The sequence below is a fragment of the Sturnira hondurensis genome, unplaced genomic scaffold (genome assembly GCF_014824575.4).
Source record: "Sturnira hondurensis isolate 20B ecotype Veracruz unplaced genomic scaffold, ASM1482457v3 Scaffold0025370, whole genome shotgun sequence".
In the NCBI taxonomy this organism is placed as follows: domain Eukaryota; kingdom Metazoa; phylum Chordata; class Mammalia; order Chiroptera; family Phyllostomidae; genus Sturnira; species Sturnira hondurensis.
This window is the reverse complement of record NW_028098001.1, coordinates 151,346-295,524: the sequence shown is the minus strand read 5'-3', so window position 1 is coordinate 295,524 and position 144,179 is coordinate 151,346. Positions and strand designations below refer to the sequence as shown.

At 36.6% G+C, this 144,179-nt stretch overlaps 1 protein-coding gene and 1 pseudogene across 1 annotated transcript; one reads left to right on the top strand and one right to left on the bottom strand.

Annotated features, from left to right (window-relative positions):
* Positions 1-44,918: 44,918 nt before the first annotated feature.
* On the top strand, positions 44,919-118,901 carry FUT9 (fucosyltransferase 9). The gene is made up of 2 exons (XM_037039446.1): positions 44,919-45,004; positions 117,058-118,901. Exon 2 carries the CDS (start codon positions 117,066-117,068, stop codon positions 118,143-118,145), a length of 1,080 nt encoding a protein of 359 aa, XP_036895341.1. The 5' UTR covers positions 44,919-45,004; positions 117,058-117,065; the 3' UTR covers positions 118,146-118,901.
* Positions 48,757-49,901, bottom strand: LOC118982385 (nuclear distribution protein nudE homolog 1-like; annotated as a pseudogene).
* Positions 118,902-144,179: the final 25,278 nt, after the last annotated feature.

The following is a 144,179-nucleotide window of genomic DNA, read 5'->3' as shown; positions in this document are numbered from 1 at the left end:
TACTTTAATGGCAAATCCAAACTCTGTGTGGTCTTCACTTTTTTCTAAGTGGATAAGGATCCATGTTTTGCATGACCTGAATCTTATACAATTTGGGAAACTTCTTTAAGAACAGAAAATTGCAAATACAACATGTCCTTCCAATGTCACCCAACAGAAAGTAACATGTGATGCAGAAATGGTAAGAACAGTAGCTTTAACTGACTCCAGTGGAAATATCTCACTTATGCAAATTTTACTGTAATGTATGATCCTTTCCAGCCACTCTCAGGACTTAGGAGGGGCATGCAAGTGAGGAGGTCAACGATGTTGAGCTTTATTCACTTCACACTATGCATCTGCCTCTGCTTCTTCGTACACATTTAGTTGCAAGGTATTTTTCTACAGTAAAGTGATATTAGTACAATTTTCATTTACTGAATTGCAACCACATATTTTTTCTTCTGTCCTGAGACTACTGACAGGTATCTTTGTTGAGAATTGTATTTCCCAAATCACTCCTAATACTCTTAAACCCCAAATTCTATGTATTCCCTGAGATAATTAATTACATTCACTGAATATAGATTTTGTGATTAACAGAAAGAAAATGTATTTCTCCCAGCTGAACGGGAGCCCTTTCTGCCATCCCCACACCAGTATGAAATTAGGGCAAGGACTACAGTAGAAAACTACTGTAGGTATGAGGTGAGAAAATTCAAGGGGGCCCCAGCCAGACACTAAACATTAAGAAAGAAATCCCTAAACGTGTAAGTAATCATTTCCTAGGTAATTAGGTTTCCATTGCTGGGCATATTAGATTTCAAAGAAGACATATTAGATTTCCATTGCTGCTGTAATGAGCTACCACAAAGTTAGGCTTAAACAATTTATTGTCTTATAGTCCCTAATTCAGAAGTCCAACACAGGTTTCAGTGAGCTAAAAGTCCAGAGGACAGCAGGCCTGTGACCCCGCTCTGGACCGTTATGGGACAGTGTGTTTTCTTGCCTTTTCCATCTCCCGGAGACTACTACGTTCCTTCATTCACAGCTTCCTTCCTCCTTCTTTGAAATCAACATCACATTTATCTATTTTTTTTTGGTAGTGATATCTTTTTCTGACCACAACCAGGAAAGTTTCTCCATTTTTAGAGAACCAGATGAATACATCAGGCCCACCAGAATATTAAGATATCACTCCATCTCAAGGTCCTTAACTATGATCTGCAAAGTCTCTTTTGCTAATGAGGTAACATATTCACAGGTTTCAGGAATTAGCATATAGACATCTTGGTGGGAGGCATTATTGTTTCTACCATTTTGAATGATCAGAGTTTCAGAAGGATAAATCTGGCAAAATGTGACAGTAATCTTGGAAGCTAGTAAAGGCTGCCATAGATACTCAAGAAAAAAAGGTACTCAGTGGAAAGTGTTGGTAGTTTGAGAAGAAAGTTATGCTATATATCTAGAAAGGACTGACAAAGAGGAATGAGAGATGGGAAAAGGATAAAAGCTACTCCAAGGTTTACTATTTGGGTAGAAGGTTAAATGATAGTTCCATTCAGGAAGATGGAGGCTAGAAGAGAGGATGGATAATGGGTAGTTTATATTGTTACAATGACTTAGGATTCCTGCAATAGTTGTGCTACACTCCCATGAAGAAGTGCCTGTCACCATGGAACTGAACCTCAAATGAAAAGATCTGCACTGAAGATTCTGATTTGCATATATCCACTCATTTAGCAAATACTTTTGAAACCCTCCTGAGTGCTTAACTGTGGGAAATAGGAAGGGGAAACTGACGGAGCACAGTAGGAGCCCATCCAAGGTCCGGTTTTCCTGCAGAGGTGGGACAGGAGCAGTAAAGCCCAGTGAGGAGGAGCAGGGCCCTAACCGCCTGTGATTGAACCCTGATTCTGCTACCTCCTACTAGGGCCCCCTTCAGCAGAGTATTTAATCTTACTGTGTTTTAGTTTCTTTTCCCATAAAATGGACATGCTAATGAAAGTATCTTCTTCATGAGTTAATACATGCACAATTCTTAGAACAGTGCCTGACACAGATTAGCTTTTAAAGAAACACTAGTCGCAGTTATGAAAAGACAAGGAGGCAATTATAAAAGGGATTCTTAAAGTAAGAGTTTGATTGGTATAAGTTGGAAAGTGATGAAGAGGAAGTAGAGGACAGAAAAAGTCTCATAAAATAATCTCTCTTTTTACAAGGGTGTAGTCTCCTCAGAGATGTCCTCAGGAATTCCTGATTCCCAGGCTGCTATTCTGTAGCCTTTATCTAAGAATTACACAGTGGGTAACGTTCAGTTTCTGGTATGCCAGTCCTCAATGGGCCAAAACACATGCTACCTACTGATGATATTCAGTATTTAAAATGAATACTCATTGGAGTGGAGTATTTAAAATGAATACTTAGTGAAACATTTATTTACAATTTATGTATCTAGGTCTAATAAAAGAATTATGTTTTAGTCCTATCAAGTCAGCAAAAAACTTATTCTTACTTCTATATCTCACATGAGCCCATTCCATTTCAAAATCAATATCCAATAGAAACTATCAGAGATAGAGTTGAAGAAGGGGTGGTCAAAAGACTTGTCCATGGTGACAGGTGAAAATAAATGGTGATTTACCCAACTATTGGCTCCAAGTTCTAGAGTGAGAAACACATATGGAAAATAGTTTTGACTTAATTTTCTTTGATCTGTTGTATCTATTTTTATTATTTTACTTGGAATATGAATTCTTGAATCAACACTCTTTTTAGCTACAGAAAAGAGATTCAGAGACTTGGATTAGAGTAAAACCTTGGTAAAGAGGTGAAATTCTCAACATAGTAGCATAGTCAAACATGGACTGAACAGTTTTGTGTCAGGCACTGTCTGAAAATGCTATGTTTCATTTATTCCATGTAATAATTCTGCAAGGTAGATGTGATCTTTATTTTTAAAATGAGGAAAGTGAGAAACAAAGTAATCTGACTAATGAAAGAAGTCCAGATGTGAATCTAGTTATAATTGAGATACTTTTTATTTCGGTTTATGATTATTTTATTAGTGCATTTTTGCTATGTTTATCAAGCATGTAATATATGCTAGGCCATTATGAATAACAATTTCTATTCCTCTAAAGTTTTCTGTTTTCTTTTTGTCACTTCTTGGAGAACAAGATCTCCCAAAATTTATAGAAAAGGATTCATGAAGTAAAACTAAATTATATTGCTCCCATAGAACAGCTTTTCCATATATACTTGATGAATTTGGAAATAATCCAAAATTAAGTGCAGTAATAAAATTAAGTATGCTCTAGATGCTCAGTACATGCTAAGATTAAATCTTTATAACAAACATTAAGTTAGGCATTCTATTTGCAGGAGGAACCAACATTCGAAGAAGCTAAGTAACTTATGGAGCTAATTGCTGAGTATTTCCAAAGGAAGGTTTTTCTCAGGAAATACTGAGAAAATAGCTCTGGGCTCCAACAAGGGAAAGTGTGCAGCAAACTCTATGCCTTCCCTAATTTTTCATAGTGTATATTGATCTGTTAAATGTTTTAAGAAACTTGTCGTACGGAAACCTGTTTAATATTATTGAAGTTATCATCCCTAAATTTATATTTTCCATGTAGTTGGATAATAGCAAATGAACCATTTAATGCAGGCATCACGCATCCTACTTAACCAGGGTCAGCTACATTAATTTGTGGGACTCAGTGCAGATTGAAAGAGTGGTGACCCTTGTCAAAAGCAGGAAAATCTTTTTTTTTAAGTATTAAATATAAAATCCTTTTCTTCCTTCTGCTGTCTCTCTCTTGACATGTCATGGTGTTTATTATTTGCTATTCAATGTTGCTTTAAGTAAAAAATAAAGTCAAATTTTAAATTATGAGCTTGACTTTTACTATTCATCTTTAAAGTATGTAATGACAGTCTTAAATGCAAATATTGGAACATTTAATACACATGCAAAATCACCAAAAATTATAATTTACATTTCATTGCTTATACATAAATGTGTATTCCATTCTTATTACAACAATGGTAATTCTGCACAAAACTATTTTGTGTTTTTATTTCATTTCTTGATATGTACACATTCCACCAACACTTTACTTTTAGGTTATTCAAAAATAACTAAAAACTGAAAAGGGAAGGAGCCATGGGTTGCCCTATCTTGACCTTTCTTTCTATATCATAATTTCTAGTGTCAATGGTTGGCTAATACAGAGAAATGACTGGAATAAAAAGGAATCGGATAGGATCCTTAGTTGTTTGTATTTCCTAGAATAACATTGCCTCTGTCTATATTCAAAGCAAGTTCTGGTTCAAATGGAAGGCATTACCTGTTGGTGTGGTCAGTGCCACCCCTCCCCTTACTCCTTCAGAGAAGGAACACTTTGACCCTGAACTCACTTTCCCTGAGTTGTGTTGAACTCCACCACATTCTGCATTGTGCCTCCACCTCAATTCTATGCTCAGGGGACATCAGGAAGGCTATACCCAAACAGAACAGCAAGGAATGGTGGCCATGCACATTGGATGTGCCTCCTCTGCTCATATACATGCTCCATGGCCACGTTGGATTTCACCTACAAAACAGAAGTTCAGAGATGAAGTTAAGAAATTTCAAGGCAGCAAGAGCAGGGCATTAAACCAAGGGTAGCACCCTCTTGTGGCTGGGCCTTGTGTGACTAGTTGCACAGGTCACATGCCCATGGAGCCCTCCCAGGGTTTAACTCAACCTCCTTTGAGATAAAATGTGATATTTTTAAAATATCAAAACACCACTTTGTATTCCTAGCAGGAACCATGCTTTGTGTACCTCTATTTCTCTCAATAAAAAATGTAACCCATGTACATACTTGTGGTTCAGTGTTCTAGTCGTGAGCAACCTGCTCTTCATTACCTAACCCAGAGCTTCCCCAGCTGCCTGAAGAGGAAGACTTGCACCTTCCAATCCATGACCAACAGGTAATTTTGTAAAACAGAAAAGCACACACTTGAATATATTCATGTTAAATTGCTATAAAAGTATTTACATGCCTATTTCCTCTGCCTCAATTTATCCCACTGGTACTTGGGAATAAATAGTCTGCAAACCATACCAAATTTAATTAGCACTAAGGGATACCCCCTCATTGCATTTTAGTTATGAAGAGAATTGTTTTGTATTAGTCCCTAGTGATAAACTGATTGGAAATATGTCTTTGAATTCACTTACAGATGATAAGGGGATACATAGCTGTTATGTCTCTTTTACATTTTTAACTTATATAATAGTATTAAAGGATTAAAAATAAAAATTCTTGATAATTCAGAAACCATTACCTAATTTACTTGAAGCTCTCTTTTATAAACAGTGAAATAAAATAAAATTAAAAATTAAAAAATTTTAATTAAATTTTTAATTAAAAATTAAATTAAATTTAATTAACTATTTAATTAAATAGTTAATTAAAAATTTGCAAATCTGTATTATACATTAAATGCACAATTTTTTCTTTGATTAGACTTCCTATACTTGTCAACTTTTAAAAATTATTACTATGAAAATAATCTTGTGTCTTTACTCAATCACTGCTCCAACATGCACAATTTAAAGCCCAATAAGCACTGAAAATTTACCAAGAGTGAAGCAATCTTAAATTCTTATGAAGTCACTTACTGAATGAGATTAATTGGAAAGGCCTTTTCTCAGGCCATGGGAGAATAATCTTTACATGGATCTAAAAGATATCAAAATGATTCAGAAGTTCATATTTTCATAAAATTAACTTATCTCATTAAATTAAGGAGATAATTTAGGATTATCCTAGATTTTAGAGAAGTTATGTATCTAAGAGGTATTAAAGCAATGCATTTTCTCCAAACCACTTGTTAATTTCACTTATAGTTTTATTTCTGGAACTTCAAAACTATTATTCGAAATACAACTAGAGCTATGACTACACTAAATGGAAAAAGAAATTTTTCTATTCTCTAATTAAAAAAGAAAAAAAAGGAAATTTTGAATGATTTAAATTGAGGAAAATAAATTTAACAGACATATTTACATAAATAATCACTTCAGCACTAGCCAAAATATCACTTGTTGTGTATTTAATATCAATTTTGCAAGATTCTCTTGGAAAGCTATTCAACATTTAATTGGCTACACAAGAAGCATAAATTGTACATATATATTTATCTGTGATGTTAGATTCTGGTTCTAGGGAAATTGTGAAGCTGTATTGTGAACGTAATGTGATATGAGTTATAGAATTGATTAATCAGACTAACCAGGTTTATTTCTTATTTTTAGATATATTTAATAATGCTATATAAAACACAAGATAGCATAAGGTAGCACAATATAATGTTGGTGTGAAGAGTGCGGTAGGTAGAAGACTAACTCTTTGACCGTCTCAAGGTCTACTTCACCAAGTGCTCATAGCAGTCAAGGCCTTCTTGGCCCAGAAGTCTTGTCCTTCTTTGGGAGGAGGAGGAAAAAAACTCATCCATCCATTTAGCCAATCAACTCTTCTTTTCTGTACCCTTCCTCTGAACTGAGTATTGTGCTCAGTGCTGGGGTTATAACAAACGTGAGACAGACATGAATCTTAGCTCCTATGGATCATATGGTCTAGCAGCTAGTTACAGTTTACCAGATACTATAACCCAAGCCCAAGTCCACATGCTAGTGTACAATATGAGATGTGCTCTGTGGAATTCATTCATTAACTCATTCATGTATTAGGTCAAAAATTTTTGAATAACTATTACTATCCAAGCACTCTCCTGGATCTTTGGACTGCAAAAATTTTTTTAAAAAGTTCTTTCTGCTCTAGCAGGATTTAAAATCTAATAAAAAATAATAATTAAGTGGTACTCCTATTATCAGCATTTTAAACTAAAGGCATATAATGTAATGCAGTGAATAATGCAAAAAATGTCTAAAAAATTAACTCTCCCAATTAACCATCTAAAACAGTAATTATCTCACATAGTCACAATATGCGTACTTCCTGAATATGTGTGGAAGACAGAGGTAGAAAAGAAAGCCCCAATAAACTACATGTTCTGTACACACCCCTGAATCACACAGAAACAGCAAGAAAAAAAACTGAATGGTTAAAGCAGTGACATTGCCACTCACATATAAAAAACTCAATATTATCAACAGTCACAATGGACAAAATTGACATTTTTTGATTTCTTAAACATACTTGAAAAGCTCTAAACTGTTCTCTCTCAGCCCATAAGAATGAGTTAAAACCTCTTGCTTTAAAATGTTAAATTGGGAGAATTCTTTACTACAGCTTTTGCTACAGAAAATTAATGTACCCACAGGATAAAAAGCAATATACACAGAGGAGGCAGCTGTTGGAGAAAACGGAATATGAGACGTCAAAATAGGCAACAGCACTGTGGACAAAGCAGAGGTGCCAGGCACCCAGGGAGGACTTGCAAAGCCTGCCTCCCCTTACATTTCATGTTGCCTGTAGGAAAGTTGAATCAGAGTGCATGCCATTGGATCGTAAAAAAGAAACAGTTTAGGAGAGAGGGGGAGAGAAAACAAACTACTGCAAATACAATAATTGAACATAAGAAAAAGTATAAGAAATATCTAAAGTAGAAGTTTCATCTTCTCCTCGGTTCTATGGATGTACTTCAGGTAGCTGTATATAAGGCAATCAGATAATATTCCCCTTTTCAAGGACTAGAACTTACTAAAAAGTAGCTTCTTTTAGTTCATGTTTATAGAAACATGCACTGAGAGTCTGTTCAAGACATGCCCAAGAAATCTGATTTGTTTATGCTCCAAATAGAAAAGAGCCTGACATTCTAGTCCTGACTTTATCACTTACTAACAGTGGGGTTTTGACTAGTCAACAGCAGAAGGAACTTCAGGTCCCCATTCATTCTAAAACTTCCTGTGTCTCCTCTTTCTGTGTCTGCCCTCTGTATTAAACATGTCTGCTGCCACCTTTCTCCCTCTCGTTCCTTTGATTCTGCTTTCTTTGTAAGTCAGCGTAAGGTCTCTGTGGCTGCCACTGAAACCCCAGCTGCGCAGCACTGACATGAGGAGGAGAAAATGGGGGAGAACAGACAAGACAGGCCACAAAGTGAAGGCACCCTGCGCCCATCAACTTCTCCATGCCTTGTTTCCTTGTTCTCACCAATGACATCAAGAAGAGGATCAAGAAATTGAAATACTTTCTCAACAAAACACAAACCAGTACCCATGCGGGCTCAATTTTCAAATAAGAAAAATAAAGCAAAGCATTCTTAATTTTCTATACTTGGTTTGTAGAATGAGAATGGTTAATAAATAGCAGGAGTGGATGACAGACAATATTCCAAGGTTCATATTCCTTCAGAGGCCTTTGAAAGTGTTGAGACCTAAATGATATAACATGAAACTAAATTTTGAAGTAACTTTAAACTATTTGCATAGACTGGAGATTTTCTCAAGATTTAGTCTTTTTGCCTCTCAGACCCTCACTAACCTCCATCATCAAGTATTAATTCACAGACACAGAGAAGCCTCCAACTTCTTCAGACGTTTTTAAAATCTGTAAAGGAGAGACATGTACGAAGAATTCACATGATCTCATCTGGACTGCTGCTTGATCTTGTTCGATATTCTTCAGCATTCTTTTTTGTAACAGGTCAATAGCAGAGGGGCTGTAACTGATCTCCTTGTTTCAGTGCTGGAAATGGGAGGCACTTTGCATTGGGTTCAGTTCTCTTCTGTCATGCTACTCCCGTTTGTCAGTAGGTAAAAACTTTTCTCATTCCCCAGAAGGCAGTACCGTCACTGAATAGTGGCTTTAGACAAGCATTCATTGTTCAGAGGGTCTGATTCCTCGCTGAGCAAAAGTGACAGCATTATAAAGATGCCAGTTTAATTTTTTTTAGGCTTGAATTTTTTAAAGCCAGAAAGGAACCCTCCCTGTTGAGGCAGTCATGAAAGAAAACCTCTTTTCACAACCCCTGGAACAAGTGGATGAAGAGAGTAAGAGTAAAAGTGCAAAGACTGGGAGCCTGGCTCTTTTCCAAGAAACAGAAAAAAGCCACAGTTAGAAGAAGTAATTGAACACTTGAAAATCTCTTTGAAGATGTAACACAGTGGAACTTTTAAAACTGAATTAAAAGCTAAATGAATAATAATTCCATGTAAGAAAATATACATGCATGTTTGAAGTACTAAGTAATGAATTTATAACTGTTTAATGCAGGGAAGCCCGGCAGCAGCACCCTTTGGTGATGTGTGTTTAGCATTTTGGCAATGTTGTTACTTGGAGGAGACAAACAAAAAAACAGGCAAAGTGTTAACTCTCAAAGTTATTTTACATCTTGAATGCTCTGCCTGGTTCATGGCCGTGATATTAGTTGTATTGATCGTCCTTGCTCAGTAGACTTTTGGGAGCTTCCAAACTGAGTTTCAAACATAGGCAAAACAAAATAAACTAAGTAGACAACTACAAAAATTGTTTGCTCATTCATACTGTGACTAATGATACACCAAACCGTCTCATATTTCACTTAGAGTAGTAGGAAGGGCAGTTGTGTTTACATGAAAAATATTAAAATAGATGTTAGATCTGTTAAGAGAACACAAAATATGAGATTTTAAAGATATGTTGCTACCTATGGTATTTTTAAAAATAAAAAGGGTATGAAAATCATCGAGGCTTGAATAACTTTGATATAAAATCAGATGTGTGTAGAGGACAGTGGAGGCTGGGACCTAAAAAGAAACAGGCCTGAAGAGTGTTTATCATTCTGAAGGAGAATGTGCTTTCTGCTAAATGTGGTATAAGACGTTAAGTATTTAGTAGACAGGATTGGGTGCCAGCAATCCTCCCTAAATATTCCATTGGTTTCTTTGTACCAGATTTCCCTAGATTCATTTTCCATACCCATCTGAAGTGACTCCAAACAGAGGAAGCCCAAGAGTAATGCTGGGCCCACCACCTGTGTTACCAAAGAAAATGGGATTCTTCCACAGACTCAAAAAATGCATTTCATGCATACATGCATAGGAGGATTTGAGGTATAGTGGCAATATTTATTGGAACAAAAACAAAGGGCTGCCCCCAGGTACACCAATCCCCATATCTCATCCATGGCCAGGTAACCCAGCCCTGTCTTTCTGCAAAAGAAGTCCAGCCTCTGGGGCCACAGGCCCACACTGGGGCCCCTCAAGCCCAGGAGTCAGGCTAGGATTGAGAGGTGTAGTGACATTACCAGATATCTGGGGCTCCAGTAGTCTATCTTAGTCTCTGTTCCTATCCACCCACAGTGGGCACTCAGCTTCTGCAAATGGCCTGTGCAGCTGCTGAAGAGACAGTGTGCGAGTGCCCTGGGCCTTTGTTGAGCTTTCGTTATATTTCCTTGGGGTTGGTGAGAGCAGGCTTTCTTTCACACTACCCGATCCCTATCCTGGATCTTCCTGGGGCCATGCTCCTGCCTCCCCCATCCTCTTCCTTTTCTGGCTCTTCCAGGATTTTGTGCCCTTATCCTATCTTATCTTTACCTCAGATTTTCCCAGGCTAGACTCCTCCCCTTTATGATTGCCATTTTGGCTCCTACTGCACATATCTCATAGTTTTTCCTCCTCATCTGCCCTCCACTGTGCATGCACTTAGTCAAAGGAATTTCTCTGGAGCCATCTTAGCTTCTATTGCACATGTGCCCAGTAAAGGAATTTCCCCCTTCCTGTTTATTCCTCCCCAACCAGTATAGGGGTGAATAGGCCAGTTGTTCCCTGGGATGATTGGAAAGCTAGTCCTTCCTTCCCACTCAGAGGAATCGAAGGGCGTTAATCCTCTTGGCAAGGCAAAGCAGCTGCCCTGTGGTGTTTCTGTAAGACTGTAGTTTCCCAGCTTACTCAGGTTTAGCCAGTTTTCTCCCTCATTGTTAATAACTACCTGCTTAGCACCCTCCCACAGGCACAGTTGCACACATGCACAGGTTGCACACCTGCACACATGTATACTTGCACATGCACATACTAGCAGGATAATATCATCCGGCTTTGGAGCAGTGACCGACATGGGACCATGGAGCTGCTGCAAAGGGGTGATAATCACCTAGCATACAAGTGTTTGAAGAAGAGAAATGACTCTGATATAGTGCAACATGACCAAATCCTGCGTCAGAAAAAAAATCAAATAAAAATGACAGAAACTTTGGGTTGGAAAGAATTTGAAGTACCATCTGAGGCCTATTTCTGACAGCATTACCATGGAAGACCATTAATTTCTAGCTTTTGTTTTGAATTTAGTTTGTAGAATGATTATCCAGGCTGCCCCACAAACAAAATATTCTATGGAAAAATGTGTGGGTTTTTTTTGCAAAATATGAAGGTAAAGCAGTGAGATTAGATTTTTTGAGTCATATCTGCTCTCTAACAACAGTTCCTAAAATGGAGTTGCTAAAATATTCTCCAGCATGGAGTATGCTGGTTAGGCTAATTGAGGTGAGTATTCTGAATGGTATCCCAGTACTGATTTTGTACTCTGTAGCTCTGTATTCACAAGCTGAGCTTTAATACCTTTAGTAACTTTAATACTAAAAGAGATACATAAAAACACATTGTGTCTATTGTTTGCATAGAACAATAGTATAATTTCTGTATTAGTGTATCTCCCTTTGTGAAAGCAGAGTCTTAAAAAAACTTCATTTAGTTCTTACTCAATTATCAAAACACACAGAATGGTTCTGACTTGAATTAAACTCTTTGTTTAGTGTTAAATTGAGCAGATACAAACTCACTTATGAAGAGCTTTCCCTTGGAAAAACCATTTAATTCAATAATTATCTAACCCCAGAATATTTCAAAGGATATGAGCACCTAGTTAAAATCATTTCAAGTACCAATAAATAGTTCAGCAATTACATTTGTATCCTAATTTAAATGTAATTCTACAACGCAAAACACAGAACCATTAAATACACAAAGATTATGTTGAATTGTCAAGTGCTTCTACCATCATTCACATATGAGTATAATATTTAAAATAATGAATTAAGTACTAACTAACCCCTTATCCTTTCATTAAAGGTTATTGGGAACTTGCAGCACACTCAGCGTCCATAGAGATGTTATTAGCTGGACATTCGTTGCACCTAAATCATGGAAATCGATGAATAAAAAAGACCCTTTGTTACAATTTGGCTTTCAAACAGAGCTTAAAAATAATTGTGTTATTTTGCTTTCTTTTGATTTGCTTTTGCAAAAGTATTATAAAAAGCCACAAACAGCAAATTAACAATTAGATATGAAATGTATTTTATATCTAATAGATCTAATGAACATTAAATTTGAAGTTCACTAGTAATCCCATGGGGTGTTATCATTGCATTACAGAAATAGGAGAGGACATAATAGCTTCTTCTGTTTCATTTTAGAATTTACCTATTATTGTACATGAATATTTTATAATAGATTGAAGTGGATTCTGCAACATATTTTAGTTGATCATGCTAGTATTTGGCCATGTTTTCCATTAGGAATAAATTTATCATCTATTTTTCTTTAAAGGTCTCATGACACTTCATAAACTCGATTCTATGGAGATTGGTAAAGTCCAATAACCATAGAATATATTATTATCTTATAGATCATGAAGTCTGTTCTTATCCAGACATGTTTAATGTTCTGGTTTCTAATGGATCTGGTTTTACAAATTATTTTACTCTTTGCATTGCTTTTTATTTTATAGTGGCAAGACCCGAGGAGCATCTGCATCTCACTTGCTTAGAATTACTGTTTCTTACAACCTTAAATGTGTGCCAAGTCTCATGGAACATTCATTTGATGCCTTTATATGTTATTCTTTTTGTTTCTTATTTTATTTTGTGAAACAGGTTTGCACTATGGTGCTGGGATCTTCTCTTGTGCTGTCTGACTGCTTACCTATGTTCCTGTGATTCATTCTAATGGTGTCTAGCTACTCTGCAAGGTTACTGTTATTTATATTGTAATTCTCTCCTCTCAGATGCGGATGATCTAATTATATTTAATTGCCGGCAAACTCAGAAAACCCTTAGCCTTCCTGGTTTCATTAGAAGCACTCTTTCAGAATAGTTCTTTCCAGGACACTAAAGAAAAACTGAACCAGTGCCACTCTTGAGTTACATAAAACATAAGCAACTATGGAGCTATTACTCTGTCTTATGTGATCTATATGCTGGTTGGTCTTTATCTTTCCCATGGAATGACTGAAGTAATTTAACATCTTTAGCTTATAAGTATGCCACAGTTGTAATAGTATTATATGGTAGTATTCAAAGTGACTTCAGTTAAATTATCGCTTTTAATACTGAGGAGGAAGGAGATAAAGCAGCTGGACTGTGAACCATTCACTGTTATTGTGAAGGAGCAGAAATGAGGATGCTGTTGGGAGGAAAAGGGAACAGGTAATTCCATATAATCTCTTTGGAAAAAGCTGAAAATTGGACCTCTTAGTAAATGAACTAATACAATTTGTGAGAAAAAGGGATCTTATCTATGGAATGCTCTTAGCAGAATATTCCTGGTTTAGGATAGCTTTATGGTAAGTAAATCCAGAATTTGTGGATTAATGGAGCATGAGAAATATGGATGTTTGATGAGTATCTGGGGCATCAGGTAGGTGATTCATGACTTAAATGCCCCACTGCTGTTTGAGACAAGTAAAGGCAATGAAGCATTACAGTGTTGTAGATGGAAAATGTCATAAGTCCACTAAGTATATACAGTGGGGGGAGCAATCAGTTTCCTCTTTGGTGAGGGAATTTGGGGAAGGATTCTGCAGATGACATCTGTACTCTGTCCACAGGCAGGTGTTCAAAAGTATCCCAGACAACATCATGAAGAGTCAAAAGGTTAATGTATATTTAGGCTGGCAGGTAACTTTGGGGGAAAATAATCTGTATAATTAAACCAAAAATTAACTTTTTCTGTTATTGAAACTCACTGGAAAAGCCTTAAAATGAGACAGTAGTATGACTTGATTGTTTGAACCAGCAAACTCCTTGTTACCAGTTCAGGGTTGCCATCTACCTAGATCCATGTATAATGTATAATGGCATAGTTGCTGCAAAGTGCACAGGAGATTGGGGGTGAGAGATCCAGAAATGCTGGCATATCAATTGAACTCATATTTTCATTGTCTCCGGTTAACCACTAGTGGAGAAGTTACGTGTCCATACTGGCTGTCTACAATAGGGAACTGTCCTACATCTCACTGTTAATGTGATTGTCATGGTGTTTGACCTTGGGAAGCAGGTTATCTATGAGCTGACCACCGCAGCATGGACGGCCTGTGTGCTCAGCATGGCACCTGAATGGAGGTCACAGAGAGCATAGTACAGGATCATGGGGAATGTGGTGTTGGGGACCGATCCCACCACATTGGCCGTGCCCAAATAAGATGGAACTAGCATGCACATGCATGGCAGTGTCAGTAAAAAAAACAAATGTGAGGGGGCTGACGGCATCATTAGAACAAGGAGCTCTTCGCAGAGTGTTCCCATTTCCTAGAGTCGGAGGCCTCCACTCTGAAGTAATTTTCCTTTGGTTCTCAACACACACATTTACCCACATTCCAAAAAAATACATATGTAAAAGTAGTTCTAATATATAAAAATGGCTGGATCCTGAATCAATTTGATTTATTCTCTATGATACTTTTGGCTCGTTTGTGACCAAGGTCCTTCCCAAAGCATTTTTTACCCTTTATACTGAATATTAACTATGCAGCTATAATAAAGCTCCCTGTGCCTGCCCTTTTTACAATCTATGGAAGAAGAAAAACATAACCATGTAAAGCTGACCTTGCTTGTGCTGAATATTAACTGCATAGCCAAAGCATTCTTCTTCTTAACTTGCATGGCAACACACACACATACGCACAGGTGCACTTGCTTGCACACACACCCCCCACTCCATCCCCGCCTCACTGCAGTCCACAATAGATATCTTAAAGCTGAATGGCCAGGTAATCCCACTATTAAGAAATCTAGTGTACAGCCAAAGCAATGATGAATATTATCTTAATTTATGAAGAAATGTGGTATAAAACAATGTTCCTCAAAATAAATTCTTAGATAGATGACATTAGATCCACCAGACGTCGGACTCCCCTAAAATATAAAAATGTAGATTCCTGAACCGCAACAGAGATTTGGAGTAAGGAGCAAGAAAACTTTGTTTTTGGCAGGTGTTCCATGTGACTTCTAAGAATAATGATTATTAAAACACCGGACTAGGTGTTTCTGGAAAAGCTTTTAGTGTCAAATTAATGCTTTTGCTTTCTTTCTAGTAGACTTGGGTGACTTAGAAAAATCTTCTGAGCCTTAGTTTCTTTGTCTGTAAAATAATGTAAGTCGTTGTCTACTTGTTCAGTTTAAGTGTTTTAAGATGAACTATTCAAACAAACAATGTTCTCTTAGAGGATTTCCCCTGCAGTTCTTCATTTCTAGGGTGCTCTGGGGAGACTTCTGTAGCCACAAGAGCAACAGCACTTGAAGAAGAAAAAGTATATTTAGTGAGGGGGATGCCCCTGGTTACAAGGTCCTGGCAACTAGTTCAGTTCTCTGAGGAATTGGCAATGTTACCGCTCCATCTAATTCACTGGGATGTGATTTGTATGTTAATAAGAAAAAATATTATATCTCTTTGAGCTGCAAGTCTATGAGCTTTTTCTGGAATTTATATGCAGTTTAAGGAGTTATGAATTTTTTTGAAATGTTAGGTATTTACTTTGCTTTTTGCAACATTTTCCCTCTAGAGTATAAGTAGGTAATGAATTTCCATAAAACTGTTTTAGGTCTATTACAAAGGGGGCCCACCAAAACAGAACTATCTTCTAAAGTGAGCACCTTGTAGTACAAGCTTCCCCCACTAGAAGAGTGTTCTAGGAGCCCATCTGTATCAGTGTATTAGCTGGAATTGCTATGAGAGGCTCCGATTGGCTTCAGTGGACTTTTTTCTAAGATTATTTTAATGCGCTTGCACATTTTGTGATGGGTGATTTAGGAGCTCACCTGTCCACACTGCATTGAGTGTTCAGCAGTTTGACCAAAAACAGCATCACCCTCTTGCCCCACCCTCCCTATTCACCAGACCTCACCTAAAGCAACTGGTTTTCTATTTCTCCAGATGAAAAAAGTCCTCAGAGGAAAACATTTTGTCATTGTAGAAAAGGTGAAGGAAAAAGATGGCAGGAGCACTAAAAGGCAGAGAAATTGACAAGTTCAAAAACTTTTTGGACAGTGGAAAAACATCTAGTTGGGTGTACTGTATCCAATGGAGAGTACTTTGACTGAAGTTTAAACATGCAAAAATAAACACAAATTTTTTTATAAATAAATTTCATTTTGGGGGGGTCTCCCTCATATTTTTAAATTTTAATTATAAGCCATATGCCTGAAATAATTTAGTTGAAAGTTTGCCCTCTATCTGTCATAAGTTACAAAGTTCATAGTAAATCTTCAGGGAGAAGACTTAACAATGATGAGCTACAAGATAACAGAAAGATAGATTGTTATCACAAGATAATGGCTACTGACTGTAAGATAAATATCAAGGCAAAGTCATCGCCAACTCTGGCCATTTATCAAATTTAGACATTGAAGAAAAGTAGGATACAATTATCAAGAACTGTTCTATCCCCCAAATTTTATATTTCTCATCCTAGCTGATCTGTGATTTAGATGCTGTCATTTCACCTGTACAGCTAAATGACTTAGGCCACACTGCATTATTTTGGTTTATATAGCCTTGATTTTTGACAATTTTGTTTAGCCCATGAAATATCTTATAGTAAGGAAGTAATTAATTTGACTAACTTTTAGTTTTTTTCTTTCTAATTAGAATTTTTATGCCTTCATAGATTTCCTGAATGTAATTTGGTATGATTCACATTAAAATGCATATCCGATAAGTTAGTAGGATAGGAATTCAAACAAAAAGCTAAATCTAGGGAGAATTAGCTTCAAAATTATTTTAAAAGAGGTATAACAATTCTAACAAGTATACTAATTGCTTCTATACCTCTTACTCCCTGACATGAGTCCTATTGAGCCACAGGTCTGATATTATCATTTCAATGCTTGACAGCTCCATTATCGTCTATCGTCATTTATACCTATTACCACTCTAAATTACTGTAAAATGAGACCGCCAGTCACCTAATTTAACATGTTATACATTCCAAACATGATGGTGAATTTGGAATCCATTTAACTTCTTCGAAGGATGGGATCTATAGGCTAGCTTCTTCCAATGGAGAGCAAGCCCCATGTAATCAGTAAGCTGAGAGAATATGAGAAAACCATTGTACAACTGGTATAAGTACATAAGTACATAAACTTTATTTACAGATCTATGTAAAAATGAAGTTACTTACAGATATCGGAAAGATTTTTTTCATTCTATTCCCTACATAATCAAGGCATTTGAGTATGTTGTTCTCCTTCCAGAATCTTGCCTGATTCCTGCACTTATCAAAGTTTTCCTCTTTCAATGTGAGAGATACTAAACCCAATTGATTAAAATCATGAACCATAAAATATGGTTACCTGAAAGCTTTTAATTTCTGTCTTTCCTCACGGATTCATTTATGTTCCCCCTCCAAACTTATTGAATAGCTGCCATGTGTGGCATGTTGTATATTATTAACACGAAAGAAACAAAATAAATGAATAAGGCACAATCTTTCCATTGAGGAAATCCTATTCCAATGGAGAAAATAATAAATAAATATCTATATATATATATAAATTCATTAGGCAGTGGATATATCTATGTATATAGATGTGCATGTACACATCTGCATACATCTACACATGTATGTATCTGTTTAGGTAAGGACAGTAATTTAGTATGACAGAGAGCATATGTTTGGTGTAAGGTTAAGAAGTAAGTGGCAAATGTCTGGAAAGATAAGAAAATTTTAGAAAATAAAACATCTTGTGTACTTTGCTGAGGAGTTTGAATTTTATCCTGTAGGGAACAAAAAGTCATGGAAAGATTTTTAACATAAGAATAATGGAATTATGTTTGACTATAGTGAAGGCATCATGCAAGCAATGAATATTGGAGATGGTAACTGCTGGTCAATCTTTAAGAATTGGTGGTTGCTTGATAAAACAAATGGAGAGTAGAGGTGATGGGAAGAGATTAACTAAGTATATATGAGAGAGCAAACTGAGAGGCCTTGGTAAGTTATTTAGGGTATGAGGAGAAGGAATGACTCCCGGATGACTCTGCTTTTAGATTGGAAGCAGAGAATTGTGGGTTTTTTTCAAATGGACTTTGTGGCGAAGCTACAAAACTGTTTTCACCATTTTTCATTTTAACATGACCTTTCATTTTAACATGACCTTAGGTTATCTGCTCAAACTCTTTGTGCCTAACTTTTCTTACTTGTAAACAGGCATAATAATTATTTTTACCTCATAGGATTGTTACAAGGATTAATGAATTAATACGTTCAATGATACTAAAATGGTGCCTAGAGTATAGTAAGTGTTGAATAAATCTTTTTTTCTTCTTCTCCTCCTTCCTCTTCTCATAATCATAGAAAATCATTTTTATCAACTGCTATGATATTATTACTCAAAACAAAGAATTTCAACAAAGTTTGAGGAAAACATAACAAATCCCACTTTGGACCGACTGAACATTTCATTCAGTCAAACACGTAGGTACTTGGAAGTGCAGCTCTGGAAAGAGATGATGGTTACTATATATACCTGGCAGTCAACTGTACAGGTCACAGGGCTATGAAATAATAGTTTGGATTGCCTAAAGAAAAGAATAAGGAAACAAAGGGAGGAAGGAATAATGACAGATTAGCTCTCAATGAACTATCAATATCTAAGCACTGGGCAGAAGAGAGCCCTCATAGTAGCCTGAAGATCAATCAGAGAAATGAAGAAAAATGTGGAAAAATGGGTCAGATAACCAAAGAGATAGAACTCAATAAGGAAGAAGGTGAAGAAAACTGCACTGGGAAATTCTAAAAATAGAATATAGCCTAAGAGTACTCACTGAAATTCAACAAATGATTATGGTGAATGAAGTAATTAACTAGTATGATAATTGAGAAATCACTGGGGACATAGAAAGTTAGTTTCGTACTGTTTCTATCACATTGATTGACATGTGACTACATTGAAAATAAATATTAGACTAAAAATCAATTTAAGCAGTGTTAGGTATGCAATTCAGACGTCAGTGGGTTATTAATGAGGATATGAGGATGCTATACTTTGTAAAAATATAATTGTAGACACATTTTCTGTGAATGTGAGTTACATGCCATGTAAATTTGCTCCCATACACATCATAGTAAAGGTAAATGAGTCTGCAAATTGGACCCATGGGTTGAGGATCACAGCACCCATTTATGAAGAACCTAAGAAAATTAACTGAAGGAAAAAAAAAGAAGAAAAATTCTGAGGCAAATAAACTGTCTGCACATAAGCAAGTTAAATGCCAGAGAGTTCTTTCACACAAATAATAACCAATTAGTAATTATAGTGATAAAATGATTATATATACATAACCAAATGTGAAATGTGATAGCTAAGATTCACCTTAACAAGAAATGAGTGAGACCTATAGTATTTTGCATGGCTTAATGCAAATATTAACCAATATAAAATAAACAGATTTCTGAATGGGAAGACAGGGAAAAATATTTACTTTCAGATTTGTCTATATATTTAATTTAATTTTAATCAAAATCAAAAGGATACCTTTAGGAAATTTAAAAATCAACTCTAACTTCATCTAAATAAACAACTTTTGGTAAGATAACTTTGAGAAAGATGAGTAAATACTAGAACAAATTTGTAAAGCACATTTAAGCAATAATTAAACTTAAAAATCAATTAAATAAAAATAAAAATAACTCAATGGACACAGTTTGTGAATAAATTATGAATTATTCATTAATTTAGAAACAATTGCTAATGATAATATTTAACCTTATTAATAATGAAATATATGACAATAAAAATATTTTACTTTTTTGATTAGCTGATATGTGAGGGGCACTTATTACTTTTAACAGAAATAATAACATGCTTTAAATGTTTATAGTCTTTTTCCTGTAATTACAATTCTATGAAGCTTTTTAAAAGAAATTTAAATATAAAAATAGATTTATTTAAATATGCATATTAAAATGTTTCCATAACATAACAAATCATTGGAATCAATCAAAATGGCACATAAAACAAAAAAAATTAATTATGACAGTCCATAATATGTAATATTAAGCCAGCATTAAAATTATAATTGCATGGTAAAAATTATTATAAAACATTGAGTAAAAAGCTAGATTCAGATATATATATATGCAGCTTGACTTATACCAGAATATATGTAATGTATCCCAGAGATTCTTTAAACCACTTTCCTCTCAGGATCTGAATTATTCATTTCTTTGCTAAGGATACAGTAATCAAAATAGAAAAATTGAACTGTATGTAATGTAATTAGAGGCATAACAGATAGCTATTACTCTGCTCACTAAATTCAGTACATACATTTAATATTACTGCCCAGACTAAAATAAATATGAGCACTTCCTAAAATTAATTGACCAAAAATGATATTAAAATAATCTTAGTCAATTAAAATAGCTAATGCATGTAGGATAATTCATTGAAATCTAATTCTGCATTTTTGAACAAGTTGAAAGTAAAAAAAAATCCAAAAGGTAGCAGAGGAGTTTCTAGAAGCCGGGCAGCAAGTGGCCCAAATCTGCCATATGTCTACAGTAGAAAACTGCAGGTGAGAGAGATTGTTCTGGAGGAGCAGGTATTAGACAGCATCCTTAGGTGAGGATTTGTGTGGACATGGCTCTGGGAGCTGCATCTGGGAGTCGTTCTTTTTGTCTGGCAAGTGATAGGGTGTTCTGGAAGGTGGGTATTATGAGAAGGATGAGGATGAAAAACACAATGTGAAATTTTAAAACAATTTCCAGACATCTGCCCATGTATCATGATTATTAATTTTTCTGACACTTCATTCAAATAAATGATCCAAAGAAAATAGTTCTGGAAGTAAAAATCAGCATTATTGACAGCAGATCAATGATGTAGAAAACAAAATTTAATTGTCATTTTAGTGCAGAGTATAACGAGCGTGCAATTCCAGACACCTGGAGGCTGTCCCAGTTTAACCGTTATCACATGAGCAAGATTCACAGTTGTTCTAAACTTCAGTTTCTTCAACTGTAAAATAAAGCATTTGTTTTTAAGCTAGCACTGAGGTCCCCTCTATGTGTAAATTCCTATGACCATAATTCCAGTAACAGTCACTCCCCAATTATAGAAATAATAGTTATTTCATTTATTGTTACTACTCACCTAAGTATGGCACAAAATATTTCCTTTGCATCATTTTATTTAATTGTTATAATGAGTTTATAAAATAGGTTTTGTTATTAGCTGTACTTTTAATGAGAACGTAGGGATTTACAGAGGTTAGGTAACTTGCCCAAGGTCACATAACTGCAATTGGCAAAGTAAGGATTCAAACCCAGCTGACTGCAAATCCCAAAAGCACAGCCATTACACACTCTCTCTATTTCTACGTACTTAAGCATCCAGAGTATATTAACATCTGGTTGCAGACGTGGAAGAAATTCACTAATTCACTCTGTTTATTAAGTTATGTCTTACTCGTATTATTTCCCACAGCATCTAGTAGATTGTCTTGAAGGTAGATCCTTGTTGAATACACCAGAGGATAGCAGTTTTCTCTCCTCAAACACAGTTGTTGGGATCTTTAAAAAATAGCAGTGAAGAGTATGTTGAAAATTAGTAATATATAATGTCTTGACATCTGTAATTTGTTGTAAGCTTAGCACATAACTTGAACTTTGTATTAACATAGTTATATTTTAGTGTCTTTGCCATAATTTTTATAAATGAATCACGTTTTTCTCTCTAACAGAATTCACTAACCCACTAGTGAAAGATTTTCTGAAGCTGTCATTTTGCACTATAGATGTTTTTTTCTGTTTGTCATGAACATGTAAAAGTAGAACGTTAATACATTTCGGTTTAGTTCTGTAATGTCAGAAGTTTTTCACAAAGAATGAAAAGACAGACTGAAGCTTTTTCTTTTTTTAAATTTTTATTGTTGTTCAGTTACGCTTGTTCCCATTTTTCCTCCATTGCTCTCCCCTGTCCTGCCCCTGCTCCCACATTCACTTCTCCCTCCTCTGTAATCCTGTCCATGGTCCTTCATATGCATGTTCCTTAACTTGTCCCTTCCCCTTCTTGCACTGTGTATTTTAATTAAAATAGTTTGATTATAAAATACACAAATGTAGCTAAGTAAAGTTTATGGTTGCTCTAAATATGAAGGAAAAACTGGATACTGAATACTTTTAAGTATTTTGAACCAATCAAATTTTACACCACTGATAAAACTTTATTTTGTAGGCCCATGGAGGCCAGTGCTACATAGGCACTGGAGTTACAAAAAGGAACCAGGCACCCTTCCTGCCCTTAGGGTTTTTTCATTCTCGTGGAGAGACACAGGTGGACAATCAATCAGAAGGGAAGACAAAGTCTATAACTTGAAACATCAGCAGGCACAGAAAACAACACATGATTTCTACCTGGACATGGTGGGAGGATGGAAATTAGGACACGTTTCACAGAAGATGAGATTGGCATTGTTCGCTGCAGGAGCATTGAAAAGAGGGAGAATGGTATGACTAATAAATGTACAGGTCAGGTGAAAACCTAAAGGTCTGTGAGTTCAGAGTATTCAGTAGGAAATAGGAAATAAAGGTCTGAATATCAAGAGTGAGGTTAGCTTAGAGAAATGGGTCGAGCATCATCAATATCCAGCTATTAAAACCTTTGCAGTCTATGAGAAGCAGAGCTAGAAAAATTGAAGTAAGAAAGGACAATGGGAACCACCAGCATTAAAGGGGGCATGCTGAGGAAGCAGTGCTAATGAGGGCTCAGAGAATGTGCTTTCTCAAATCTATTCCCCCCTTATACTGGTTCTCTCTCCAGTGCTACCTCTCCTTGGCTGTGCGGCCTTGACCCTCATGCATACTCTGTAGAGCAAGGAAAGGAGGCTCATTCATTCCCAACCTGGGCTCCCAAAGGTAGTGACAGAGCTCTTCGAACTAAATTGAAACTCCGTATGATTTTTAGTATTACAGAATTACAGTTCACATTGCAGCTTGCCCCTGTTTTTAAATCCTTCAAAATTTAGGATCTGTAGCTAAAATAATGAAAGAACCCTTACAGGTTAAAACATTGCAAACCATCTGCCCCGATGGTTACTAGAGTTTCTTTTAGCTCTAAAAACTTATCTCAGTGAATATTTGCAGTGGCTGGTTTTTCACATAAAATTTATATCACACTAAACAATACTCACATGGTTCCCAGCCCTAAGAATGTAGCCCGCCGGCAGATGCACATGGACCATTAGCTCTGCAGTTTACATAAAATGCAATGATAACTGTTTTCTTTGGTTTGTTAAAATCCAAAATATAGGCCATGGCTGAGCACCTCAATTCCTTACAGCATCGTTCCCATATGCCAAGGTTGTGGGTTCCATCCCAGGTCAGGGCAGAGGCAAGAATCAACCAAAGAATGAATAAGTAAGTGGAACAACAAATTGAGGTTTCCTTCTCTCTCTCTCTTTCTCTCTCCCTCCCTCCCTACCCCCCTCCACCCACCCTCTCTCCATCCCTCCATCCTCCTCTCTCTCTCTCAAATCAATTTAAAAAGACCAAAGACCTAGAATTTGAAATCAGTCATTTCCTGGGAGAAAGGAAAATTGGCATGATGAAAGAAAGAGTTGTTGACATGAATTTCTGAAGGAAGTCTGGTTTTCTGCTATCTAGCTAGGAGTCAGATTTTTGTTTAATTAGAAGGCTCCTGGAAGAAACTAAAATTAGTCTTCTGACATAACACTTTCCTTCTTTGTCAAAGGGATAGGATCATAATTCCTCTCACCTAGTACTTCACAGATCTCTCCCAAAGAACATTTCTAAAAGAGCCTCTTTGTTCTTGTGAACATTGGGGATCAAAAATAAGGTCATTCAAAAACAATCCCTGACATAACCCATTATTTTTTAATAAGAAAACTATTTTTACCATTAAAAACTTGCTCTTGAAATTATATCAGATGTTGTAACTATATATAAACAATAGATAGATTTTACTTTTTACATTATACACACACACACACACACCTTATTAAGAACTGTAAGCTCCAACATCATATAAATCAAAAACAAAACAGAAACTTGGTTGTGTCAGGAGCCAAGTTTTAAACTAGTGATGGTGCAAGTTTTAAATAGTGGGAAAACAATTGAGATTGAATGTATTCCTTGGATACACCAGTGACAAAGTCATTGGCCAGGATTTGATGAAAAGCTGAGAATGCAGGGAATCCTCAAATATTAACATTTTTTTACCATTTCATGATTAGCATCCAGAGGAAAATAATGGAAATTCTGTGCTTCAGAAATATATTTCCCTTTTCTGAAAAACGAATATTAAAATATTCTTTCTTGCAGAAACAAGTTTGGCAAATATGAAAACTCAAGTCATATATACCATTTATTTTTTTAAGTTTTTAATATTTCATCTATTTTATTATATTTTGAAAGGAGAACTAATGACTCAAAATTATAAAGACTGGGATATTCTTGTAATGTGAATGTGTAAGTGAATATAATGGAAATTAAAACGCATTTTAAACCTTTAGATTTTTCAAACTGCTAATCTTAGTTGATTGCTTCATCAATTAAATGTTAATATCAGTTAGCTGATTCCTTCAATTTCATTTCAACTTAAGTCCACAGTCCAATTTGACAGTAGCCCAATAAAAGAGTCATGTAGGATTCTAAAGTTCGATATATACATTAAGTTAATTAAGAGGATAACATTTCTCTTCTCCTACTCCATGTTTTGTAGTAGGTATTAACAAATACTCATAGCCCCAAATAGCTCATTTTTAGGACAGCTTTTGTTCTTTTGCTTCTCAAAACACACCAGAAAAGGACACTTACACAAGCTGTGCTCTTCACACTGTGTCACCAGCCTATTATCTCCTACCAGTAAGGAAAGGACTGGGTGGGTGGTCTGACATGAGCTGTGGCCAGAGCTGTCTCTGAGCTGGTGGATAACACTTTCACTGGATTCGGAAATAGCTCAGATTTTCAGTATCTTTCATTAGGAGCAGGTACCAAAGAATGTTTGCATTTTCTACAGCAAGTAGTATTTTTTTAATCAATGTTGAGATTTCAGAGAATACAGAAAGACTATTTTCTTTTGGAGTAGGCCCTAAAGAAGGAAAAACTAATAGCGATTATTTAGATATCTGTAAAACATCGAGGATGGCAGGTTGCATAACACATAGTCTTTCCAGTCATCTGGAAGTTACCTGAGGGTTTCAAGGGGCTGCTGAATTAGTTTATCCTACCTTATGAATGTAAAGTATAATCTTTCTTTATCCAAGCAGACAAATATCAACATATTTTTTGAGTTTTGATGTAAATTTTTTTTTTAGTTAGGCCCATTAGAAAGATATATTTGTCATTTCACTATATGGAATAGAATTAGCAAAATGATCTGTTATTTTCATTTGAAAATTGAACTGCTAAGACTGGCATATATACTTGGCACTAACTTCATAAGGGATAGGAAAATAAAATAAGTTTTTGACAATGTATCATACTGTTTATATAAATACAAAAAGAATGAAATCTTGTCACTGGTGAAGGCATTGATGGACCTAGAGGGCATTACGCTAAGTGAAATAAGTCAGACAGAAAAACAAATACCATATGATTTCACTTACATATGAATTTTTAAAACCCCCACAAAACAACTGAATAAACAAAACAGAACAAACCCTTAGATGTAGGGAACAAGGTGATGGCAGCTTTCAAAGGGAAGGGGTTAAGGGATGGGAAATACGTATATACATGCTTAACTCCCAATAGAATGTAAATTTAGAATAAGCATGTTAAAACATTATTTTGTGTTTATAGTATCATTTCCCCTAGGGCAGCAGAAGTGCTTCTAATAGTAGATATTTTGTCCTCAGACGTGAAGTGCTCTGCAACAATTATTGTTTACCTTGCTTTGCAGATTGGAACATTTCGTCAGGTTTATATTCATGTAAACAAATAGACCATATGGAGAAACCTTGATTGTTAGTTCACTGTTGACTCTCTTCATTCTTTCTTTTATTAATTTGTAAAATTTTGATCCAACTGTGTGCTAACATAGCTTAAAACCATTAAATAGCACAAGAAGTCTAGTAAAGAATAACTGCAACCTGGGCTGGTATAGCTCATTGCATTGAGTCGCTGGTTTGATTCCTGGTCAGGGCACATGCCTGGGTTGCAGGCCAGGCCCCCATTGGGGCTGATCTATGTTTCTCTCCCTCTCTTTCTTCCTCCCTTCCCCTCACACTAAACAATAAATAAATAAAATCTTTAAAAAAAAACTGCACTTCCTTCCCAAAGCCTTTTCTTCCCAGAGATTGGCACCCAAGAAACATAACACTCCAAAATATGCAGTACCATAGTTCTTATACAATTTTATGTTTCTGTAAACCAATTAATCAATATTTTGTGTTAATTTTTCACTTTGGGTTACAGTAAATGAAACCAGAATCCTCCCAACCCCTAAAGACACACATGTACACATGTACACACAAATTCTTTTTACCCAAACTCCTAAACTAATCCTACAAATTTCAATGAGTAGTTTTTATACTATTATGATGTAGATAGTCATTCACGATCTATATTTTCACCATAATGTCTTGTACAACTTTTTTATTATTCTCAAAGTTAGTAACTTTTCTAATATATATGGTATCTATTCTTTACTTTCCCAGTTTATCAAACCTATCAAACCTATCAACCTATCAAAGCCTTTTCAAATAATTTTAAAATATTAAAAATTACCATATAATCTATCAGCTTTCCCCCCACCTGGTGTCTTTTTTCCTGGAGTACTCTTCCTCTTCCTCTTCCCCCCACCCCACACTCAATTTATAATTTGACAAGTTGTAGAATTCCCTGCTGATAATTATTGTTCCTCAGATTTTAATGTTTCTGGATATCCAGTGTTTTCTTAGAATTCAGAAACTTTTACTTTTTCTGTTCCCTTTCATGTGTTTTGCCTTTACATTCCCTTTGTAATCTTAATTATTTACTTTTTATCCCTGGACTTCTGAAATTTCAAGATGCTGCATATTGATGTGAATTTCTTTAAATAACCATTGCCTTAGTTATTCAATGAACACTTTCAATTGTGCCCTTTGCTATTTTCTAGTTGTATTTCTTCTCTTTTTTGTATTGTTTCTTTTTTGTATTGTTTCTACAGTACTTATAAATCAGATGTTGAACCTTTGAAATTGATTCTAATTGTCTCATTTTTACAGTTCCAACTTCTTCCCCTTTCATCATTGTTTTTTATTCTGAAAGACTCCCACAAGTTTATTTTCCAAATTTTCTATTAGAAATATAATTGTTGTAATATTTGTTTTTTAGCTGCTCTAGCTTTCTAGCATTCTACTTTTGTTTCCCAGATACCTTTTCTTGAATAACTCTGAGATATTTAGTGTAATTTTTCTCTCTCTTGATCCTCTTTCTAATGTGCTTGCTTCAGTCACCTTTTTTCACGCAGGCCAACAAAAGGTCCCAGGATCCTTAGTTAGGCATTCATATTTGAAGATTAAAACCAAACAGAGAATACTGAAGCTCTTAGTATAGGAATAGAATTTGTTTGATTGATTAATTTACAGTAAGTTGTTTTTTTTTCAGTGGTAGACACCAGCATTATATTACTACTCTCCATTCTCCCCCATGGAGTTTTTAAAGATGCCTTGATTTCTTTCCCAAGAGGTGTATCCTTGTGGCTGAAGGTTTGGGATCAGATCATGGGGTCCAATCACTATGTTTTTAGACTCTTACTGCATCCCGTACTTAGCCCTAATCTTTGCCTTATCTCTTCCCTTTTCTCTGTATCCCTGAATTAAGAGCCACTGCAGTTTAGTTTCTCTTGAAAATGGACACTGTTTCTTTTCCTTATTTGCAGATACCTTGTTTTTTAAGATGGGGGAAGAAGACTAGAAAACACCAGATCCATATGCATTCCTTCAACCAATCCTCCATTTCAAATAACTTCAAACGTTACCTGGCGTCTCCTAACACTGAGCTTATCCAGGATGTCTTGGCTATATCGATCAATTTCCTATTGTTCTTCCTCTGTCTAGGTATTTGGATGGAAGCTTCTTTCATGAGGTTAACTAAGTTACTGCTCTTTCTGTTTCCCTTTTGGTCCTCCTGAATCTCAGCTGCTGATATTCCTGTTTCTTTTTCTCTTCAAATTTTTAAAAACTCTTTATTCATTCACAGGTATATTGGAGAGGTTTTTGGAAGTACAGAAAATGCATGAGATAATCCAACATTTTTTGTTAATATATTTTATTGATTATAACATTACAGTTGTTCTATTCCCCCCTTCATTCCCTTCCCCCCACACTCTCCCTCCCCCACCATTCTTCCCCCCTTAGTTTATAACCACGTGTCTCAAGTTCTTTAGATTCTATATTTCCCCCACTATTCTTGCCCTCCCCCTATCTATTTTCTACCTACCATCTATGCTATTTTCTGTGCCTTCTCTCCCCTTCTCCNTCTCCTTCATTTTAGTCTTGGCTAATGTAATTATTATGTGCCTTGGTGTGTTCCTTCTTGGGTCCAACTTCTTTGGGACTCTGAACTTCCTGGATTTCCTGGAAGTCTATTTCCTTTGCCAGACTGGGGAAGTTCTCCTTTATTATTTGTTCAAATAAGTTTTCCACTCGTGGCTGTTTCTTTCCCCCTTCTGGTACCCCTATAATCCGGATGTTGGAACGTTTAAAGATGTCTTGGAGGTTCCTAAGCCTCTCCTCATTTTATTGAATTCTCATTTCTTCATTTTTTTCTGGTGGGATGTTTCGTTCTTCCTTCTGGTCCATTCCATTGATTTGAGTCCCAGTTTCCTTTCTATCACTATTGGTTTCCTGGACATCTCCCTTCATTTCAATTAGTTTAGCCTTCATATGTTCCTCTAATTTGTGACTATGTTCCTCTAATTTGTGACTATAATCTACCAGTTCTGTGAGCATCCTGATAAATAGTGTCTTGAATTGTGCTTCTGAGAAGCTGGCAATTTCTCGGTTGCTTAGAGTTATTGGCTCTGGGACTTTGAGTTCTTCTTGCGCCATCTTTTGGGTTGTTCGTGCCTGTTCCGTAGCAGGATCAGAGCCCTAAGGTGTTCACTAGCGCAGGGCAACTAAGTTGCTAGGTTGTGATGCTGTATGTGGGGGCGGGGTCAAAGAGGGACTATGGCGTCCTGTCTGCCACCTGCTGCCTCGGCCCTTACCGGTGCCGCAGCTGCTGCCGTCACCGGGCTCACACGTTTCATCCCACTGCACGTGAGTGTGCCACCGCCGTCAGCCCTCGCCCCCTGGGGCCTACGTGGTCCATCTCACTGTGCGCGAATGTGCGACCGCAGTCAATCTGCCCCGCACCCCAACTGGTTCCGGCTGCCTGCGCGCCTGGGTTGGGGGATCTGTCCTGCCCAACCCTGCTCGCTGCTGGCTCCGCCTCTCTTACTGTCCCCATTGAATGGTTAGATGAAGTTGGACTTCCGTATAATTCAATTTTCTGTCCTTTGGTTGTGTCTTTGTTTCTCCAAACCTTTGTTGTATTCAAACTTGGTTGTGGGAGAAGGCACAGTGTTTCCACCTATGCCTCCATCTTGGTGAAGTCTCAATCCAACATTTTTAATAGTGTATTGTTTGTTAATTCTACAGATATTTGTGCCATCAATTTGCCTTTTAATATACTGACAAATATTTCTGAGGGCATTTGAGATGATAAATCCCATCATTCTAGAGTCTATTTCTAGTATAAAAATATGACCTCAGTCTGAAAATATAAAATAAACACACCTGGAATTTTAGTCTATAATGTGTGTGACAGGACTAAGAACTGTCCTACAATAAGAAGGTACTTTGGAAGTCCTTTGGCACAAAAAGGGTGACAATAATAAATTTGAATAATTAAGGAAAAACTGATTGATAAATTTAATGAACTCTGAGAAAAAGAAAGGTTGTTGTGGCACAAAAAATAGATCCAGTTTATTTAAAAAATGGAGAAGCAATAATGACTGTCACCAAAGAGAAACCCCTCACCTATACAACACTTTATCTGTCAATGTGATTGCTGTACATTAAAACATAGAGTAAACCCAGGCTATTAAAAAGCAAAAGAAACAGAAATTCACATTTATTCACGTCCTTTGAATTATTTTCAGAATTACATTTTAAAAAATGGTTCATAAAATATTCATGAATAAATATTTAACATTTTATTCATTATAATGCTTGTTGTGATCTATTTCTCAGTAATTCCCACAAATAAAACTTAATTGTGCTTCTAAGACAGTAGCTAGGAAGAATGACAGCATAGTTTTTGAGAAATGATTACTAGTAAGAGGATTTATAAGTATAGCTATGGGTAATGTCTTTAATACTTATTTAGAATATAGGACTCATTTTGGTAGCGTTTACCTAGAGCAGTGAAGAGTTCAATAAAATTAAATTTTAAGATGTATTTTTCTATGCCTAGGGTAACTTAGTGAAAGAATAAAGAACTGAAGTGAAGCAAAACTGAAACACCTATTTGCCTAATTACTTGGTATATTTTGCCTAGTCAAAAAAACTAATTTGATAGGCGAAATATAGACATCCACGTCTTGCATGTTTTAGATGTTACTTAGTTACTTCCCCAGAGATGGACAGCCGGATGATCTCGTTTCCAACCACCAACAGCACTGTGATATACATATTCACACATACCCTCTTAAAAATCTTGTGTGAGAAACTAAGGTGCAGGATTGCTAGGTCGTCAGTAGGGCAATCATTGAACTTATCCACCGCACCGAGATAATTTTGAGAGTGGAGAGAGCATGACTAACAATTTTACTGGAACCATGGCATCCCAGAAACTGGTCAGGCCAAGGTATATATTCCTCCGAATCGCAGGTTGCTTGCATATACTTAATATACTACTAGCCTATTCTCTAGCTGAAAAAGTAGGTGCCTGGTAATACTCAGTATTTCTAAATTTCTAATTTTGCAATTTGATATGTGCATTATTGCTTTCATTAGCATTTATATGCACCTATTTGTAAGTAATAGTCTTTTCTATCTTTTAATTTCAAATTCATAAGTTTTATTTTTTTTACTTTAAATATGCACTGGGTTTCACATTTATATTTAATATTATTTGCTTTTAATTTGTCACCTATCCATTAATTTGTTTTGAATAGAAATCCTTAATTTGATATAATGAATCAATTAGCTTTTTTATCTTTTCCAGGGAAAAAAACCCTATAAGTTGTCTTATGAAATTTGTTTAAGAAATAATTCACCATCTTAAGGTCACAAAAATGTTTGCCTATGTGTTTTTTTCCATTGACTATATTGTTTGGCCTTCCATAATTAGGAATATAATCCACCCGGACTTTAATTTATCATTAGCTTACACTGGAGTCTCAACTTTTTCTCTCTATGAAAAGCCCAGTTTTGACCACAAAGTTTTTACTGTTTCTAGACCTTAATTTCAACTAAGAAGCATTTACCTATAAAGCACCCTTATACTTTTTCAAAAATTAATATTTTCCTCTACATGGTCTCCCTTTTTAACCCTTGCACTAAAAGACTCTGTCCTTGCTCAGATATTAAAAGACATGTGGTGGTAGCAGGATTCAGCTGATTTTAGGACTGTGCAGCCTGCCAATTCCTGGTTAGTTCCTGGGCCTCCAATATTATTGGCTGAGAAACAAATGCAATTTTAACACATGGGGATCAGAAAGAAACCAAACTGTTCATGAGGGTGAAGTTCAATGCATAGTTTTATAGTTTTATTTCTTTCTATATTATCAGATTTTTTAATGTTATTCTTTTTTAAATATTTTATTTATTTATCTTTAGAGGGGAAGGGAAGGAGAGAAGTATCAATGTTTGGTTGCCTCTCGTGAGTCCCCTGCTGGGAACTGGCCTGCAACCCAGGCATGTGCCCTGATTGGGAATCGAACCGCGATCGTGTGGTTCGCAGGCCTGCGCTCAATCCACTGAGCTACACCAGCCAGGGCTATATTATCAGTTTTTGAAAACCTAGCTCTCATTTTTAGATGGGAAAAAGTGCCATGCTCTTAAATCCAGAAAGTAAAGTTGAAAGCTTACCTTCTTTTGAATTATTTCAATATTTTGTCATCTATTTTATCCTGGCTTTTCATAAAGCTACATTTTTAGTTGCCTTAGGACTTATACTCCATACCTTTTTATCTTGTGACAGTCTATCTTCAAGTAATGTTATACCACCGACATGTAGTATGAAAACATTACAATGGTAGACTTCTATTTTCCCTCCAAATCTCTGTGCTGTTGCCATCTTCTCCTAGCTCTGTGTGCTCCAGCCTCCCCTGGCTCTTCGCCAACACTTGAATGGGTCATGCTACAGCTCTCTCTGGGTCCTCTGCACATGTGCTTTTCTCCTTCTGGGATATCCCAGCTTTACTCCTCCTCCTCCTCCATGTTTGTTTATTATTATTATTTTTTTATCTTTTAGCTTTCCTCTCATTCCTCTGTTACTCAGGAGACAAAAGTTTGATTTCTCCATTTTACCCCTATAACAAACATTCCATACTGTTCCTTCTCTCCGGGGCTCTATCCCATTTGTTATTTACCATTATTTATGAAGTTGTGTAATCAATATAATTGGAGGCCATATTTGTTTGCTAACCAGTGTATTACCAAGCACCTAGTACAGTTGTTGCATATTCATGTACTTACCAAATATATGTTAATTTGATGATGAGCCAGCAAAGTCACTTTGTTTCATACATTTTGTTTATTTTTATTTTAATCCCTTGAAAACAATTTTATGGATTCTCCTATGCTTCCATTTATCTTTCCCATGTGACTGATGGAGTTGGAAGAGGTTTAGATGTCTGTCTGGATGAGAGGAAGTGGATACTGTGTTTGACGACAGCATCTGGTGCCATGGGGATTGAATGGGGTGTTTCCCAGATAAATGGAAAGGATATGCTAATCTTGGCTTCATATATATATATATATATATATATATATATATATATATATAATCATTAACATTAATCATTATTAATAGCAACGTGTTAAGTACATATTTATATTTAATATATTATAAATAAATATATAAATGAATATGTAAATATATAATAGATATTTATTTTATATATTAAATAAATTTTCTTATATATAAAGAAAATGCATAGAAGAGCTAATAAATTAAGTTGTATTACGAATTAAGAAATGCCACAGAAAAGATCTCTGTAACAAAAATCTGGATTGGAATATGCCTTTCTTCATGTCTATATTATATGAATATATAGTCATGATTCTTCTTGAGGTAAGAATAAAAAATGATTGAAAGATAGTACGCACATAAGGATCTACAAAAAGAGAATTTTAAAAACATTTTAGAAGCTCTAAAATGGGAAGCGAATAAAAATAGCAACAGCAGTTCCTGGCAGCATTTTCATCCTTTCAACTCGACAACTATTTATACTCGCTGAGCATCATGTATGGGTCGACAGAGAACATGTGCTCTGTGCAGTAAAGCACAGGATAAATAAGAAACCAGCTCTGCCTTCAGAGAGCTCGCCATATGGCGGGGAGGGGCCTTGCCAGCACAGCTACAGTGAAAGGCAGAAGCTAATAACAGTGTTGGCTTCCATGAGTTGGACCTATTCAGTTGTACCAGCAACTTAACTCACTTTATCTTGATGTGAATAACAGCCTTTCAGAGGAATATACAATTTAGCATTCCAGCACTTATAAGTATATTAATTAAGGGACGAGGGATTAAGAAATTTCCCTGTGGTTACTCAGTGGTAGAGCCAGAATTAAAATGCGGATCTTATAACTCCTAAGTTCTAGTGTATAAAAGTTTCAATGATGCTAATAAGCCTGGAAAGTTTATTAATTCTTTCCTCTTAAAGCTCTACCAAATAGACCCTAAGTCCACTTTTCAGAAACACTCAGCTATAATGATCATCTTTTACTTAGTTTTGTATGTTATCAGCCTTAAATTTGTAAGTTGGCTTGTAATTACATATAACTCACTGATTTTGAAGTCCAGGACCATAAATCTTATATAGATGTAGTTGAGTTTAATACTACATCAAATTGCACGTAAAAATTAAATGTATATTACTTCAGTACACCAAATTTGAAGGGAGACCATCTTCCCATTATACCAGGTAGAATAGTTTAAGCTTATATTCCTCCCACACAAACCACCTCCCCCATTTGAGGAACTAGAATGTGGGGCATGCCACTGAAGCCAACACACATTACACACAGGGTGGGGCAAACAGAGGTTTACAGGTGTTCATATGAAAAATAGTACAACAATAAATAAGTAATAATAGAAGAAAAAACTGTTTTGCATACTCACAACTGTAAACCTACGTTTACTCCACCCTGTATTGGGATAGGAAAGCACTTTGAGGAACTGAGAAAAACCAGAGTCACTAGAACAAAATGAACAAGGCTCAGAGAGTAGCAGGCAGGACCTAGATTCCCTCTTGCTCCCCTAAGGCCCTGGGCTTTTGGAAAATAACAGCCAGGAGCAGACACGGAGGCTGCCAGTACCCGAGGGAGCAAACAGTGGCCTACGCCCTTGGATGGATCTAGTGGAGGAGCACAGCAAACATTTCAGAAATATTACCATGTATATTATAATAAATAACAGAATTATCTAAGATGATTTTACCTTCCATCAGGAACTGTATATATAGGTGTTTTTTTAGATACTTCCCTCAATTTCCATCTCCTATGTGAACAGAAATTTTATGCCTTCTTGTCATTCAAGAACCCATCACTGCAGAATCCCACCATTACATCATCTATCCCCCTCACCCCAATACAAATTAAACCTTTGAGGACTGTATTAATTTTGTAGGGCTACTGTAACAAATTACTACAAACCAGGCAGCTTAAAACACCATAAATTTATTCTTTCAAAAATCCTGGAAGTTCTATTTTTTTCGAGAAAATAATTTCAGCTTCTGGTGGTTGCCAGCAATCCTTGATGTTTGCTGGTTTATACGAGTTCGATCCGATCTCTGCCTCTGGCTTCACATGGCACTCTTCCTTTGTGTCTCTGTGTCTCCAATTTTTTCTCTCCTCATAAAAACACCAGTCACTAGGTTTAGGACCCATCAGCCAGTGTGACCTCACCTTTATTATATCTGCAAAGATTTTACTTCCTAATAAGGACCCATTCATAGATGCTGGGTAGTTAAAATTTCAGCAGATCATAATTCAATCCACCAAGATGAGGCAGATGTGGGAGTTCTAATCTCAACTAGGTGGTTAGAAATATTAAGTCAATCTATAAAGAAATTGTTCTAGGATTCATTTGCATTGTTGAAGGACTTTGTAACACAAATGTGTGGATCCTAACAAGTGGTAGGGATTAGAGCTTTTCTGGTTCCGGCTTTCTGTCCAGAGCTCTCAGCTCCTCACTTTCCGCAAACCCAAGGCTGAGGGTCTACGTCCCTACCCATGCACCAGAGTGGACCAGCTGCAAAATGCAGAAACTTAGGTTGTTTATTTTATTTATCTTTCCTTTAGTAGTGTTTTCACTCTTGTGGTAAATACTTAAATGTTTTTAGACAAAATTATATAAATAATGGTTTTATATTTCATTTTAATTTTCCCATGTTAATGTGGATGTATAGCTGAACAGTTTTCAAACATGGTGTATCTATAAAAGACATATGAAGAATATGAAGGACATTCATGCAAAATTTTCACTGCAGAAAACTACATACATGTAAATGGTTTTCGTAGGCATGGATTTCTTTTCTTCCAAAAATACTTCCTAAGTGTAAATGAGAAGACTAGGAACAAGTTTAGAGAGTCCTTATAAAGCTTGAATCAGGCAATCTGGGTTCTTCTGTGCTGCTTAGCGAAGCCGATCTCTAGTCATTGTTGCGGAGCACTCACCGCTGGAAGGGGCGAGGACAGAGGAATGTGCTACCTTTACTTAGGCCAGGAAAATCCTGAAATTCAAGTTGTAAAAGGGCTCCAAGGGAGATGAATGCATTTTAATACAGAACGCTTCTCCCTGTATGCAATGGCTCAGAGTACAGCTTTGTTATAAATCACCCTCCATTCTGAATTATATAGTATATTTCATTATTTAAATTAACTTGGTTGATATTAAACCACATGCTATCAATACACAGCTCAAACCATTATATTTAATGCAACATTTGCAGCTAAAGTTGGGTTAGATTCTTTTTCTTTTCCCAAATCACTATGTGAGGATTAGCATTTAATAAGAAGTTTTTATTTTTTTAAATCTTTCATCAGTTTAAATGCAACTTTACAAAAGAGTAAATACATGATTTTAAAGTAAGTTGTCATGGTATAAAATATCTGTTTACATTTTTATTAGCATTTCTTCTTTGTTGATCATAAAAAATATGCTAAATTCATTGTTTTGACTATTGATTTCCCAGGAGACTTTGGTCTGAACTATAGCTTAGTTTTATAAATAAAATTTATAGTAAAACATTTATTTTTATGCAATTACATTACACCCAAAATACTTTAATAGTTAGGTAAATAGTCATATGACTTTCTATAGTTGCTTTTATTCAGCTGTTTTGAACATTCTGGAACTTACCTCATTGTGGTATTTTACAGCATTCTTCCCAAACGCTTGCAACAATTTTCACTGGGAGAGAGAGGGCTTGTTATGTATAAAAATTCTGGACCCTACCCCACACTCTTATTTATCAACACCTCTTGAAAATATAGTTCATGAATTTGTTTATAAAGAAAAGTGTCCAATAGTTTTAGTTGTTACTGTCACGGACAAAAAAGAAAGAAATAGTGCCATTAACCATCCGTCCCTGGCCTGTCGCCTGCCTTTGGTCCCAGTCAGATATCTCGCTCTGGATGAGTATGACTGAGGGTAGATTTATGTATCATATAGTCTTTATCATGACTTTGCTTTCTGTCTATCATTTTCAGATCCTTCATCCAGGGAGGGTTTTAACTAGTAGGATCAGAAATCAAAATATCAGCTGAACAAGCAAGAAGAGCCCTTGCTTCTTGGAAACAGCCACTGGCTGGACCTCAGCCCTGTGCCCATCCTCTCTGTCAAAGCCCCTGGGCTACTGACTGACTTGTCTCTCACAAATCAGGATATATTGTTCATCAAATTGATTACACCAACATCCCCTCAAAAGTTATAGAAATGAGGGGGTGAAGTCCTCTAACTTTATTGATTCAATCTAAAAGCAGAAACAAAATTAAACCATTTTTAATCCCACATTTCAGTGAAATTTAAAAAAGAGAATCCAGAGTCCAAGAGAGTTCAAACCAGAGGGTGGCAAATTGTGGTCTGTGGGCTAAGTCTGACGACCTGCTACAAGGGTTTGCAAACAAGGGTTTTACTAGAACACAATCACAGGATTTGTTTGTGTCTGCCTTCACACTACAACAGCAGAGGTGAGGAGCTGTGACAGGAACTGTGTAATAGATGTGTACCTAAAGAACATCTGTGACTTAACCTCTTGGCCAGTGATACTTAAAATATTTGAAACCTGGCTCTTTAGAGCACAGTTTACTAATCCCATGTCTAAACCCAAACAATCATGATGGATTTTCTCCAGTTTTGAAGGCAAAATTACTCATGAATGGAATTCCATAAAAAGATGTCTCATCGGAGTAGAAAATTCAAATAAACCAATTACTAGTAAGGTGATTGAATCAGTAACCTAAAGTTCTCCCAACAAAGAAAAGCCCAGGACCAGATGGCTTTACTGCTGAACTTCACTAAACGTTTAAAGAAGAATTAAAGCCAACTATCCTCAAACTCTTCCAAAAAACAAAACAAACAAACAAACAAAACTCACAGAGATGGAAACACTCCTAAACTCATTTCATGAGGCCACCATTTTCCTGATACCAAAACCAGAAGAAGGCAACATCACAGGAAGGAACTACAGGCCAACATTGTGAATGAATATAAATGTAAAAATTCTCAATAACATACTGGTAAACTGAATTCATCAACATATTGAAAGGATCGTTCACCATGATCAAGTGGCTTTTATCCCTGGGGTGCAAGGCTGGTTCAACATATGTTGAAATCAGTGTGGTGCACCTCATTAACAGCATGAAAGAAAATAATCACATGATCACCTCAACAGCTGCGGAAAAAACATTTGATAAAATTCAACATTCATCATGGCAAAAACTTTAAAAAATTAGGCATAGGAAGTAAATGATACAGGTCATATGATATGCTCAGAGCTAACATATTAAATGTTGATTTGCTGAAAGCTTTTTCTCTAATATCAGGAATGAGACAAGGTTGCCCATTCTTATCACTCTTATTTAACATACTACTGAAAGTTTTACCTAGAGCAACCAGGAAAGAAGAATAAATAAAGGGTACTAGAATTAGAAAAAAAAAAGAAGTAAAATGGTCTCTATTTATAGATGACATGATTTTATGTAAAGAAAATCCTAAAGCCACAACCAAAAAACTGTTAGATCTAATCCATGAATTCAGTGAGGTTGCAGGCTACAAAATAAAATGCACTAAATGGTAGCCTCATCTATACATTAACAACAATTTTTCTGAAAAAGACCAATACCATATGATCTCACTTATATGCGGAATCTAATGAACACACTGAACTAACTAGGGAAATGAAGACAGACTTACAGAGAAAACAGTATGTTAGCTAAGCCGGGTGGGGAGGGGAAGGGGAAGAGTTTGAGCAAAAAAGAAAAAAGATCCACAGACATGGTCAACAGTGTGGTGGTTGTGGGGGTGAGGGTAACTATAAGAGGATTAACTGGTAATGGAAAAAATACAATAAAAAATAAAAGTCATTTTCCCCCTCAAAAAAAAAGAAATTAAGAAATCGAGATATCCACACCCCCATATTCACAGCAGCATCATTTACAATAGCCAAGACATGGAAGCAACCTTAGTGTGCACTGAGGGATGAAGGATAAAAACAGTGGAATATTACTCAGCTATAAAATATGAGGAAATCCATGTTCTTGCAAATGGTAGGACTTCCTCTTATTTAATGGCAAAGTGAAATATGTCACATTGAGAAAGACAAATACTGTATGATTTCACTTATATGTGCAATCTAAAAAAAAGTCATAGAAAGAGTGATCAGACTTATGGTTCCCAAAGATAAAGGATGGAGGTGGGTAGGGGAGGAATTGGAGGACAGGTGGTCAAAAGGTACAATGCAAACTTACAGTTATAAGACTGACGAGCATTAGGGATCTAGTGTAAAACAGGATGACTATAGCTAACACTGCCGTATGATCCGTATGAACATTGTTAAGAGAGTGCTAAGCATTCTTATCACAAGGAAACATTTTTTTTCTTTTTTTCCTTACTTTTCTCATTGTACCTATATGAGATGATGGATATTAGCCAGACCTACTGTAGTATTCATTTTATTATACGTAAATCAAACCATATTGATGTGTGCACTAAACTTGTACAGTGAGGTATGTCAATTATTTCCTCAGTAAAATTGAAAAAATTCCCATACACATGTAAAACATACTATGTTCTTTTCTCACTAACCAGGACAAGATATTTCCAATAACCAGAACAGCGCCTATCATAGTAGGGAGTCAATAAGTGTTCGGTTAAATAAATAAATCTTTAAAAATGTATGTACTTCTGCATTTTATTTATGATATATCTCTATTTTGGAATAAATTTCTTTTTCTCAAAACTTTAAGTAAAACGGATGCTATAAGAAGAATGCACAGTGAGGTTTTCAGTACTGTTTCAAGTCCCAGTTAGAAGAAGCTCAATAATTTTTTCTGAAGGGTTCTGCAGGTTTTAAGAGAACAAAGCAATCCTCCCTATCTCAAAAAAAAGTGTGTCCTGAAAAGTATTTCTATGGATAACAATAACCTCTATACCAAACATAAGTATATGTAAAGTCCACACGATATTAATGTTTGTGAATGGTCCTAAGAGCTACTAATCCCCCGTCTCCTACAGCAATTCAGCCAGCAGAAGAGTCCTCATGAGGGACAGCTCACTTCACCAGCCCCAGCACTGTTCTCTGAGTTCTCAAAGATCTGTCTCATGTCCCTGTGAGAAATACGGGCCAGGAAACACCACCAAAACAAGCTGCGTAGGAAGGAATGAAGAGGCGATGACAATAACCAAGGAGCCACAGAAACGAGCACGAATCAGCCACCTGTTCCACAGCCGCTCTTATTCCAGCTTCTGCAGAGATAGGGACCAAGGAAGATGAGCATTAAATCATCTAGACTAGACTCTGTCCCATAGTAAAATGCTTAAGAAACATTCATTAATGTTTCTTCCTCTCCTCTTTCTTCCTCACTTGGTTTTATGTTCTTAGGTTCAGCATTCTTATTCTCATTTTTACCTAATATAAAGAGCAAATCAACGTTTTGTACTGTGAGAAAAAAATGTTGAAAAAAGAGTTCCTTACATCTAAATCATCCTATGTCGATCCCGTGGGGCAGACTTGTGAGACCAAGAATGAAGGTCTGGCATCAGTCTGGTGTCAGTCTGGCTGGGTTCCACATTAGTTTCACCATTCACAAGCTGGGTGACTGAGGACAAATTGCTTAAGCTGTCAGTCCTTCATACTCTAAAATAATACCTTATACACTGTTGACAGGATTGAATGAAAACATGTATGTGAAACCCTTAAAATTGTGGCTGGTATATAGTGAACACTTCATTATCAGTAGTATTCTCGATAGTGTTAATGATGTTCAAGCTCTCAGCATGCCCCAAGGGCCCTCCCATGGCCAGCCCCTCTGACCTCTGCTGCTTCCTGGACCGGCTGTGGGCACACTCTGCTTATCTCTTGGCTCCACCAAAGCCAAGTAAGCTTTTAGTCCCAGACTATTTTATCTCTGTTCTCCTTATCTCTGCTCATCCTGAACCACCTAGTTGTAATTCAACATTCTCTTGACACGACCTATTATCAATTAAGCTTCAGCCACATAAATTAATAATGCTATCATTGTGCCCCTGGCCAGACATTTTGTGTAAATTTCTTCATTCCCTTTTCTTCTCTTCCTCCTCTGCTACGAACTTTTCAAGGGCAGAAGATAGATGTTTTAGTCACCCCTTTAGCCACACCATCTAGCAGCTGTTATATAGAACTCATTTAGGGAAATGTATGTTGAATTAAAGAAGGCTTAAGGGCCGAGTGTAGCAATTCTGAAGTCATGAAATTCTGTTTAAAGTATGACCACAGGAATTGGCTCAGTGACCTCTTCTGGCAGCAGACCGCATTTATCACTATAAATTGCATGAAGTAATTGTCTTTATTTGTTCAACATCCAATGGCCTTTAATCACGTCGGGTGAATTGAATTAGGGAACTTCTTCTTATTAATGGAAACCAATTTTTAATGTATCTGAGATATTTCTCACATCTTTTGGAGTGCTGTACAATTTTCTCATTGATAAGTAATGCTCCATTTTTCAATTCCCCTATTCTTTTATTTCTAAATATCATATAGTGTTTTCATAATCAGTTATACTATCTTCAATCAATAATAATTAAAAACAATTATAAAATACAAGTATTTCTCCACATTTTCCCTTTAGTGAATTTTACTCAAATTAACTAAAGTAGCCTATATAAAAAATAATGTAATTTATGTTTTTTAAATGGACTCTTTGCTGAAGGAAAAAATAACCTATCCTACACAGTGGATCAAAAAATGCATCTGTTTGTGAAATTAATGACAATAATTTTATACTTTATTCAACTATGTCACAATCCAGACATTTCTCTCTGTTGTCACTGCCACCAAACTTACACTCGCCGTCATCTCCCAGCCCCACTACCGCAACAGTCTGTAGACTGGCTGCCACTTCCCAGCTTGCCTCTCTCTATTACCCACAGAATATTTGAAGGGGTCCTCTAAATTTTGATCAGTTATCTAGTCAAACCTCTCCTGTCCCCACGGTAATGAATAAAGTCTGACCTCCTTACAAAGGCCGGTGAAGCCCAGCATGACCTGGCCACTGTCTACCTGCCTACCTCACTCGCCATCCTACCACCACCATGCCCTGGGCCACTCTGTGATTTGATCTTTCTCTCCTTGAATATGCTTTGCTTGTTCCTGTTCTGGGCTTTTGGACCTCATGTCCCCTTTCCTTGAAAGGCTTGATCCTGAAGATAAGGCTGAGTGAGCCCTTATCTTCAGATCAAACATGGATTCTTTCGTGAAGCCTCCTGCCCTGTCTGCCTCTGCTCAAGGAGACCATCCAGTCCTTTGTAGACTGCTCTGCTGCTGACATCTCATAGTTCATTCTCCTCTCTCTCCGCCTAATGGTGCAGCTAAATTCTCTCTGCCCTGGATCTTGGCATTCAGGTCCGTCAGAGTCCTCACTGTGACATACACTGCTACCTCCCTCTTCTGACCCCCAGTTAAAACCGAAAAACCTCACAAACCTCTGTAGCTGATCCATTTTGCCTCCAGTGGGCTGTTTTCCTCAGCCCATTATCCATGCCCCACAATAACCAGGGGAGATCTGAGATTGCAAACTGGCTCTATTTTAGCCACGGGAACCCTGTGACACTACTGAGTCACCATGTGTTAGCGTGAGATTACTCAGTACAATAGCCCTTCCCAAAATCGTAGGCAAACCCCTGAGAGTTCCTTTAACTTAACTAAGAATTTCTAAAGCTACTCCCACCAGATGTTTGACCCCAGGAAGCTAAGAGGAGAAAACAAAGGTTGTGGCAGCCACTGTCCTCTGCCAATGTGATCTTCCTCTCCGCCTTTTGTTATATCTCAAAAGTATATGTGATGAAGGCTCTTTTCCTATTGCTTCCTGCATGATTTGAAACTCTTTTTTATAAAATTCCATAAAAACTTAGTCTTTTGTGGCTTGCTGAATAACATCAAGACAAAAAGTAAATCAGTCAGTGAGTCAACGTGGTATTTTATGCTTGTGGTACTAAGCCTCCAGATATTGACAAAACATACAAATAATAGACTAATCCACCAAGTTTAGATTTTCTAGGGTAAGACGGAACTAAAGGAATTTAGAATTCCCTGTTTCTCAGGACTGACTTGCTTTAAACCATCCATCAACATGGATGACAAATTGAGTGTCTTGTGCCCATCTCTGGCCCATGTCAGCCAGATGTTTTGACTTCTCCAGCAGAAAGACAAGTATATGAGAAATCACATGCTGTTCTTGCTGTTTTTACTGTATATCTGATTTGATGCTTTTGAAATGTCTTTTGCTGGAAAGTCAGAAAATCAAACACACACATAAATCTGAGTTGCCAAATAGATAACAGGACTCAGGCCACTTCTTGGTCCCAATTATTTGCTCTCATTTTACATATGATTCTAAATGTTGGGTTTTCTGACTTTCTGGAAAAAAAAACATTTCAAAAGCATCAAATTATATGTTGCAGGATAAAAACAGAGCACAAATAGCATTTGATGCTGAGAGAATATTATTCTAAAAAAATTAACAGTTGCTCAAATATAATATAGTCTGTAACCAGTTGAGATAGGTGTGAATGCCCTTTTCTATATTTAATAATATTAAATATATTAATCTTTAATCTTTAATTTCATTATATACAACCAACACTTTATATATGTTATATGCAATAATTGTGTCTGTAGTTTTATTCACTTAAAAACATCAAACATAAGATATATACAATTTCAAAAGAGAAACTTGATCTACCTTATAAAACAATTTTTTTTTTATATTGGGGGCTCAAATAGTATTGAAAGTAGATATTCAGGCAGCATTATCTTATAAACAGTGTCCAGGAGGCCATGTGCAAGTGAAGACTTTTCTGAGTAGATACTTCACTTAGGGCTGAATTAACCCAGCTCCCCAGCTTGTAACAACTTCTAGCTTCTTATATGGAGTAAATTTCTGAATGTTCAGAACCCTGTAAAATGGGGATAATAAAACCCACCTTAGAGTATTACCATGATGACTAAATGAAGATTATTTATACCAGAAAACATTCAACAGTTGGTATAAAATATACACATGTTATTCATGTACTGCATTTTATACCTGTGAGAAAAGATTAGGTAGCATTCTGTTTTAAAAATAAGACAGATGCCCCATCTATTCTCCATGTTTTGATTATCTTTAACTATGTTTAAATACAATTGAAGCATAAGTAAAAGAAGTACTAATTTAGGGGGAAAATTAAATTATTTTCCTCTCAAAGCTCCCACCTACCAATACCACCATCTTGGATGTTAGGATGCAACATACGAATTGTGGGGAGGGGGGTGGGGAGCACGAACATTGAAAACATGGCAGCTACACACATCAACTGGAAGTTAAAGATGTTTACACAAGTCATCGGATTATGTGGTCTTTGTTTTATTAAGCATTCATGTAATTATAAACATCAAGATGATTCATAAACTTTTTAATATTTTATTTTTGGTTCTTTGAGTTATGGGCTCAATTTATTCTGTAAGTAAAAACCACAAAAAATAGAAACCACAAAATATATTCAGTTAACAAGATACACTTATTTCCTTAGAGTTTCCATTGCAACATTCAATTTTAAAATAGTATTTATTTTGATTCAATAGCATTCTTCCAAAATGAAAAGAAATGATAAATTAATGTAAACAAAGATACAAAAGTATATCTAGAAAGATCTAGGGTTGTAAAATGAGTGATTTATTTTAGGGTTTTTTTTGGTAATTTAGTTACATATATAGTACACTGAGCACATTTAACCAACATAATTTTTCTCTCTTTCCCAACAGGTTAAGAATATACTAATTCAAGAATTTAAAGTACAGTGGAACAACTTAACAACTGTCTATGTGCTTTCCATGATATGTTCTCTATATTGTGAGTATATATGTTTACATTCCCAAGCCAGCTTGATTGTGAAAAAATGTGTTTAATTAGAACTTGTAGATAACTTAGATTGTTTTAGAAAAGGGTAAGCTACAATTCATCCAATATATAAAATAGTGTTAGAAAGTTATCTTATATGAAGAGGTGTTCTGCAAATTTAGATTTAACATTGTATCAAGTTTAAAGCTTAATAAAGTTGTCTATCATGTAAAATAATATACTCATTATGTTTAGTTACATTTTTATAAATATTATTCTTAATGCCCTTAAGATTTTATACCATTCTTACTTTTCTATAAATCTTTAAAAAATATTGGATATGCAGAATTTTTTGCTGAAGTGTTACTGAAATGTCTTAAAATATAATGTTTTTTTAAGGTCTGTTCATTTTTTCCTATATTAGTAATCTTTTTAAAAAACTGTTTTAGTTCTGGCAAGATAATACTTTTAGCACTGAGCCATTCATATACAGGTGTACAAAGGGGGAGCCCCCCAAATCACAGAATTACAGGTTTTCCCTGCTAGGTGAGTGTTCTAGGAGCCCATCTGTATCAGTGCACCAGCTGGTGGTGTTGTGAGAGGCTGCATTGGCTTCAGTGAATTTTTTAAAAGCCTCCTTCAATGCATTTGTTGATTTCAAGATGGGTGATTTATGAGCACACTTGCCAACACAGCACTGGGTGTTCAGCAGTTTTTGAGCAAAAATGGCAGAACCCCCATGTCCTACCCTCCCTATTCACCAGATCTCTCCCCAGTGATCTTTTGTTTCCCCAGATGAAAAAAGTCCTCAAAGGGAAACATTTTGCCAATGTGGAAGAGGTGATACAAAAATGGCAGAAGCACTAAAAGGCATCAAAACCAATGAGTTCAAAAACTGTTTTGAGCAGTGGGAAAAATGTCTTGATAGGTGTATTGCATCAAACGGAAAGTACTTTGAAGGGGAGTGAAGTTTAAACATGTAAGAATAAATACAAAATTGTATATAAATAAAGTCATGGCTTTTTAGGTCCCCTATCATACATATATAAATATGTGTGTGTATATACACGCTATTTAATAAACTGAAGAAGAGGGGAAAAAAGTTTTCTTGGTTCGGTAGTGAAAACTTTTACTATTAACTTTACATTGCTTAAAAGTAAGGAGAGAAGTGAAAGGCTGGGATACTATGCTGTGTTTTTTAGTTAAGAAGTACTAAGCACTAAGTACTAACCCACAGCAGTTCGAAGAAAAGGAGGCAGCTCAATTCCTTTTTGCTCAGAAGAAAGTAAGCCATGATTGGAGCCATTATTAGTCAACAGTGTTCCCAAGATTTATGGTACATGTAGGGCCTCAGAAGATGCTGTTCCTGAACAACACCTGATTCTAACACCCACCTCAAACATTACCCTCCATTCTCTCAGCCCTTTTCTTGCTAGAAACCCTTTCTGAGGACAAAAAATATATCACAAGGGACTTAAAATTCAGTGAGACTTGATCCTTCTCTACAAAGGCAGGAGAATAAGATATGCCTGATTATGGTGTGCCGGTTGGAAGTTGTGGTGAACAGTCATTAGCATGCATTTTCAGAACACTGAAAGAATGTCTTTTGACACAAAATATAATTTAATACACAATATGTGGTTCTAAAGCAGTGTTATCTAATAGAAAAATAACATGAACCACACGTGTAATTTAAATTTTTCTTGTGGTCACATTTATAAAGAAAAAAACAACAGGTATAATATGTTTTATAATTAATTTTATTTAACCTTATTTTATCAAAGTACAGTCATTTTAGCATGTGATCAATATAAAAACTATTAATGAGACATTTAACTTTTTTTTGCATACTAAGTCTTTGAAATCCAGTGTGTACTTATATCACATCTCAATTTAGATCATTTGGATACTGAATTGTTATTGGATATATTTGATCAGTATTTAGATTTCATAAAATTTATAGCTGAAAAAAGTAATTCACAAAGCCAAGTTGTTCCACACATTTAAAGTTTTTTCAGTACCCAAATTGAGTATCAATTTTTAATTTAAATTAATTAAAATTAAGTGTCATTTAGCCCTGGCTGGTGTAGCTCAGTGGATTGAGTGTGGGCCTGTGAACCCAGGATTCCCAGTCAGGGCACATGCCTGGGTTGCAAGCCAGCTCCCAGCAGGGGACCCAGGAGAAGCAACCATACATTGATATTTCTCTCCTTCTCCCCTTCCCCTCTAAAGATAGATAAATAAAATCGTAAAAAAATAAAATTAACTTAAGTATCATTTAATGTATACTAGCCACATTTCATGTACTCTACAGTCCCATGTGTCTAGTAGCTATTGTATGGTACAACTATTTTCCAAAGGACTCTTGAATATAACTTCAAATTTTTAATGAGGAAAAAATCATCAAGTCCCATACATCTGACTAAAATGACATTTTATAGAACAACATATATTTGAGAAAGTATTGATAAATTATACAAGAAATTATGGATAAAATCTCCAAACTGTGAGGACATATTGAATTTTTTTGTAATTTGATTCAGTGTGTATGTTCTTTTGTACTAACTATGAGAGAATTAATGCCCTTCCCCATTACCAAGGAAGGAAGGAAGGAAGGAAGGAAAGAAGGTTTTTGTAAATGGCTGTGTGAAAGACCTTGCTAAAATAATGAAAATATAAGCTTCAGACTTATAAGTCAAATAGCTGATAAAGGATTTATATCTAGAATACATAAAGAGCTGTTAAAACTTAATATTAAGAAAATAAACAACCCACTTTAAAAATAGGTAAAAGGTAAAAATAGGTAAAAGGTAAAAATAGGTAAATCTGAGCTTCACCCAAAAAAGAAAAAGGTGTATAGATGGCCAATAACTATTCGGGAATATTTTTACCACCTTAGTTAAGAGAGATGCAAAATGAAAGTTACGATGAGATGCCCACTAAAATGGATATTTAAGTCTGACCACATCAGATGCTAACAAGCACACACAGTCCCAGGGACTGTCCCTCATTGATGATGGAAATCACACATGACACTGCCACTTTGGAAAACCGCATGGCAGTTTTATTTATACAATTAAACCCATACTTACCGTATGATCCAGCAGGCCCACTCTTAGGTTTTTACCAACATGAATCTAAATCTTTACACAGAAACCTATATGTGAATATTTCCAGCACTTTTATCTGTAATTAAGAAAGTGTTTTTCAAATAGTGAATGCATGAACAAATTGTAGCATTTCTATACAATGGAATACTATTCAGCTATAAAAAGGAAATCATTATTAATTCATGCAATATTGTGGATGCATTTTTCTAGTTTCTGTTGATTTTATTGCTCTTTAAAAAATAGAAGTACACCTTTTACCAATAGGTTAGAATGTTTCTAGGATAATGAACGGATAATGAGTTGAGCCTGAAGTGGGTTCAGATTCCCCTTGTGAGGTGTCTTCAGACATTCACGATGCCTCTCAAGACCAATCAGGACTTGGGTCAGCTCAAAATGATGGCATAGCCTCAGCACCCATACCTCAGAACCCCTTCCAGAGGGTCCTGCTGTTCTCTGTCCTTCTATAGTCACCAGCAAGGAGGCTGGGGATTAAGAGACATTTCGCAGGGTCAGCCACCAATGGCCTCAGTCACTGGCTAGTGGGACTGCATGCCCATATTTCTCAAACTAACTTAAAAAACAAAAACCTAGTGTGAAGAGGAGAAAGGTAACAGCTCCTTCACAGATGCCAGTAGCTTCACTTCTATGGATTTCCTAAAGCAACATCCTGACTACACCCTGGGCTGGTGGCAGCAATGGTGAGGACAGATTTGAAGGTGGCTTTCCAAACTCCAGGCATTTTTCCCAACCTTCAGGCAGAGCAAACCAAGTTAAGTGGACATTATAGCTATTACTGACTATCACTAGGCCCACAGTTATAAGTGAATATCAAGAGTCAGGAGCAGTGTCACTAAGTCTCAGTTTTCTCTCCATATATCACCCAAAAGCATGCAGGTGCAGCTTGGCCATTTGTCACCATGATCTCTGTTCTTGTTCCCCCACCCTGAGGGGGGCCACTTGTTCGGTTTGGGGATTGCTGGTACACAAAATTCCCAGTGGGACTCCAGTGCCTCTACTTTCTGCAGCAGGTTTCCCATGGTGTGAAGAGTGATATCTGGGCTGCGGGCATGAGGGGGGTCCCTCCCGTGGAGTCATCCACGTCTGAGTGTTCCTGGTGTGGTTCAGCTAGAACTGGGCCCCTGGTGAGCCGTGGGGATGGATATCAAGGAGCCAGTGGCCTGCACAGCTGTGTCTGTCCTTTCAGCTTCTACTGAGCTGGGCGTGGGGGTTCTGGGTTTCTCCTACTTTTGCTGCATAGCCAATTCCTGCCCCAAATCTCCAGCTTTATCCTTTCATCTCTGAACAGCTTCTAGGAGATTCTCTTTCTCATCGAGCTTACTCTCCAGGAAGACTTTTCTTTTGATGGCTTGATTCAAGCCCTGCTCACAGTCTTCCAGAGACATGACTGTAGCCCACTTCACTCTTCCCAAGACATTGATTGCTTGCTCTAGCTGTCAGACATATTTCTGCAGCTGATCTTTGATTGCCTGTGTCTTGGCTGGGTCATGCTGTAAGGTGGAGATCTGCTGGTAGTCTTCAGAATGCTGCATCTCAAACTTCTCCTTGATGGTTTCTAGCTCCATGAGAAGTTGGCTATTTTCTAACAGGATGTCCCTGTTCCTGGTTTCAATTTGTTGTAGCTGTGTCTCCAGTTCAGCTTCATATTCTCAGCTTCCCTCCTGGAATTCTCAGAGCTTTTCTTGTGTATTCTCTGCCCTTTGCTTGTAGGTCATAATCAGACATTTCCAATAGTTACCTTCTTCTTCCTCAGAGCTGAAAGCCTTCCCAGAGCCCTCCATTGTGAAAACAGGGGTCGAGGTCACTCTTCTTGTGGTGTGGTATCCTGGCTTGGGTGACAAAGATGAGTTGCTACCACAACAGGGGAATGGCTGAGGCCCTCACTGGGGCATCTTAAGTACGTTTTGTTAAGTGAAAGCTGCAGACCCAAATGACTAAATATTGTGTGATTTCATACATAAGAAATTTTAGGAAAGACAAAACATAGAGACAGGAAACAGATCAGAAGTTGGAGAGTTTAGAGATGGGAGTACTAATTACATTTGCATCACAATGTAGGAACAAATATGAAAGACTTTTTTGTGTAATTTCTTATATTTTTCTGTACAAATAAATAGTAAATTATTGGGGATAGCAGTTTTGTCCCTCTCCACTAAACTTATTGTTTTAGTACTCAACACCATTTAGGGCAATTGAGCACAAAACAAAGACTGTAAGAACTTACATATCTTCTGTTCCTTTCTCTCCAAGCATTCATAAGCTGCTTCTGAAATGAGCAGAATGTTGGGTCTTCTCCCCCAAAGAGGGCACATTGCCCTCTGGCTTGGGCTTCGTGTTGCAGTCCAGCTGTCATGTGTAGGTGTGCATTCCATAGCAGAACCATGGTTCAGATGATAAAGATGAATTAGACTATAGAAAATAGATAATATAGTGATCTCAATATCTCCACAAAAAAAGCTGGAAATTGTCCTTGGACTTGTAGTAAAGGTAAGGGGGGCAGTTTGGGAGTCTGTCAACACTCTCCTTGGCCCTTATTAGCCACTTATGCTTACTCGTGTATTTTGTTCATGTTCTCCTTTTGGTGATTGACACAAACTTTTGATATGAGGAGCACTTTTTAAGGTGTTTTGAGATGCTTTAATACAATTTGTGCTGAGCCGAAAGAAGCATGTGTTAATTGCTATAAGCTCTCTTAAACATTTTAAAGAAAAATAATCACCAAAACAAGGACCTACATACAAACGCTTGTTCTAAAAATGATAGACAAGAATTCAAAAAGGGTATTATTCTGTTTAGTTCAGCGTACTTTGTATTATTTTTGCACACTATGGACAGTATTGTTTGTTCATGTGTGTATTACATGTTTGTGTGTGTATATGTGCTGGGTAATGATGTAAAGTGGGTTTCTTTCTATGGGTCACAGTTAAAAACTTTAAATGCCACTATCCAAAAAATGCTCTAGAGAGTAGAACATATAGAAATTTCCCCCATATTCAGAAGCCAACACTTTGCTTTAAATATTACCTTCTCTTCTGCTTTACTTATGTAACTATGAAAGCAGCCAGCAGAAGAGTATAAGAATGAAATAAAACTCGGAAAAGGAAAACAGTAATGAAACCATTGCAAATACTTGAGAGTAGCCAATTCAAAAAAATACAAGTATATCTTAAAATTCAGTTAATATAAATGGTGATTGCAGAGTAGTGGGATTTAGACCTCAGCTACACAAATTGCTGGTTAAGGAACCCTGGGAAAAATCATTTAACCACTCGAGACATTCTTATCTGGGAAATGAAGATAGAACTAGCTCCCGTCTCTGCAGGCAGTTAACAGAATGAGGTTATGTAGTTCGTAGATTGGGCTTAGTGCCTCACATGTAAGACATTCCTCATGTCTGTAAATATTACACTATTCTCTTTCTAACTTATGTTATATACATCTTAAATTTTTATTAGTACTGATCAATTTGTTTCAAGAAAATTTAAGTTAATTTTGATGGATAATTTAAATTCCATTTTGTAGGACATCTGTAATTTGTTTGTCCCTAGTCCCCAGTGCAAATTCCATTTTGTCTTTTTTGGAACCTTGTCACATAGCTCTGTGATGCATTCAAATTTCATGGCATTTTCAAAAAGAGACATCACACAATTACTGAGGATTTTATAAAACCAGTGGCCAAGTTCAGAACTAATACGTTGTTTGGAAAGAAAACAGAACAAGTTTTTGGCACAATTACCTTATCAGATAACTTTATTAATGATAACTAATAAATGGCAGACAATATCAAGGAGAAACTCTTATTGTCTAGTATTCTGGCTGATAGTTCTCTCTGGCTGATAGTTACATCAAGGCTCAGATGTGTACATAATAGACTGTTGGCATATGTATAATTCCTATACATGAAGAACATTTTCTTCACCAAAAATTTCTGCTGCTAGAGAAAAATTTTAACATATGTTATAAATATAATATAAAAATTAATGCATTTCTTGTTTGTTTAGTTAATACTTACTATTCCTTTGAAAAATATTCTAACATCAGCCAATATTCTACTAAAATTAGGGGTGAATTAACACCAGTTGTTGTACCCCAGGGAACAGTGTTAACAAGCGAGTGTCAGTGGTGGTATTAGTGCCAATATTTAAGCTAGCATTATGCCAGAGACCAGTGAGCAGCCAATCTAATTAACCCCAACCATAGTTCACAACCAAAAAAGCTAATAATGAACATTGGAAATACAATAAGATTATGGACATGAAGTATACTGTTTAAAGATATGCATAGCAAATGTAAAACTCTACTTTTCTTTTTTAGAGTATACTGGTTGTTGAAAAGATGGGCACTTTTGAAATTAGGGGGAGGAAACAAACATTTCTTCCCAAAACCAATACTGCCATGTCTATAGTTTCAAGTCATTCTCTCAATTACCATACCTCAAAGATATATTCAGTATCAAACACAGCCCAAACCACTTACTCATTGCCAGAGAAACAACTTTTCTGAAATAAAGATAAGGATCTCTTAACAAGACCAAAAGAAAGTCATGCAAATGACCTGATCACTTGTAGATTGACTTCGACTTTTCCCAATACTTGATAATTTCCTTTATCTTCTAGTTGGCTAAGAAATATATGGATGCTATATAGTTGAGCATATTTAAAAATCACATTCATATGCTGCATTAGACCATGAGAAAATCATTTCAGGGAAATATATCATTGAAGAGTAAATTAAAAAGCCATTTACCCTTGACTTGCTAATAGTTGAGTGAGTTGAATCATTTAACCTTTTAGTTTTGAGCATGATATGTTGACTTAATACCTGATGAAGCATCAGAAGTTGGATCTCAGTATTCAGAACTATGCAACAGAGCCTCTTTATGCTTGCAGTGAATATTAATAGATATAATCAAAAGTTTATATTTAATTTTACCAGGAAATGAAATTAATTAGAACCTGTTTATCCTAGAGTCAGATATAAACAGTATCATCCTTCTTATGAAATAATTGTATTGTTTTATTATATTTTATATTTATATTTCAATTGTGATGAACATTTTACTGTATCTAAAATTGGAAAATATTTTGCATACTAATTAACCATTAAGAGGTCTTCAGGTGCTGGCAGATTGATGTCATGCTTAGGAATATCTTTTTCACAACCCTTGTAAGTTATTTCAATGCCTTTAATATTCAGGAGAGCAAATTTTATTCCAAAGAAAATAAAGAACCACTTAAGTGTACCAAAGTCATGTGTGTAGGAGCTTAGGGACATTCAGTGTTTTAAAGTAATAAGAGAAAAAATAATTTGATGGTACTGTCAGACCAAAAGCTATTCTCACGTATCACAATAATCAACTTAATATGACTTAAGAATCAAACTTGTTTTTTAAATTTTATTTTAATTGTTGTTCAAGTATAGTTTCCTTTTACTCCCAGCCCACCCACCCAGCCTTCCCCCCACCCTCCCATTTACACCCGCCCTAATTTTTGTCCATGTGTCTTTTACACTTGTTCCTGTAAACCCTTCCCCTTTTCCTCTGAAAACTTATTTACAGCATAGAGACTACACACTGAAAAATAGAGTAGGTTATGGGCACATAGAAACTTAGAGTTTATAAATCTTTGGCATTTACCTTTCCTTGTTTCCACATGCACATGCCTGGGTTGCAGGCCACATCTCTAGTTGGGGGAATGGGAAGGAAAACTGGTAAATGTTTCTCTCCCTCTCTTTCTCCCTCCCTTCACCTCTTTCTATAAATGAATAAATATATATATTTTTTTAAATTTAGATTTATGTTAATCCTAATTTGATCAGCAAATATTTATGAAGGACATTAATTAAAGGCATATTGTGAGGCATTGTAGGGATGGAAACCATGAGATATGAATCTTTCCCTCAAAGATTTGCATAGTTTTATTTTCATCTTTCTCATGTCCTAAATTCTTTCACCTATGTTTCCACTGAAAGAGTACAGTGATCTTAACATACTCTTTTTTGTTCCTTTTTAAAGTATATTTTATTGTCTATGCTATTACAGTTTTCCCAATGTTCCCCCTTCCCCTGCCCTCCACCCTGTACCCCCAACTCTCCAGCATCCCCCACCTTAGTTCATGTCCCTGGGTTGTACATATAAGTTCTTTGAATTCTCTGATTCCTATACCATTCTTAACCTCTCCCCATCTATTCCGTGGTGGTTGTCAAACAGATTATTTGTAAAGGAACATGTTTTTTTTTTCCTTTTTGACCAACTGTATTCCTTAGCAAAAGCAATCCTAGATTCCTTCACATTGCTGTAGATCCAATCAATACCTCTTTCATTCAAAATGTAAAGACACCTTAATATTATTCTGTAATAAGAGGAAACAGGACTCTCTCCACAGCTGGGGAAAGGAATACACAGAAGGATCTCATTTGCCAGGAAAAAAAGAAAGTGTTAAAAAAGAGAGGGAGAGAGAATGGGGCCCTAGCTGGTATAGTTCAGTGGATTGAGCACGGGCTGCGAACCATAGGGTTGCTGGTTCAATTCCCAGTCAGGGCACATGCTTGGGTTGCAGGCTAGGTCCCCAGGAGGGCCTATGTGAGAGGCAACTACACACTGATGTTTACCTCCCTCTCTTTCTCTCTCCCTTCCCCTCTCCCTAAAAATAAATAAATAAAATCTTGGAAAAATAAAGGATGGGGACCAATCAAAGGAACAAAGGAGCACACTCCAGGAGTTCCCAATGGCTAGTTTGAGTAGTGTATAGTGGAAAATTTTATTAGCAAAATAAATACTTCAGTGTCACAGTATAACCTAATGTATTAAATGAATATCTATGAATACATACTTTTATGAACAAGTAGCTAAATAAAAGAGAGGAAATAAGATCTGTACAGAAGAATTAGAGATAACATATAAAGAACCCATCCTCAAAGAGAGGGAGCCTAACTCCCAGATCCTTAAGTGTGAGCTGCAGGTAGCGACTTCCTCCCAATATTGATATGGAGAAAAGTAGGAACTTTACGATTTTGAAATCTGATAAACACTACCTCAGTCAGGAAACATCAATAATAGGTCCTGATGGTAGCATGTATCTTTGGTATGATGTCATAAGAATGGCACTTCTTCTCTTTGTCTTCCTCTCCAAATCCCATAAACCCAATATAATCAGAAGAACAAGATCAACAATCTAACTTGAAGGATGTTCTACAAAATATTTGTCCAGTAGTCCTCAGTTCATTCAAGGACATTCAAAGTAAGGAAAGTCTGAGGAAATTATCACTGCAAAGAATTGCTTAAGGGAACAGACATGGTAACTAAATGTAACATAGTAACTTAGATGGGATCTTTAAGCAGAAAACGTGCATTGGATAAAAACTAAGGAAAGCTTAACAAGGTATGAAGTTCAGTAAATAATAACGCCTCAGTATTGGTTCAGAAGTTGTCACACATGAACCATAGTCGTGTAAGATGTTAACAATAAGGGCAATTGTATTTGGAGTATACAAAAATTCTCTGTATTATGTTTGCCACACTTCTGCAAATGTCAGACTATCCTGAAATTATAATTTCATTGAAGAGGTTATATATAAAGGGCTACCTGGAGCTGTAGTTTAAGGAGACCCAGAGGGCATCCCAGGGGCAACTGAGAGAAAAATAAAAAGTGTGCGTGGCTATGCATCTGTTGAACTGCTGGGCTGTTCTCTCAGTTTCCTGTGTTGATGCGTACTTGACATAGGTCACTATTCTTACAGTCTCTTAATGATAAGCTACTGACCTTTTCAGTTTTGAATTAGTCCTGTCCTCTCTTGATTAAAAAAATAGGGCAACAATAGTTTTTCAATATTCACAGAACTGGGCTTGACAATAGCTTTGGGGAAAGTGACTTTGTAGAGAAAGGAAGAGATACTTACGGCCTTAGACGAAAGAAGCAGGATAATCTTAGCAAAAGGGGAGTGGTATTTGGTGTTTTGTTCTTTACTCTTTATTTTATGCACTTTTCCTTTTCCTGTATTGCATTATAAAAATAGATAGGAATGCTGACAACAAAAAAGAATAGCTTCCAGAGAAAGATATGTGAGGAAATATTTTGGGTACCAAGAGCCCAAGCACTCGTGTATTTTTTAACACTCTATTTTTACAAGGAAAGAGGTATTTGAAAATGGCACTTTCTAATGTAGAAACAGAGCAAAAACTATTAGCGCAGATGGTTAGCGACAAGGTTGAGGACACAATGAACAGGTTAAAATTATACCAGTGTGAAGTCTGTCAGGAACACAAAAGCGGTGGTAGCGGCAGGCAGGACTGAGTTGGCTTCATTAATAAGGCATCCTTTCATTTCCTTTCTTTCCCCCGGTACATCATTCATCACTGTAACACAGAGACATGTTTAAGAGTCTACAAATGAATTCTGTAATTCAAGGAAGCCTATCCTTTGTGCAGCGTGTGCCGTCTGTTTAAAGCAGAAGTTTCTCTTTCAGAAATACTTAGCCTCAGTGCGATGTGTTCAGGTAAAAGTTCACAAAGTGTCACAGTAATTAGACACAATTAAAGCAGAGGTCATCCTTTCAGAAAAGTTCATCAACCAGTTATTGATTGCTTTCAATGCAGAAAATGCACATCTCGATTTAATCTTTGTGGGTTTTTTTTAATTGTCCAGGTGTTAGAAATTAACATTGTATGTGCTACAAACAAGACTTTTGCTTCTAAGCTGTTTTTGCCAATGAGAGTATTCACATTCTTCCATTTTATTGTTCAGATATGTAAGATATGCCATGCATTATGCAACTAGAATTTTTACAGAAAGGCAGTTACGTTCAAATGATATATGAAATGTTTTATGTCCTGTGTTGACCTTTGGTAATAATTAAAACAAAACACTTCAATTTCTGGGTAATAAAAAGGAGTTTTTGTAAATAACTGTTTTGAGAAGTCTAGACATGTAGAGGTTTGTTTTTACGTCTTTGATTGTAATTTAAAATATTTCTCAAAGTATCCCAAAATCACTGTCCGTGATGGGTTATTTATATCACAACATGAAAATGATGATTTAATGATCAGTGTCTTCTGAAATGTGCTTTTTCTTACTGGTTTTTATACTTGAACAATGTTTATCCTGATGGTGAAATCTAGATACAAGATATTCTAGTGGGTCATTTGCCCAAAGTTTGAAAACTACTACTTCTAAGAGACTTTTTAAAAATTATTTTATGGAAAAAGAAAACATTCCATGAGCAAATACGTTTCAGAAAGTTTGCTTACCAGCCTCCTCTACATTTCATCCAGTCAACATATGGAAGTTCTGGTGAGTCCTGTAGAAGTGATGTCTGCCGGAAATATCTTGAAGCAGTGGGAGTAAGACTGCAGAAGCAAACAGCATCCGAATTGTGAAGGATCTTTTATGTCTAGCTGAGAAGTCTGGCAGTTTTTCAAACTTTCCTCTTAGAATGACCGCTTGGGTAGCAATGTGAAGGATCAGTGAGAGGCATATTTAGGGAACTTTTACAGTAACCAAAACTAATAAACAAACAAAAAACTTAGCAAAAGTGGTTAGAGTCATGCTGGAAAGAAGTAGAAAGATTAAAAAATATATTAGACATGAATGACAGGTTAGCTGAATGTTAATGATTAGAATTCAAGAGTTAATCAAGTGTGTGGCTTTGTTGCTTTGTGGATGTTGGAGCCCAGGAGGAGGAACAAGGAGGAGGAACATGAAAGGGAAGAACCAAGGATGCGGAACATAAATGGGAGCATCATAAATTAGATAGGGTACAACGGAGAATCTGTCTTTATGTATGCTGAGTCTGAGACACCTGTAGAAAGTCAGGATAGAGATTCTCGGGGTATAGTTGGATAAAGAACCATGGGCTTCCAGAAAGAAAGAAAAGGAAAAAAAAGCTCCAGACAGATACTACTAAGTAGGTGGTAAAATCATGGAAGTGGTTGGTTGGAGGCACTCAGAGACAACAGTCAGAATGTGCAATATGCAGAGTAAAGTATTGTATAAATAGGAAGGCATAGTGAGCAGGGTCACAGAACCTAAGTGTAGAGACAAGATCAAGAAAAGGAGTAAGTGTCCACACAACAGAATAGGCCAAGAGAGATATGTGTATAAAACTATGGTTGGATTTAGTAATAAATCAATCGTTTGTGATTATGGCCAGCACAATTTCAGGGAAACAGCAAGGCAAAGCTGGATAAAAGATTTGGTGGGTGGTGTAGCATGGAGGAAAAAAATGTTAGCAACTATTTACTTTAGTAGAAAAGAGAGTGACAAGATAGTGAATATGAAAGACACAGGTAGAGAATATTATTTTGTTCTTTTTTGGATATTTAAGTGGGGAGAGGTCTAGTGAAGAAGAAAAGCCCTGAATATATAGGCGAAGGGATCCTTGGTTGATTTACGTCTTGAAGAAGCAGGAAGGGACTGGACCTGGAGGGAATGATATCTCTCGGTGACTAAAGGAAAATGATAATGATGAAATACTACAGATAATGTAGTAAGTTTAAATGAAGAATACTGACGGATTTCCTTTCTGCCTGATTTGATATTCTTTTTAAAAAGTAGAAGGTGATTTTTTTCTGGTGAAATGAAAAGTTTAAATCACAGGGTCTTTAGGAAAGTTCTGAGGATTAGGAAAGAGGCACTCTGAGGAACAGATGACTGGCCAGGGACTTTCTCTCAGGCTGATGAGGACCCAGTTGAGCTAGGAACAGTGAATTTATAATGACACCATGCTATTTTGTTGTGTGATTATTTGAATGCAGGAAGTGAGAAAAATGATTGACCCACGGTCAAGGTTTAAAGTAGTTGAGAGTTTTGGTGAGATAAAGTCTGAGTAAGACAATGGGAATAAATATAGGAGGAGGGCAAAGGATTTAGATGGTTTACAGCCCAAATGAATTCAATAGCACATTCAGTGGAAGCAAAGAAGAGAGAAACATGACAGTTAAGATGTTGAAGGATATTTTATATAAGATTTCAGATGCAAAGATGTAGGTCACGGTGATTGGCCATGAGAATGATTGTTGAAGGAGGGTGCAGATAGAGGTCATTGGAGGTGACAGATTAAGTAACCAGGGGCCATAAAGTTGGATGTCTTATCTGTATGGACACTGTGTTGCTGTGGTTCCCTCAATTAGGGCAGGATTAGTTTAACAGAGGAAAACTGAGAGTCAGACATCAAAGAATTCAGGGGTCATTGGAAACACACAGGAAGCAGAAAAGTATAATAAGTAGTAAAAGAAAAACATGCAATCTACCCAAATAGCCAGAGCATCAAATACATTAAAATATTTTACCCAAAGGTAAAGGATAAAAATTAAAGGAGGACTGAGGAGAAAAGTCTCCAAGGCTGGTGAAGTGTAGAAGAATGAAGAGCCTCTTGTGAGAGCCAGGAGATTAAAACAAGAACACAGAAGGTTCCAGAAGGTGCGGAGAAGAAGCAGGGGTTTGTGTCAGGAGACAGGAAAGCGAGTTGTAGAGCAGTGTGGGTGTGAAGGGAAGGAGAGGGTGGATTTTCACAGGAGCTTGAATTTTCTTTAGGGATCCAGGGTGGCAGAGAGAGGAAGCTGTATGAATTAATTCTTCCCCAAGTTTTCAGAGAGCTCTAGAGTTATGTTACAAGCTAAGAACCCAGAAAATCTGAGGAATTTGATGATCACAGACCAGACCTTGTTAGGAACTGACCCACTGATATTCTACTTCTTCAAATTCTGGCTGTCTTCTCTGAGATTTGGCTGGTTATGACTTGGCTACTTTTCTCTATAACGTACCCTCCCTCTCCCTGTCTGCTAGATACACCACTCCAAATTCAATTTTAACCCTTTTCCATTTTATATCCCAGGCCTCTGTAGGGATTAATTAGTCCAAACACATCTAAGCAATATATGGATATCTGTGAAAGAGTATTTTAATGGCACTGCCAGGGATAAGGCCAACCACACACACACATGAGTATTCTGCTCATAAACTTGCCTGTAAAATCCTATTAAAAACTAGTGATTTCAGAGGTGGAACAGGTTATAGAAAGATGGCAAAGAAAATCAATCCCATTAAAATTTCAAAATCCCAAGGCAAGTTTCTAGTTTCCAAATTCATCTGCACAGCATTTTTTTTTATGTTAACAGTGATACTAAAGGGCAGATTAGTATCTGTTTATAGCAGTACTCAAATTATCATGGAAAAAATAAGACATGATCTAGTTATAAATAAGGGAAATGACCAGAAAAGGGCTGAGCACTGTCAGTGTCCGATCTAAATCCCTAGTCTGAGAGAGAAAGCTGGCTGCATTTTGATGAAAATGACCAAAACACCGAACCCCAGAAGGTCTACAGGGAGGAGAATGATCTGAATCAAAGCGGGCTTGGATTAGCAGGTACTTCGCGAATGAACATAGAAGGACAAAATGAATGTGATCTTAGATCAGAGGTTTTTCTCTTCTGTCTTACTCTCTTTGTCTTTGTCCAACTCTCCTCCCCGTCCCAAGTAGTTTATTTTCTCTGTATTCAGGTCTATTAAAGGATAAATATTGAAGATTATCCAGAAAATTTTACAGGAAAGAATAGCTACCAGAACGACTATGATACATTATTTTGTTTATGCATCCTCAAAAATCTCACTAAAATACACACACAGACTATGGGCAGGGGATGATGGTATTTACTCATTAGCATCCTCCCTCTTGGTAATTGTGCTAATATGGGCTCCTCAGTATTGTTACTATTTTCTTCTTAATGTTATTTTTACCTGAGAAAAAGCATAGCTAGAGTAGAGAATATGTAGCATTGTCAAGTTTTTATTCATAATAATAAACTTAAAATCATAGCAATATATGATGTTTTAAAAAATATTTTGTCAGAGTTTATATCATATGACCTTCGTAAAAGCCCTGTGATATTGACAGAACAGATATTTTGCCTGCATTTCAGCGAGAGAGAAATTGAATCCTAGTGAAATTTAGAGGCTTTCCATAAATAGTGTAACTAGTCAATGTCATAGGTAGAAATGATGTCAAAACCATTTTAACTCTACACACTCTGTAGAGTTAAAATGGTCCTTACTATATTGCCTCCGGGCCTAATTCTCTGTGTGTAGTGGGGTTTTTCGTTTTGTTTTGTTTTTTTTTGTTTGTAGTTGTATGACCTTGGAAAAGTTACTTAGCCTTCCAAAATCTGAGTTCCCTACCTGGAAGATGCAGGCATCAATGTTTTTTACCTGAAGTTTGTGGGTGGAATGATGAAATGATATACTGAATGTAACTTCTCAGCTCAGTGTCGAGGAACACAAATGCTACTTATGCTAATATTTCGCTGATAAAAATAGGAGAAGAAATTAGAGAAGTTGAGGGTTCCTTCACAGGCATTCAGTCATTAAGCATTCATTGAGCATGTGTTATGCGCCAGGCACTGTGCTAGGTACGAGACAAACAACTTCACAGTCATAGTTCCTTGCCTGCAGTGGTTTCTCACCAAGAAGGAACGCACATATGCAAACTAATACTTGCCAAAAATATTTCAATCTAAGATAGAAAGAGTGGGAAAGGGGGGCTTTTTGGCATCCAACACAGAGTGGTCAGGAAGGGTCTACAGGTTTAGGAACTGTTTCCTAAAATGTGGCATTTCCAGAGAGAGAAGAAAATGAGCAGAAGCAATGAAGCAGCGGCTGCTTCAGGGTGCTTGGAAAACTAAGCATTTTAGTATGGCTTGAGTTTAAGGATAATAAGGGCCCCAATGAGATAAAAGCTAATGGTTACACAAGGTGATAATTTCTCAAAAGCTCCTTCCTTCCTTCCTTCCTTCCTTCCTTCCTTCCTTCCTTCCTTCCTTCCCTCCTTCCCTCCTTCCCTCCTTCCCTCCTTCCCTTTCCCTTCTCCCTCCCTTTCTTTCTTTCTTTCTTTCTTTTCTCTTGCAGTTCCCATCATCCGGCACACCATAACCTCAGTACATGTCAGTGCTTAGCACGGGCTAATTAGCAGTGGTTATATCAGCAGTATTTGTTCCAGAAGATTACTTTAAATTACAAAGATATGAACCTAGTGAGTTGATTGAAATTTCAGACAAGAGAGAACAGGTTGTTTTTCTGAACAAAGAAGGTAAATGGGAACCGTATGATTGTCTTATTAGATGCTAGGAAGGAACTGTATGACAAAGGACAGTGAAAAGACATCAATGTTATAATGTTAGCAGATACCCCTTTCCCATGCCTCTCCGACCCCATTTGTTTTGCTTTTGCTACTTGGAGATAGATAAGCTCAGACATGGTGAGCGAATCGGCGAAGCTTCTCAGATAAACAGTGAACGGTACCTCTTAGTCAGTGCATTCTTCCTCCCCAGATTCCAACTCCCGATTACCCTTCTCTCCTTCAGTGCTGGGACCTGGACATATTTTCACAGCATATGTCCTTCGGCCACACACACACACAATGGAAACCTGGTCGTCGCTTCATCTGTACTCTGTGGGAAGTTTGTTTCCTAATCTTCTTTCTTCTTTAGTGACCTTTTTTCAAATAGTTGAACAAATGATGGTCTTTGTTTGCAGCTTCCACTGCAGTTATTCATTTAGGAAAATTGGTTGATCAATGCCAGGCAGGGCTGTTATATCTTTTTCTGCTGAGATGAGAAAAGAGTGTTATGTCAAATTGAAAAAACTAGAAAAACCAATTGCTGAATTAGAAGTGATATCATTAGATGCACCCTCCATTAATTGGTTAGAATTGGAACATTTAAGTCTGTACATAATCAAATATTGTCTGGAAATGTTACAGCATTCTTATTTTATGCTAAATAGATTTTTATGGAAGCACAATAAAGGAGGAAATCTGCTTTCTAATTTGACTAAAACCACAATGGATCTCTGTTATTTCAGCTATTAAAACACTAAATAGGAGCAGGTTGATTAGAAAAGGAAAAGAAAAAATTAATTTCATATTTGAGATCCATTATCAAACACTGCATATTTTAAAGTGAAATTATTCATAACGATTGAAGATGGATTTTCATAATTACTTTCAGAAAAGAGTAGATATATTTCTAGCTCCTGTTCAAAATGGAAAACAATCTAAAGAAATAAGAGCACTCTATCATCAGTATTATTGGGAAAGAGGGGGTAGTTTATTAACCACATAAGCCCATTCACAGAAAATACTAGAGAGATTGAAAGACTTCCACTTGCTGCATTCCAAAAGACAGAACTGTAGGCTCACATAACGTAATGACTGTATCCATTCTCTGTTTGTACCATTTGAAAATTCTTTATTGTGTTATAGCTATTAGTGAATGCATCCATTCGCCTTTTTACCCATTCATCCCTTAAGCAGATATTTACTGAACACCTATTCTGAGGCAGGCCATGTTTCAGGCAGTAGGGACATGGTAGAGCATGTACAAAACAAAATTTCCTACCATAAAGAATTTTATAATCTATTTGGAAATGGACAATATAAAAAGTAAGTAAGTACAATGTAGAGTATGTTAGATGGTAATCAATACTAAGGAAGATAAACATGTAGGAAAATACGAAGTGTGGGAATGAGTTTTAATTTTGTACATTAAGGTCAGAAAAGATCTCCCTGGGGAATATTTTGAGTGAATATTTTGAGTGAATATTTAAATGGCACAAAGGAGCTGCCCTTGTGAATGTATAAAGAAAGCCTTTAGGCAGATGTGCAAAGGCCCTGAGGCAGGCAGCCATGAGAAAGCTTGTCTTAAAAGCACATTAGAGAGGCAGCAAAGACAGGATGTTGGGAGGATTATTCAATGAAGATTTACAGGCTTCAAGGTCATGGTAAGATTGGACTTTTAATCAAAGTGAGATGGAAAGCAGCCAGAGTTTGCACAGAAGAGAAATGTTCTGTCTTATCTCATTAGATGTGAGCTTCTCAGCACAGGGGATGCTGTAGACCATGCAGTTCTGCACCTTTCTCTAAGTGCATACATAACACGGTCCTTCTTACGTCAGTTCAGAATATATTTTAAATTAATCATAATTTCAATTCCAATTTATTTTCTTATTTGCATCCTATCACTCTACTGCTTTGTAGAAAGCTCAGTGGCATTTTTATCTACTTTATTATTTAGTGTGTAATCAACACTGGAAATGATTTATTAATGATGTTGGTTACCTTTTACACACCAAATCTAAAAAGAAATGTGGCTCTAACTTAAACATAAAAAAATAAATTGTTAAACTGCAAATGAAAAAAACATGAAGGGTCATACCTTTATAATTCAGTTTAAATGTCTATACTTAATTGCTACACTATAGCACACAAAAATAGAATTCATCCCCTAAATAAATAATAAACAAATACCTATACAGTATTTCCTAAAAATACACTAATTTGATAAGAGTTAACATTCTTTGGTTGCATCATACATATGAAAATACCCCTTGTTTTTTATCCTTGGAAACTTCACTTTTAAAGAAGAATAAATTAATTTTGCAGTGCCACTTTGTCACAGAACAATGCCAAAGGGATGTCTCTAAATATCCATTTTATGTATCTTCTCATTCTTTTCCATGTTACCATAAAACAACATGGCTACTTCAGTGAAAGTGATGTTTTATTATAAAATGGTAAAAATGAATTTTAAATTTATTTCAAGATATGCATTCAGAAGCCAGCTAACTACACTCATGGGCTGGCTCTATCCATGGCTTTCTTGCTGATCATTGAAAGCCTTACTGTAGCATACTAAATTTGGAGTAGAAAAACTCTCCATCTTTGGATAGCTGTAATTTAATCAAGCTTGCTTCTCCTATTATTTCATAATGAAATACAAAATACCATACAAGAAAATGCCTCTCTTCCAGAAATTAAATAGAGAACATAGAATTAACAGGCCAAGGAGTACACATGCAATTACCTTCTCACACGGGAGGTAATGCCACTCTCCCTTTTTTATTTCTTGTCTAATACCAGAGTAGCACAATCTTTTCTGCCAGCTTGTGTACGAACCTATTATCCTCATCTTTATACTGAAGCAAAGTAAAAGGATAAGCAACTGTGGGGTATAGAAATACTAAAGGTATTGCTGTATTTTCTGGGGAAAAACTAAATTTCAGGAGGTATATAATTATATATTTTAAACCTAAGGACAGAAGTAAGCCTTCCTTGTATATCTAAAAGTAATGGGAACATTTGTGCCCGGAGGGAAGATTTCCTTGTTCTCCACCCTTCCTTTTTCAATTGAAATGATGAAGAGCCCAGGGGTGGTCAAACAAATCATCTCACCCAAAGTACCTGCGAGAGCATCATTTGATATGGTAGCCCCGACGGAGGCAGACTTGCATAACTAATCTGAGGAATTCTTTGAAGATATTACAACCGTGCTAGATAAGAGGTATTCATGAGCTGGACTATAGCTAATATTTTAGTGGAAAAAATACATTTTATATGGTTTTACATCAGAGATAAAGGTAAAAGAATCACTGAAAGCGGATAAAGAGCCCCAAAGGAAAAATTAGTTTTAGAGGCAACTACAAAGAGAGGCCTTCAAAAGAAACGTTTGTGTTGGGGAAAAAGGTGTTGAAGCAAGGCACTATGTGTACAATTAATGGAAGGCCAGTCCTTCAATAAAAACCATTTGTAACTTACCACATCCCTCACAATGCTGATAGCTAGAATTCTACCTGCTTACCGTAGCAGACTAATCAACAACTACACTAAAAATGTGAAAACGTAGGTTCTAGTGACAGTAAATTACTAAATGACATTGGGCAATCAGTTTGCCACTTCAGGTCTCAGATTCTTCCTAGAGAAAGAGACATGAGGGCTAGAGAGATCACTAAGGCCCTCTGTTTTTAAAATGATGTTATACTAAAAGCTCCAGAGATCCTGGGAGAGTTTGGAGGAGAGAATAACATTTGGTGGCAGAAGTCAACAACAGCCACCAAAAATTAAACAAGCAAAGCATGAATAAATATTCATCAAACAAGTCCCATCATGGAGCTGGATAATGTGTGAATGTTCCTCACATCAAAAACAAACTCTCACTACTGGCTTTTGCAAATTTTATTGTTTTGCTTTTAATAAAAATTACATGGCATGCTTGGGGAATGTGATCTGAAGGCTGCTGTTCCTGGGTGCTTGAATACTTCATTGGCCCTATGAAAAGAGTGAAATATTCCAAAGCCTGGGATGGCCTTGGGGAAGTGCAGGTTATAACAATTTAATATTTCCTAAGATACATATTGATCTAGGTATATATTTTGTAATAGGGTTGACACGACATTAAAATAGATATTAAATAATGACTCTTATTGTAGCATAAGTAAAAGAAAATTTAAACAAATCCATTATCTTTTCTGACTGTATATATGCCCACAAATCCTGACAAAAAGTTCTACTGCTTTTAAATGACTAGGGCTTAAAACTTGGGCTGTTTGATTTTGAACTACTTAAGCAAATAGACAACTTACATTATATAATTCCCTGCTATCATTTTACACAATGTCTTTCATGCACTTTTGCTCAATTGAATTTAATTTTTCTACCATCACTAGAGCTCATTTGTTTTAATGAAGAACATGATTACTAACTTAAGTGATATGCAGCTAAGTTTACAACAGACAAAATGTCTGTATTGGAAACCAAAATAGAATAGAACAGAAATGTTGACTCAAAATTTATTCTTTCCCATGTCTTATAACCCAAAATGAGCCAATATTTTAATGTCTAAAATAAATGTTTTTTGTCCTTCCATTCTAAATAATAGCTTTGCTGGATAATCTTAGATAAAGGGTAGATAAAGTGTTTCCCAGATAAGGTCAAGTTAAAGGAGTTCATCATCACCAAGCCACTATTATATGAAATCTTAAAGGGACTTATCTAAGAAAAAGAAGGTAAAAAATATGAACAGTAAAATGACAACAAATTCACAACTATCAACAAATGAACCTTAAAAAAAGAAAAACAATGAAAACAAAAACTAAGCAAACAACTAGAACAAGAATCAGAGAAATGGACATCACATGGAGGGTTTTCAGTAGGGAGGGGGAAGGGAGGAATGGGGGAAAGGGTACAGGGAATAAGAAGCATAATAGGTAGGCATAAAATAGATGGGGAGATGTTAAGAATGATACAGGAAACAGAGAACTCAAAGAGCTCATATGTACAACCCAGGGACATGAGCTAAGTGGGGGAATGCTGGAGGGTTGGAGGGGTGCGGGGTGGAGGGGGATAAAAGGGAGAAAATTGGGACCACTGTAATAGCATAGTCAATAAAATATACTTTAAAAAATAAATGTTTTCTCAGTATATCCCTTCTCCAAAAATTACTCTCATTTAACTAAGTTGCTGAAATTTAGTTGCCTTAGATCAGATCCATTTTATCAACATCAAACAAAATTCATTTATTCACACTCATCAGAGCCAAGAATAAAGCTATTCAAGTATGGACACTGCTAAAAAAAAAAAAAAAAAAAAAAAAAAAACAGACACAGCTACAAGTTCCATCAAAAGTAAGCCTTTCTTAGCAGGAAAAGGTACAGGGAGTAAGTAGCATAAATGGTAGGTAGAAAATAGACAGAGGGAGGGTAAGCATAGTATAGGAAATGGAGAAGCAGAGAACTTATATGTATGACCCATGGATATGGGCTAAAGGGCAGAGAAGAATAAAGGGGGGAATGGGAGGACAACTGTAATAGCATAATTGATAAAATACATAAACAATAAAATAAAGTACATCTATTGTAAAAATAAATAAATTTATAAATTACCAAAAAAGTAAACCTTTCTTTACTGGAATTTTAAATAATTATACTTCCAGAGCAAAGGTCCTCCTGGAACTTGACTTTTCTAAGTAAGACATATCCAATAATATCCACAATATAGGGAAGAAAAAAAAATGCTGGAATCTTGAGACTTTCAAATAACACCATGAGAATTCAGGAGAAGAAGGGATCAGGAAGTCATTGAAAAGAAGGGACGTTTTGGGTGAGCCTGAGCTTCCAGGATGTGGTAATTGAGGGCAGAGGGTGGAGCGGATGGGCTCAACACTCCCAGGAGAGAGAGCCATATGAAGAAAGAGAAAAGCCAGTGAGAAAGGTGTGAGGTGCCTACTGAAAAGTGCACTTCCTCCCACCCTGTCCCCACAGTGTGTGTGAAACAGCAGTAGGCAGGTAGGCACTAGACAGAGTGGAACGCTTCGGATGCCTGACGCGGACCCTAATCATCAGACTGGATGAAGCGTGGGGGGTTTTGGGATGGGGACAGACAGAACTAGAGCTGTGCTTTAGGGGAGTGATGCTGGCAGCTGTGCGCAGGATGGACCGGAGGCGATGCAGGCTCAACAGCTCAGCGCTAGCACCTAATCCCTGTGCCACTGAAAATCAACCTGCATTCAATGGGCAGCACCCGATAGGAAGACTGCCTGCCGCTTCCCACACCACCTCAGTTCCCTGAGCAGTTAAAACCTTTCCATACCTGAGGTTTGGGAGCTAACCTACAATGATTATAGCAAAAGGCATATATATAATTCCCTAGGAATGAGGGTAAGTGGCAAGATAATATTTCAACAACTCCCACTTTGTTCCTCTTTTGGATTTTTAAGTTTTATAATAGCAAGGTACTTAATCCATCTTGATATTTGAGCTGTGCCACTGGTACCAGCTTTCTAATCATCTTTATCAACGGTGCCACACAGGGAAAGGGAGATTCCGTACTGAGATCTGCAAATAACAAATAGAAGGCTGGCTGGTATTTTGGATAGATGATTTCCAAAGTCTTCAGATGTAGTCACAGAAAAAAATGTTTTAACCTAAGCTCACTTGAAGGCTAAATAGATGTTAAAAGAAAGTGATGAGAGCTTAGTTTCCTCGAGGCTTAAATGCTTTGGAAAACTTTGTAGTGATTTATCCTGTAGTGAAGTACCTACTTCAATCTAGGCCTCATTCCATGGGCCAGGCCATTGTAGAGTATGTGTAATGGAAATTGGGGCTTTTTTCCCAAAATATGTTACAATGTCTGAATGAGATAATCTCATTTTAACACAGAGAAAAGAAAATCTATCAAAGAGAACAGGAGAAATGATCCTTTCCTTTCTTGTCTTTTGTTGCCTAAAATGAAATGAAATTGTTTGTCTGTTATCAGATCAAATGCTGGGAGAAGACCGGCCCTCCTTAAAGATTTTACCAGGTAAAGACATCAGTCTTGCCTTGCTGCCTGACTCCGGACAACATAAGTTACCTCAGAGCACATCCATAAGCTAGTTCACTTGCCAAAGTGGTGCAGAATGAAACTCCCCCAAATTCTCAAGAGACCCGATACAGAAAACTATGAGCAGAGTTTTGTCTCATACAGACGCCCCATCCTCATCTCTCCTGAGCTTTGAGTTCCAGATAGGATATTTTGGATCTAAGGAACTTACTGTTTTTCTTTCTAAGGGAGCAACCATCCAATACAAAAGAAGTTACAAAAAGGAGGCGTACAATGAGCTTTGAAACTGTTTTTAATCATTGGAGCCTGCTTCATATCATAAAATCATCTCTCGAGCTCCATAATTTGGGGTAGAAAACAATGGCAAATCTAAAGAAATACAAGCAGTGAATCAGAGTGATGAAATTGAGGATTCAGAAAGTTATTCGCAGGTCCACTTAATGCCAGAGCCTGACAAAAAAGGTTTGGAGAATACTTCAGTGCCATTGACACTGTTCCCACCTTTACTTCGGGTGAGGTCAGTATTGTGTTTTGAGAAGCCACAAGAAAGGGGTTGGTATAATAAAATGCAGTGCTACCCGAGATTCTGCCCTTTAAACACGGTCCCGCCTCTGGGTCATTTCTCCTTCTGTCAGGTTTTAACTGTTACATCCTGTGTATGCTGGTGACACCCACCTCTGCCAATTCAACCCAGATCTGACCCCTGAGGTTCAGATTTAAATAGTGAGCTTGATTTATACACGGATGCCCACCCCCCAGCATCTGGTGTCCACCTCGTCTTCCACAGCACTCTGTCCCCTGGCACGGGACCCTCACAGAGAATTGTAAGTGCTTATTTTACACTTTACCCCTCTCACTTGACCAAAAATCTGAGGAGAGCTAGGGCTATATCTATTTTATTCATCTTTGGAGGTGTGGAGGCTAAACAAATACAATAATAGTAGTACTTTTCTTCCCACCCTCAAAGTTCCCCTAGCTGGGCTAATAAATTAACAGAGACAGATTTTAAGAAAAAAATCTACTTTTAATATATGTGCATAGGGCAGTCACATAAGCATGACAAGTTCAAGACAGTGAGGTAAAATAGGGTTATATCTCATACATGTCATTTTTTACTAAGGAGAAAATGCAGGTAGGTGTTTGAAATTTCAAAAGTAGTAGACAATCTACAGATAACTGGGGAAGAGTTGAACATACTTGGCATGTGAATATTTGCTAGGCAACCCAGAAACAATGAGGGGGTTGGGGAATCAAGTCCACAGGTGCCAGCCCGATGCCCTCCCATCCACTGTACTCAATGCAAATTCGGATGCTAAGGGGAACATTCTAAGACTTTCTTTCTGGGGCAGGGCTTTCCCTGAAAATCTTGCCAGGAAAGGGAGGGGGCTCAAAGATTTTTTTCTCAGTCTTGTTCCTTAATAACCAGCTTAAAATCAACCCCAAAAAGCAAAACTTTTGGTCCCTTTCAGAGGTCTCGCTCCTGGTACCTAACAGCTGTTCAGTGAGTATTTGTTAAATGAATTAGTCAATGGAGTGGGGTGAATGATGCTGGATGATTATACTTTCATAAAATGTCCTGAGGCAATGTGCTCTCTAGCCATTGCCATTTCAGATGAAAGGACTCCATTAGGGCATGTCCATGTGCCTTTCTACTTAGGATTATAGCAGCCTGAGTCGCTAGGTATTGTTCTTTTCAACTATGATCTGCTGGGTGACTTTGCCTACGAATATTCTGCCAAGTACAAAGAATTTAATATTACTTTCCATTTGATCGATAGAGTTGTAACTGGAGAATGGTTGCCTTTCCGAAGAATGTTGCTAAAAATGCATTCAAAGCAATGCCCGAAGAGCATAATATGAAAAGTGTCTTATTCCCACATGTACGTTTTGGTGAAAGCTGAGCTTTGTTTCCCTCACAGAGGACAGGCCTACTGCATCTGGCTACCTCCCTGCAAAAGTGTAGGAACCTGGCTAGGAACAGCACTAAACAGACACGGCAATTTTAAGTATGATAATGCAGTTATTAATTCTTCACATTAATACAGAATGAGTTCCTTAAATCAAGCCCATCATTTCTCTCCATTTATTAAATGGTACCAAACTAGAGTACCTACATTTACCTAGATCACATATTTGAAAGTTGCTAAGAGAGTAGATCTTTAAAGTCCTCACTACAAAATACATTGTAACTATGTGAAGTGATGTGATATGTTAACTAACCCCTACTTGGCAATCACTTTTAGTACATACATATCAAATTATCATGTTAGACACCTAAAACTTACACAATGGTATATGTCAATTACATGTGTTGTAGGTAATTGGTAGGATAAGAATCCAAATTCTATAAATGCAAGTAAAATTTTTTGAAAAGCGGTAAATCAGACCATCTGAGACTTAATTCCTCTCAATCTAGGTGTGCTTTGCACCCTCTCTCTTCGAAGGCGCTGTTTCATTCCTCCCTACTGTCTTCTTAAACCACAAAAGGACACTAGGCTTTGATTGACACCTTGCATTTATCTATATTCCGGGGCTACTATAAAAAATGGTTTGGCATCACTTTTTTTATAAGTGTGTGGGATTCCCTTTAAGTAAATAATGTGAGAAAGTTATGAATACTTTCCAATTTTCTGCCTAGGAATGAAATTGAGAAATATCCTTAAAAAGTCAGCGATGACAGACTTCATTAAGCTAAAAAAAATACAAAGGCATACGTTTCCACTGGAAAGCTGTCTGTATCCTGATAATGACCACTATATCTTAGATCTCTGCAAGGGTCTGCACTCAGACGAGAGAGAAATAATAACTTGTTAAATGAGAATGTGAGAAATGCTGCCTACCTCCCGAAGTCTCTCATTTATGGTCAAGTCTCAAATCTCACTTTTTCATTTTCTTTAGAGTCTTCCATTATGAATGCTAGAATCACTGCTATTATTTTTTAAATAATGTCTTTATTTCTATGTTCCATAGATTTAATTTCCTGCCCCTTTCAGAAACATTTCTTTTGCTATTAATGGCCAGCAGCTATCTCCATCTGGAAATGAAATGACTGAATTCTTAATTTTCCTGGAGGGGGAGCTACTACATGTATCTTTTTTTCTGGATTTAGTTATCAGACTATGTTTCAGACTATGTTTCTACCTCATTAACCTTATTTCAGGCCTGGAATTCAGTGTGAGTAATGGGAGAAAGTGGCACAGATGCTTTTGTTGGGCCAGGAAAACTGTCCCCCTACCCCTTTCTTTCTTCTTACTTGTTAAATAATTCAAACAACATCAGCAGAATAACAGAAGAAAATCAAATTTTAATACATGCACACAGGGAATTCACATAAGCATAAAGATTCCAAAGACGGTGAGGTAAAATTGGGTCTCTATGTCATTTTGGACAGGAGAGAAAAGGGGGAAACAGGATCTTCGATGTCAGTGGGACACTGGGAACAAGGGGTGGGTACAGCCAACAGGCCATTCCTTGGATTCTAAAGTACAATGCTTAAGATGGTTGTGCTGAGGTAGCATTCCTGGGGCAGGTTCTTCCTGAGTTTGTTGGGCTTTACTCTGCATGCCGTGGTCACACATTCTGGGGACACTCGCTCCCAACCCCCACACTTCCAATCCGATGGGTAATCTTGCTTGACACAATGTTTGCTTCCAGATGCTAATGATGTACTTTATACTACTCTCTAAATAAGAACTCAAAGTACTTCGTAGTTAATCACTTTAATAATATTCATCCTGCTTCTTGGAGCTGGCTATTAGCCAAAGTAAAAGAAATACAAGGGCATAGAGTAGTGGAGTAATTTTCCCAAATGCTGATCCACTGGTAATTTTGAGCGTTCAGTTCTGGCTCCCTTGATTGTCCATGTAGCCACAGTTAACTGGCCAAGTTTTAATTTTGAAAAGTACAGAGATTTTTTTATTATAACAGTAGTAAAAAACAAACACTATTTACACTGTTTGTTGGAAATTGTCAAGTATATTAGTAAAGATGGTTTTGATTATAAACTACAATGCATATCTTTGGGAGCCAAAGGGAGCATCCCAAAGCCACATGGGCCTCCTCTACCAAAGCTGCAGGGGGCTGCACTCTGCCAAGAATGTGTGGCTTTCTTCTTTTACTGGCTACAGAGGTCCCCACTCTGGCAAAGCCACGTGGTTCTCCCCTTCACCTGGGCAAGAAAGGGTCCTCACTCTGCCGATACTGCATGGCTCTCCCTCAGTGGCTGTCATGTCTACCTTTAAATCCCCGAGCTGATCTTCCCCTGTAGCCCGATTTCCCACCCCTCCCACAATCAGTTACACCTGCCAGTATACCTGTGTTAGTTCAAGTTTACTGGGCTACCATCATGAATCTGAGCAGGTATGGCCCCATGTCCTGGAGCCAATCTTCTCCAAGCTTCCACGCAGGCCTGCTGGACCTGCTCCCAGTTACGTCTTGGGGGGAGGTGACTTCATCCCCCTAGCTCCAAGCCTGGCCACAGCCATTTAACATACCCAAGTGACCCGCCAAAGGCTATAGATACATTAAATGACCATGCCATGGATTAGCTGCAAGGCTGTGGCTGTACAAAACAGCCCTGCATGTTCCTGCTCCATGTGTCCCGTCCCCCAACTCACACCTGTGGGGGAAGGGGTGAAGACATCTTATATGTCTCTCCAATATTTCCTAGACACCTTGAGTTCTAGACCCCATTCCAAATCCCTTTTGGGGGCCCCCTCTTGGCTGCACCCTGTATCAAAATGATTTATTGTAAAAGGTCTTTCTTGTCTTTCGTGAGAAGTGTTATGAGCTGAACTGTGTCCCTCGTAAATTCCTATGTTAAAGTCTCAACCCCAAGTAAGTACCTCAGATATAACGTAATTTCAATATAAGGTCTTTAGAGGGGGTTATTCAGTTAATATGAGGCCATTAGGGTGAAAGCCTAATCCAATATGACTAGTGTCCTTCTAAGAAGAGGGAGAGACACCAGGGGCACCCACAAAGGAATGGCGATGCGAAGAAACAGCGAGAGGCTGGCTAGCTGCAGCCCAGAGGCCCCAAGAGAGCCTCATCCTCCCAGCACCTTGATCTTGGACTTCCAGCTTGTAGAACAGAGATTTATGTTAAACCACCAGGTCTCTGGCATTTTGTTTTGCAGCCCTAGCAAAGTTATACAAAAGGATTGTTTTTTATGTGGCATTAAATATTTGATCGTTAAAGCAATTAATCTTTAGTTTTGTTTTTTAACATGCCTTTGTTAGGTGATCTCTACCTTTTTCTGGTCTACGATTTTCCCCTGTTGCTGGTTCCATTTTTTATCTTGCTGTATCCCTGTGGAAACTATAAAACCAACCTGCCTCTTTCAGCTTTTTAATTTAAGGTTTTGTGGTTCCAGTAAGGAGAGCTAATTTCGTGGAGGGAAATAATTACTTTGCTGCTGTTGAAAGCATACTTCTCGTACTTGATAAGACTGATGTATTTCTCTTCACAAAAGGAATATGTCATGTTATTGGCAAGTTGTTACATTTTTACCCTGGTCTAGAACTGGTAATTTGGCTTTAAACGTATAGATAATTGAGGATAAAATCAATGAGCCAGCGCACCTATCACAATGACCCCTTTCCAACTTTTTTGCTATTAGCTGGTTGTTTTCCCATGCGGCCTCGGGACCATTCTTGTTTCTTTTTTTTTTATTCTTAAAGCATTTCATCTCTGTATTTCATCTCACCGTGATCTTAGTTCTGACAAAATACCCCCTTTTTACTGTACACTGAGATTTGGATCTTGAATGTGTAAACTGTGACTGCCTATCTCTGCAGAACTGATGTTACCAGTAAATAAAATTATAAGCAGGAAATGTTGCTTTGAATGGTTATTTTTCCCCTCAGTTCTCATTAAAGTTGAATTGGTTTGTTGTTAGAGAAAAGGAGAGAAATAAAAGACAAAGCTTCGGCCTATACCTTGTCCCCAAAGTAACTGAGTTAACTGAATCTAGTCCTAGATAAAGATGTTATGAAATCATGACTAGCTAAGATTACAGACCTGGTTACTTGTATTTACGACTTACTTTTTGATCCTATATAATATAATCAATACTTTTCACTTTCATGTTAAATGAGTGTGACAATTTTATATTACCTCAGAAGTCTATTACCAAAATCACTGAAAATATCACAGAGGAGGGCCTTCAGCTCCTCAAAATTTGTTAAATAAATATTAAATAAGGCAAAGTGTAAGACACTTGGGTTTTTTCATACTTTTCCATTATTCTGATGAATTTCTTTTTGGGTTTTTCTCTTTAAGAAGTTATGTAATAAAACTACTGGGGAAATGTACACTGAATCACAGTGAATGACATTCCTAAACTAGAAGGTGTTTACATTAGTGTGAAGGAGAAAAAACTTTCCTCTACCTTCCTATGTTCTTCTCGCTGTCTATTAATCAAATAGCCATGCACCAGATTAACAAGAGAAGACTGACTAAATGTAATTATATACACATGGAAAGGTATGGTGCATGGAAACACATGCATGGAAATCTCACATACTTGAGAGTCAGAGACCCCATATACATGATAAGTTTAGAGAGAGAAAGGTAAAATGAGATATAAAAGACATTCTGAGCTAAGGAATGAGGTAAGATGCCCTGAGACTTCAGGAGGGAGAAGGGTAATTGTTAAGAAGATAATTTACTTTTTGGCACACAGTAATTAAAAACTTGCCTTGCCCTATAGATAGGTCATAAAAAGATACTTTTGTGATGACTTTTTCTATGGACAAAGTCCCTAACTTGAACTCTAAAGGAGAATAAAAATTTCTCATTAGCCCACAGGGTCCTGTTTGCTATCAACACAAAATAATTTACATGCCAAAGTAACACATCTTGGGGAGACCTGTTCTGAATTCCCTCATTAGCTAGAAGGGAAGTTCTAGTTTGGAATTTATTCTAAACCAGTAATGACACTTTAAAAATTAACAAGGATTTAAATAACTCTTTAAATGACCAAAAACTGTGTGCATGTATTTAAAACCTTAAACCTGAGGAATGTTGATGAGGACTGTAAAGCTAATTCAATTAATCATTTTAAAATATTATATAACCTAGTTATTTTATAATGTTTTATCTATTTTATTTTTATTGTATTTTTTCCATTACCATTTAGCCTTCTTATACATACTTCTTCCACAATCACCACACCGTTGACCATGTCCTTGAATCCTTCTTCCTTTTCACTCAACCCCTCTGCCCCTACCACCTCCCCGCCTAGCTGTCATCCTGCTTACTGTGAGTCTGTCTCTATTTCACTTGCTAATTGAGTTTGTTCATTAGATTCCATATATGAGTGGAATCATATGGTTTTTGTCTTTCTCTGACTGGTTTATTTCACTTAGCATAATGTTCTCCAGATCTGTCCACACTGTTACAAAGGGTACAACTTTCTTCTTTTTTATGGCCAAATAGTATTCCATGGTATAAATGTCCCACAGTTGTTTTATCCAATCATCTATGGATGGACACTTGGGCTGATTCTGTATCTTGGTGATTTTAAATACATATTTTCTGAAACAAGAAATGAATATATCTCTTAGTAGATTCATTAGACAACTACTTAGTCTTGCAATTAAAATGTATAGCAATCATATATAATATAGACTAACACTGCTTTGCATTTTTCTCTTTTGATAATCCAATGATAACTTATCTCCACATTTACTATTTTTTAAAGGAAAACTCATTAAAGAAATATATTTACGCATAATATGATGCAAATGAAAGGAATATGTATATAGCAAATATGATTTTCACTGCTATTTTTCTTTCTATGTAAGAAATTTCATTTATATTAATTACATAACCCAGTCTCTAAGTATCATTAATATAGCAAACATTATTAGAAAAGATAATTATATATGGCCTTAATAATAATGACTTTTAAATAGTACTTTAGCAATCGGCTTTTCTGAAAAAAATAGTGTTTACCATAATTTTCACAGTGCTATTTGCCCTAATTTTATATTCCATGTGTCATATTTTGAAATAAAGAAATGAAGAAAGGAAAGAAAGAAGAGAAGGAGGGACAAAAAGAGAAAGAGAGCCCTGACTGTTGTAGCTCAGTGGATTGAGCATAGGCCTGCGAACCAGAGGATGGCGGTTCGATTCCCAGTCAGGGCACATGCCTGGGTTGCAGGCCAGTTCCCAGCAGGGGGTGCACAAGAGGCAACCATACATTGATATTTCTCTCCCTCTCTCCTTCCATTCCCCTCTAAAGAAAAATAAATAAAATCTTTAAAAAGAGAGAGACAGACAGACAGACAGAAAAGAGGACATTCTTGCTGATTTATTTCCAAAATGGATTTTCAAACAATGTGAAAGCTTAATGGCCTTTAATCGTCCTCATATCATAATGCTGGAGAGAAGGGTTTTCTCTATTATAGAGGTATACAATATTTTAATTAAATATTTTACTGTTGTTCTCTTGCAGTTGTCCCAATTTTTCCTCCTTTGCTCTCCTTCACCCGGCCCACCCTCTGATCCCACAGTCAATCCCCACCCTGTTGTCCATGGTGATGGGTCATTTACACATGTTCTTTGACTAGTCCCTTCCCCTTCTTTCACTATTATCACCCTCCCCCTCCTCTCCAGTCATCATCAAGGAACAAGTCTGTTCCTTGTTTCCATACCTCTGGTTCTATTTTGCTTGTTTGTTTTGTTCATTAGGTTCCTTTTATAGGTGACATCATGTGGTATTTGTTTTTCACCACCTGGCTTATTTCACTCAGCATAATGTTCTCCAGGACCATCCATGCTGTTGTAAAGGGTAGGAAATCCTTCCTTCTGCTGCATATTATTGCATTGTGTATGTGGGCCACACTTTTTTGACCCACTCACTTACTGATGGGCACTTAGGCTGTTTCTGGCACTTGGCTATTGTAAAGAACTGCTATCAACATAGGGATACATAATTTCTTTTGCATTAGTTTTTCAGGATTATTAGGATACAATCCCAGCAATGGAATCACTGGGTCAAAAGGCAGTTACATTTTTGGTGTTTTGAGGAAATTCCATTCTGTTTTCCACAGTGGCTGCACCAGTTTGCATTTCCACCAACAGTGCACCAGGGTTCCCTTTTCTCCATGTCCTCACCAGCACTTGCTGTTTGTTGATTTATTAATGATGGCCATTCTGACCTGTGTGAAGCTGTGGCGAGGTATCTCATTGCAGTTTTAATTTGCATCTCTGATAGCTAGTGATGTTGAGCATGCTTTCATATGACTGGGCCATCTGTTTGTCCTCCTTAGAGAAGTGTCTATTTAGTTCCTTTGCCCATTTTATTCATTAGATTGTTTGTCTTTCTAGTGTTGAGTTGAATGAGATCTTTATATATTTTGGAGGTCAAACCCTTGTCCAATGTATCATTTGCAAATATGTTTTCCTATAGACTTGGTTCCCTTTTCATTTTGATGATGGTTTTTTAGTCATGCAGAAGCTTTATAGTTTGATGTAGTCTCATTTGTTTATTTTTTTTTATTTCCCTTACCCTAAGAGGTATATTGACAAAAATACTACTGTGTGAGATATCTGAAATTTGACTGACTATGTTTTCCTCTAGGACTTTTATGGTGTTGTGACTTATATTTAAATCTTTTATCTATCTTGAGTTTATTCTGGTGTATGGTGTAAGTTGGTTGTCTAGTTTAATTTTTTTGCATATACCTGTCCAGATCTCCCAACACTGTTCATTGAAGAGGCTATTTTCACTCCATTCTATGCTCCTGTACCCTTTGTTCAATATTAATTGACCATAGATACATGGGTTTATTTTTGGGCTCTCTCTTCTGTTACATTGCCAGTACCAAACCGTTTTTATTTATTACAGTGGCCTTGTAGTATAGTTGATAACAGGTATTGTTATGTCTATAATCTTGAACCAGTAAACACTTTTCAATGTAAGTTAAACTTCCTATGTTATAGATATTAAATTTGAATCCATTTGAATTTATGACCTGACAAGGGAATTTATTAATTTCTCATGTGGAAACCATTTACAACGGCACAAAAGAGATTGGTCTCATTCTTTAGTCCCTCCTTTTTTGACACTAGGTACCAGATACTCACTAACCAGCCCTCACACAAGGAATTTGCTCTTTTCTTTTAATGATCAAATATTCTGGGGAAACATTAAAAAAATCTCTAACCATCTCTGCTGCTGGCTTATCACCCCAATAGTCCATGACTTCATTCTGTACCATTAAAGACTAAACTCCAAGCTCTTCTCTCATTTATTCTTTGTCAGCCAACTATAACTTGAATCCTCAGAACTTTGGCATTATTTGTTAAATTTATTGTTAAGAACTTGCTCATAGAATATCTGCTCTGTCCCTCACTGTGGACCCTAAATGATGACGTACTAACCATGAAGTTGAGCCAAACAGGAAGAAAATAATTAAAAGCAACTCTTTCCTAGAACTCCCTTCCAAATATCACAGAATGGAGTAAGACAAAGAAAATTGGAGTATAAGTTATTAATATGGGTTCTATAACAACAAATGAATTGATAAACCTATATGTCTGTAAGATGATTTTTAGAAATGTCTCCCAAAACTAGAGGCAGCTAATTACGCTTGCCAAATCTTTTTTGATTTGTTTTCCTTCACTCATGTAAAGTCTACCCATCACATTTCAAATTACTGTTTGTGCTTTCAGCTGTCTTCTACTGGAGCCAGTAACCAAGTTCCATTCATCTTTCTAGTTTAGGATGTAATAAGAGGACATTATTGGTAGAGTGAATGACCTGTTGAATCAAGTATTACAGCTTCACAAATGAGTCTTGTATCAGTAGGATGTAGAAGAGATTTATTATTTTGGATTTTAGAAGTAATTAATAGTTTTGTGAATTGCACCACACTATGCATGCTTTGTTAGTGGAAAACTTAAACATATGTACTTTTTGTTACATTTCATTGTTCTGTCTGTAGTCACTGATCATTTGTTGGGTATATTTTTCCATTGGTTTAAATTTATATTAATTTAAAAAGACAAAAATAAATTAGGCTGAAAATAGGGAAAATTAGAAAACGGCAGAAGAACCTTTGGGACACTTCTTAGATGTGTAAAAATAAAAGATGGATTTAGCTCTTTGTCCTTATAGGCTTTCTGCCTGATCTTTAAAAATACTGTCATACCATGTTTCCAATTTAAATTTTTTTAAAAATCCTAAAATGGTGTGGAAACCCCTAATTCAGTTTTTGGCACATAGAATTAAACTGGAGAATGCTAAAATTTGTGCCAATGATGGACCATGTCCCTATGAAGAGTTGTGGGGAAGGAACTTTTGACAGAATTTTGGATTGCCCCATCCTTGCAACAACTAGTTATTTGTTCTGATGAAAGATACACAGTTATGGTGTCTGGGTTTGCAAAATAAATTGCTTTGATTTCTGTTACTATGTTTCTAATTGAATAAGAAAGGTGTTTTTTTTTACCTGGTTTGGCTAACAGTCACTTGGGTCAATCCAGTGAAATAACTGGTCACTGTAATTGAAACAGTACATATGAAAGCTTTCAGAAAACCATAAAATACTATAAATTTTAAGATATTATTTATTAGATTATTCATATAAAGTATAATAAAAACTTGTCCAACTTGGTGACTCACTGAATCATCCCAAATCAGTCAAAAATCTGAGAAAGAAAACCTAATAATGTATACAGCTATTTTTTTTAAAATTTACTATCCTAGATCATTTGCTCTTAGCTGTTTATGGAAATGTGCTTTGTGGAGAACATGAGAAAATGAAAATGTAAAGATCTATTAATAAGATAAATACATTTGCATTACAGATATACTTTTCCATGGCAAATAATGATCACATTTGGGCTTTTGCTGCTCTTACTTTTTACACAATGTGGTAGAAATAACCAGAATGACAAGGTGACAATGATCATCCATCAGTGTTTCTGTGTCTGTGCTTGTGCACGACAGAGAGAGGGATAGAAAGAAAGGAAGTTCTGTTCCTAAATTATGATTGTCGAAAGACAAATTAGAAATCACTGGAAAACTTCTGTAGGATAAATTGATTAAATTGGACTCATTTAATTATGCAACACCAGAGTAGAAATAATGATTGTTACAAGAAAGACCAAGCTCAAAGAATAGTTTTTATGGTCTTTATAGCTATAGATAGATATAGATATGGGTATGAATATATATAAATATATACAGAGGCTGGTTGGCTTTAACTTATTTGGAAGGACTAGAAAATAGTTTCAGTATTGGAGGTTACTTTCTAACTGTAGACACGACTCCTCAAGGACCACACAAATATTTATGACACCTAGAGACAACTTCGCACATCTAGCTGTATGCTATACTATGAACTAACATTTCCTTTAAACTAAAAACCACATTGCATTAGTAGATTTTTTTAGTTTCTTACACCAAACACTGCTCCAAATAGAGTGCACCCTTAAACACATCAAATTAGTTTTCAATTTCAGACAGTATACATTCAGTTCTAGAATGTCCATTGATTCTTTTCATATGTTTCAGTTGTTGAAAGACTGTATCTTTTAATTCAGTTTGTCATTTTTTTAATCATAAAAGTGATACCCAAGATCACTAGATTCTCCAAGCTCTTCTTAACACTGGACATTAAACAGAATCCCAGGTACAAGCAGTATCTGAATATTATGCCATTAATGTTTTAATTTTTTATGGTGTCTGCAGAATGCATTACATTTCTCATTAAACCTCTTTTGTAATAAACCTGAGTATCCTCAGTAACAGCCCACAGGCTAAATGAGGAGTCTGTACAGCAAGACGGAGGAACCGCACAGAGGGCCAGCACTGGTTCACCCCTGGGGCCAGCCCCCTCGCTGACACAGCAGAAGAGTGGATTAGCCAAATTGAAATAACAGTATTCTGCTGACTGAATCTTTTGTTTGGTGCAAAAGTCACTGGTAATTTCTGTTAGAAAACAAAGCCTTTATCTTTCAAAGAATGTGGTTCTGTCCACTACACCTCAGGTAAAATATGCTAAAAATCCAGGATGAAACCTTTTCAGTCCGTCAATGTTTTCTTTGAAAGCAATAAAACTATTTCCATGTTCAACAAGTCAATCAGTGCTTCTGCTTAAATTTACAACAGTTGATTCACAACTCTTGGCAAAGGTAGAGTGTCTAAAATTTTTTTTCCGGACTGAGTTACTTGGCATTATTCTACTATTCAGGGCATTGTATTTAGAAACAAGTTCTATCTCAAAAAGGCCCAATACGCTGTAGGATCATGATTTGCTGATGGTTTCTTAGACAGATATACCCAACAGCTTCAAGAGGTCTCCAGATAAAATACAAATGCCATCCAGATCCACCAGAATAGGCTCACGGTTATTCGCTTATTAAAACCTTGGGCAAAGATTGTGGCAGTGTGCAAGGGCAAGGGCGCCTTCTGATCTGCACACTGGGTGGCAGCAGGGGGTGGAGGGTGGTGGAGTGGGAAGCCATTGGCATCCCTGAAGAGTCGGCTAGGCCTCGCCACACCCACAAGGAAAACTTCATTTTCATTTTTTGTGGTCGTCCTAGAGTTTACAATCTACATTATTTTTTTCATTATTATTTTTCTTTATGGCTCAGTTTGAGAAGTTTCTACTGACAAATCTTCAAACTCACTGATTCTTTCCTTGGTCATGACCAACAAAGTCACCCATAAGGAACAGAGGGAGGCCAGATTAGACAGAGGAAGAAAGGGATCTGTCCTGAAGCCACACCAGGGATCTCTAATGATCACTAGGAGATCTGGATATAGGATGGCCCTTCAAAGAGGGCCTGCACTGAGGCAAGAGGGCCAGACCTTAGTGACTCTCAGCTTAACAAAACAGTGACTCTAGGGACACATTTGGGGGAGGCACTCAACTCTGGAGGGACCGACTGTGCGCTGCTGGAAGCCAGCAGGACCAGCCACTGGGGAACTGAGTGCCAAGGACCTACAGGAAGGAGCTTAGTGGTGCCCCAGGGCAGCCACTGCAGTGATACATGCCCTTAACTAACTATCTGGTGGTGTGGTATCACCGGATAGTTGCCCATGTCGATCCTAACTTCAAGTTGAGCTGTTTTGATGGTTTTAGTTGCATTTTAAATTCACCCTCACTTACATACAGTAAAATAATGTAATTTTCCTAGAGAAGAGGGTTATTTGAGGACAAGATGAAATAATGGAAATAAAAAATGCACTCAGCATAGTTATGGGCATGTAGGAAGTACTTGATAAATTCTAAGTGTGTGTGTGACTGTGTCTGGTTTGGTTTTGTTGTTGCTTGTGTTTTGTCTCATTTTTCTGTTGAAAGTTAGAGTTAGACTCTTATCTCTCAGGAAGAAGTTTTATTTTATTGTAGAGGTACACAATAATTTTAAACTAAGTTTAGCTTTTTTAACCAAAGAACTATTCTAAAACAAGTAGGCATTGTAACAAAGCTTTTTTTCTCTCATGTTCAAATCTTTAAAAATATTCTTAAAACTAGTATTACTTTTTTGTTTTATATTCCACATGGGAGTGAAATCACACATATTTTTGTCCTTTTCCATCTGAATTTCTTCTTTTAGCACGGTATACTCAAAATGCATTTATGTTGTCATCATAAATGACAATATTTCATAATTTTTATGTCTGAGTAAGATGTGGTATATTTATATAGGGTGGGGCAAGGTTAGTTGTCCATACAGAAAACAATACAGTAATAAATAATTATGTAAAAATAAACTGTATTTTGTGTACTCATAAGTATGTATACACCTACTTTTACCCCACCCTGTACAATGGAATACTACTCAAATCTCTTTTAATGTAGTGTTTACCAGTTTTTTTCTCCTCAGCTCTTTAAAATTGTTTGATTTGGACTCATTTGGGGAAATTCAAATCAACATTTTTTATTGTGTCGAGAAAGAAAATTTCTTCTTGTAATGATGACTGAAAGATTACTTTCTTTCTGTCAGCCAAATAAATTTGAAATAAAGTTGAGTGAGTGATATTTTGTATTAGTCTGTAAAGAGGCTATTTATTTCCACATGTAATTAGAAAACAAGTAATTCTAACTTAATGAAATAAAACCAACTTTGAAAACAAATAGGACTCATCTGCAGTTCCAGCTAAATTAGATACTGAAAAATACTTTCATTTTTATGTGTTTTGAAATATCTACTGAAATAACAAATACAATATTTCAAAGAACTGAGATAAAAGCTTTGATCAGAGGAGGGAATGTATGTGTATATATGACATCCCAAGAATCACAAACTCTCTCTGCCATTTTAAGCTTTCTTTTATTTATAAGTCAATGATGTTAAATAATGCAAGAAAGCTAAGTTTCTACCTAATATCACAGAATTGTTAAATTTCATGGGAACTGAGTCTAAAGACTTTACAATTTGCACAGTAGGTCATATTGATATTGTGATTCATGAGAGTTAAATGTTTTGTTTGATAGATGTAGAAAACCAAGAGTGTCTCTGGCTGAAGTTTAAAATAAGTTATAAATAAGGTTTAATGTTAATAGCAAAGATTTATACTAACCATAAACACGAAACAACTCACACTAATACATTAGAGTCATGAACTACATTACATCAAACTTAAACTGTCCTTTAAAACAAAGAATAGGCAGTTGAAATCAGTTCAACTAAAACAAAATCTATTTCATACACACACACACACATACATACTGTTGAATAGAAATAAAATAAAATATTATTACTGTCACATAGAATCATTGCCTTAGAGGTTGAAGATAATGGTTTTCCTATGCTTTCTGTTGTAAGTTAATAGAAGTCCATAAAGTAGGTAATAATGACAAAGAGCAACTGTCCTGGGATTAGAAGGAAATGGATTTCTCTAGCTCTCCATTCAGACAATACATTTGAAACCCTGGAAAATGAGGCATTTGGGGATTGTGCTCTGAGTCAAGTAGAAACTAAAAAACAAAAACAAAACAGTTTTTTAAAAATTTATTTACTTTATTTTAATTATTTACTTTGCTTTAATTGTTGGCAAGTACAGTTTTCTGTTTTTTACTCCCACCCTAGTCCACCCACCCAGCTCTCCCCACCTCCCTCCCATTTCTGTCCCCCCCACCCCCAGTTTTTGTCCATGTGTCCTTTATACTTGTTCCTGTAAACCCTTCCTCTTTTCCCCAGAAATTCCCCTGAAATTCCCTCCCCTCTCTCCTCTGGACACTGTCAGTCTGTTCTCTATTTCAGTGCCTTTGGTTATGTTTTGCTCGTTTGTTTGTTTTGTTGGTGGAATTGCAGACTGGTACAACCACTATAGAAAACAGTATGAAATTTTCTCAGAAAAATTCCAGTTTTTTATAAAAGTCACTTTCTCTAACTTACTCACAGCTTCGGTTGAGGACATAAATCTATTAACAGTCTACTGTTTGGGGGACAATCTGTGGTTTACTCTTCCTGCTTTTTTTTCTTTCTTCTCTTAAAAACTTACTACGTTAGTTTCAGTCCTGAAAGCAGAGCCTGAAACAAAGACTTGATTGCCAGTAATTTTGAGGAGCTTCTGATTTTAAAGGACAGAAGCACAAAACAGAACAAGTGAAAATGGAAAGGTAAAAAACCTTATTTCAGGATGCATTATCAAGTTGGCCACCAATCAGGTGACAGACACTGAAGTTCATGGCACATTTTGAGGAGACTTATGAGATGAGTCAGAGCTATTTGCCTAAGGGATGAAAGACAAAAGTAGTTTACTATCAGTTCCCACCCCCATTTGGATATTAGATATTAGATACTAACTGGCCAGCACTTCTGAATGATTTGCAGGGTCCCAAGAATGCCATACATGGTGTGTCAGAGAATTCTCAGGGCAGTCAGAGGTTGGTGCATGACCCAAACAGGCACTGTTGGATTGCATTTGCCAGAGCTGGTGGAAGCTTGGCTGGAGATGATCACCTCACCACAGCACAGGTAGGGTGCCCAGTGGGGCCCAGAAGACGGGAAGGTGGACACCACTGTTGTCTGAGACACACGACTCCTTCCTTATGCAGTCCTGATTTTTCTAAACCACCCATTTAGGGTTTCTAAACATCTTATTGTTGTTGCTATTTTCCACACCCCAAGGTGATTTTATCTCTCATATACGACCCTTATTTTTTTGACACCAGATAAAACAAAATGAAAATATGTTTAACCTTAAATACTTAAAACAATTTAAACAGCAGCTTTAAAGAGAGCCCACACAGCCAAATTTTGGATCCCTCTACCTTATTCAAGGCCTCCCATCAACTCAAGAAATGCCATTCTTGGTTTTCCTTCATTTATCCCAATCCTAAAATTAGGCTAGTGACATGAAACACCATCCTGAGATCCTATCCAATGACACCTAACGGAATTATTTTTCTAATATTTAAGAACATTTTTGGTTGACTATCATTTGACAGTTCTGAAGGTAGAAAATATTTCCTCAGAGCCTCAGTGTGAGCTAACTGGAATGAAAGCCTTCCTTTAACATTTGTCTGTGGAACTGCCCTTTACCACCATATGCATTTTTATATGTATTTTATTCCTGCCCAAAATGCTTGTTTGTGATTGTTTGTGAGTCTGAATACAATTTTAGGTGATTATTTTGTTTCTGTGTTTGATAACACTACATCATTAAGACATGTTAAGCTTATTAACCATGTAACCACCATAATCTTTTGCCCCCTTTCTTAAAGAAGTACACTTTAGCCAAAAGGCGGAGAAACAATTTTTCGCCCCCTTTCTTAAAGATTGGGTGTGAACAGTGTGGGTTTCTGCCCCACTGCACCAGTGTGTAGACACGCTGCCAAAAGTCAAGACAAGAAAAGAAGCTTGTTATCGAGAAGTAAAGGGGACAATCGTTGAAAGTTTATGGCTGGGAACGGACAACTAGCTAAGAAGCATGTTTCAATTCTTAAAGTTTAAGTTAAACCAAGCACTCAGTTTCTAGGACTCATTGGTAAATGTGCCCGATTCAAGCAGGGTCAAGTACTTTTCCTTCATCTAACACATTGCTGTCATGTCACTGTTGTGCCGGGTGCTGTGGTTGTTATCCTCAAAGGCATTCCTGTTTTCTTTTCACAAAAACTGATTTAGAGGTAGAAACTGATTTACTCGAATGAGTGAACCATAATTCCAGAGTCCCATATCGAGTCCTGGTAAACCTCCAACAGATTTCAAATTTCCTATTTTGTCAATACCATTGGTCCAAACGGATTATCACTATTAAGGACAAAATAAATATATAGAGATATAATTCTCATTCTTGGAGAGATAACTGTATGCATGATAAACATAAGAAAGCTATGTACAAACATAGCTTTACATAAAATGCATTTAGGTGTGAAATCTCCCCAGTATCATTAAAATATTGAAAATGTTATTAATGGAAGAATTGTAAAGGGCTAGAGTAAAAATAGAAGGTTTTATGAATTTGGAAAAAGAAACAGAAAGTGGGAGGTTTGACTTTGGACTGGTAGAGAAGGGCAGGAAATGCATTTGTTGTAAACAGTAACACACAAACAGTTCCACAAGGCACACAGCATTCTGTTCAGGCACAATGGCATTTTTTCTATTTCCTTTTGTCCCTAGCTTTTTCCCCATAGCCATCAGGGCTGGTTCTCATTTGTCTTTCATGTCTCCCTTTAGATATCTCTCTATTATATACTTTACATAGACACTTGTCACTTTCTTGTACTGTATTTTATTTTCTTCAATTTGCCTTAACTGATATTATCCTGTTTACACGTCTTTATTATCTGCCATGCTCTACTAACAAGTTAGTTGCATGACAGAACTTCTGTATCTTCTTTACTAGCTCTATTAAGGGCAACTTGAATCGTTGATAACAAGTAGCTGATCAACATGAAGTTGATAACAAATCATATTAAATGAGTTGATCAGTGTACCACAAATAATGCCATGACCTTACTTCTTCCCTGGTGGCAAGTGGTATTTAAGCATGTCTTTATCTCAGAGTCTTTGTGTTCATTCATGATTTCCTTGACCATGATCTGGCTTCATTTAAAACTGATTCAATAAAAACAAAAAAAGATAAATATTTTAGAGATAAAATTTTCTTACATAGGTCTTGAATTTGGCAAAATGGAATACCCAGTCTTTTATATTTACAGTATGATAATTTAACATGTATTACGAACATTTAAAAGAACGCTACAGATTTTCTTTTATTTTATCTAATTTTATTTTATAAGATCCACTATTATTTTAGATCATTGTTAGGAGTTTTAAGTTTTGAAATAAATGTGATTGCCACATTGCTGTCATTTAAATTTATTTTAAGAAACTATTTGCATAACAAAGTAGTTAATAATTTGTTTTGCATTGATTGTTGTTTAGTTTTTCTAAAGAGGGATATGAAATTTTATTCTGTGAATCAAGACTAAGAAAAACCAAGAAGTGTTTATTAGGACTTCTAAAAGGAGGGATTTTCCTCATGGATTGAGACAGGAAACACAGAACCCCATGGCCCAATAATTCTTTCATTTGTGTTTGAAGTCACAGACCCCTACTTGCTATGTCCCCTTGAAGATGCATAAGCAACATGTTAGGGATTGAAGTAAAAAAGGTGTGATTGGATAAATGCAAACTTTTCACCACTCCATGAAACAACTCCAATTAATGTCTTAACAATTACAGTTTTGTATTTAAAGATAAGCACATTTTTAAAAAGATGTTGAAGAAACTTAGACTACTACTAAAGAAAAGATAGTTGAGGTTTTTTGATAGCTGTTTTTAAGAATATAAAAAGTTGACCAGATGTTTCCCAATTATATGGAGACAGAACCAATTTAAATGGTGGCAAATGTCAAGAAAAAAGATATAAATTATAGCTAAAAAAATCTTCACTGGAGAAGGCTACTGAAATAGAAGTTATCTTTTACTAGTTAAATATAGAATTACTTGGACACAGAGGTTAAACAATATAGCTTTGATCAGAGTGTTCCTCCTGGCAAGCAATAGACATAAACACAAGTGACCCCAAATAAAAGAGTTTGACCACTACCACAATAACAAGATACACATGTGCATTATAATCCTATTTTCACCTTTCACCATAATGCTTTTATTTGGAATCCGGAAAAAAATAATAATAAGGTGAACACAAACACAGAAAGTGTGACTAAGTTAGAGAGGTTTAAGGAGATGGAAATAAATAAAGAAGAATTTAAAGAAAGTAATATGTGATTAATAGGAAACCAAAGAACTTCTCTCTGGCCCACATCTAAAGTCCTCTACAAATTATCTAGAAAACATCCCCCAAAAAACAACTCCTTGAAATTAAAGATAAGCCATTTCATGCACATGCTTTTTTTCTTTTTTTAGTTTTTAAGATAAGGGTCAAAAATGTGCATCTACTTCCAAGGCATAGTTGACCCCAAATGTATCATGCTCTTACACTAAACCTTGCTGTGCTCTAATTGTGTTGCCATGGCAATCATGCCTTTGCCTGAATAATTAGGAGTTAGCTAGATTGCAGGACTGCTCTCTTGAAGTGGAACTGAAAAAAAAAAGTGTCTCAATAAGGAATCAAGATTCTTTCAGGGACTCTTTAAGGCTAAAGAAATGCCTTTACTTTTGACTCCCACTTCCTTGAGGCTATAGTTTAGGAGATAAATCTCGGAGCTCATCAAAGAGAAAGAAAGCCTGCCCAGGAGGCTAGGCCCCATCACCTTCCCAGCTAGGAGTTCAGCTCCGCCTTCATGGCATAAGGCATGGTACTATATTTTTATAGCCTGTCTGCCCCACTCCCACCTTCTGTCTCATCTAAGTACAACCCTAATACTACATTGTATGCTGAGAAATACAGATGAGAAATATGGTCACTTCAACAGAAGCAGAGAAGAATTATTAGGCAAGTACTGTAGCTACTAAGTAGCTAGTAGTGACAATTACCTACGCAGAGATATCATGGGCACCTACTTTGGTGTATATTTAACCAGCAATAAAAAGACAATGTAGAGTTTGTTGCTTAAAATTACTCTGGTTTTCCACATGAGCCATCAAATATCAATAAAAATATATAAATAAATAGATGCACATTACATTTTAAAATAAGTTCAACCTGATGTTTTAAAGCAGGGGGTCACAAACTTTTTCTGCAAAGGCTTGGGTAGTAAATATCTTAGCCTCTGTGGGCCATACACTGTCTGTCACAGCTTCTAATTCTGTCACTGTAGCACAAAATCGGCCACAGACAATGCATAGAAGGTGTGGCTGTTGTCCGGTAAACAAGCAATGGCGAGATTTGACCACCAGACATACAGTTTGCTAGCCTTCAACCGAAACTGACCCTACTGGCCATTTTATATTTTGTATTCTCAGATATTCTCTCCTTTCACCTGCTTTGTCAAAACCTCAGATAAAGGCCAAGAGAAGGAGGAAAAGCATCTTTCTGTCCAACATCTCCCAAACTCAGGGTCAAGCTTCCTGTCTACCTGCTTCTGCCTCTCCCCACTGGTTTCAGTTTAAGGCCAGGATAACTATGATCTGTGACTTTCCAGTAAGGACACTCAATGGAGCTGCCTGGCTGCTGTGTGTTCTCCTCAGTTCCTTTGGTTCTATGACCTTTAAAGAGACTGGCTGAGGGCAAGCTCAGTCTCATCCCAGACAGTCAAACCCACAGGGCCACATCATAGCCTTCCCCACAGACAAGCTTACCCTACCCATACCATATGTAAACCAAGAGCCACTCAGGGAAGCCGATTCTCAAGATTTCAGGGGTTTAACCCTTGCTGATGTGTAACTCAGTGGTTGAGTACTGGCCTTTGAACCAAAGAGCCACCAGTTCAATTCCCAGTCAGGGCACGTGCCTGGGTTGTGGGCCAGGTCCCCAGTAGGGGGTGCAGGAGAAGCAACCACACAGTCATATTTCTTTCCCTCTTTCTCCCACCATTTCCCTGTCTCTAAATAAAAAGGATCTTATTAAAAAAAAGTTCAGGTGTCTGACTTCACTCACCACGTTGCCTTAGATGGCTCCTATGGTTTTTTAGAGGCCTCCTTGCTCCCCTCTATGTTTACTGCTACCCTCAACTATCTGACATCCCCCATCCTCAACTTAGGCCAAAACCCAGAGAACTTCCTTTAGGCTTAGATCTTGATACGTTAAAAAGAGAATATAGAAACCTAAAAAATCCTCTCTCAAAATAATATTTGAGTTTGAATCGTATACTACATGTCAGAAACTGAAATTACATTTTCTCTTTTTTATTCTCAAATCAGTCCTAACTTCCCCACCCCATCCTCATGATCATTAAAGTAGATAAGCTAGTTAGGATAAAGGCCACACACTGAGAAAATTTAAAATGGAAAATATGTGCATAGTTCCGAACTATGGCTCTGTTATATGCTACCTTTCGTTTGCTCAAAACCAGCCTTCTAGGGTCGGTGTTGTTATTGCAGTTCAGTCATAAACTAAGGTGTGGAGAACAGGTTACTGCTTCCTCAAGGAAAGGAGACACACCTTGGTCTCTGTGTCCACCCCCACTTCTCACCCCGCAACAGTTCCCGAAAGATGCCGAAGCTGAGCAGAGGTGAAGAGCAAGGTTCCAAGTTCTGGTCTCAAAGTTCCCAGTATTAGTTCTGACCACTTGACAACTTAATGAACTCTCGACCTTTGCACAGGATCATTGGGATTAAATGAGATCGCTGTTATAACAGCTTTCTTTTATCAAGGTATGTCTACATGCCAGGCAGTTTCTAAAACACTTCGATTTAGCTCATTTAACTGTCGAAACAATCTTCTAATGTAAGGATTAAAATTATTCCCATCTATGGACACTGTATAATAAAATCCTCATCATACAATGTACTATATGGTATAATAAATGTTCAGTAATAATAATTATGTTTTATTAGTGCTCTTTTTTTAGAATCCTACCCACCAAAAAACACTTCTATAGACATCTGTTTCCCCAAAGCAGAAACAATTCTTGGTAGACAGGCTATGTTTGCTTACATTGTAGAGGTGAGGGACCTCCCATTCTCCAAGGACTGAGTGTCAGACGGAAGGACAAAGTTTGACGTCCACCTACACTGTTGATCTGCTCAGCTCCCGTTGCTGTCAACTTCTGTGGGTGCGGGCATCGGGACACTCTGGCAGTGTCATGGAGGAAAAGGGGGGAGTAAACGGATGTGTACCCAGATGGCCAAGACAAGCTGCTGGAATGACTTAATATCTAGGCAAGACTTTTCTGTTTTCAATTTATTTTTCCATTTGAGTTATTTTTTTCCTCCTAATCCATCTGATGAGTTAAATTTGGACTCTTTTTCATTTTGAATTCTTAGTATCACAACTATATTCCCCTATGTCCTAAGGAGAAGAGATACTGTACTATGGAAAGAGTCTTGAACCAGAAGCCAAAATGTATGATTTAGAGTTTCTACTGTATCACTAAATACGTGATATTAGTGCTCATTTAACTTTATGTGTCTATTTCATAATTCTATCAAGCTATAAATTGAGACTGTCAGATATTACAAAGATATCTTACAGCTAAAAAATGCCTTAATTATTTTCTGTTATCATCAGTGCAAATGCTCAAAAATCTCTTCATCTTTACTCACTGTCAAGACTTGGGAATATTTCCATTGTCAACCACCTAGCAATCATTAATTAAGAAACTCTACCTCCAAGCTTTGAATAATGTCATCATTTTTAGAAATAATTACTAATGAATCTCAATTCTTTGTTTGATTTACTATTTAACAGAATTATAAATGGAAGTTATATAAGTTACTGGTAGAATAACTAATGGTCTTCTAGCCCCATCAGCATGTTAATCATTTAATATTAGAAACAGTTAAAAAGCAGAAATCTCCCTTCTTATCACTGTATGTGAGTTGGCTTTTGAACTAAATCTATATTTGCTTCACATCAGTCTCTATGGTAAAATCACATAGTAAAAAATACTATATTATTTTTGCCTTAAGGATCTCATATGTGTTCAAATTTTACATAATCACCATCTTTAAACAAAGAAACAAAAAATGCTTTGCCTTTCTCCTAAGGTTTTCTAAGGTTCTGAATCTTTATACCACAAGGAGTAGAAACCCCACTCTCTCAAACCATTGACCTTATTGTGGTTGGAGATTTCCAGATCTTGGGAGTTTGGGTATTGTCATTATATATTGCATATGACCATAGAAAATGTGTCCCTCTTCACTCCATACAAAGAAAGAAGAAAAAAAACCATGAAGTCAGAATGTTTGCTTGAACTTTAATTCATTCATTCATCCATTTATTTATTCATCTACTCAAATCATAGATATTTGTTCTCCCATGTACCAGAAACTGTGTGAGGTAGCTAGAATAGAAGGTCAAAATAAATTTGGCTGATGCCCCCATGAAGTGTAGGGTGTAATAGGGAGGAATACAGGCAAAATAACTATGATCTTCTTATAATACAAGTATATTGGAAAGGTGCACAACAGCTAGGGAAGCACAAAGGAAGAAAGGCCTTTTTAAGTTAAAAATCTTTTAAAGACTGTATTATTCAATAGGATTTATACTTTACTACTTTTTTCTTATGAGTTCTTTAAAGAAGCTTAATTGTATTTGTGGTAATGCTCATTTATAACATTGTGTCACATAAACACGGAAACTTAAAAATATTTAATGAGCATTTGTTATATGAAAAGCTGTGGGGGCAACTTTCCTCACAAGTCCCCCCTTGTGCCACAGATGAGAGTAAACATGACTGAGACATGATGTGATCTGCTTGGGGAGGAGAGGTGACCACTTTCCCAGAGGAAAAAGGCCTTGAGCAGTGGCCAGTTTCTCAGGGGAAAAAGGCTTCGAGGCCCCTCCTCCGGGGCCTTTTATTGGGTTCTAATACACAGGAATAGAGGGTGGCAAAGATCAAACAGTAGATAACATTTCAAAGAAATCTGAGGGCTTACTATGAGTCTGAGTCTGTCAGCAAGAGTTTTAGGGTTTCCTGCTCGAACCCTTAACATATGAATGAAAGCACTCATGGCAGAGCAGATTTCACAAGTTTATCAGGAAGTCTTTGTGATGCCAGATTTTTCCCCAGGACACGCTCTAGCAAGGCAAGGAGCTGCACCTCTCCCCAACAGGTATTCAGGCTTAAGGGGATTAGAGCCAGGAAGTGCTTCCCCCCCACCATGTCCTTCTATGATGGCCTCCCAAGTGATCATGTCTGGCCTAGGTTGCCTCTCCTCTGAGGATTCGTACCCATCAAGGACTTCCTACCAAGCTTTGGGGGCAGGGAGGAAACTGAGGCAGCATTTGCTACCAGAGACAAGCTTGTCTCCTTCTGCTCCCCTTCCGGAGGTCATTGCTCCTCCTTAGCTACAGGGGGTCGAGTTACAATTCCTAAAACCAGGCAGAGCCTCCACAACAAAAAGCTCTAGGTCAATTAGTTTACCACCTTTACGACAAAAATGGACTTTCACTACACAAGTACAATGAAAATTAAGAAAATGAAAATAAATGAAAATCACTTACTCCAAAAGAGAACACCTGAAAAATATGTTTTTAGAAATTGAAGGTTAAAGAGGGACAAAGCACATAAGAGAAAATGAGTTTCTTAATCTCATGGAACCAGATTTGCCTAATGAGCATACAGCTTATGACAAAATAATTGTCCAGTAATTAAAAGATGAAACAAAATAAAAATTAAAATGGAGCAAATTGCCTTTTGCACTGTGGCCAATGACAAGCAATAACACATTCATGCTGCAAAACACCACTTCGTTTTTGACTGCTCAGTGGTTAAGTGCACAGGTTACACCATGTAAAATTTCCTGCAACTCTGCCCCACAAAGGAAGTACAAAGTTTATTATTGTTACTGCTGTATGTGGTAATTTTATATCCAATATTTAAAAAATCTAAGTCTTAAACCATATACATGTATATAGCAAATATTACAGTTCACAATTACTGTGAGTGCTTGCTATTTGTCAGAGCTTGTTCTAAGTAATTTACGTTTATCAATTAATTTTACATGCACAAATCTATCATGTACCAGTAGTTATTTTTCTCATTTTTTATCTGAATAGCTGACACATGGAAAGGTTAAGGATGTTGCCTGAAAATGTCACAGAAAGCCAGAGGTTTGGAGTGGCATCCTGGAGTGGAAGCCAAGCATGCTCTGTCCAGTGCAGGTGTTCTCAGTGACAGAGTAATGCGCCATGTGTCCAGAAGCCAGCAGATGGTCTTCCTTTTTACATTATTTTAAAGGTACACCAAGCATGTATTTCACATGGCATGATTTTGAGTCATCGATGAACATATGGTGAGTGAAGCACTTGTTACCTTTTTATCTACTACATGGAGACATTTTTAAAGCTAGAAAAAGACAAATAGGTGATATTGTACAATACCTACTGGGACTCAGGCATCAAAGGCAACACCTGAAACACACTTGAGGATGTGTTTTTCTGCTCTCCACACTAAGAAATAAGATTTTTGTAGTGCACTAAAAGGTAATGAGTCATACTAACATATACATACAGGTAACTTCTTTTTCATTCAGAAAGGAGGATATGAGATTTTTTTATTTTATTCACATAGAAATATGAATTGAGCAATACAGTAAAGAAAATACTGTGACAGACATTTGTAAAATAAAAGGTGTGGAAATGTAGAACAATTTGATAAAGAAGCATATTAGTCAACTAGGGCTTCCATAATAAAATACCACAGACTATGTGGCCTAAACAACAGAAATTTATTTTCTCACAATTCTGGAGACTGGAATGGAAGTTCAAGATCCAGGTGTCAGTAAGGTTGGTGTCTGCTGAAACCTGTCTGTCCGGGTTGTAGATGGCATATGACCTCCTCTTTGTGGGTTTGTGGGGATAGGGGGAGGAGCATGAGCTCTCTGGTGTCTTTTCTTATAAGGACACTAATCCTATCAGTCCACGTCCCACCCTTATAACCAGTTAAGGCCTCAGTGTATGACTTTCAGGAGAATAGAAGCATTTGTTTCCTAACAGGAGGTAATTGTGCATGTGATTTCTTTAAGGATAAACAAAATTAGACCAAAATTATGGAAAGTGACATAAAAAACAATCAGAAGGGCTTATTATTTTTGCTGCAGTTATATTTTAAAGGTATATATACAGTGAGATGTTAATGTATTTGAAAAGAGTGCCATGGGCAATTTAGGGAAAATGCATATGATCAAAATTAACTCAATAGTAGAAAAAAATAAATACATAATAAAAGTAATTGGAATTGTTACCAAAGAACTAAAAAAGGGGGGAAGCAGGGTATACTAGTCCCAAAATCTCAAGGAAAGATAAACTTCATGCTGCAAGCACTTCTCAGCACTTGTAATACTACCTGCTGCATTACGTAAGTGTTCATAACAATGCTTGACATTTGTTTTGCACTTAAAATTTGTGAGGAACAATGCAGTGCTTATATTATTTCATCTAATTCTTTAGGTAGCTAGCCTAGTCTTACCACCAAAACTTAACTTAGAGGGCCCCACAGCAAAAAATACAGTCACTTCTAGAGGTGTCTGCAAAACTACTCAAATAAAATCAGCACCAATTTGTATAGAAGATAAACATGTTGTCAATAATTTAAGGAAGATTTAAATAAGAAACTAATACATTAAAGACCTAATAAGAGAAATCATACTCTTAAAAGTAAAAGGACATAATGAAAGCAAGTAAGTGAGAAAATAAAATCAGTAATTGACTTAAAGGCGAAATAGAATGCCACTTCCTTAACATAGGAATAGTATCTCTACCTCACAAGAACAAATGTGCTGAAGATGGCAATCACCATTCTTATGTTTAACCTTATTCCAAACATTTCAAGTCATGAAAAATGTATTTATCTATTGAAATTTTAAAAATATACATTGCAATGTATATGTAATAGGTAAATTATAGATGTATATGTAATGTATATGTAATCATGTATATATACATTGTTTACAAAAGCTATGCATATATATCTTTTAAAAATGTACCACATTTACTGTATTTTTTCCTTTACTATTTATCCCTTTAATACCCCTGCCCCCCGACAACCACCACACTGTTGCCCATGAGTACATTTTCTTTTTTGGCTCAGTCTGTCCACTTGCTAACCACCCCTCCCACTAGCTGTCATCTGCTCTCCATCTATGAGTACATCTCTCTTTTGATTGTTAGTTCAGTTTGTTCATTAGATTCAACACATGAGTGGAATCATCTGGTATTTGTCTTTCTCTGGCTGGCTTATTTCACTTAGCATACTGTTCTCCACATCTATCCATAGATTACCTTGTCACAAAGGGTAAAATTTTCTTTTTTATTATGTCCAAGTAGTATTCCACTGTGTAAGTGTTCCATAGCTATTTTATCCACTCACCTACTGATGAGCACTGAGGCTGTTTCCATATATTGGTGATTGTAAATAATGCTGCAATGAACATAGGGGTGCTTATATTCTTTCAAATTAGTGTTTTGGGTTTCCTCAGATAAATTTCTGAAGTGGGATCACTGGATCATAAGGCAGTTCTATTTAAAGACTCAATAAAACCAATGTGAAATTTTTAGAATTAGTAGTACCATAGTATGTCCGAATAAATTATAAACTGCCAAATCATTGGTTATGTTTTATTTCAGAAATAATCAAGAAAAGGAGGATATATAAGAAACTACCAACCTTTACTCTGGGATATGAACAATATTAATAGAAAGAAATGTTTTCATTGAAAAGAACAAATAATTTCAATGTGTCATTGTTTTCAAATACTTAAATAGACATAATAAAAGATTTCTTCAAGATGCTAACCATTAAGTTTTTTAAAAGATTTTATTTAGCCCTGGCTGGTGTAGCTCAGTGGATTGAGCGTGGGCCTGCGAACCAGAGGATCATGGTTTGATTCCCAGTCAGGGCACGTTCCTGGGTTGCAAGCCAGTTTTCAGCAGGGGACCCATGAGAGGCAACCATAATTGATATTCTCTCCCTCTCTCCTTCCCTTACCCTCTAGAGATAAATAAATAAAATCTTTTAAAAAAAGATTTTATTTATTTACTTTTTAGAGAGAGGATAAGGAAAGGAGAAAGGGAGGGAGAGAAACATCAATGTGTGGTTGTCTCTTTTGCACCCCTGACTGGGAACCTGACCTGCAACCCAGGCATGTGCCTTGACTGGGAATCAAACCAGGAACCCGTTGGTTTGCAGGCCCATGCTCAATGGACTATGCTATACCAGCTAGAGCTAACCACTTGTTTTTTCAAGAATGGACTTGACAAAAAATTATTCCAGTATTATTTGGAAGAATAAACAGGACATGTAGAATTCAAGAAAAAAAATTAGGAAGAGGAAATTAATATAAATAATGTAAAATATAACATATCACTATAACCAACAGATAAATCAATGGAATAGATATATATCCTTAAAATAAATTCATAACATCTGAAATTATTTGGTAAATAAAGCATCATTAAACAATATGCAAAGGAAAGATTATATAATAAATATTGTTGTGAAGAATTGGCTATGTATTTGAAAAATATATTGTTTTTTCACTAAGTATGTAAATATTTCCAAAGAAGTTGAAAGTCACATAAAACCAATTATAATTAAAACTTAGAATAGCATATTGGCTTGACTGATATTTAGTTATGAAATACTTTCTAAGTATACACAAAAAGAAGCAATGAAGAAAGATATATACTTGGCTATATAAAATTTAATAATTTTTGTGTACCCAAAACACCCCCCAAAAATCAAAGGACAATTTGCCAAAAACTTTGAAACAAATATGAATTTGAAAGATTGAAGGGATATTATCATTGATAAGTATAACTGATTTAAAAAGTTCCCTCCATTCAGGAAATTAAACAGTAAAAGCAATTTGGGAAATAGGTAATTGGTCAGTCCAATTATAAATAAATATAAATAATCAATAAATATAAATTTACTAGTTATCAAAAATGAAAACTTAGTTATATTCTCAATGAAATTCAGAGAAGCACATATACCTTAAAAGATAATACTCAGAATGTCTAGATTCTGACAGAGTTTTTTCCTTTAAAAAAAAAGATATGAGTTCCTACATTCTTTTTAAGGATATATATATAGCATTGAAATTGTTCATGCTTTTTCACCTAACTTTCCTCTTTTTCTATGTCAGTCCTAGGGAGACAGTGCTATCATAGATTCATTGTATAAATAGCATATTGTTATAATATTTACATTAGAACAAAAGTGAAAATATTATTTATGACCAACAATCAGCAAATGGTGAATAAATTATGGTACATTTATATAGAAAAAGGTTATCCTGCCATTAAAAATCATTTTTGGGGGGAAGCAAAATGCTCACAACTTAAAAAAAACAGGAAAGAGAAAAAGATATATTTGTTCCCACTATTGTGTAAAACGAAATAGCATACATTGTTGCTATTACACCTAGATAGGTAACTAGTTAAGATAACTACACAGGTCTATACATGACTAGAAAAACAGACAAAATATTTCTGTTATTTCTGTTAGTTGCATTATAGACTGCTTACATTTATTATATTTGTGCATTTTCAAAATAGTAGACCATAAACATTAAGCTAATACAAAGGTTCAGATTGTCACATAAGATTCCCATCAATAATAGATTACTTTCTATCAAACTTTACCAATATTTGCAACTAGTGAAGAGTCCGAGAAAGGTCTGAAACATCCTGCTAATCTCCATAGCCCCTCTGTTTTGCATTACACATTGTCTCTGCTCCAGAATGACAGGGGTCCCCAGTGTCACCTCACACAGTGTGGAGCATTTGTGTTATAAAACATCTCTATTTTTATACTTAAGTCAGCTAGCCTGTGATCCCTCCTGACTACCAGGAAGATGCTTCTAAGGAGTGAAAGGAAAGAAAGAAGGTGACCTGGTCTAATGTCTTTGTAAATATGATAGCTTGACCTCCAGGCCAAGAGACTCAATATTTTGTAAATCTAAACTTAGATGGGTTTATGAAACATGTCTCTCAAGAGCACATCACATAAGCTACACTCTCTTAACTCCTTACTACCCAATACTACTTTATAATACAACTGTTTTTGAAAGATTAAAAATGGGGAAAAACATTCAAGTCACAATGTTTACTATGAATTGGAGGAGAGCAAGACCAATATCAGTGGTGACAGTTAGTGGTCCATTATAATGAAGTGACAATAGGAAGAAGAAAGTGAGATTTGATAAATACTATAGCACTACATTTTAATTGACTAAAATTGACTAGACATTGGGTTAAGGGAGTGGAAAGAATAATACATGATTTTCAGTTGGAGGCTTATGCAGGTTTGTGGGTGATACGCCTATTTGTAAAGAGAGGAAAAATAGGGGCAATGTTTGCAAAGGTGAAGGTCCTTCAACAGAAGATATCATAACTGTGATTCTATTTCATTTAAAATGAAAAGTAACAATTAGAGATATAGATGTTGAAGATTTAGGAAAAATCAGAAATAATCATTGGAAAGAGGTTAGTTTGTTTATTTAGATTCCAGAATTATGAAGATCAGCCTCCATGGGAAATCAGTTGTCTTTTTCCACGGTGGTAAGAGAGGAAGAAACAAACATGTTCTCTTTTAATCTAGTCTCTTACCATGTTTGCCAAATATGGCACTTTCTTTTGAGCACTCAGTGACTTGGTAGCTTAGGGTCATGTAGGCTACAGAGAAAGATGCCGATGGGGTTGGTGTAATTATGGAATATAATAGAAGTCCTCCCCTCTATGGACTTGAATATTTGTATCTCTAAGATTAAGCATTTCTCACTTGTGGATTTTTTACTTCGAAATTGCTCTCTTCTTCCTTCTGTTAAGTATGTTAATATCATCTTCTGTTAAGTATGTTAATCAATCAGTTCATTTTCAGATTATTCTGTTGTGAGTTGATTAAAATGACTTCTTTCCTACAGTCTTTTTGGCCACACTTTTATCATATTGTCTCTTAGGCTGTTGACTTCTTTCTGGCTCGTCCTTCCTATTTTAGTTCTTACTGTCCTATTTTCTTATTGTAGGTTTAACTTGAAGTTTCAGAAGCTCCTCAGTGATGTGTGTTTTTACTTAATCCTCATAAAGCTGGTGCTAATTAGTTTCATATGAGTTCAAAAGATGATCACCCTGCAAAATTTGGTCTGATCAGAAACTGTTGTCATGGCAATGCCCTATCTAATGCAGTATTTATGTCTAGAGATAGATATTCTTACTTTTATTCTAGCGACTTTCTTCTTAGTATCTGTTAATGTCTTTTGGTATATGTGATGTTTCGTTTCTGTTTTCATAACTGTAAGAGCAAGAATTTTATGTTGGAAAGGGTAAAGGAAGGCACCAAGGAAAATAGAGTTTGTTTCTCATGAATTCACTTTCTTGCCCTGCAAACTGGACTAAACCTTCAGCTGTTAACAGAGAACCAGAAATTAAGGGCAATATTCTGGAAGAGACATAGTATTCCAGCACAGTGAAAGCTACTGGAGAAACAAAGTTTGATTCAAACAGCCAGTTTTCCAACTGCAGTGTGAACCCCAGAACTCTGGCACTCTCAGGCGTAGAGGTCATGGGAAGCCGGATTTGGGATTTAAGACCCACACATTCGATGGATAGTAGCAGAGATGAGGCTGCATCAGGATGAGACTGCTTCTAAGACTTGTAGTAGACAAAGACAATGAAGCACAGAGTGGATGGGGACTGCACTGACAGACAGGTATAAGGTCCAGATGAAACTCTTGCCACCTTTTACAAACACAACTGAGAAACACCTTAAAGAAGAGGAGTTTCCAGCAGTAAGACCAATGGAGAGCAAACCATCATAATGTGCTCATTAAAAGCATATGACCTTATGTAGTACTCTGGTGAGATCCAGAGAGTTTGGCATATCAAAGTTATAGAGAAGGCATTCTTTTTTCTCTTTTAAATAATTGTTAGAATAAAAACTTGTAGATACTTTAGAAACGTTAACTGATGACTATGTGAAAACATTGTAAGACATAACTGAAATTTTAATTAAATTAGCCCTTTTCTCCACCTTTATTGTTTTGGAGCAACTTGGCTCTTTGAGGAAAGTTATTTTTAAAGCTGACTCAACAAAGCAGCCTATAAGGAATTCATCTGAAAGAGAGTGTGACTAGAAAGAGCAAAGCTCTTGAAGAGTCTTTGGATTAGCAATTGTGAATGTGTCAATAATCTTTAGTATTTATTTGCATTATAAACACCCCAATAGTATAGCAAAGCTAGAATTCTCCCTGTTCTTATTCACCCCCTCCTACTCTCTTGAGGACAAGAGGAGAGTTACCTAAAACTGCTACTATTCTGGACTCAACATTCTTGGCCACTGGTTTCCAGAAAAAGAACAAGGAGGATGTATTGGTGAATCTAGTTTGTTCTAATGAATGGTAAATGACCCCAGAGGAATAAATATTTTTTAAAAAATTGTCATGCCTGTAATTTATAGATTTCTTTGAATTGTAAGCTGGAATCTCAATTTTCAACATATATTTTTAAAGCAACATGTTTTGGAGTCTAGCTACCAGTGTCCACATCTCGACTGACCACTTTGTGATATGCACATCAGTTTCCTCATTTGTAAAAATGAACATAATTGTTGTATATATTTAACCTGGTCAACATGGGATCTAAAGGAACTGCTATTTGCCCTGCCCAAGTGGCTCAGCTGGTTGGAGCATCCATCATCCCACACACTGAAAGTCAAGGTGTTTGATTCCTGGTCAAGGTGCATACGGGAGGCAACCAGTCTGTCTCTCTCTACTTTGATACTTTTCTCTCTCTCTCTCTCTCTCTAAGCAGATCCTCAGGTAGTAAATTTAATTAATTAATATTTAAGTACTTAGAACCATGTTTGGCACATAAAATGTGATATTTATTTATTAAATGAACAGAAAGAATTTTGTCCAAATATTAAATGACAAAACCTACATAAAAGTCTTAGCCTGGTGCCTACTAAGTGAATGCTCAATAATTGGTAGCTGCTAGATGACTAAAAACCATTTGCTTATTGCAAGGGTATGCCAAGCCTAACTAGGCACTAGGGATTAAATCCTGAGGAAGAATACCCAATATATACCATATAAGCCCAGTTACTGTTAAACAGAGGTGGCAATACTAATTAAATAATCACACAAATACAGGTAAACTTGCTACTATGGTAACTGTTATGCAAAATGACACATGGTACTATGAGACATGTACTGGGGCCTTCGGTTTGGTGGGGCCGCAGTGTTCAGAGGTCGTCAGGAGTCCCTGGATAAACAACTCTCAGTGGAACTGAGAGGTGAAAAGTAAAAATTAGCAAATCAACATAGATTTTCCAGGGAACACAGAGGTAAGAGCTGATATGGTGACCCCTTGCAGGGGGTCCCAGCATGGCAATGCAGAGAATTGCATTGAAAATGCAATGCAATTTTCTCTTTGCAGAGAAAGTTCAGCATGCACTCAGGCTGGGAACAGGGGCACAGTCTCCAACATGCAGGGTGTTTAAACCACATTAAGACTTTTTGATTTTATCTTGAAAGCGATTGGAATTCACTGAAGGTCCCTGAACAGAAGCATAACACGTGATCTCTGGTTTGAAAAGATCACTCTACTTCTGGGACTCTCCAACTTTAGTGCATGTCAGAATCACTGGAAGAACCCTTTAAACTGGACTGCCTTATCCCAAAGCTTCTGAGTCCATCTGTCTGGATTTTGGTGGGAGAATTTGCATTCCTAACAAGATCTCTGTTGATGCTGATAATGATGCTGTCAGTCTGGGGACAGCACTTTGAGAACCACTCATTCCCTGCACTGTGAATGAAATGAAAGGATTAAAGTGAGTGCCTGGTAGACCACTTAAAAAGCAGTGTTTGTGGTCTATACAAGAGATTGTAGACATTGAACCTATGGAAATGGAAAGAAGTCAACTAATCTAAGGAACAGTTAGGAGGTAAAATTGGCTGGATTTGATGCTGGGTCTGGTGTAAGATTGGAAGGACAGACATATCAAGGAAAATACACTGGGTTAATTGTGCTACTTTGTATATGAGAGGAAGGATGCCTTGTCTTCAGAGTCAGGGGTGCATAGTAGTATATCAGGCCAAAATAAGAGGTTTTTTTTAAAAAGGCTTTCATTGACTTTCTAGTAACTGGCTAGCTGCTAGGGGTTAAAATGTGATAATAATCATAGAAAGCACTGGAGCTGACAGCCAAGTTATGAAAGACTGTTAGCCTTCAGAGAAGACAGAAATGCCAAAAAAGCGGCACCTGGCTCTCTTTGTGGTATTCGCTATGGGCAAGCGGCACTCGGGCCAAGTTACTGTTGGGCTAAGTGTCAGATCTGATTGTTCCTTCTCAGCTGAAGACATAAATAGAGCTTCTAATTTGAATAAAGACAGTGATTAAGAACTAGTGATTATGAGCAGAGAAGACAGCAGATAAAAGATCAAACTAAAAAAGGTTAATCCTTGAATTGAAAAGGGAATTTCAAAGACAGTGAATGTCAGAACTGCCCAAGATGAAGAAGTTTACTGAGCAGAAAAACTGGCAGTTGATGGCTTGCACACCAAAGAAAACAGATGTCTGAGACAAAAATGAAAGGGGGAATAAACAAAGAGAAGGGCATTTTTGAGAACTTTAAAGGTAATTCCTTAAAGATGAAGCCTGAGTGTGTTCTGAGGAATATTCGGGCAAAAGATTGGCAACTAAAACTGGCATATCTTGGTGGCAACTTCTCCAGTGTTTGGAGAAAGTAAAACATAGGATTGTCCCTGGAAATACCAGGGATATATCCAAAGGCCTTTGTGAATGGTTCACAAACACCGATCTGATAGCATTCCAGAGATCAATCAGTGTCTACTTGCCAAAGAGTAAATGGTATCTCGCCCAAAGGCAGGAGGCATTTGGCTTAGGATGTAATGGGAGAATTGCGGGAACCTGGAGCTGGAGTGAACAGGAGAAAGGTTCAGTGGAATGGGAGGTGTCAAGGGAATCTTTGAAAGTGAGGCAATAAATATATAAAATTTTATGGTACTTTGAGAATATATCTCAGTATATAGTAGAAAAAGTGTTGGGTAATACACATAGTTCAACAGAAGTAATGCCTGCTTGAGTGTGGTTGGTAGAATAATAATTTGTAGTTTTATTTTGGACATTTCACCTATAATGTCATATGGTGTGTTTGAGTGTGATATTGTTACATTATAGAATTACATGCTTATGATTTTGTAATAAAAACAGGGCATTATTTGTGCCAGACCCTGTATTTAGTCTTGAAGGATCTTAGCATAACAATTTTAGGGAGAAGTAAAAGCAAAATGATAATGAAAATACCCCCCCACACACCCAAAGCAATAAAACCAGCAAACCTAAATCATAGTATCTAGAGGAAGTTTACAGAATCCCTGATACTGTGCACTAAACACCATAATGATGACATGGAGAGCAAACTGGTCTCTGAGCCTGCCTAACTAATTGTTTAGTTAGACACCACCTTCCAACAGATCAGTTAGATACAGCCTACCAACTGAACTCTGAGTGCAGTCTATGGCTTAACATAAAGTAAAGATAGTTTTTGGCTGTTTTGAGAACTTATATACAGTTTATTTTATTCCAAGTTATTATGGGCATATTTTGAAAGACTCAAATTATACACTTCAAATCCTGCAAAAAAAGTGGATAGATAATCAGGTTTTTTATTTAAATTATTATTTTTGCTTAACTCGGGTTTTTATTTAAAAAAATAAAAGTAATAAAGTTTAAGTAATAAAGTAATTATAACTAATATAAATCAAATGGAAATGCTTGCAAGCTTACAGAGTAGCTCATGGAACTGAAGAAATTAATATCTGAAAAACCAAGGCCAGGAAAGCAGGGTCCTGAGTAGCTCTTTGGGTCCAGACAGCAGGGTTTACAAAATTGTCTTCTCACCAAATCTCACTGTGATTAATTAGCTTCAACCTATTTTCCTTTTATCCCTTCCACTCAAAGTTCAAAGTCCCAGAGAGAGTGAGTTGGAATGACCTAGCTCCCGTGCTTAGCACTGATTAGAAAGGGGTAGTAGCGTTCTCTGTCATCCCAAAGATCGCACACTAGAGAGGAAAGGCAGGGTTCTAATAGGAAATTGGGGGGCTATTGTCAGAAGAGAGAGCAATTGCCAGGCGGTGAAACCCAGCAAATATCTGCTATAGATCCTGTCAGTACAATACGCTTATGGAGTAACCTTCTATTGAAAGACTGATTCCATGAAGAACTGAAAGATCCTGATCCTTATATTCAACAGAAATTTTTATTATTTTTCATAATGAATTATGTTTTGAATAAAGAGATTGTGTGTGTGTGGGCGTGTGTGTGAGTGTGATTAGAGATGGTAACAACTTGCATAGAAATCAGAAGGGATCTATTATTCCAAGAGAGTTTGAGCTCTGAGGAGAGCTCGGATTCTTGACCAATTCCCTTGACCGGGGAATAGTAACCTAATCGCAAACACATCTTGTACTCTACGAGCCATGCACTATCAGAAGCATTTTACAAATACCAATTTATTGAAGTGGGGGGGAAAGCCACAATATATCTATATGTGGTAAACTTTTCATTTTTTTTTTTACTATTTCTAATTTTAGTTTAACCACCAATTTGTCAGCAGTTCATTTCTGGCCTTTGGGGTTGATCTGAAGAATCCCAAGTGGATCTAAAGTTCTGTTCAGTCTATGACCTGTGCACAATTGTACTAATAATAAAAGGTCTCACCTTATTAGGAATAGTTGATTGTGCACCCACACCACAAAGAGAGAATATATGTACCATAAAATTATTGTCGAACACTTTGACACAAGACCTCCTAAAGGCATAGGGGAAAATCTCTTCCAACCCCACGTGCCTGCTAGTCTGAGGCATAGAATTACCATTTCCTAAAGAAGCTGACTGTTTTCCTCAGTTTCATAATTCTCCCCCTAATACCCTGAAGTATATTTATGGTTTGAGAAGCACGAGTTAAACCTTTTATATCCCAATCTCTCTTCCATTCCTTAACATTCAGTAGAACATTCTTCAAGTATTACTGAAGGTCGTCTCTTAATGGAAAACAGAATCATCCGCATACCAAGTCTTATCAGCGATTACTTGTACTAAACATTTTGTTATTTTTAATGCTAAAGTATTTAAATTACATCTTCCCAAGTACTTGAAACTATTCAAAATAATCGAGAAAGTGTATCAGACAATGGACTATTACAATTTGCCTTATGCTGCACATTTAGTGCTGCCCCCGGTGAGCACTGCAGGGATGGCTGCGGGCGCTTTAAGAGGGGCTGCGGGCGCTTTAAAAGGAGCTGCCCCAGACTATCTGGGGCCCAAGATGGCGGCGGAGCAATCCGCAGCTACCCTAATCTCCTCTCAGCACAAAAATGGAATTACAACTAAATTACAGAAAAGTCGCCCTGAATAACCAATTGAAGATGAGCTGGACGGAAGCCTTATAACCAAGGTCTCACCAAAGAAGCCATGGAGACTGGTAGGAAGTGTGGAGGCGTGAGAGGGCTGGCCCGCCGGGTTCCAGACAGTAGCAGCTCAAGTTCCAGAAAGATACCTCAGCTGGGAGCGGGGAGGGGCTCCCCGGAAAAGCGAAAAGTGTGGGGTCCAAACCCCAGCCTGGGCTCCCCAACCTAGAGCATCAGACCTGGGAAAGGCACCCAAATAAGGTCTGGCTGTGGAAAGCAGCAGGGTTTCTGTCTGCCAGGGAGAGAGGGCTGGAGATGAGGGTATCCTCTTAAAGGGCCAACACACAAAAATTTTCTCACAGGCACTCACCCCAGGCTCTGGAGGAGGGAGGACAAAGTGAACTAGAACCACATTGAGGGAAGCAAATTAGAACCATTGGATGCCCCTGGAGAGAGTGCCGAAGGGTAGCCACCTTGCACTGAGTCATTCCCCAAACTTTAGAAGCCATCGTTCTTGCACAGAACTCTCCCTTCCATGCAGCATCGGCCTGAAGGGAAGCAATAGGCCTACGCACTAGATTCCCTCTCGCCTCATGCTGAAGCAGCTTATGCCCGGCTGAGGAGTACAGCTGCAGGCTATTTCAGTGAGTAAGCCCAACTGGGAGCCTGGAGGCGGTGGCAGATCTCTGGGTGCTTTGAGACGTTTGCTGACGTGCCCTGGGCCTGGAGCTGGTAAAAACTGGCCTTGATGCACACCTTGGTCCTTTCCACATGCATCTAGGCCCAGCAGGGGGAGCTACAAGCTCTGGATCAGTGACAGCTCCAAACAGACAGGTTATCCAGGGAGCATATGACATAGGACTGCACCAGAGTCCCTCTGAAGAGGCTTAGACCCAATACCTAGTGACCCACTTCAGGAAAAAAAATATTTAATAAGCTTCACAAGCAACATACCCACAGGGAAATCTCAGCAGGCACCAAACACTGCTAAGGTGAATTCTACTTTGTGTGACCAGCACCTGCATGGCACCGTGCACTCTGTATTGGGGGTTGAGCCTCACAGTCAGCCAGACTGAAGGCTGATCTCTTGCATGAACAAGCAAATAGCAATCAAGACTCAATTACAACAGGAGGCTCCACATAACGTGCACAAGGGATATTGCTAGAGCACCCAGTTCAGCTGATCAGGGAGCAACCCTACCAAAACTGGGAGTAATAGCATATCTTCCTAATACATAGAAACAAACACAAACTGGCAGCCAAAATGGGAAGACAAAGAAATAAGCCCCAAATTAAAAAAAAAAGAGAAATCTCCAGAGAAGAGGTAAATGAAATAAAGACAAAAAATTAACAGATATAGAGTTCAAAGTAATGATTATAAGGATGCTCAATAGCATAAGAAAGGACATAATAACCATAAAGAGGGACCAGTCAAAAACAAAGAATGCAGTATCTGAAAAAAATAATTCACTGGCAGGAAAAACAGTAGGTTAGATAAAGCAGAAAACTGAATCAGTGATTTAGAAAAGACAGTAGGGAAAAAAACACCCTCTTAGAGCAATAAAAAGAAAAAAATTCTTCAAAAAGGACAGTTTTTGTCTCAAGGAGCCTTGAGACAAAATGAAGCATAACAACATCCACATCATAAGGGTACAGAAGGAGAAGACAAAAAGCAAGGGAGCAAGAACATGTTTGAAGAAATAATGGCCAAAACTTTCCCTAACCTGGTTAAGAAAAAGGACACACAAGTCCAGAAAGTGCAGACTCCCAAACAAGATAGCCTTAAAGATACCACAGCAAGACACATCATAATTGAAAAAGCAAATGTTAAAAACAAAGAAATTCTTACAAGCCACAAGAGAAAAAAAGGGGTTAGTACCTACAAGGGAGTTCAGCTGATTTCTCAACAGAAACATTTCAGACCAGAAGGGACTGGCATGAAATATTCAAAGTCATGAAAAGGAAGGACCTACAACCAAGGCTACTTTACCCAGCAAGCCTATCATTTACTATTGAAGGAGAAATAAAGAGTTTTTCAGGCAAGAAAAAGTCAGCATTATCCTAATCCAGAAACCAAATAAAAACGTTACAAAAAAGAAGATTATAAGCCAATATCCCTGCTGAAGATAAATGCTAAAATCCTCAAGAAAATACCAGCAAACCCAGATCCAGCAATTGATTAAAAAGATCATATACAATAATCAAGAAGGAGTTATTCTAGGGATGAAAGATTGGTGCAATATCTGCCAATTAATAAATGTAATGCATCACATAAACAAAATGAAGGATAAAAATTAGGTGATCATATCAATAGATGCAGAAAAAGCATCTGATAAAATCCAGCATGCATTTAAGATAAAAACTCTCAGCATTGTGGGAACAGAGGGTACGTACTTCAAAGTAATAAAGGTCATATATGACAAACTCACTGTCAGCATCATACTCATGGTCAAAAACTATAAGTGTTCTCTTTAAGACTGGGAACAAGACAGCGCCACTCTTATTCAACATAGTACTAAAAGTCCTAGCCACAGCAATCAGACAAGAAGAAGACATAAAAGGCATCTAAATTGGAAAAATAGAAGTAAAACTCTCATTATTTGCTGAGGACAAGATACTGTATATAGAGGACCCTAAAAATTCCACCAAAAAAGTAATAGAACTGATAAATGAATTTAGTAAAGTAGCAGGATACAATATAAAATACCCAGAAATTAATTGCATTTTATATGCCAATAATGAACTATCAGAAAGAGCAACTAAGAAAACAGCTCTATTTATAATTGCTTCAAAAATAATAAAATACCTACAAATAAATTTAACCAAGAATGTAAAAGACTACCCTAGCTGGTGTGACTGAGTGGATTGAGTGCCAGCCTGGGAACCAAAGGGTCACTGATCCAATTCAAAGTCATGGCTCATGCCTGGGCTGCAGGCCAGGTACCCAGTAGGGGGCATGTGAGAGGCAACCACAACCACATATTTATGTTTTTTTCTCTCTTTCTCCCTCCCTTCCCCTCTGTCTAAAGATAAATAAATAAAAATATTTTTAAAAGAATGTAAAAGACCTATACTCAGAAAATTCTAAGACTCTGAAGAAATTGAACATGATACAAATAAGGGTAATCATATACCATGTTAATGGATAGGAAGAAGTAACATTAAAATGTTCTTACTACTCAAGGATATCTACAGAGTGAACTAATTCCTATCAAGATAGTAATGGCATATTTCAAAGAGCTAAAACAAATATTTCAAACATTTATATGAAACCAGAAATGTCCTTGATAACAACATTGATCTTGAGAAGAATAAACTTGGAAGAATCACACTACCTAATATCAAACTATACTACAAGGCCACAGTAATCAAAACAATATGGTACTATCATGTAAACAGACATAGATTGATGGAACAAAATAGCCCAGAAATAAACTGATGCCTTTATTGTCAATTAATATTTGACAGAGGAAGCAAGCACATACAATGGACCTAAGATAGTCTTTCAATAATGGTGCTGGGAAAATTGAATGGAGACATGCAAAAAAAATGAAATGTAACCACCTTCTTACACCACACGCAAGAATAAAGTCAAAATGGATTAAAGACTTAAATGTTAGACTCAAAACCATAAGAATCCTAAAAAAAATCATATGCAGCAAAATCCCAGACATTTCTCAAAGCAGTGTTTTTTCTGATATACTTGTGCAGTCAAGGGAAACAAACAATAAACAAATAGGACTACATCAAACTAAAAAGGGTTTGCACAACAAAGGAGGCCAGCAACAATATGTTCTACCACAGAATGGGAGAACATATTCACCAATGATACATCTGTAAAGGGTTAATATCCATAATTTGTAAAGAACTTATAAACAACTATATAATCTTATAAACAAACTTATAAACAACACCCAAAACAATCCATTTTTTTAAATGGGCAAATAACCTGAATAAACACTTTTCCAAATAGGAAATACAGAGGGCCAATAGACATATGATAAGACACCCAATGTCACTGATCATCAGAGAAATTCAAATTAAAGCCACAATGAGGTATCACCTTACGCCTGTCAGAATGACTATCATCAATAAACCAATGAACAAGTGTTGGCAAGGACGTGGAGAAAGGGGAACCCTTGTGCACTGTTGGTAAGAGTGCAGATTGGTGCAGCCACTGGAAAGGTGTATGAAGTTACTGCAGAAAAATAAAAATGGAATTGCCCTAGGACCCAGTGATTCCACTTCTGGGAATTTATCCAAAGAAACCCAAAACACTAATTCAAAAGAATATATGTAGCCCTATTTTCACTGTGATATTTACAGCTGCCAAGATTTAGAAGAAGCCCAAGTGTCCATCAGTTCATGAGCAGCTAAAACAGCTATGGTAAATTTACACAATGGAATATTAACTTGGCTAAAAAAAGGAAAATTTTATACTCTGTGATAGCATGGATGGACCTGGAGAGCTTTATGCTAAGAGAAAAAAGCTAGTCAGAGAAAAACAACTGTCATATGATTCACTCATATGTGGAATTCAATGAACAACATGAACTAACAAGCGAATAGAGACAGACTCCTAGGTAGAGAACACACTGACAGCTCTCACCATGGGTCAGGGGTTTGGGGGCTGAGGCTGTGGAGGGATTGAGCAAAAAGAGAAAAAAAAGTAAGAACTTAAGGAAATAGATAACAGCATGGTGATTGCAGTGGCAAGGGGAGTGGGTGGAGGTGGAAAAGGGTATAGGGAGGATAAATGGTGATGTAGAAAAAAAGACATATTGGGCATCCAACTGAATTTTAGTTGTGAGGAATAGGTGAAAAGGTGTCTGTCAAGTGATGTCAATTTAGCTACAAGAGGCAAACTTTTCTGACAGTTTCTGAACAAAGCAGGAGTTACTGAGTAACTGCTGCTACTGTTTAGTAATTGACCCTGACAATAATGAAAATTCGAGGAGAGAAGGTGTGCAAAGTGGTAACCAAAACCAAACAGACAAACAAAAACACCTCAACTAATACAGAATGTCCAAGCACACAGTACACAGAATATTATTTCTGCCTGGTCACCAATTCTTTCTCATTTGGCTGAAAAAGAGTCACGGATTTAAAATGTACTAGATAGATGCCCCCTCTGAGTCACTTACTGAGAGGCAAACATGGGAGATTTTGCTCATCTAGTGAGAATACCTGTATATCAATTTTAATAGTAGTTGTTCTATAGAAAGATACATGTTAAATGTACCAAGAAAGCAACTAAGCATATATTCATTCATTCATATTTAGTTCATTTTGTCTTATCTAGTTACCACCCATTTTACCTTGCATGTAGCTGGTGACTCAACATTCATTCAAGCAACATATAGAGCCTTTGCTAAATCTAATCATGCTCAGGAAAGCGTAACGTTACTCCATTTAGAAAGGAGACCCTCCCAGTAAATTTTCTCAGTCTAGATCTCAGGGTCTGGGGAAAAAACAGTTCTAAGACTAGATAAAATAGGTCAAATGTATCTAAACTTCTATAAATCTGTTCTTGAATTGCATCATTATAAATTTTCAATACCCTTTGTTGCTATTTTTTTGTATTTTTGCATTTGTGTTCACAAATAAAATAATTTTTTTTTAGTGTTTCATATTTTCTTTTGGTAACAGAATAATTGGCTTCATATAAGATAAGTTTCTTTACGTATTTTCTGTTTTCTACAATGATATTAAGTGACAACAGTATTCTCTATTTGTTGAATTCATGATATCACTCCTGCAAAACTATCTAGGTTTAAAGTTTGTTTTTAGTTACCATTTATAAATTCCATTTCTTTAACTGTTATTTGCTTAATCATAGTTTCTGATTAGAATTAGTATTTTTCTATTTGTGCAGAAATAGAACCATTTATCTCATTAGGTTTTCAAATGTATTAGCATAAAATTACTTTAAATAGTCATTTCTATTTTTTCTATGATAAATCGATAAATTATCCTTTTTTGTTATTTAATTTGATTTTCTTTTCTTGACTATCCTTGCCCAATATTTTACCATAGTATTTTTCCAATTTTATTGAATTATAATTGGCATATCACATGGTATTATTTTAAGATGTTCGACAAATCATTTGATCTATGTGTATGTTGTGAAATGACTACCACAGTAAGTTCAGTTAACATCCATCACCTTGCACAGTTATATATTATTATCTCAAATTTCTGCTCTGCATTTTGTTGATTTTTATTCATATCTCAATTCTTTGTTTCTTATATCCTTACACCATTGTTCTCTGTCCAGCTTGTTGAGTTACCTATTTATTAATTTTCTGAAAACTGTGCAAACCTATAAATTTCCATATAAGTACTGTTTTAAGTGCATATTACAAAATGGGAGAAGTAGTACCTTCAGTGTTATTTAGTTCTAAATAGTTGAGATTTCCTTCATATTCCTTTTTAATTTTATCTATTGTTCAAGAGTTCATTAATACTTCCTGGCATAGTTAGTTTACACATTTTATTTTCCTTTGTTATTGACTTCACAGTTCTGAAGCTAGTTCACACAATAAGTCTTAGTCTTTGATTCCAATAATTCTCATCTAGCCCTGGCTGGTGTGTAGCTCAGTGGATTGAGCATGGGCCTGTGAACCACACGATCGAGGTTCTATTCCCAGTCAGGGTACATGCCCGGGTTGCAGGCTAGTTCCATCAGGGGACTCATGAGAGGCAACCATACACTGATATTTCTCTCCTCTCCTTCCCTTCCCCTCTAAAGATAAATACATAAAAAATCTAAAAAAAAATAATTCTCATCTAGCATTGTGTGTGTCCAAGGTAAAATGTCCAGAATCTTGGGCTCACAAAATCAAGCTTTACTACATAGAAAATATTATAGGGTTTTAAAAAAAAACCTATATAACAAAGATAGGGTTTTTTAAATATAATTAAATCTCTCCCTTTTTCTTTAATGTTTTTCCTAATTTTTTACAAGATTAGGAAAAATGTTTTTATAATCTTGTTTAATCAAGATTTCAAAATATTTTAATGCATCTGAAATTGAAAGACCATATCATTCTGTGAGAATGTAACAGAACCACTTAGGGTTCTATTGCCCGCCACTGAAAAACTATGACTTCCAATGCCAGAGTCTTATCAAAATGAGGGAACTATTTATTCAAAAGTTATACAGGTTTAGAATAATGGTAGAATTCTGCCATTAAAATTCCAATTCATTTAGAAACAAACAAACAAAAAAAACCAACCCACCCTTAAACACACAGTCTTGCTTCCCCTTGACAAACCAGGCCAGTTAGGGGACCGTTTCTCAGGAAGTCTGGAGCTTAGCTGGGCAGATTACCGTCTGTATTCTGGCTTCTTCTAGTCATCCACGCTCAGCTAGGATCCTGCTCTTAATCCAAAACCATATGGTTCCTCCTCATGGTGGACCAGCAGGGGTCTTTCTGCATCCTTTCAAACCATGTGGCCAAGATGGCCTTCTCCCTCACAAGCCACATGGTAAAGAGCAACAGCTGCCCTGCACTAGGGTTCAAATCCCAGCGTGGCTCTTCCTCTGTAACTCCATTTCCAGCTCCTCCCACACTGGAATACCTCTGCCCTTCCCCATATCTCCTGCCCTTCCTGGCTGCCATTGTTATTCTGGGCAGGCGTGGAACTGTGATATAGGAGCTTTGTAAGAGCTGCCTCCAAGCCTCTCTTGCAGGCACAGTAAACCCCTTAGAAATTAGAGTCACACCCATCTCCCTGGCTCTAAATGCCACATGCACAGCTACTTAACATTACTAAAATACTCATAAGGTTCTTTAGATATGCAGAGTAACTGTCAGTGATTCCTCTCCACTTGTTTCCCTTTCTCCCAAGCCAGGTTAGTGGGGGGGCTTCCCCATTTGGAGGGACCTTTAGCTTAGCACCCCATTATAAGGAAAATAATGTGTTTCAATGGGTTCATAAGAATTTGACTGAGACAATTCTTCAAATATATTACATATTTTTCTTTGTGTTTATAATCATAAGGAGGCATGAATGACAAAGGAAAAACCTTGATGATGCTTCCATTAAAAAAAAATTTAGCCTTGACAGGTGTGACTCAGTGAATTCAGCACCTGCCTGCAAACCAAAAGGTTGCTGGTTGGATTCCCAGTCAGGGCACATGCCTGGGTTGCAGGCCAGGTCCCTAGGAGGGGGTGTGCAAGAGGCAACCACATATTGATGTTACTCTCCCTCTCTTTCTCCTTCCCTTTCCCTCTAAAAATAAATAAACAAAATATTTTTTAAAATATTTTAAAACTTGACTTATTGTTATAGCTGCAATCTGCTAAAATTCATAAGGTGAATATTGTTCTCCATAAAATTTAATTATTGTTTGAGAATTTACTTACTGTTATTGTATACTATATTATTTTAATGCTAGGAAAAACTATTTTTAGGGCCTCAATACCACCTAAGTGAGAATATTGTTCTAAAGTCAATAGGGTATTTGATTATCACATCCTAGTAGATAATAGGAAGATCTTAATAAATGTAAACAAAAAATTTTAAATCGAACAATGAGCAGTTTTAATTTAAGCATTCTTTGCATTAGTACACTTACAAAAAAAAACCCAAGTCAAAACAAACAAAAACATCAAATCAAGAGTTACGTTTTTTTTATGAGATGACTATTCTGTTGCATTTTTAACAGTAACTATAACCTTATACCAAAAATAAACACATAGCATTTTCCTTTTAGAGGCTGGATATTTTATTAAATTTCATCTGAACTGCAGGGTTGTATTGCAACCACAATCTCAAAAAGTACCCTTGCAAACAAGTGGTTATATCAGCTGAAAATGTTCATAGGTTGCTGTGGTTTCAAACCACTAAAATCTTTAGCCATAGCTTTGGCGATGATGATTTTTTTTATGCAGTTTTCTTCAACAAATTAAAATATAAAATGTAAGGATATCATTGAAAAAATCTAACTTGGCTTGAAGATCACTGGTACATATATACAGGGTCCAGCAAAAGTAAGGCCTACTTGAGTGTGGTTAGTAGGGTAATAATATGGGTGTAAGAATGTATAGTTTTAATTTGAACATTTCACTTAAAATATATGGTGTGCTTGAGTGTGATATTGTTATGTTACAGAATTACATACTTAGGATTGTGTAATAAAGAACTGTATAACAAATTCTGACTCATTTGTAGCACTTAGGAGGGAATTCATTTTTAAAGTAGTTTTCTTGGCCAAAATGAAAGCTGTATTTTTCTCATGGTTTAATAACACTTAAATGGAGAAAATTCAGTTGATTTTGTGAATAAGTGTATTTTAGGATTTACTACCTGTTTATCTCAAATTATACTTATGATTAATTCTTCATCCCTACCCCTCTATTTTTTGTTTCATAGAAAAAATTATGACATCAGCATCCAAAGGAATTCTCCGCCCATTTTTAATTGTCTGCATTGTCCTGGGCTGCTTTATGGCATGTCTTTTCATTTACATCAAGCCCACCAACAGCTGGATCATCAATCCAATGGAGTCAACCAGCTCAGTGCTGAAAATGAAAAATTTCTTCTCTACCAAAACTGATTATTTTAATGAAACTACTATTCTGATTTGGGTGTGGCCGTTCGGGCAGACCTTTGACCTTACCTCCTGCCAAGCAATGTTCCACATCCACGGATGCCATCTCACAACAGACCGCTCTCTGTACAACAAATCTCACGCAGTTCTGATCCACCACCGAGACATCAGTTGGGATCTGACTAACTTACCTCAGCAGGGTAGGCCGCCCTTCCAGAAATGGATTTGGATGAATTTGGAATCACCCACACACACCCCCCAAAAGAGTGGCATTGAGCACCTATTCAATCTCACTCTGACTTATCGCCGCGATTCAGATATCCAAGTGCCTTATGGCTTCTTGACGGTGAGCACAAACCCCTTTGTGTTTGAAGTGCCAAGCAAAGAGAAGTTAGTGTGCTGGGTTGTAAGTAACTGGAACCCTGAGCATGCCAGGGTCAAGTATTACAATGAGCTAAGCAAAAGCATTGAAATCCATACTTATGGTCAAGCATTTGGAGAGTATGTGAATGATAAAAATTTGATTCCTACCATATCTACCTGTAAATTTTACCTGTCCTTTGAAAACTCAATCCATAAAGATTACATAACAGAAAAGCTCTACAATGCTCTCCTGGCTGGCTCTGTACCTGTTGTTCTGGGGCCACCTAGGGAAAACTATGAAAATTATATTCCAGCAGATTCATTCATTCATGTGGAAGATTTTAACTCTCCCAGTGAGCTAGCAAAGTATCTGAAGGAAGTTGACAAAAACAATAAGTTATACCTTAGTTACTTTAACTGGAGGAAAGATTTCACAGTAAATCTTCCACGATTTTGGGAATCACATGCATGCTTGGCTTGTGATCATGTGAAAAGGCATCAAGAATATAAGTCTGTTGGTAATTTAGAAAAATGGTTTTGGAATTAGAGTTTTCCAACTTTTGCACACCTGGCAAATTATTTTGATGAAATATCATTCAAGTTCTGAGAATGAAAAGAGAGACAACATCCTGCTTTTCTGTCACAATTTATTTTGATCACTATCTTGGGTAACATATATCTTGATGAAGATTTTTAAGAGATCAGCATTAGCAATCACTCCATTTGCTCTTAAATTATCCTGTATACACCTAATTATTTGCACTGAAAAATAATTTATTCTTTGTTATCATTTTTAAACATTATACACGTTATAGTTGTCCTTAATGTAAGTTTGTGATACAATTACTGTTTGTATGTTGACCATCTGTTTCACCTATTTGGGAAATGAAGATACATATCCTAAAATATGAAACATTTTCACTAAATAGTGTCATCTCTAGTTCCAAGTTTGCATAATGTAACAAATGAAAAGTATTCATAATTGAATTCTAACCTCTTTGACTTCCACGTTGAGCAAAGTGTGTAACTGTCTGTATTTGGCCTGTTTTTACCTGTTTACCAGGTTTGTGAAGGCAGAAATAGTCATGTAAATAAGAAAGGTAGTGGAGCAGAACTGTTCTATTCAGGAAGCTATTAGATTTCCCACTTATTTTCATCAAGCTGACTTGCAAGTGTAGCCATTTGTTTTCATGATCTTAAGTTCAATTATTAAAGTATTTTAAATATCCAATTTGTTGGAATTTTAGTGCCTAGGATATAATCCTAATAACACTTAAGAAAATCAAAAACACTTCTTTTTTGATCCTGGTAACAATTATTATTACAATAAAAATAATTTCTCATATAACAAAATGATATGTGTACATTAAATTACATTTATAAATGGCACATAGATGTACAATTTTTAATCATATATCAATTTAAAATATTTTCTCTAGCCCTAATTGTTAAAAGTTTTATTTTGCCATATAGACAAATAGACATAGCATTTTTAAAAGTTTGTCCTTTTATTTAAAAGAACCTAAATAAAGTTATCATCAAAAAGATAAATATAAGATGTAAAACATAATAAAATGAGGACTTATAAGCTATCAATGCATATGTGTTGAATGAATAAATGAATGATATTGAACATCATGGGAAAAAATTTTTTGTTTCAAAAAGTGACAATCCTAGTCTATAGGTAGTCACTGGAGATGGTGTTTTATATTTCACTTTAGTAATTATTCATATTGTAACACATTTGCCTGTAGCCCTCAGGGTTTTACAGGATCAAAATGTTTGCCAGTATATTAAGGTTTTTTTGAGAATTCACCCATGAACTTAGTTGCTGAACTTCATTGCCCCTCCCTAAGGTTAAGAGCTGGATATAAACAAAGAACAGCAGGTGAGAAACGATGGGATGCTAAGGACTCTTCAAGAAAAGAGTTTCCTAAAAGAACCTGTAATGACTTTACTCCATTCAGGGTAAAATCTGTCAAAATAATTTCAATGTTCTGATAAGATCTATTCAGGTCTAATTGTGACTTATTCTAATAGCCCTAGTACATGTCAACATCGGTAGAACTCAAATCCACAATCTCCTACATCAGATGACAGAGAGGCAGATTTCAAATCCATAAGAAGAAAGTGCCAACAGTTTCTAGCAGGGCTGCCATGTGAGGGAATGAGCTCTCTAGAGCAACTGAAGATTTTTGAGCAGAGGAAGATTCCCGTATTGGGTGGAGGATGGTTTTGATATTCAAGATAATTTCTTTACATGATTGAATAGGCATGCTGTGTCAGGCTAGGCCTTAAGCAGGGACAAAGATGAACAAGGAGATATCACTGCCTTGAAGTAGCTTACAATTAAGTAAGAGAGATACGGAAAAGCTTCCTTCAAATCTGTGTTTATGCATATCATACTCTCAATGGACTTTATATGAATCACTGCTGACTTAATGAAAATAAGAAACCAAATTTCCCCAGCTGTTTCTGAGCTGTAAACTTTGTTTACTTGTTTAACCCAATGTAGCTTCCCTCCATATTATCTTTTCTAACCACACTGATTCAAGAAATAGCATGTCTCTGTGGATACCCTCTTAAATAAGGTCTCCTCCCACACTTATTTTGTCATGTTAAAACAGTTGCATTCATTCATTTACATTTGCTCTATCTTTTTGACCTGTTAAAAGTACAGAAACTAAGAGAATTTACTACAAGTTTAAAAAGTACCTGTTTTCTTCAAAAGCAGAAAAGCCCCAACAAGCCACCTTTGCTGTGGTGGATGTTCATGAGTTCAATGACCCGAGAAACTTGAGCAGATTGCCTATATTGTTAACCACAAATTTGGACTTATTCTTAGACTGTGATTATAATCACATGCTGATCATATGACCAAAGCCGCAGCAATAATATCAGGTGATTAAATAAATGGCACATCTGTATATTGAAAACTCATTAGCAAGTCCAAGGATAAGTTTTCTAAATTTGAGGTGCCAAAATAAATTAGTCAACCGGACCCTTCAGTTCTGGATCCAATAATCTGTAAGCTTTAGGGCTGAAAGCAATTATATCAATGTTTACAAACTAATCTCTTTATTCTACTTTCGAGTTAACTAGATGCAGAGATAAGAACAAGACCTGTGCGCATGCACACAAAAACACACACACACCTGTGGCTAGAGACGTAACCAAGACTAGAATGTAAAGGCCTGTATTTCTTAACCCTTATGTTCTTTTTCATAGTATTTTCACTGTATCATAGAAGTATGTCTCAATTCCTAAAAATGTGAATGCCTAGTTGGTCATTAGGGCCTTTTGACTGATACGTGCTACATGGAAGCACGTTGACTTTTGAAAAAAGTGTACAGTTAGTAAAACACTGAACTTGTTAGCATTCTTTCTGATTTAAATATTTTAGGAGTTGAACTTTAGCAGAAGGAGATAGGCTTTCACTACATTTTAAGTAAAATGAAACCCTTAAGATGGTGTGTGGCTCTAAGCCACTCTTTTTAATAAATCCTGTAGGTTGGAAAATTCTGTTTAATGATTTTTCACAAATGATGTTGATTTCACAAAACTGGCTTGCTACTGATGGTTATAAAAACAATTATGCCAGGGGATAAATTGTGGATATGAAAAGGGAATGGACCATTTAAAAAGTTTTATTTCAAAATATCAAAAATCTATTACCTTCAATGTTTTGATTATTTTAATATTAATTATTGTAGGCCTTACTAGTAAGAACATATAAATGTTAATTTTTATAGGCCTTCTTAATAAGAATAGATACTGAGTTCTCTATATCTTCTAGTATTAAGCCCTAAAAAAGACATGCCAATCACATTTTATGACAGCCATAACTTTGAAAATATAAAGTAGAAACTGGTAAAAACTAATATTGGGTTGAAATTTTTATATTTACTACATAAATCCTGATAATCCTAGAATGTCCAGAAATGTTTTCTGTTATGTGGGCTTAGACAGCTCAGAGCATTGAGGTGTAAAGTGACAGAATATTTAGGAATTATTTGCTGAGCCTTTAAAGTCTTGCCTCCACTTGGGGGTTAAATATGAAAAGAATAAGAAACAATATTATTGAAATCATTTGCTTGCCTCTTTTTAAAAGAGTCCATGTGTCTTAAGGTAATCACCTAGAAAATGTCTTTGTATGAATTAATATTACCAAACAAGGTTTAGATCCTTACATTATGACTCTGTACTTAAATATGTCTTTGAATTCCCTTGAACACTGATCTCACTTAGGGGAACTTTTTAATAAATTAATTAAACCAAGCTGTTAGATATAACAAACTTCAGAACCTAAAACATAAGCTTAGTGTTTAACATAGAGGAAGATCTCAACAAATATTATCGAATGAATTTTAAACATTGCATCATGCACAATATTTTTTAAAATGTGGTAACAGTTCTACTTACTGTGCAAGTTAGAGTTGATATTTTACTTTTTTTCATTGATAGTTTGTTGCCTGGACACAAAGGATGGCATTTCATGTCCTTCCAGTCTTACTGCATTCTAAGTCCCCTAAAGTAACATTTCAAGAAAGACTATAAAGGATTTGGTACATGTAAACACTTTATTCAAATGTTCACATACCAACTGTTCTAGTAGAAAAGACAATTAGTATTTAAGGTGAACATAAAATGCAGGCATTGTGAAGAGCATATATTTATTAGCCAACTATGCACGGAGAGAAAATAGTTTCTTTTCTCCCTAAATGCACTCTTTTGTATTGCAAACATCAGTTAGTGACACTGGTTTTTTTCTTGATGTGTCTTATCTAGAGATTTTGTAGCATTTTGCAAATAGGTAAGCACCACTACTACCCAAAGTGCTCTCCCTCTCAGTAATTCATATTGAATGCATCCATCTTCATAAGCATTAGGTAGAACAGTTAACAGAACATAAATGATAGCCTGATATCCCAGTGTATGAATAATAACAGGTAGGGTTATTGGTTCAACAAAATGTAATTTTGAGACAGACACTGAACCTCTCCAGACTTTGTTGTTTTTAAGGTTCCTCCCAGCACTACTTCTCTCATCTAAAATCTAAACTAACACATGCATGTATTTGCAGGTGAATTCCAATGACCATCTCAGTTTTTAGAGGTAATACTCCAAACAGATTTTCCTCTTATTTCTCTGAATAGAGATTTAAAGTATAAAACTGATTCTTTAAACCTAGATGTGGAAAGAACCACCTGGTTCCTTGGACACCTGTTCCAATCTGGGCCCTGCTCCTGCAACTGGAATCTCGTTAAACAAGTCAACAAATCTGGTTTTAATGCATTTCCTAAGTTTTTCTGTTCCGTGGTATAGTTTGTGAACCACTGGCAGCCTGCAGTTCTCAAACACACATGTGTCTTTGGAACTTCCCTTATCAGCTGCACAAGAATTGTTTGAAAGAATGGTAATAATACATAACCTTTAATTCTGTGGGTCTGAGATCAGAGCTGGAATTTGTATTTAAAAATCTCCCCAAATAGGCCTGGCTGGTGTAGCTCAGTGGATTGAGTGTGGGCCTGAGAACCAAACGATTGCAGTTCGATTCCCAGTCAGGGCACATGCCTGGATTGCAGGCCAGTTCCCAGTGGGGGACACATGAGAGGCAACCATATATTGATATTTCTCTCCCTCTTTCATTCCCTGCTCCTCTAAAATTAAATAAATAAAATCTTTAAAAAGTACCCCAAATAGTTCTAATCTGCTATCAGAGTTGAGGTCTGCATCTTAGCCACTAGTTAAACGGAGAGTATCCTATTGCTCAATTGATATGAGCCATGGCCTGTCTTTAGTTTATGTAGAATCCTTCTGAATATGTCACTAAAGTATTTCTCTACTTCAAAAGCCTAGATGTTCTCTACACCTAGTAATTTTGTGCCCAAGCATGTACTGACTAATTTCTTGATGTGGCTCAGGTTATTTATAGTCTCCACATCTTCTAAATTTAAATGGTGTATATATAGCAGTACAACTCAAGCTTGGATGCACATCTGAAATCACCTGGAGATGATTTAAAATTGTTGATGCCATACCCCACCTCCAGAGATCTGATCCAACCAGTTTGAGATAGGAGGCAGAGGAGGACAGTTGTAAAGGCTCCACAGATAATACTAATGTGAGGCCACCCCTAGCAATCACCAGTCTGCATAAAAGACTTGAGCAATGCTTGGCCTGGAAAAATTATTAGGGATAGAAATGGTTATATCCTTTGAAAGAATATCTCTCACTGTCTTTTTAGGCTCTGACTTCATGTTTGTACTTTATCACATGAAAGACTGGACTATTTGATTACTAAGATCTTTTACAACCATAAACCTCTATGCTTCTGTGATCTTCTTATCCTCTGTGTGTTTATGAGACCTCTTCCCCATGTCCCAAACTCCTCGTTTGATGGGTTGAGAAGTAATCTGGGATGTAACAACAAGATGTAGCGCCTGGATCTGATGACCACAGATTTAGCATTAAATCCCAGCTCTGCCACTCACTCACTGTTCCTAAGTTGCCTGACTTCTCTCAGCCTCATATTTTGCGTCTGTAGAGGTAATATCTTCCTGACCTTTTTTCTTTTGATAAGGACAAATGAAATGATATTTAAGTGATTATATAATGTGTTTAATTCATATCATTTATTATAATAAAAATCACTGTGAGGAGTCCAAATTTATTTCTACAATTTTAGTTCTAAAACTCTGAAAATGTTAAGCAGATAGTTTATAAGAATTATTTCCAATTTAAATAGCCCAAAGGAATAATCTTTAGGAGAAAGGAAATAAGTAAATATCATGTGGAAGCATGAATTTATGTCTTTTTAAATTGCTAACTGATGAAAGGGTGTGGGAGATGGCAGTGAGTAGTGGTGCATAAGCATTAATAAACACATACACCTTTTCTTAAAATAAGCGGAATCCAAACAGGCCTAATTTTTTCCTCACTGTTATGAGCAACCAGTAAATTAATAGTCAATTTAGTGCATTGTCAGTTGTGTATCTCAAATCACAGAATGCAATAGCAGGAAGATTCTCAGAGTCATTTTCTGGTAAGAAAATTGATCTAGAAATATTCAACAACTTGACTTAATCCATCATTTCAACTGGTCTACTGGTTTAGCCCCAAAGCCACTTAATAATATAAATTAGAAAACAGAATCAAATCTCCATCTACTGATATTTTCCTAAATTTTAAGAAAGTGCTAAAAGTTACTTTTTAAATAATAGTGTATAAATTTAATAAACAGAAATACATTTGTTTAGTGGCTCAGCAATAAAAAAACTCTTAGCCAGACTGTGATTAAGTCTACCATAAGTGTTAATTACATAATAAATAGAATTTTGACGTGAATAAGCTCAACTATTCATGTGTACAAGTTCTAAATTGTACTGTAATAAAACTTAAAAAGCAAACTTAAAATTTAAAAAAAAATTATGTGTGGAAAAAATAATACTCAACATAGCATTTTTTGTTAGTTCCTACTTGTCTTGGTTTAAGGAAATTAGGAATGTTTATTTCAGATACCACATTAGAAAACTTCAAACATTGACGGTTTTTTAGTTCTCAGGCAAGCAAATTGTTAAATTAGTTGTGTGTGTGTGTGCGTGTATGTATGTGTGTGTATATGTATGTATGTAAAGTATGTTAAATTAGAGCTTCCTGGAAAGCAAATATAAGATTTATCTGAAAAATTTTAAGAGTGACTTTTGCAAAGAAGTATGTTAACTACAGTGACTATTTATACACATGGCTGCACCCCATTTTGAAGAGTAAGGGTATGGGAGATAAAAGAGCAGGCTTGGAAGAAATGGTGTACAGTCTAAATTAGCAACTCAGTACTACTCATTATGCAAGAACTATATGCCAGCAATCAAAGTGCATAGCCAGATCTTAGTTTGGCCTCATTATCCACCTTCAACCCCTTAGGTGAGACAATCTTGAAGATGCCATCCTCATCTAAGGTGAGATTGCCACACACAAAAAAGCTCACTATCATGTAGGGCAGAATATGTGTCTCCAGAGACTGTAATTAGAGCAGGCCTTTCACATACTGATTTTCTTCTTCGAGAGCCCTTGAACAAAGTGAGCATGTCTGGTTGTATGTAAAACTGGGACCAGTTCACACTTTTAGAACACAGGTGACCTCTCTGAAGTATTTTATATATTTCTTTACAATAATAAATCAAAGGACAAAGACTACCATACTTGAAACCAGGAGTTTATTTACAAAGAGATGCTTTCAGCTTGTCGATGTTTTACATTCAAATCAGAAAGAGCTCTTGCCCTATAGATTAGCAGGCTCTGTGGCATTGGAAATGGAGACAGAAAAAGAAGCGTTGAAAAATAGTAGTACCTTTTTTACTCTTAACTAGAAGCTTTAATCTCTAGAACTATCACCACAATGCAACCTTCAAAAACATTATTTTTATTCATGTGGGATTTTTTCTTCCTTTCTCATTTTCTTTTAAAAGGTTTGGTTGGTAGGAGTCAGGGTTAGTAAAGTAATTATGACAATTTAAAAATAACATTTTCATATCACATATAAGACAAAAGAAAGAAGGAATGCATGCCAAAAGAAATGCAGTTGGTCAAAACTATTCTGAATAAATTAATGATCTTAATCATCCTCACTGAAATAATTATGGTTTATTCAGAAACCGCACAACACAAACCGTCATAGAGGTTTGTAAGGGCCCAAGTAAAGAGCTGACAAGTCTAAAGGTAGATTCAAGTACACAAACTGTAGAAAAGAGAAAAGTGCTGACAAGAAACAAGAAAGGGAGCAGTAAACTGAGGATCAGAACCCAAGTTCTAGTTTGCACAATCTCTTGCATAATTCTCTAGCTTTTCTGAGCCACAACTTTCTGTCAATGGAATGTGGTGGACTTCACATTAGGAATTACCTGAGAAACTCTTCATGAATTTTAATTGCTTGGTTAGACATTCTGTTTTAATTATCCTGGCACAGGGCATGCCTGACGTATATTCTTCTAGAATGTTTTTGCTTTTCTTCTTCTCTCTAACTTGTGACTATATCACTGTTCTGCAAGCCATAGGAAAGGAAAGGAAGGAAAGAGGTTACCACTCAGTTCCTTTAGGAGCTCGAATCAAAGGGTTGCTAAAGAAGAAAGCTGCAGTGGAGTTTTGCAAATGAAGAGTGGGGACTTTACATGCTTCCTCTTATTTCATTTCCTCAAGAATATAAGGTCTATGCCTATACCTTTTTTATGTAGTTTAAGTATAACATTGAATAAGATGATGTACCCAATTGAGGAAGGTCAAAACTATCACAGTGAATCAAAATGAACAAAATGTGCCAATTCTAGCCAATATTGGGAACTGTAAGGGTCAGAAATCCATAAACTATTTGGATGGTAATTGTATGTTTCATTAATGTTATGTGGTTTTGCACTATTGTGTTGTCAGATTTAAGTAGACCCTAAAACCTAAATGCCAAATGTACAGTTTATAGGTTCATGTTATTTCTGATAAGGATTTAATTGCATTGTGCTAATAGTTGTTTAATGCTATCAACTTTCTGTATGTGTTACTATTGTGATGCAGACCTATAAGGTTATCGTAAGCACATTGATTATCTGGATTTTTATAGATAAAATCACACATTGATCAGAAATCACTTTTCTACTTATTTTTTTGTAGAGTATTTTTCCACACTTGAAAAAACATGATTATTTTATATCAAACATCAGCTTTTCTTTAAAATTTTATTTTAGTAGCTAATGCATGTTTGAAATAAAATGTGTTAGAAATTAAATGATATTCAAGTTGTGTTATGTTAGGGCAAAAATGCATGCTTTTGGTGAATCATGCAACTCTGGGGGAATTTACACTGCCAATTCACACGCAGGCATGTCTCAATCCATGTGCATGATCCACGTCCTTTCAAAAGTCATTTTTAAACTTTGGTAAAGTGAAAATGTTACTCTTAGTGCTGATGAGCCAACAGACAAAGCTGCTTTGTCTTTTTTCTAATACTACAGCATATTGTGGCAAATTTGCCACCTCCACCCCCTCCTTTTTCTTCTTGCAGTTGCTTGTTGGCAATAAAATACAACAAATAAAATAATTTGTTGGCAAAGGATACAATTTACTGCATAGCAACTTACTATTATAAAGCATGAAGATGTGGGGGAAAACCATCTTAATAGTTCCATACTATAACACAATGTTCTGGCAACTTTTTCTACAGTCAAAAATGATGTTTTTTTTTACACTGCCAAAATCAATACTACTGCCAGAGTGGGATAACTTGAGGCCAAGTCTGCACAACACTAAATTGGGTAGTAACACAGAGCATCCACGCAGTGTGGACAGCCAATCAGTGTCACAGGTAGAGGGGAAAGGGGAAGGTAATCCCAATCTTTTTACTCAGTAACTTGGGTAATTATGAAAAAAATGATCACATAGAAAATGCGAATTTTGGCTGCAGAGACCAAGCCTCTACATGCTGATAATTTGCAGTAGTCTTTAGGAACAGAAATTATTCAGTGAAGTTTTGTTTCTGTGTTTATTTTGTGTTCTTTTTCAGAAAATATACTTGTGCTTTTGAAAGGGCTGAATTCCGAACCGATAATATTGTGGACCAATGACCACCATCCCAATGAAATAAGTCACTTGTCATATTGTGGTATGGCTAGGACATAGCACTTGGTGACTTCAAACACCAATGTAAACATTTACACTTTCAGAAGGTAATTTCATTGCTATGTTACTAAAACAGCAAGGATCCTATTTATGTGTTTATTTATTTACAGAAGTTTGCTTCATTCTAGTTCAATTTTAACAGCTCAGTGAAGTTAATATAATGCTATAAAAAGTTGACTCTAACTGCTACCCCAAGTGAAAAATCATGAAACAGAGCCTTGCTACACCCTGGAGTAAAGCATGAATCCAGCTGATGAGCAGTCGGTCCAACTTCACCAACTGGGATGTTTATGTGTCTGTCATTCAACGAGGATTGATCTGGGCTCTTAGTTTGTTATTGTATTGTTGTACCTCCATAGATTCAACCTGTAAATAACATAAAACATTATGGCAGCTAAGCAAATATTTTAATAAACTGTGAGAGGCAAAACATCATAGAGAATCTGTAAATTCAGCTATTTGGGAAACTTGTGTTTTCCACAAATTATACTTTATAGAGTTATTTCCTTCCCATAAAAATACCATCACAATGTAGATTCCTGTTCATTGGTGTATTTCTGGGTTTATAAATAAGGTATAATTGTTATAGTTATAATTTTGTGAAATTATGTTCAATAAGTAATAGTACTTCAGCAATCTGTGCTAAGATCCCAAGGCAGGAATAAATGTGTAAAGGACTTGAGCCCATGTGTGTGAGAAGAAATCTCTTCAATCATACTCCTATATTTAGTGTAAGTACACTGATTTACCACTCAAGTGATTCCTTGGAAGTGTAAATAATGATGTTCTATTTGGGCTTAATGAATTCCTGTACTGTGAATATTTAAAATAAAAGAATTCAATTTCAATGTGCAAAATAGTTGGTGCTGGTTATTTATAATGCTTACATTTAAAATCATTCACTCGAGAAGATCCACTTTCAGTTACAAAATCTAGATTTTGTACACAAATCTAGATTTCCTATATGTAATGAATTAAAATGTGAAAACCAAATACATAGATTTTACAGATTATATATCAGTACAAACACCGAGTAAAAAATGACAGTGTACATATGTAAACTGTTCTACACTAGTTTGCTTCCTTAATCTTGCATTATTGTAATGGGCTTGGAGCCACTTAGATATATCAATGATTTCAATTTGTGTGTGGCGGGGTGGGTAGGAGAATCTATCCAACTGCCTTCATTCAGCCTTCCCCCCAGCTTATCACGCATCCTCAATTTATACTACACTTCATACTCTCCGGATCGCTTTTATTCTGGGCTATGCCCAACAACTACCTCTAGACTGAGATCCCAAGTGTATGTATCTATTATGAACTTCTTTCTACATCTATACGCCTCAAATTTCCAAGTTGCCTACTGTCATCCAACATCCTGTAGACTCCTTGACTTGGATAGCTCACTGCGAGGGGATTTCAACACCTAGTTCTCCCCTAGCTTTGTATTCACTTAATGGCACTGTTACAGATTATGTTGCCCAAAAGCTTAGAAATCATTTTTTATTCTTTCTGTTCTTTTTCTGCACATCCACTTGCCCATGAAATGTCTCACCCATGAAATGTCTCATAAATATGTCCTTTTCCTCCCAATTTACTGTCATTGCTGTATTTAGTCAATGGGGCCTTCAACATTTTTTACCTGGACTATAAAGCAATGGCTTTTTAAAGGTTATTTACTTGGTATCGTCATATACATATTTCTTTAAGTTTGGCTTCTGCCAGTATTTCTAAGCTCTTGTTTGCCCCTCTCTTGTAACGCTATGTCAGGCTCACTCCTCTGTGATAGCCCCCACACCCACCCAGTTGCCAGGCCGTTTCTTTGCCCAGTGAACTTTTAGCCTTTTTAAGACTATGCTCAAGGGAAACATCCACTATGATACAAACTATATTCTGTATGTCACATACTTTTCAGAGGGTTCACAGGGCAAAGCAGCAGGTGAGGCGATCGGTATTTCCATGGAAGAAGTGGGTTCTAAAATAGTCCCTGAAGAAAGACTGCAATCACACAAGACGAGAGGGTGTGTGGATAGACCTTCCAATGGGGATGTGAACAGAGTCGTAGAGGCAGGATCCATGGAATTAACCTGGATGATTTTAGTGGTATGATCACAAATAATAATGTTAAATAAGGCATTAGGGTGTTCAGAAGGAAAAGAGTAGAATGTGGAGAGTTTGACACTCAAACTGATAAATGTAGACCAGGCTGATTGATTTAAAACAATCTATATTGCTGCATGATGGAAAGCCATGGAAAATTTGTAAGCAGATATAGAGTGTGAACAAAGCCACAAAATATATCTTTGTAAACTAATTCACTAAAAATGGAAATGAGCGTCACACATCTTATCCATCCCCATGTTCAATTCCAACATGTTTTAATAAGTAGTAGTTTCCTTTAGCTGGAGAGAGGCACCGTGGTTTGGAGGCCTGCTGTGTTCCTTCTGGATGAAGATTGCTGTCTGTCCACCCTTTGGCATCCTCACCACTAACTATGTGGCCTTGGGAAGGTTATTTCAACTCTACCACCTCATTTTCCTCCCTTAGAAGACAGGAACAATAACAACACCTTGCTCATGGCATTGTGAAGATTAAATGAGTTAGTACATATGAAAGATTTGTAGTGGGACCTGACACTGCACTCAATAACTCTTGGCTATTATTTTTAACGAAACACATTTTCCTAAACCTCTTTTCTTCAGTTCCTCCAGTCTCTCTTAAACTAACTTATCAAAAAAATACACTGCTTTTGTTAAAACCTTAGATCTCCAAATAATTCCTCTGCTGTTGAATAGTCAGAGAAAGTCCTTTTTGCCACAGAGAAGAGTTACATGACCGGGTGTATATAGTAGAGACTGGAAGAACACTGGATTTTTTATCACTTCCTGTCAGTAGTCAGAGACTCTGAAACAGAAAATGTCATATAGACCCGGCTCTGTTTGGGGAATCGCCATACCTACAGTAAGCTGCTGATGTGGTAACTCAGATTGTGCCACACCACAAGCAGCCTGACACACTTCCTGGAGCATAGAACTGGTTTGGAGAAAACGGAAAACTTCAGCTCAGTTCTGTCTTCCTTGTCTTCTCTCCATTGTATTCTTCAAGAGAACTTAAAAACTTCAGGATACCTCTGCCCTGGCTGGCGTAGCTCAGTGGATTGAGCGTGGGCCTGTGAAGCAAAGGTTTGCGGTTCGATTCCCAGTCAGGGCACATGCCTAGGTTGCAGGCCAGTTTCCAGTGGGGGACACATGAGAGGCAACCACACATTGATATTTCTCTCCCTCTCTCCTTCCCTTCCCCTCTCTCTGAAAATAAATAAATAGAATATTTAAAAAAAAAAAAAAAAACTTCAGGATACCTCTAACTTCATGTTGCCATAAAACTCAATTCCCAGGAGCCAGCAAGGACATGAATCCCTACAATACACAGTTAATGTATAAAAGAGCAAATAGATTATTCTTGAAGGCTTAACATCCCCCTGGGCTTGCAATATTGTACCATAATATGAAATACTTAGCACAATAGCTAACACCAGACCTAAAACTTTATGTTTTAATTATGCAAACTATAATTACTTCAGGAAAACACTGTTTTTAGAGATTATGAACTTAGAAGCTCAAGAAAACATTTGCATGACCACTAGGTCATTCATTAAGTTTGTTGACATACATCATTTATTTTAGTTAATAACCATGTTTGCAAATGATTTCTCTGCCTCTGAACATTGCCTCAAATGGGTCCCTTAAATCTATGTCCCAAATTAGGCCAGCATTAAGCACTCGTGCTTTGTGATGCTCACTGAATAAAAACTGGGTCAGTGGTCAAAAACACTTGAAAAATGCTTTGCAAAATATTTCTTTTCAGAGGTTTATGCTGCACTTTTATATATTAAAGTTCATAAGACATTCTTCAATAAAGAAGTGTATTTACTTGTAGTTAACCCGGCATTTCTCAAGTACATTTTATTGTAGAAACTCTATGTTCCTGAAATGCTAATTTGCATCCTATAAAAATAGTTGTCCAAGTGACACTCCAAAAAATGCTGCTCAAAGGCCAGTTGTTCTATCCTCTGATGCAACCTGAGCAGTCTTGATGCCTGCGGTTATCTGGACTGAACCCAACAAATCAGAGTGGCTCTGTATTCACATCCTGGAAATCAAAAGTCCTCTCTAGAAGAAGTTCCCAATAGTTCTATCAGGTATTTGCCAATACAACTGAGCACATTCAATTCTCTTATTAGATGCCCTCATAAAATTACCCCTGGTGCATTATATGAAATGACAAAAAAATTAAAAGCTCATCTTCTATATTGGAATTTGTAAATGTTAAAAGAATACACTAACCTTAAAATTAGTACAAAGCCCACTCTGACAATGAGTTCTATTATGCAAAGTCCTTGATCCCATTTCCCACCTCCCACTTTAAGCACCACCAGGCTCAAATGTCTTCCAGATATGGTCTTCTTGAGTGCAGTGAGAGCGGGCAAACTGGGAGAAGCTGAGACCAAAAAATAGTGCTGCTGAATAAAGTAGGGTAGGTACTATGAGGTAAACCCAAGTTTTAGATGATAAAGGTAAGCTCATTCCAGTAAGCACAGCATTATGTGATATTCATGGATTAAGGCAACAGATAACAAATGATTAGGACAATAATAAGTGATTAGAACAAGGTATAGAGAGCAGCTACGTATGCATATGTGAAACAAAGTGCCCAGCTATAGCATAGGAGACTGGAAGAAGAGAGTCTGGGTAGGCTCCTAAAGGGCAGACTTGAGTTCTTTGGAGACCAGGGCTTATATGACATCGAGGACCCAGAAGGAGACAGACCAGTGAAAGACTCAAAGGCTCAGTGAGCAGAATGGAAACCAAAGGTGAGACCACCTTAGCCTGCCTCAGAATCTCTAACAGAAATCAGCTCATTTTCAGACAAAAAAAAAAAAATGGAAGCAAAATGTCGCTGTCCAAGAAATCATATGTTCAAAGAAATAAAAACTTAAGAAGGGTATAATTTACTTAATTCATTGGTGATAAATTTATAATGAATTGAAATGAAAACAGTTTCTTTCCATTGTAGAGTTATTGTGTGGAAGACAAGACTCCCCCCTCTCACAGAACAGTGATTTATTCATTCAGCTAACAGTTGCTTAGTGCCTACTAGGTGCAGGAAACTGTCCTTTGATTTGAGAAGATTATAGATGAGTAAGATGTAAATTCTGTCATCATATCTTTCATGATTTATCCCAAGATAGAGAACCCATGCAATCAGGAGAGAAATCACAGCAACAGGCGGGAGAAGTGCCCAGGAGAAGACAAAGGAAGGACATGGCATTTGAATCGAACAGGACAGGTGTTAGGAAGTGAAGGGCAAGACTGTCAGAAAAAGGGACATATGACTTCAGCAGAGAGAAGGGGAAATACAGAGAAGAGATAAAGAATTCTGTCTAATTGTGCCCTTAAAAAACTAACATAAATGGTGTAGAGACTGACTAACGATGTGGGGAGCAGGCTGGGCAGAGGAGCAAAGGAGAAAAATTGGGACCACTCTAGCAGCATGAACAACAATAAAAAATAAAAATAAGAAAATAAACATTGATGTCCCTCATGAATAGGTATAGACAATTTCCACAGGAACATTTCCAGCGTCTAGTAAATCTATCATGTATAGCTAATAAAAGTAATACTGAAATATTGTTTTGTACCTCTCACCAGGTTTGAAAATAAAAATATCAAATGAATGCTGACAAAATTGTGGTACAAGTGTATTTACATATTGCTGGAGTTCTAAACTTTATACCCATTATGATAAATAATATAAAATATATCAGTTGCCATAAATAGTGTAATATTTATTTATCCAACAAACATTATATCATATGTTCTAAGAAAATAATTTAACAGTTGGGAAACAACTATTTGGACCAAAATGTTTTTATGTTTTCTTCATTATGTGTAACCAAAAATGTAAACAATTCAAATACCAAACAGCACATAAGGGTTTTATAACTCACATCACTAATACATTATAAAACTTCTTGTAAGTTAAAAAAAATACAAAGTAAATGACTGAACAAGGGCAAAGACGGATGTCAATATTAGGCATGCAAAAATTGCACCAATTTTCAAATGCATATTCATTAATAAGAAAAACAATGAAATCTGGAATTCATACATGAGAGAAAAAATACAGAGGGAATGGAGTGCAAGGCTGGAAGGAGGTGGGCAAAGGGGACCCTGCCCACAACCCAGGCACGTGCCCTGACTGGGAAGCAAAAGGGCAACCCTTTGGTTTCCAGGCTGGTGTTCAATCCACTGAGCCACACAGGCCAGGGCAGTAATGGTGATTTAAAATTTGTTAATGCCTCTGCTACATTTGTTTCAATAGGGAAAAAAAGAGTATTTCGCTTGATTCATTCTTACAATGTAGACTTTCTCTTACAAAAGTTATTCATTTTTAAAATCTCTATTAGTGATAACTAAAATGCACTAATTCACCTACATAGTATTTTCTTCTAATTTTATCAGAGACCTGAAGTACAGACTTCAGCCATAGAATAGTGTGAAGCCCTGAAGTAGGAAATAATCTCATGAACATGACATTTATCAGCTGAGCTCAGTGGCCATGAATATGAATGAAGCAGAGACTGTGACTGAGAAAGTTGCTGCTTTTGCTGCTGCTGTTACAATGGTTGCATTCTTCACTGTGCATAAAATAAAATAAAGCTATTAGGAAAAAGTAGCAAAAGTAATAATATTCAGTAATGAAAATCTTTGCATAGTTAGGCCCAGGTCATGTAGCTCAGTTGGTTAGAGCATTGTCCCAATACACCAAGGTTGCTGGTTGGATCTCCAGTCAGGGCACATACAAGAAACAACCATTGAATGCACGAGTAAGCGCGTTCATTCTCTTTCTCTCTCCCTCCCTCCCTCTCTCTCTCTCTCTCTCATCCCTCATCAATAAAAACAACTGAAAAATAATTTAAAAATAACTTATAAAATCTTTGCACAGTTAAATAGCCACAGAAATTTACATCCAGCATCTTAGTCAGTTGATCCTGCTTAGAGATGTAGATCTTTGAATATATTTGCTTTCAACAGAATCTCCTTTGATTAAAAGTAAAAATGGGTTTCAAGCAGCTGCATCTTTTTTATTTCCCTCTCAAATTCTGTCTTTTTCTGTTTTTCTTGAGATAAGGGAAATGTCTTCACAGATTCTTCACCCACTCACAGAAGCTTCATGAAATAACTTTGTGCTTCTGGAAACCACTAGACCATTCACTACCTCTGCATACCGCTAAAATTTTCTCTTTAACGGCATAAATGCTGGTTTCTGTCTGCTTCAGACATCTTTGTACACTAGAAAAAATTACTCAGGAGCCAACTTCACTTACCCATTTTCTACTGACATAATTTCCTCACCAATCTCCTATAAACTAATTTGCATTACACAAAGACATTCAGATTACTTAAGCTATTCTAATAGGCTATTCATCTCAACATGCAACACCACAATGCATTATAAGTCCACAAATTCTTTTCTTGAATTCATGCAAGTTTCTTAAATCTCCTTACCTGTAAATTTAGAAATATTTATCCCTTACTTAGTATGATTGCTATAAAAACTAAATAAGGATGTGTTTACAGTATTTAGCATAGTAAAATATTTATTATCATTACAATCGACTTCTGCAGATGAAGGATGGATTTCTAGGTAAACCAAGCATATCAGAGCTAACTAGCTGTTTTAAACGCTACCATACTAGATGTGGATTGTTTTTACATTACATCATGAAATTAAAGTTTTGATTATCAACATTAGTAAATGTGCCTTTGTTAGAAATCTGAAGCTAAACAAACACAGTTGGTTCCAGTAGGTGTGAGAATTTGACTTTTGAGGCATAATGTATAGATTCTAAACTAATATTAACATTTATTCTTACTTACTAATGTGCAAAATTATTCACAAATTATTATGAAACTAAACTGAGAACATAACTGGATAATACAAATAACTTAGAAATCAGTGATCATTTCCAATTTAGAGTCAAAGTGAAATTTTTGTTACAAATGGAATGTGAGGAGAATATTGACACAGAATACTTTGATGTCAAATATATTTTACAAAGTAAACGCCTTCAAAGGGAACAAGCATTCAAGTAGAGGGGAAAATTAGCAAATAACATAAAAGAGCAAATGGTCACATTAAAATGGAAATTGACTGCTTCATAAAGCCAAGTATAAGCCATTTAGCACAATTCTTTCATTTCACAAATAAGTTAGAGTTCAGAACAGTCAAGTGACTTTCTCAAGGTTACATAGTCCACGGTTGACATAATAAGTACTGGTCCCTTGATTTCTAGTATTGTGCTTGTTCGTATTCCCCTCTATGCTTTTATACCATGTCAAATAAGAGGAAGCACAAAATGGAGCAGCTGGCTATAAAACATATACCATGATCAAGGTCAAATGTAAGCTGTAAGTCAAAGGAATTTTTTTCTTTTTCCTTAGTTAAGAAATCAGTTAAATTTGCAAGTAGCTTATCAGAAGTTAAAATACCTCATGTATTATATATTGATCATCATTATTCATCTTTTAATTCAAGCCCAGTTTAGCCAAAAATTTCCATGTGAATATAATTGTGATGAAAAATAACACCTTATGTGATTATTTTTAAAGCTTGATATTTCAATCAAAACTACTAATTAATTCATTCACCTTCCATGCTTTGGTCAGTAATCAACATTAAGTCTTCATATTACATATGAAAATGTGGGCAAAATTATAATCTATTTAGTTCTTTACTACAAAAAATCTGTAGAAACTAGAAAATTAAAGTGATAAATTCAGAACATCAGTCCAATTATATTTTCTTTAAGAGCTAGGGTAGACATTGGACATTGAGTCTTAGCATCTTAATTTATTGATGAACAAACTATATCCCAGAGATTTTTCACAGCAGTAGGGCTATTATGGCAAGAACAGAAATATAATTCCTAGGTCTTATTCTTTCCAGAGATTGTTCAATATATTTTAGCATGTGTATTTGAGAATTTAGAGCCACAGGGCTCAGTGCTCAACTTGATAACTGTGTAACTCTTCTCCCTGAATGATTTTACTGAGGAGGCTTTCGAAAGGAAAACACCTTAATCTAACTTTAGAAATGTAACAAATAAAAAAGGATCTCCGAGACACTCACAGTGCAGCTTATCTCAGCTCCCCACCTTATGCTACATTTACCAAACTTGCTAATGCGCGCACCAGCCAGGTCTCATCTTAGAAGACAGAACAAGCATGATGATTGAAAGAAAACAAGAAGTGATAATAAAAATGTGAAGATAAGTGGAAGTAATTCTATTAAAGAGAAGCTTGATGTGTCGAGAAATAGAAAAGTGCCAGCTTTTTTGAAGGAACAAATACATTACGACAGTGGGTGGTTTCAACAAATTAAAGAGAAACTCAAGGAGCACAAATTTACTAGAAACAAAAAGGCAAAGAAAAAATTAACCACAGACAGAGAGAGAATCTGTTTTCATGCATGTAATTAGCCTGGAGGTTCTGGTGGGACAGAGAAATGGGGATAAAAAAACATCTTTTATAAAAAAGGTATGGAAAGTCACATTTATCCAAACACCAGATGAGAAAATCAGTAAGCACGTGGCTTGCCCTATACCTAGGATTCCCAGCCCCACAGGTAGACCAGGATGAGAAAAAGAAACGTCCTCTAAAATGCCTTAACTTGTACACCCACATACACACACGCGCGCGCATGAGAGGGGAACTAGATCAACAACTGTGCGCACACTTACTTCCCTACAAATAGAAGGCGGTTGCTTAGAATGGCCTCGTTCCAGTCACTGTTCACCTTCTAACCCTGCCCCTTTCCTTGCTACCCTGCCATCCACCCTCATGTGAACTAGGTTAAACTTAAAGAATTTGCCCATGTTCAAGAAGATTAGTTCAAACCTATCAGTGCCACAACATTTTTTTTTTAAATTAAGCAGTGAACTTCGTTACTGCGTTAGAATGAAGGAAGGATACCAACACTGGCAGGTGTCCATCTGTCTGCCAGTCTTCTTTCTAACTTCAAAAACAGTGATGCCATAATTCAAAGGTTACTGAATTTGGAATAACAAAAAAGCAACAAGTTTTCAGTTACATAAATAGAGAGTTATTTTCTAACAAAGTTAATTTAATCATTAGCTTAGAATTTTTACATATATGTATATATACATATATATGCCAGATGTTCATTGATATGTGGTAAATTAAAATTCATGTATTTGCAGACTGCCTTCAAATGCAGGCAACAGGTTAAACAACCCAGACATGCACACATTCTACAGTCATGGATTTTTCTAGAATATGGAAACAAAAGCTTCTCTGGCTCAGGATGGCTTAGGGTGCACAGCTTCTTCAGGAGCTGTCATCTCGTCTCCTTAGAAATGCAGAGCACTTTCTTATTTTATTAATCATCACAAAAACAACCCTGGAAGGTAAATCCCAACAACTCGCTTTCAGATGAAAACACTGAGGCGGATACCAGGAGGCATACGCAGACCTCACAAGTCAGTGACACCAAAGGTGAGCTGCCCTGCGTTGCTTTTGAGCTGACGCACAGAACCTCGTTCAATGGCCCACACGACCCAGTTGGTGCTGGAGTGTATCCATTCATTTTTGATTTAGTAACCTTGATATTTTACACCACTTAAGTTTTATTACCTGGAAATTACATCTAATTTATCTCCACAAATACATCGGAATCAAATAAATGAAATGTAAATCCGTAGTCAGGTGGCTTGAATGTTGCCTTCTAATTAGAGTTGTGGTAATTTGTCTAACAAATATATCACTGTGTAATCAAATTAATGTATACAATAAATTGTAAAGCGATTCCTCGGGAGTTGGAAGAGTGTAAGGCATGCCGCATACCAGGTTTTATGAAAGTCGTCTCTGTCCAGCAGATTTTCTGCAATAAACATTTTTTCTCATTAGGAAGTTAGTAACTGATTCAAGTTACATGTGTATTCTCCCTCTTGCGTGGGTAACCCCAGGTCCCAGGATAACCAAGGATTTCTCATGTGAACTTTGAGTTATGCCTTCTGCTGGTAACATTTTCCCCAGCCTGCAAGTCTTTGTGTTATTAAAAATTCTCCTGGTCTTATTCATAAGCCTCTCAAAGGGCTTCTTTGTCAGCCACATCAGTCCACCTGACAGAGATAATGGTAGAAGTTGGCAGAGGAGAAATGGCTTGATCAATGGCTCCTTCTTGTCCGAGAGCTTCCCAATGTAAAGACAAAAGTATCCCATAAATTAATCCTTTCTAAGCACATGAAGCTTCATAAACCTGCAAAAAAGCAGGCTCATAGAGAGAATGAGATGCTCTGTCTTCAGTTCTCAAATGTTGCAACCTGACTTGCCATTCCTCAGTGCTATCTTTAGTAGAATGGAGTTAATGCTCATGTCTTTCACCAAACATTAATAACTCAGACTGTTCCTCAAGTACACTTTACCTCAAAATGTTTAAGATAACATACTCTGTCAGATACCAAAGCATTTTAACTATTGGTACTACCAGTAACTTTCTTCAAAGCACAATCTTGGACTGCATTTTTTAAAAATTAGATAAAAATATCATTGCCTTATATTAAATTTTAGTTATTGTTAGAAAATTTCTGCCCTAGCTGGTGTAGCTCAGTGGATTGAGCACGGGCCTGTGAACCAGATGATCGTGGTTCGATTCCCAGTCAGGGCACATGCCTTGGGTTGCAGGCCAGTTCCCGGCAGGGGACCCACGAGAGGCAACCATACATTGATATTTCTCTCCCCCTCTCCTTCCTTTCCCCTCTAAAGGTAAATAAATAAAATGTAAAAAAATTTCTTTAACTTTAAAAGAGAACAGAGTTCTTATATTCAATCTAGAATGTTATTTTAAGTATAGCATTATTGTCATTACTACTACTACTAATTTATCATTGCCTATATTTAACACTATTATTTATGGTGTGCATACCACATGTCCATCTATGCCCGCCTCATACTAAAAAATCCCGTGGGGACTGTAGGATTTTCAAGACAGAAACCAAGCTTCAAATAGGTTAAATTGTCTAAAGATCACTTGGCTAATTAACTGGCAGAGCAGATCTCAGCTTATCTGACCCCAGTATTCTCAATATCCAGCTATGATGATCTTCACACAGGAGTGGAAGTGTCTTATATTAGGACTTAAGAGCTCTGCTTTTCCACTTCATTCATATAGATTCAACAAGTGCCTGAGACTCCTAAGTGCCATATAAAATGTAGAGATTTATGAAACAATGGAGAGGAAAACAAGCCTGATTTCTACCCTCATGAGGTTGTAAATCCATAACCAATGAATAAAATTGCCGACGGTGCCAGATGCCATGGAGAAAGAGTAGAGTTGCAGGAAAGATATGTGTTTGCAACCTCTATGGGAGTGAGAAGGTGGACTGGGGGCGGGATGGAGAAGGCATTTCAAAGAACGGAAAAACCTCACTGACCGAGACTAGCCCAGGGCAGGGTAAGGTGGAGTGAAAGCATTTCTGTGGAGACAGAGAGGACACAGCCCTGGGCAGGAAACGGAGCTCTGCCAGGAGTCAGAACTCTGTTAGATTGCTCACCTCAACCTGCACGATTAACTCTCACAACTGTGTGTAGAATTATGAGCCTCATCTTACCCATGTGCTGATGAAAATTATATGACTTTTCAGGCACAGGACCAGAGAGCAGAAAGGTGCGCCTCACTGCAAAGCAGGCACGTTTCACCATGTCACGCTGCCTGAGGATGGCCCACTAGGCAAGTTGCTTCAGAAAACCACACACCGGTGACCTTCAGCTAAAGCTTTACTGTTGCTTAAGAACTGCTTCATGGCAGAGCTGGAAATAAAATAAAATATAAAATAAATACAGTAAAATAAAATAAAATACTCTCGAAATGACAGGAGCCAAAAATGAAAATGTTTCTAAAAAATTATCACTGACACAAAACAATGTGCTTGAATAAAAATTATGACAAAAATATAAGTCCTTGCCTCTTCCACCCCTTTTTCATTCTAAACTTCAATGCGGTCCTTTGAAAGGATTCATTCTCACCTCAGTCTCAAGGAATGCTGACAGTGTCACTGACAAAGTTCTCCCCAATTGCTGCAGACCGGAAACCTAAACACATACAAAGTAATTGTGTCAGTAGGATGAATATCAGCTTCAAATGTTTCCAAATGAGGCAGTGCAAATGTGTGGCTGCTGAAATAACTTCATTACCCCTTGCAATGTAAAGAAGTTTGAATTAGAAAACATGGCTCATTTTATGGAAATTTTCAGTATAACCTAAAACTAAAATAAAAGGGTTTCTATAAGACTCATATCTGAAACTCATGTAAGATTTCTTGTCTGAAATCCTGTATTTGCACAAACATCTTCTAAACCAGGCACGAGAGTGTGGAGTTCACAGTCCACGCCGCTTCACATGCGTTGTCTGAGTCTCTCTGGAGACTCCCCAGCAGGCCTTCCCGTCTCTAAACTAATGCTCCTGCCAAAATGACCTTTCTACCAAGAGTCGTTCTGAAAGCCTTTGTTCCTCAACATCCACTACAAATAATGAACATTTCAGAGAGTTTCCCAATGTCCTACTCAAAATTATTTTGTCCTCCATGTACTCTACTGTGGAACCTGTTTTAAATAAATTTCTTTTTCCCTTTTTTAAAAAATATTTTATTTATTTATTTTTAGAGAGAGGGGAAGGGAAGGAGAAAGAGTGGGAGAGAAACATCAATGTGTGGTTGCCTCTCATGTGTCCCCTATTAGGGACCTGGCCTGCAACCCAGGCATGTGCCCTGACTGGAAATCGAACCAGCCACCCTTTGCTTCACAGGCCCATGCTCAAACCACTGAGCTACACTAGCCAGGGCTAAATAAATTTCTTAATAATTCACAGATGAAAGAAGAAACTATCCTCAAAGTTAGAAAATAATTAGAACTATACAATAATACAAATATTTCTTTTAACCAACTGGGAGATAGCCAAATTAGTCTTGGTGGTATGAGTCCCACCCAGTCTAATCATATACATTTACAGTCTTGTATATGATTTTATTTACTAATAGCTAACAAATAAACGATGCAGTTCTTATCTAAAATTAAAAACTATAAATTTAATGGGAACCTGACTCTCAGTGGTCATCCATTTTACCCAGTCAGAGAGAGTCTGAGAATAAAAGAACATGGAGAAATATAGAATCAAGAGATAAAATGAAATGTAGCTCTGACCAGAGCTTGGAATATGTATGAATCCATATGAACTTCAGCAAGTTCTACTTTGGGACTTGTCAGCTGTTTTATTAGGAATGTATTTCTCTATGATAAATTAGCCTAAGATATGGCAGCTTAAAATGACAAACAGGTCCATCTCACACAGTCCCGGGAGTCAAGAATCCAGGAGAAGATGAGATGGGCGGCCTGATACGGATCTCACGTGAGCTTCCAGGCAAGATGTCAGGGGAGGGACTGTTATCTGAGGGTTTATCTGGGGCTGCAGGACTCTTGCCACAGGACTCATTCACCCACAGGGCTGGAGGCTGGAGGCCTCAGGTCCTCATCACACGGATATATCTCCATAGAGCCTCATGACGTGGCAGATCGCTTCCTTTGCAGTGAGCAATCCAAGAGAGAGCAAAGTCCAAGCTATAGTACGGTCCTGAATACATCCTGAGAAAGTCACACGCCATCCCTTGGGCCATCATCTATGAGTCACACAGACCAACCTTGTCGTGATGTGAGAGGGGTCTACACCGTGGTTTAAATGCCAGGAGGTGGGGATTGCTGATGTCATCTTCAAGGCTGAATACCCAATTGTACAAACGTATACACATTCCTTTGGTATTTTTTTCCTCTAAGCTGTTTTGGGTTTCTGTCACTGACAACCACAAGAGAATTCTGAATAATATATAATCATCAACAAATACCCACCCCCCAAAAATCAGCTCTATTTTTAAACATCTTTAAAATAATGGGTATAGGGAGTACTCTAGAATGAAATTCCAAAAACAGTAAATGTGGCATTTGATAAGTCATAGACTTTCTGAGCATCATTATCATCTAAAAATCATCTGGACCATACTTCTGCCATTGTAAAGATCAAGTAAACACAAACAATTTTATTATTTTTAGAATGACTATAACTTTAAAAGCTTATAAATCTTCCAATAATATTTTCAGTGATTATAATAATCCTGTGAAGTAGATAGATACGTCACGTAGAGCTTACAGCATTATTCAGATGAGAAAACGGAAGTAGAAAGGTTGTCATTACCCCAAGGTCAATGTTACCCTGCTAGTAGAGTGGCACAGCTGCAGAGCCAGGGCGTTCTCATAGCCACTGTCTTATCAGTCCAGTTTGTGCCATATTGTCCCTCTGCACCCTTGCTCAGGCCTGCTGGCCCAGCCAAAGGCATTTCAAACATAATAAATGCCTTATTCCTATTTTGCCATTAACTGTCTCTTAAGGAGGTGACTAAGCCCTGTTGCTTACTTCTGTGCAAGCTTAACAAACATGGGTTGCACTACAGTCTGAATACTCATTAGTTTTAAGACCTTCATTTATGAGAAATTGATATGCTAGCTAAATTTTAAGGCTATACTCTCCCAATAACACATTCTATTTGTATGGACAAAGAAAAAGAAACTTGCCACAGTATGTCACAGACACAGGACAGGAACAATAATTATTTTTGCTTTTCACTGTAATGTTATAATTTAACAAAAGTAATGCCCCAATAGCTAGACATCAGAAGTGGGTGGAGAAAGAAGACTGGTGTTCTCCTGAAAATAATTAGACTCTTTCCTTGTTCATTTTCTTACAGGAAACATGACTATCTGCAGAACTGAAACCCAGATGGTACGAGAGGATA

Excerpts from the sequence above, each read along its gene's own strand:
- FUT9 (XM_037039446.1), top strand. The coding sequence starts at position 117,066 with ATGACATCAGCATCCAAAGGAATTCTCCGCCCATTTTTAATTGTCTGC.